Genomic DNA, 144,179 nt, shown 5'->3' with positions numbered 1-144,179 from the left:
AGCTTATTGCCCGGCACTACTGGTGGCCTACCCTGCACAAGGACGTAATAGACTTTGTTTCTGCCTGTGTGTCCTGCGCCCGCAACAAAGTCCCGAGACCTGCCAGCCGGTCGCCTCCTTCCGCTTCCTGTGCCTGCTGCCCCCTGGCAGCATATTGCTATGGACTTCATAACTGATCTCCCCGTCTCCGCCGGTTGTACGGTCATTTGGGTGGTCGCTGATCGCTTTTCCAAGATGGCTCACTTTATTCCCCTGCCAGCCCTCCCGTCTGCACCCGAGCTGGCAAAAGACTTTATCCGCCACATCTTCCGTCTTCATGGCCTGCCCCTCCACATCGTGTCGGATCGTGGGGTACAGTTCACCTCACGTTTCTGGAGAGCCACTTGTAAACTGCTAGACGTCACCCTGGACTTCTCTTCCGCTTACCACCCACAGTCCAATGGTCAAGTGGAGCGGATCAATCAGAACCTGACCAGTTACCTCCGGCACTTCGTTAATGCCCATCATTCAGACTGGGTGGATCTCCTACCATGGGCCGAGTTCTCTTATAACAATCACGAGAGCGAATCCTCCTCCAAATCCCCGTTTTTTGTAGTCTTCGGTCAGCATCCTCGGATTCCTTTTCCTGTCTCCACCTCTGTGGACAACCCGGCTGCGGAATCTCTCGTTAGCAAATTTTCCTCCATTTGGGAGAGTACCCGATCCGCACTCCTTCAGTCGTCCGAACGGATGAAAAGACACGCTGACAAAAAACGCCTGGATCCTCCACAATTTCGTCCTGGAGATAAAGTCTGGCTCTCATCTAAATATGTCCGACTCAAGATACCTTCTTACAAGTTAGGGCCTCGGTTCATCGGTCCTCTGGAGGTCATCAGTCAGATCAACCCGGTGGCCTATAAATTGAAACTCCCGGCCAACTTACGGATCCCTAACTCCTTCCATGTATCTCTCCTCAAACCTGTGGTACTTAACTCTTTTTCCAAGTCTACAGGTACGCCTCCTGCTCCGGTTTCTGCTGAGGACGAGTTTGAGGTAGAGAACATTCTTGCCACCAAAAGGGTAAGAGGAAAAACCTTTTTTCTAGTAGATTGGAAGGGGTTTGGTCCTGAGGAGAGAACGTGGGAGCCCCGGGAGAACATCCATGCCCCTCTTATCCTAGCTAAATTTCTGTCTGGCCTAAAAAAGGGGGGGCCTAAAGGGGGGGGTACTGTAGCGCCGGCGTCCCTGCCCTCTGCTAGGCAGGGACGCTGTTCCCCTCACCTCTCTGCTCCGTGCCCGGCGTCCTCCTCCCGCTCTGCTGGCAGCGCGCGCTCCTTCCCGGCCACTGTGCTTAGGGCGCGCGCGCTCTCCCTCCCTCTTAAAGGGGCCGCGCGCGCCGTCCTAAGGAGTCCCCGGCCAATGGCCAGAGGACTTCACCATATATAAGGCACCTCCTCCAAAATGGAGGTGCCCGAGCAATGTTGTTGCACTGTTCACTACTCTGCTTCAGCCCTCAGGTCCCGTTGCCAGTTACCTGCCAGATACCTGCCTGCTAGTCTGAGGTCCGACGGTCTGCCTTACTACTCCTGTCAGTCTGTCTAAGGACCAGCCTGTCCGCTCACCTGGGAGCGCACTTCAGCCACCTGCCTGCTTGCCTGAGGTCCGACGGTCTGCCTTCCAACTCCTGTCAGTCTGTCTATGGACCAGCTTGCCTGCTCACCTGGGAGCACACATCTGCTACCTGCCTGCTAGCCTACCTGGAGGCCCCGCCGTCACGTGCTGTGACCACCTGCCTGTCCAGTGACTCCTGCCCGCTCACCTGGGAGCGCTCATCTGCTGCCTGTCTGCTAGCCTACCTGGAGGCTCTGCTGTCACGTGTTGTGACCACCCGCCTGTCCAGAGACTTCTGCCCGCTCACCTGGGAGCGCTCATCTGCCGCCTGTCTGTTGGTCTTCCTGGAGGCTCCGCCGTCACATGCTGTGACCACCCGTTCATCCAGAGACTCTCGCCTGCTCACCTGGGAGCTCACGTCTATCATCAGCCGCCACAGGTCGTACCAACCCTTTACCCAGAGACTGCCCCGGTCACTTGCCGTGACCATCTGCCCGTTCATCCAGAGACTGCCCCGGTCACTTGCCGTGACCATCTGCCCGTTCATTCAGAGACTGCCCCGGTCACTTGCCGTGACCATCTGCCCGTTCATTCAGAGACTGCCCCGGTCACTTGCCGTGACCATCTGCCCGTTCATCCAGAGACTGCCCCGGTCACTTGCCGTGACCTCCAGCCCGTTCACTCAGAGACTGTCCCGGTCACCTGCTGTGACTTCCTGCCCGTCTTCCCTGGTCGCCACCCGCTCCCTTACAAGGACCGCCCCCTTGTATAGTAGCTCAGAGGTTCCGCCTCCCAGACCCGTTACAGCGCTTGATGGTTTTTGCAACTGCACTTGGGGACACTTTCAAAGTTTGCCCAATTTTTCGGACTGACTGACCTTCATTTCTTAAAGCAATGATGGCCACTCGTTTTTCTTTACTTAGAATTTGTATTATGGCAAGAAAAAAGCAGCTAACAGTCTATTCAGTAGGACTATCAGCTGTGTATCCACCTGACTTCTGCACAACACAACTGATGGTCCCAACCCCATTTATAAGGCAAGAAATCCCACTTATTAAACCTGACAGGGCACACCTGTGAAGTGAAAACCATTTCCGGTGACTACCTCTTGAAGCTCATCAAGAGAATGCCAAGAGTGTGCAAAGCAGTCATCAAAGCAAAAGGTGGCTACTTTGATGAACCTAGAATATAAGACATATTTTCAGTTGTTTCACACTTTTTTGTTAAGTATATAATTCCACATGTGTTAATCCATAGTTTTGATGCCTTCAGTGTGAATGTACAATTTTCAAAGTCATGAAAATACAGAAAAATCTTTAAATGAGAAGGTGTGTCCAAACTTTTGGTCTGTACTGTATGTGTATCTGGATATGTGCTTTGCCTTAATAATGGGCAATTTAAGTGATATGGACACTTCCCGTGTTATCTCTAGTTACCCGTAAGGGTACATAAAGAACTTTGTGGCTGAGGACTATGTGCAGCCCAAAAACTATTTGCTGTAAATAATTGCACTCCCTGGAGTGCCCCTTTAGGCGACCTCAGAACAAAAACCTGTCTGGCGTGGCAGAAGTGGAGGTCCAACTCAGGATCGCCATGCCCTGCAGCCACCCCAGGGCCTACGTTGAGGGTTTGCTTTGGACAGGTCCCTCAAGCTACCTTGTACTTTACCCGTGACATGGACACCCTGTCAGGGGACCTCACCGGAACAGACTTAAATTCTGAGGTTGCTTATTGTATGTATGTATATATTTATTATTTATAATGTTTTATTATGCAACGTTCAAGGCAAAGTGCCTCCCATAAAGGGAAGAGTTATTGTTGTTACCTGGTATAAAAATTACTTCAGTCCTGGAGTACTGAGCTTTGCTAGGGGGGAATGTGGCGCCCTGCTGCACATTGGTGCCACAGATCCCAGAGGGGTGTATGGACGGACTTCTCCACAAGAGGCCCACATAGCATTCACACACCTCCACCTTCCACCTCAGATCAGCAGAGGAAGCCCGTTAGGGATATATAAAGGGAAGGTGGAGCCAGGCAGCTCAGTGAAGTCTGTGAGAAGGCAGTCTGTTGAGAGGATCTCCTGCAAAAGCTAGCCTGCAGTGGAGCTCAGTCAGTTCAGTGCAGACTCAGAGAGCTCGAATTAGTGAGCCTAGGGCGTGCCAACGCCAAAAGAGCGGTGAAGAGTAGCGAGGCCTACTGCCCTTGTGAAGCCTAGTGAGGGCCCCGAGCGTGGCCGAAGGCGAGTGGAGTAAGCAAGCAACATAGGGGGCAGAGGAGCTTAACCAGCTCACCCCAAGACCATTTACCGGACACCGGGTCCGCGTATGCAGGGATTCCTTGCATCCAGCAGAAACAACCGGAACCCCTGGCGAACTATATGTCCCAGGAACACCAAAAGCTGATTGCGTACCAGGGTCAGGAGTCACGGAGGCCCAAGAGACCAGGGAGCGTGATCTCCAACAGAAGGCCCTACCACCAGGTCAGCAGGTGCAAGACAGAGACCAAGTTAGGCCTAGCTCCAGGCAGGTCAGAAACTTATCAAGGAAAGGCAAGGAACAGGAGGCCCCACACCCGCTCACTGGGGAGAGTCCTGATATGCACCCTTCACCCTGAAGTACCCTGGACCGTGCCAGAAACACCACCAGTAAAGGTACTGAAGTGAGCTGTTGTGTGTGTGCCTATTCTTCCTCTGACCCGGCTGGGTCCCCTCTGTCCTGCATCCCTACACTTACGTTGTCCTGAGGCCCCTCTCCACCTGTGGGGAGCCGCACCAACTAAGCTGCCTGAACACCGGCCTCAGAGGACTGTCGCAGCGCTGGTGATCCCCCTTTCTTTTAAGAGTGACCCCAGGGTACAGGCCCAGGAGCCGACCACCGCGACATCCCCCAAGATCAGGCAACAACAAGGCCTGGGCGCCGAGTCGTCCCCATCCCCTGGGCCCGTCACATGGAGCTGTGTATAACCATACAGTGTAGTGTTCTGTATATACTATATATTATATGGTGTGGAGGCCTGTGGACATGTGTAGAACTATATACTATAGTGCTGTGTATATAGCATAGTGTGCTGCTGTGTATATAACTATATGCTGAGGTGTCCAGTGGAGCTATATATAACTATGTACTATAGTGTGGAGTTGTGTTTGACTTTACAGTATAGTGCTTTGTATATAGTATATACTATATAGTTTGAACTCAAGTGGAGCTGTGAATAACTTGTAATAAAGCAGGAGGTATGGATGGCAGCTATGTGTCACCGAGGTGGTTGGCCTCGGTGATGTAAAATCTGTACCAGTAACACTAGGTTACTGAGAGAGTTTTAATGCAACTGGATTTTGGGTCCAGGACTCAAGAGCAATCAAAGAGTCTGGGTGGGAAAGGTCATTTCTATAATCCAACCCGAGGCTTTCAGGCCTAATAACAACAGCTGGACTAGATTAGCAGAGAGGAGTTTGGGCTGCAGCTTAACAGAGGTGTGTTTGTTTGGTGAACGCTGTCACACTGGTGGGTTGTGTACAAACTGTGCCACAGGCCGGGCTTACCCTGGAGGGACAGGTACCACTCCAGGGCTGTCCTGATACTCCAGCAGTTGACCCTAGGAGTCAGGGACGCAGTTATGGACTTGGAGTGTCTGGCAGGGCCACTGGTGGTATGGATAATGGTGCTGGTTTAGACAGAGCGGTTACAGCTTCGGACAGAATGACTAATACAGACAGGTTTTGGCAGGGCGGATTCAGGATAACAGTTCAGACTTTGGTGCAGGGTAGCAGAATGGGTTCATCATCAGGAACCTGACAACGTTCTAGTGGGTACAAGACTAACTAGGTACTGAAATTGCTCAAGCACCTCCCTACAGGGGTGGGAGTGCCTTAACTACCTAATGCCTCCCAGCTATAGGCTGGGAGCATTTCCGGAATGTGTGTGCTACCCCTTTAAGAAACGGGAAGCGTGCGTGTTGCTGGGGGACTTGTACGATGTGCGTGAGCCCTGGGAACAGGAAGCCGTGGCGGAGGCCAGAGCAGGAGACGTGGCGGTGAGTATGTCAGCGCCCCTGCTGGGTGGAGGGAGAGGAACCATGCAGGGACACTGGCATTATAAATGCATTTAAAACTGCTTGAGCTCATACTGGCTGGAATACTGAGATTTGTGAGGATGCTACATTTACATTGTTAAATTGTTCCGGAAGAAAGGACTGTTTATGTTATTCATTTATGGAGAAAAGCTGTTTTAGTTTTGGAGCTGTAAAGTTTATGATGGACAATAAACTTTATGTTGTTTTGATATACAAACCCTGTGCTGATGTGTGTCCAAGCGGCTACCAGAAAGTTGAAACCAAACAAAGTATACAAATCAGGAATGTCCCGCTGGATCTAAGATGGTTGGGAGCTATGATTATACACTGTATAGTGTGTGTATATATATATATATATATATATATATATATATGTATATACATACGAGGGGGTGTACTCACTTATGCTGAGCACTGTATGTATAATGTACTGAGAATACAGGGGGTGTACTCACTTACGCTGAGCGTTGTATGTATAACGTACTGAGAATACAGGGGGGTGTACTCACTTATGCTGAGCGCTGTATGTATAACGTACTGAGAATGCAGGGGGTGTACTCACTTACGCTGAACACTGTATGTATAACGTACTGAGAATACAGGGGGGTGTACTCACTTATGCTGAGCACTGTATGTATAATGTACTGAGAATACAGGGGGTGTACTCACTTATGCTGAGCACTGTATGTATAATGTACTGAGAATACAGGGGGTGTACTCACTTATGCTGAGCACTGTATGTATAATGTACTGAGAATACAGGGGGTGTACTCACTTATGCTGACTGCTGTGTATATAATGTACTGAGGATACAGGGGGGTGTACTCACTTATGCTGACTGCTGTGTATATAATGTACTGAGGATACAGGGGGGTGTACTCACTTATGCTGACTGCTGTGTATATAATGTACTGAGGATACATGGGGGTGTACTCACTTATGCTGAGCGCTGTATGTATAACGTACTGAGAATACAGGGGGGTGTACTCACTTTTGCTGAGCGTTGTATGTATAACGTACTGAGAATACAGGGGGGTGTACTCACTTATGCTGACTGCTGTGTATATAATGTTCTGAGGATACAGGGGGGTGTACTCACTTATGCTGACTGCTGTGTATATAATGTACTGAGAATACAGGGGGGTGTACTCACTTATGCTGACTGCTGTGTATATAATGTACTGAGGATACAGGGGGGTGTACTCACTTATGCTGAGCACTGTACAGTATATATAATGTACTGAGAATACAGGGGGGTGTACTCACTTATGCTGACTGCTGTGTATATAATGTACTGAGGATACAGGGGGGTGTACTCACTTATGCTGACTGCTGTGTATATAATGTACTGAGAATACAGGGGGTGTACTCACTTATGCTGACTGCTGTGTATATAATGTACTGAGAATACAGGGGGGTGTACTCACTTATGCTGACTGCTGTGTATATAATGTAGTGATAATATAGGAGTGTAGTCAGGAATGTGTCTCTCTGTTCCTCTCTCTCTTGTCCTGGACATATTGTCATCATGGCGCCACACTGAGCATGCTCAGTCTATCGAGGCTTCGTACAGAGACACACATCCCCGGTTATATTATACATATATATATATATATATATATACATATACATACACACATACAGTTGTGCTCAAAAGTTTACATACCCCAGCAGAATTTTTGCTTTCTTGGCTTTGTTTCAGAGAACATGAATGATAACAAAAAAACTTTTTCTCCACTCATGGTTATTGGTTGGGTGAAGCCATTTATTGCCAAACTACTGTGTTTTCTCTTTTTAAATCTTAATAACAACCAAAAACATCCAAATGACCCTAATCAAAAGTTCACATACCCCAGTTCTTAATATCGTGTATTGCCCCCTCTAACATCAATGACAGCTTGAAGTCTTTTGTGGTAGTTGTGGATGAGGTTCTTTATTTTCTCAGATTGTAAAGCCCATTCTTCTTGGCAAAAAGCTTCCAGTTCCTGTAAATTCCTGGGCTGTCTAGCATGAACTGCGTGCTTGAGATCTCCCCAGAGTGGCTCAATGATATTGAGGACAGGAGACTGAGATGGCCACTCCAGAACCTCCACTTTGTTCTGCTGTAGCCAATGACAGGTTGACTTGGCCTTGTGTTTTGGATTATTGTCATGTTGGAACGTCCAAGTACGTCCCATGCGCTGCTTCCGGGCTGATGAGTGCAAATGTGTCTCCAATATTTGCTGATAACGTGCTGCATTCATCTTTCCTTCAACTTTTACCAAGCTTCCAGTGCCTGTGTAGCTCACACATCCCAAAACATCAGCGATCCACCTCCGTGCTTTACAATAGGAATGGTGTTCCTTTCATCATAGGCCTTGTTGACCTCTCTTCAAATGTAACGTTTATGGTTGTGGCCAAAAAGTTACATTTTGGTCTCATCATTCCAAATTACCTTGCTCCAGAAGTTTTGAGGCTTGTCTCTGTGCTGTTTGGCGTATTGTAGGAGAGATACTTTGTGACATTTGCGTAGTAATGACTTTTTTCTGGCGACTTGACCATGCAGCCCATTTTTCTTCAAGTGCCTCCTTATTGTGCATCTTGAAACAGCCACACTGCTAGTTTTCAGAGAGTCCTGAATTTCAGCTGATGTTATTTGTGGGTTTTTCTTTGCATCCCGAACAATTTTCCTGGCAGTTGTGACTGAAATTTTTGTTGGTCTACCTGACTGTGGTTTAGTTTTTACAGGGCCCCTGATTTTCCATTTGTTAATCACAGTTTGAACGCTGCTGACTGGCATTATCAATTCCTTGGATATTTTTTTGAATCCCTTTCCTGTGTTATACAGTTCATCTACCTTTTCCCGTAGATCCGTTGACAATTCTTTTACTTTCCCCATGACTCACAATCCAGAAACGTCAGTGGCTGGATGAAAGACACAAGAGTCTGTCTGGATCCCCGAAACTACCTCAGCTTTTATGCACACACACTGATTACAAGCAAACAGATAAGGATGTTACCTTTAGTAGCCATTCAAACCCATTTGTGTCCAATTTTGAGCATGTTATCAGGCCAAAATCACCAGAGTATTTGAACTTTTGATCAGGGTCATTTGGATGCTTTTGGTTGTCATTAAGATTTAAAAAGAGAAAACGCAGTAGTTTGACAATAAATGGCTTCACCCAACCAATAACCATGAGTGGAGAAAAAGTTATTTTGTTATCATTCATATTCTCTGAAACAAGGCCAAGAAAGGAAAAATTCTGCCGGGGTATGTAAACTTTTTAGCACAACTGTAGTATTTAGTTATACACACCTCCACTGGTCTCCATGCTATGTAATATAAACACAGCATCAACATATATAGTTATACACAGATCTTTTTAGAACAGTTTTTCATCCCATAACATGAATGTTAGGTTAAAAATATAACTTTCAATACAAAATCTTCAGTTTACTCAAATTAGTTGAGACTAAAAAAATTTTTTCAGGACAGCACCAAATCTTCTAGGCACGGCATGAACCATATGGTGACATATTGCATCATTTATCTTTTTCCATTCTTCAAGAACGACCTCTTTTACAGCCTGGGTGCTGGATGGACAGTGATGCTCAACTTGTCTCTTCAGAATTCCCCATAGGTGTTCAGATCAGGAGACATACTTGGCCACTGAATCACTTTCACCCTGTTCTTCTTCAGTAATGCCACAGGTGTGTGTTTTGGATCATTGTCATGTTGTGAAAGTGCACATCTACCAAGGGCACGGAGTGATGGTAGCATCTTCTCTTTTAATATAGAGCAGTACATTTGTGAATTAATGACGTAGTCCAATTGGAAAGCTGAAGTCTCTGATAAAATTAATCCTCTTTATTAAAAATCCGTTTAAAATATTGTCATGGCAAGACAGCAAAAAAACTTGTTTGTGTTTCAACTCTCCGGTCTTAATCATAACTTATTCAACAAATGCCAGACAGTTTATAAAACCATTAGCCACTCTCCCTTCATGACATCACTTAAGTAATAATATACATAGTGAACATTTAAACATTTAAACCACATTGGAAAACATATAGAAACATGATTTTTTTTAGTAAATATTAGTGTTGAGCGAGTATGTTCTGTCCGAGTACGCTCGGGCCGAGTTCCGAGTATTTACAGCTGCTCGGTGATATGGTTGAATCGCTCCCGTGTGCATGATTTGCAACTGTTTGACAGCTTTATTACATGGGAGGAATGTGTAAGAAATAGACATTCCTCACATGTAATAAAACTGTCAAACAGTCGCAACTGGAGCGATTCAAACCTATCACCGAGCAGCTGTAAATACTCGGAGCTCGGCCCAAGCATACTCGGCGAAAGGGTTAATAGAACATACTCGCTCATCACTAGTAAATATACATTAAGACATACATGTCTTATACAGTTATATGAAAAAGTTTGGGCACCCCTATTAATCTTAAGCTTATTGTTTTATAAAAGTTGGTGTTTTTGCAACAGCTATTTCAGTTTGATATATGTAATAACTGTTGGACACAGTAATGTTTCTGCCTTGAAATGAGGTTTATTGTACTAACAGAAAATGTGCAATCTGCATTCAAACAAAATTTGACAGGTGCATAAGTATGGGCACCTCACCAGAAATGTGACATTAATATTTAGTAGATCCTCCTTTTGCAAAAATAAAAGCCTCTAGTCGCTTCCTGTAGCTTTTAATGAGTTCCTGGATCCTGGATGAAGGTATTTTTGACCATTCCTCTTTACAAAACAATTCCAGTTCAGTTAAGTTTGATGGTCGCCGAGCATGGACAGCCCTCTTCAAATGATCCCACAGATATTAAATGATATTCAGGTCTGGGGACTGGGATGGCCATTCCAGAACATTGTAATTGTTCCTCTGCATGAATGCCTGAGTAGATTTGGAGGGGTGTTTTGGATCATTGTCTTGCTGAATGATCCATCCCCTGCGTAACTTCAACTTTGTCACTGATTCTTGAACGTTATTGTCAAGAATCTGCTGATACTGAGTGGAATCCATGCGTCCCTCAACTTTAACAAGATTCCCGGTGCCGGCATTGGCCACACAGCCCCAAAGCATGATGGAACCTCCACCAAATTTTACTCTGGGTAGCAAGTGTTTTTCTTGGAACGCTGTGGTTTTTGCCACCATGCATAACGCCTTTTGGTATGACCAAACAACTCAATCTTGGTTTCATCAGTCCACAGGACCTTCTTCCAAATAGAAATTGGCTTCTCCAAATGTGCTTTTGCATACCTCAGCCGACTCTGTTTGTGGCGTGCTTGCAGAAACGGCTTCTTTCGCATCACTCTCCCATACAGCTTCTCCTTGTGCAAAGTGCGTTGTATAGTTGACCGATGCACAGTGACACCATCTGCAGCAAGTTGATGCTGCAGCTCTCTGGAGGTGGTCTGAGTATTGTCCTTGACTGATCTCACCATTCTTCTTCTCTGCCTTTCGGATGTTTTTCTTGGCCTGCCACTTCTGGCCTTAACAAGAACTCTCCCTGTGTTCTTCCATTTCCTTGCTATGTTCCTCACAGTGGAAACTGACAGGTTAAATCTCTGAGACAGCTTTTTGTATCCTTCCCTTGAAGAACTATGTTGAATAATCTTTGTTTTCAGATCATTTGACAGTTGTTTTGAGGAGCCCATGATGCCACTCTTCAGAGGAGATTCAAACAGGAGAACAACTTGCAAGTGACAACTTTAAGTAGCTTTTCTCATGATTGCATACACCTGGCTATGAAGTTCAATGCTCAATGAGGTTACAAAACCAAAAAAAGTGCTTTAGTAAGTCAGTAAAAAGTAGGTAGGAGTATTTAAAACAAGAAAATGATAAGGGTGCCCATACTTATGCACCTGTCAAATTTTGTTTGAATGCAGATTGCACATTTTCTGTTAGTACAATAAACCTCATTTCAAGGCAGAAACATTACTGTGTCCAACAGTTATTACATATATCAAACTGAAATAGCTGTTGCAAAAACACCAATTTTTATAAAACATTAAGCTTAAGATTAATAGGGGTGCCCAAACTTTTTCATATAACTGTACATTAAGACACTGCAAAAAGCCAAACCCTGTGGTGATCTAATATTAAAGGGAACCTGTCAGCAGATTTTTGCTATGTAATCTGAAGACAGCAGGAGATAGAGGCTGAAACACAGAATTCAGGGATATGTCATTTTATAAGCTACTGTATGTGCTGTTGTTTACTTACAATCAAGGTTTTATCACCAGGAGATAATCACTGCTCCGACTTGCTGCCTCGTGCCAAGTCGTCAATGAACAATGTGCATAAAAAGCTGTGATTCAGGGGTGTGGGTGGGGGCAGCTTTCTGAGCTCTGCTTCATGCTGCATCTAAGAACTCTGATTGAGTCACAACTGCTGCACCCAGTAATCTAAGTGACACATCGCTGGAATCAGAGTCTCTTTCTCTACATTATGCTGCTCTGAGATGAGGTAGCAAAAACCTGGTGACAGATTCCTTTAAGTTTCATGATCGATAGTGCTTCAAGCTTGACGTTACGATTAGACCAGAGAGTCTAAACAGGTTATTTGCTCTCTTGCCATGACAATGGATTTTGAATAAGGAGGATTAATTTTATCGTAGACTTCAGCTTCCTCTTTTCTAAATGACTATATGATGTAACATAGTAACATAGTTTTTAAGGTTAAAGGAAGACTAAATCCATCTAGTTCAACCCACATGTTGATCCAGAGGGAGGCAAAAAAAAAACATGTGGCAAACACTAAGCTCCACATTGGGGAAAAAAATTCCTTCCCGACTCCATACGACAATCAGACTAGTTCCCTGGATCAACGCCCTATCGAGGAATCTCATAATATAACCTGTAATATTATACTTTTCAAGAAAGGCATCCATGCCCTTCTTAAATTTTAGTAGTGAATCACTGATTACAACATCATGCGGCAGTGAGTTCCATAGTCTCACTGCTCTTACAGTAAAGAATCCACGTCTGTGATTATGATTAAACCTTGCCCTAGCCAACTGGGTTGCTAAATGTCCAAAGTTATATGCGGTGGTAGAAAAATTATCTTGGTGAGCTAAAACCTTTTCTCTCTGTGAATTCATGATATCATATATGAAATGTAGCTCCCCGACACCACTAGCCCCAATAAGGACGCTGCCGCCACCATGTTTCACTGTATACACCATGTATTTAGAAAAAATTCACATCTACCAGGTGCACAGAGTGTAGTAGCATCGTCTCTTTCAATATAGAGCCGTACATCTGTGAATTCATAATAACATCAATGAAATGTAGCTCCCCGGCCACTTTACTGTAGGCACCATGCATTTTTCTAAATACATTTTTCTAAATGCATGGTGGGTCTATATTAGAGTGTGGCATTGTGCTTCACTCTATACCATATAATATGGTGCTTTGTATATAGTAAATACTATATAATTTTAACGCCATTGAAGCTGTGTATAATTATAAACTATGCAGCGTAGATCTGCTCCACTGGAGTCCACCGCGGAGTTCAAAGTATATACTATATGGTAAATGCATAGCACCAAAATGCTCAACATATCACTAGATCAGGCCTGCACAACAGCCCGCGGAACTGCCCCGGAGATGCCACTCCTTTCTTCCTAAATTCAAATATATTTGCATCTTTCAGACGCAAATACACTGCTCAAAAAAATAAAGGGAGCACTCAAATAACACATCCTAGATCTGAATGAATGAAATATTCTCATTGAATACTTTGTTCTGTACAAGGTTGAATGTGCTGACCACAAAATCACACAAAAATCATCAATGGAAATCAAATTTATTAACCAATGGAGGCCTGGATTTGGAGTCACCCCCAAAATTAAAGTGGAAAAACACACTACAGGCTGATCCAACTTTGATGTAATGTCCTTAAAACAAGTCAAAATGAGGCTCAGTATTGTGTGTGGCCTCCACGTGCCTGTATGACCTCCCTAAAATGCCTGGGCATGCTCCTGATGAGGTTGCTGATGGTCTCCTGTGGGATCTCCTCCCAGACCTGGACACAAGCATCCGCCAACTCCTGGACAGTCTGTGGTGCAACGTGACGTTGGTGGATGGAGCGAGACATGATGTCCCAGATGGGCTCAATCGGATTCAGGTCTGGGGAACGTGCGGGCCAGTCCATAGCTTCAATGCCTTCATCTTCCAGGAACTGCTGACACACTCCAGCCATATGAGGTCTGGCATTGTCCTGCATTAGGAGGAACCCAGGGCAAACCGCCAAGCATATGGTCTCACAAGGGGTCTGAGGATCTCATCTCGGTACCTAATGGCAGTCAGGCTATCTCTGGCGAGTACATGGAGGGCTGTGCAGCCCTCCAAAGAAATGCCACCCCACACCATTACTGACCCACTGCCAAACCGGTCATGCTGAAGGATGCTGCAGGCAGCAGATTGCTCTCCACGGCGTCTCCAGACTCTGTCACGTCTGTCACATGTGCTCAGTGTGAACCTGCTTTCATCTGTGAAGAGCACAGGGCACCAGTAGCGACTTTGCCAATCCTGGTGTTCTGTAGCAAATGCCAAGCGTCCTGTACGGTGTTGGGCTGTGAGCACAACCCCATCTGTGGACGTCGGGCCCACATACCACCCTCATGGAGTCGGTTTCTAACCGTTTGTGCAGACACATGCACATTTGGAGGTCATTTTGCACGGCTCTGGCAGTGCTCCTCCTGTTCCTCCTTGCACAAAGGTGGAGGTAGCGGTCCTGATGCTGGGTTGATGCCCTCCTACGGCCCCCTCCACGTCTTCTGGTGTACTGGCCTCTCTCCTGGTATCGACTCCAGCCTCGGGAGACTGCGCTGACAGACACAGCAAACCTTCTTGCCACAGCTCGCATTGATGTGCCATCCTGGATGAGCTGCACTACCTGAGCAACTTCTGTGGGTTGTAGAGTCCGTCTCATACTACCACGAGTGTGAAAGCACAATCAACATTCAAAAGTGCCCAAAACATCAGCCAGAAAGCATTGGTACTGAGATGTAGTCTGTGGTCCCCACCTGCAGAACCACTCGTTTATTGAGTGTGTCTTGATAATTGCCAATAATTTCCATCTATTGTCTATTCCATTTGCACAACAGCATGTGAAATTGATTGTTAATCAGTGTTGCTTCCTAAGTGGAAAGTTTGATTTCACAGAAGTTTGATTTATTTGGAGTTATATTCTGTTGTTTAAGTGTTCCCTTTATTTTTTTGAGCAGTGTATATTTAGACACTGCGGCACTGGGACAGGAGCAGCGCCGGTTAGCTCTGGCCTCGACGTGCATCGGCGGAATGAGGTCAGCATGCTGCTGACGTCATCACACTGCTGCTGGCGCTGGGCCGCAAAGGTAGTGAAGATGCAGTGGGCACTGGTAAGCACTTCAGGAGAAGCCACGGCACGGTGGCGTAGTGGTTAGCACTGCAGCCTTGCAGCGCTGGGGTCCAGGGTTCAAATCCCACCAAGGACAACATCTGCAAGGAGTTTGTATGTTCTCCCCGTGTTTGCGTGGGTTTCCTCCAGGTTCTCCAGTTTCCTCCCACACTCCAAAGACATACTGATAGGAAATCTAGATTGTGAGTCCCGATGGGGACAGCAACAATAATGTATGTAAAGCGCTGCAGAATATGTTAGCGCTATATAAAAATAAAGATTATTATTATTATTATTATTAAGCCAAAGAAAAAGTAGGTTTGTTTTTTGCTTGATGTTCCTTTCCAAGGGAAACTATGGGGGCCATTATGGGGCTATGGGGAACATTGTGGGGCAATGGGGAACACTGTGGGGGCCATTATGGGGCAATGGAGAACATCATGGGGCAATAGGAAACATCATGGGGCAATTTGGGACATTAGGGTGGATTGTGAAAGGGGGCATAGTATAATGTATGGTGGGGGGGCCTTCATGCAGAGAGCCAGTGTGGGGGAGATATTATGGAAAGGTGCAGTTTGGGGGAGACATTATGGAGAGGGGCAGTATGTGCAGGGGACATTAAAGGGGGGCAGTGTGAGGGAATATTATGGAGAAGAGCTGTGTGTGGGGGATATTATGGAGAGAGGCTGTGTAGGGCAGATATTATGGAGAGGGTCAGTGTGGGGGGATATTATGAACAGGGGCAGTGTGGAGGGACATTATGGAAATGATTGGGTGGGGGCACATTATGGAGAGGGGCAGTATGGGGGAACATTATGGAAAGGGGCAGTGTGGGTGGGCATTATGGAGAGGGGTAGTATGGAGGGATACTATGGAGAGGGGCATTGCTAAGGGGATAATTTTTGCAGGAAGCACAGTGAGGGGCAACTTATTCAGGGGCATAGTATGGGAGATATTTTTATTCATGGGGCAGTATAATGATACTTATATTTCTAAGGGCACAGTGTGGGGAAGTTCTGCTGAAGATGGAGAAGATAGACGGCTGCAGAGAGGAGCTCTGAGCATGAAATCTCATCATGGTGTCTGTACTACATGGAGACAAAAGAGATGAGAATGACTTGAATCAGAGAAGATGTCACCTATAAGGTACCAGGATGTAAATGTTTATTTGTCATACTGCCTGCTTTTCATAGTTACATAGTTTACAAGGCCGATAAAAAGACAAGCGTCCATCCAGTTCAGCCTATTTCTTGTACACTGCAGCTATTCCGCAGCATTGATCCAGGGGAAGGCAAAAAAAACCCATGCGGTATAGGCCAATTTACATCATTGAGGAAAAATTCACTTCCCGACTCCCATCTGGCAGTCAGATTAAATCCCTGGATTAATTAACTATCACTAAGCATAAGATGTAATTTTATTGTTCTCAAGAAAGGCGTCCAGGCCTCTCTTGAACTCATTAAGTGAGTTGGACATCACCACTTCCTCTTCCAGAGAGTTCCAGAGTCTCACGGCTCTGACCGTAAAGAATCCCCTTCTATGCTGGTACAGGAACCTCCTTTCCTCCAGGCGCATAGTGTGCCCCCTAGTCTTTGTAACCATCCTTGGTATAAACAGGTCATGGGAGAGATCTCTTTACTGCCCCCTGATGTATTTATACATGTTTATGAGGTGTCCCCTAAGCCTTCTCTTTTCCAACGTAAATAGGCCTAATTTTGACAACCTCTCTGGGTATTCTAGTCCCTCCATTCCCTTTATTACCTTAGTCGCCCTCCTTTGTACCCTCTCTAGCTCCAATATGTCTTTCCTGAGCACCGGAGCCCAGAACTGTGCACAATATTCTAAGTGCGGCCTTACCAGCGCTTTATACAGAGGAAGAACAATGTTCTCATCATATGCCCCTATTCCTCTTCTGATGCATGCCATGACTCTATTTGCCTTCGCAGCTGCTGCCTGACACTGGGCACTCCAATTTAATTTGCTGTTAACCAAGAGGCCCAGGTCCTTCTCCATGTCAGATTTCCCCAACAGTTTCCCATTTAATATGTATGGGTGACTGCTGTTTTTCTTTCCCATGTGCATGACCTTACATTTATCGGCATTGAACCCCATTTGCCATTTTTTGGCCCAACTCCCCAATTTATCTAAATCCTCCTGTAGCTGTGCCCTATCCTCATCTGTATTAACTACTTTACAAAGTTTAGTTTCATCTGCAAATATTGCTATTTTACTATGCAACCCTTCCACTAGATCATTAATAAATATATTAAATAATATAGGGCCCAAGACAGACCCTTGAGGCACCCCGCTAGTAACCCTGACACACCCTGAGCTTACTCCATTGATAACCACCCTCTGCTTTCTATCACTCAGCCAGCTATTTACCCACTTGAACACATTATCCCCCAGACCAAGCATTCTCATTTTATATACCAACCTTTTGTGTGGCACGGTATCAAACGCTTTGGAGAACCACATCAGTTCTGTGGTTCCTATATGGTCCGCAGTGTGATGATGGAAGGTAACAACTAGTGTTGAGCAAGCACTAAAATGCTCGGGTGCTCGAAGCTCGGGCCGAGCTCACCGTGATGCTCGGGTGCTCGACCCGAGCAACGAGCCCAATGTTAGTCTATGGGAGACCCGAGCATTTTTGCGGCAGCACCCCCGGCAGTCTGTAGAAAGCCTAAAAAGTGCCCAAAACGATAGTGACAGTGCTCAAATGACATGGGGACAGCATGGGCATCGCCCCAGGAAGCATTTCTGACCCCCAGGTCACTGCTGTCAACAACGTGGTCAGAGGTATTAAGCCACTTTTACGGGGTCACAAGAAAACGTTCAAAAACGAAACTGAAAGTGCTTTCCTGTGAAATATGTTAAGGAATTTCCTTTCCAGGGTAAAGACTTGTGTATAAGGTAAAATAAATAACCAAAAACAAAAATACTCCTCCACACCTTGGGCTATGTTCACAAGTAGCATTTTTTATTCGTTTTTGCACTTTTGTATTGCTTTCAACCGTGACAAATGCATTCACCGGGAAATGTCATTTTAACATTTTACAACCTTATCTGGCCATGTGCTGTGTGACACATGCATACAGTGCTGAAAAGACATGGGAACAGCATGGGGAAGACACCTGGAAGCATCTCTGACACCCAGGTCACCGCCTAAAAGTGTGCCCATCAGAAGTGATCCTTGCCGCATCAGAAGACGCAGACTTGCAACTATCCCCGTGCAAGTCCTTCTCCCAGAGCAGTGTTCAATTGTACCTCCCCCATTCCTTGCAATGCAAGCGCAAGTATGCAGCCTGCCACCCACCCACCCCCAGGCTGCAATAGCATACTGCTAGCTTGCTTAGGCATGTGGAGGCAGATGCCAGCCACCATGTCATGGCTGCGTCGGCGGCCTGGTATCCATACTCAGTCCCCAGCCGCCTGGCGGCCGGGTGTCCACACACGGTCCCCAGTCGCCTGAGGGCGGCCGGGTGTCCATAAACGGTCCCCAGCCGTCCCTATTTCTCTGCTGAACTTCCCCCACACTTTTCTTAGCCTGGCCTGCTTTAAGGCAGCATTGGACGAGCCCACCAGAGAACCAGACTCCTCCGATAGGCCCTGGCTTCTCCATCAGGGGAGTTGAGAGTGCCAAGGTGAGGAGCATGATGATGATAGAAGTTAGCATCTGTTTGTGTTCTTGGAATGCAAGCGTAAGTGTGCAACCTGCCACCCACCCACCCCCAGGCTGCAATACCATACTGCTAGCTTGCTTGCACTTGAAATTGGGCCTTTTAGGCATGTGGAGGCGGAATCTGGCCACCACGTCATGGCTGCGTCCGCGGCTTGGTATCCATACTCAGTCCCCAGCCGCCCAGCGGCCGGATGTCCACGCTCGGTCCCCAGCTGCCAGGGGGCGGCCGGGTGTCCATACTCGGTCCCCAGCCGCCCTGCGGCCAGGTGTCCACACACAGTCCCCAGCCGCCTGGGGGCAGCCGGATGTCCATAAACGGTCCCCAGCTGCCCCTATTTGAAGGACAGCCTAACCACAAACACGTGGACAAGTGAATGTGGCCAGGGATGGTCCATCTCACGCCTTCACACTGGGTTAATATTGTGGAAGCCGGGACACAGTTGGACACTGGGATGCAACACGTCCTCCTGGGTCAATCAGGCTTCAACACAAAGTTCAAAAGGTAGACAGCAGCAGTGGTCAGCCTCCTACACAACGAGTAAATTATTAATGATCATGAGGCCATACATCTCCTTAGCTTTCTGTTCCTTGGAATGCAAGCGCATGTATCTAGTAGCGGCTAGGCCTGAGGTGGTCAGCGTTTTGGCGCATATCCTACCTCCTCCGAGGATTGCTGGATGTTTTCCTGCTACTATCCCAGTTCTATGACTCCCGTTAAAACAAAGCTTCAAGTGATGAATGATGGATGAGGTGGTGGCAAAGGAGAAAGAGCAGGAGGAACAGGGACCGTTCACATCAATATCAGGCCAGTCAACCACACATGTCTTGTAGGATATGTTTCTGTACCAAAAGGAGCGGTTCGGCTACACAGTTATAGGGCATACAGTGAGTGCAATGCCTACCAAAAATTTCAAGGCACTCCAATGCCCCTTGGAAGTGACATGGAGGTCAGAGGGCCTTAACTAAACCGTTTTTTTCCATTTATAGCAACTGGGTCTCCTGTACACTGTTGGCCTAAGCAGTGAATGGAAGGCTTTCCAAAAATTATGAGGAACTGCAATGGCCCTTGAAACAGACGTGGATTACAGCATACTAAAAACCTTCTACCCATTATTGGGGAGTGGGTCTCCCTTAGTGTTCGCCTATGCATTGAAAAGCAAAAGCTGACTAAAATTAGGAGGAAATGCAATGCCCGTTGGAAGAGTCATGGAGGTTAGAGTTAATTAAAAACAACATTTCAATGCCCCTTGGAAGAGCTGTGGAGTTCAGAGTGGTTTAACAAGACGGTTTTAATGCCCCTTGGAAGAGACGTGGAGGTCGCAGTAGCTTAACAAGACGGTTTTAATGCCCCTTGGAAGAGTGGTGGAGGTCCCAGAGGAATAAAAAGACAATATAAATGCCCCTTGGAAGATTGGTGGAGGTCCCAGTTGAATAAAAGACAATATCAACGCCCCATGGAAAAGTGGTGTAGGTCGCACTGGAATAAAAAGACGGTTTTAATGCCCCTTGGAAGAGACGTGGAGGTCACAGTAGCTTAACAAGACGGTTTTAATGCCCCTTGGAAGAGCTGTGGAGTTCAGAGTGGTTTAACAAGACGGTTTTAATGCCCCTTTGAAGACTAGTGGAGGTCGCAGTGGAATAAAAAGACAATATCAATGCCCTTTGGAAGAGTGGTGGAGGTCGCAGTGGAATAAAAAGACAATATCAATGCCCCTTGAAAGAGACGTGGAGGTCACAGTAGCTTAACAAGATGGTTTTAATGCCCCTTTCAAGAGCCATACAGTACAGCATCTTAAAAACATTATTCCCATTATTGGGGAGTGGGTCTCCCATAGTCTTTGCTTATGCCTTCCAAGCAAAAGCTGCCAAAAATTAGGACAGAGGAACTTGCAATGCCCTTTACAAGAGCCATGCAGTACAGCATATTACAAACATTATTCCCATTATTGGGGAGTGGGTCTCCCATAGTCTTTGCTTATGCCTTCCAAGCAAAAGCTGCCAAAAATTAGGACGGAGGAACTTGCAATGCCCCTTACAAGAGCCATGCAGTACAGCATATTACAAACATTATTCCCATTATTGGGGAGTGGGTCTCCCATAGTCTTTGCTTATGCCTTCCAAGCAAAAGCTGCCAAAGGTTAGGATGGAGGAACTTGCAATGCCCCTTACAAGAGCCATGCAGTACAGCATATTAAAAACATTATTCCCATTATTGGGGAGTGGGTCTCCCATAGTCTTTGCCTATGCCTTCCAAGCAAAAGCTGCCAAAAATTAGGAGGAAATGCAATGCCCGTTCAAAGAATCGTGGAGGTTAGAGTTAATTAAAAACAACATTTCAATGCCCCTTGGAAGAGCTGTGGCGTTCAGAGTGGTTTAACAAGATGCTTTTAATGCCCCTCGGAAGAGACGTGGAGGTCCCACTAGCTTAACAAGATGGTTTTAATGCCCCTCAGAAGAGACGTGGAGGTCGCAGTAGCTTAACAAGACAGTTTTAATGCCCCTTGGAAAAGTGGTGGAGGTCACAGTAGCTTAACAAGACGGTTTTAATGCCCCTTGGAAAAGTGGTGGAGGTCACAGTAACTTAACAAGACGGTTTTAATGCCCCTTGGAAAAGTGGTGGAGGTCACAGTAGCTTAACAAGACGGTTTTAATGCCCCTTGGGAAAGTGGTGGAGGTCGTAGTAGCTTAACAAGATGGTTTTAATGCCCCTTGGAAAAGTGGTGGAGGTCACAGTAGCTTAACAAGACGGTTTTAATGCCCCTTACAAGAGCCATACAGTACAGTATCTTAAAAACATTATTCCCATTATTGGGGAGTGGGTCTCCCACAGTCTTTGCTTATGCCTTCGAAGCAAAAGCTGACAAAAATAAGGATGGAGGAACTTTCAATAATGGCAACACGGACCACTGTCACACTGGTGGTATAGTGGTGGTGGAGGCTGAGGATAAGGAGAAGAACATAAAACAGCTGAAATGAGGAAGCGTATACCCATGTGTGGGTGTGAAGCAGTGCATGTGAATACACCTCCCGAAATAACACCGTGGATTTGACTTTATGTTACTCTGCTGTCACTTGGTGGTGATGAGAAGTCTGGCCCAATCCAGCCCATTTTGATAAGGGTCAGCTTGTCAGTTGACAGGCGAGTGCACTTATCAGTTATAATTTCCCCAGCGGCACTAAAAACACGCTCCGATAACACGCTAGCGACAGGGCAGGCCAGGACCTCCAAGGCGTACAGAGCGAGTTCATTCCAAGTGTCCAGCTTGGATACCCAATAATTAAAAGGCACAGAGGAATCATGGAGGACGCTGGTATGGTCGGCAAGGTACTCCCTCACCATCTTTGAAACTTTCCACTCCTTGTGAGAGTACCCCGCGCCTCAGGGTCTGTCCAAAGGGAGCGTCTGAGAAAACTGTCCCAGAACGTTGACCGTGTGCCCCTGCCTCTGCTGGATTGGAGTTGCGTCTCTCTCGCATGTACGCCTTGGTTGGGCAACGAACTGTGACCTCTGACGCTAGCGTGTTCAGATGGGAATTTTTTTAACAGTACTGCAGCAAGGGCCTTCTGGTACTGCCCCATTTTTGTAGACTTCTCCACCTCAGGAATAAGAGAGTGAAAGTTCTCCTTGTAGCGGGGGTCTAAAAGTGTCACCAACCAGTAATGACTGTCACCCAACATTTTGACAACGCGAGGGTCACGGTTAAGGCAGCGTAACATAAAGTCAGCCATACGTGCCAGACTGGTAACGGGCAAGACTTCCGTGTCCTCACCAAGATGACGACTGACCATGCTCTCCTCCTCCCCCCTGTCCTCAGGCCACCCACGCTGAACCGACGGTATGACAGTTGTACAGGTACTACCATCTACAGCGCATGATACCAGCTCCTGTTCTTCCTCCTCCTCCTCTCCCTCATTGTCCCCCAATGCACGTTGGGATGAGATGAGGCTGGGCTGTGTGTAATCGACCGCTACGGCTTCTTGATCCATCTCATTATACTCTGGCTGCAATGCCTCCTCTTTAATTCTCTGCAGAGAGCGTTGCAAAAGATAGACAAGTGGAATGCTGACGCTAATGATGGCGTCATCGCCATTCACCATCTTGGTGGACTCCTCAAAGTTTGTCAAGATGGTACATATGTCAGACATCCAGGTCCACTCCTGAGGTCTTATGTGTGGAGTCTGACCTGAATATCGACGGCCTTGTTGCAGCTGGTACTCCACAACTGCTCTCTTTTGCTCACAAATCCTTTGCAACATGAGGAGGGTAGAGTTCCAAAGTGTGGGGACATCACACACCAGTCGGTGTGACGGAAGCTGCAAATGCTGCTGCAACACAGAAAGGGCGGTGGAAGCTGTAGCCGACTTGCGAAAATGTGCTGACAGGCGGCGTACTTTGACGAGCAGATCTGGCAACTCGGGGTACGATTTAAGAAACCGCTGAACCACGAGGTTAAGCACATGAGCCTGGCATGGGACGTGTGTGATCTCGCCTCGCCTCAGAGCCGCCACCAGGTTATGGCCATTGTCACACACGACCATGCCTGGATGTAGGTTCAGCGGTCTCAGCCACAGATCTGCCTGCTCTTTCACAGCTGTCCACAACTCACAAGCAGTGTGAGGTTTCTCACCTAAGCTTATGAGTTTCAGCACAGCCTGTTGCCGCTTGGCGGAGGCAGTACTGCAGTGCTTCCAGCTTGTAACTGATGTGGTGATATCTGAGATGGAGGCTGAACATGAGGAGGAGGAGGAGGAGGATGATGCGCAGGAGCTGTACATTGTGGGGGCAACTCTGACTGACATAGGGCCCGCAATCCTCGGTGTGGGGAGGATGTGTTCCGTCCCAAGGTCTGACTGGGTCCCGGCTTCCACTATGTTTACCCAGTGTGCCGTCAGGGAGATGTACCGTCCCTGGCCACAAGCACTTGTCCACGTGTCCGTTGTCAGGTGGACTCTCCCAGTAACTGCGTTGTTGAGGGCACAGCAGATGTTTTGGGACACGTGTTTGTGTAGTGCGGGGATGGCACACCGGGCAAAATAGTGTCGGCTGGGGACCGAGTACTGAGGGACGGCCACCGCCATAAGGTTGCGGAAGGATTCCGTCTCCACCAGCCTAAAAGGCAGCATTTCCAACGCAAGCAGTCGTGAAATGTGCGAATTTAGGACTGTGGCCTGTGGGGCGTTAGCTGCGAATTTCCACTTTCGTTCAAAGGTCTGGGATATGGACAATTGAACGCAGCAGTGGGACGTGAACGTGGACGTTGATACTGTTTCTTGAGAAACTGCCATAACAAGTGAAGACTGAGAGGAGGGGGCATCTTTGCATGCAGTATGGACAGAGGATTGCCTTGCACACACAACAGGGGGTTCTATTGCACGCACAATAGCGGAAGAAGCAGTGGTGACACCCGCTGACACTGGTCGTGGACCCTGGGTTTCGCCCCACAAAGTCGGGTGCTTTTCTGCCATGTGCCTGATCATGCTGGTGGTGGTCAGGCTGGTAGTTTTGTCACCCCTGCTGATGCTGGCATGGCAGGTGGTAAAAATGGCCTTTTTGGGGTTATCAGCAGAGTCTTTAAAAAAATTCCAGACTCTGGAAGACCTACAAGTTGTACTGGCAACATCCCTTGTGTTGGTGTTACGGGGAACTGTTGCCTGCCTTCTGTGTGCAGCCACCACACTGCTTCTTCCTGCCTGTTGGGGTACTCTGCCTCCCTCACCCTGTGTGCTGCTGGCCTCGCTTTGCATGTCCTCCTGCCATGTTGGGTCAGTTACTAGATCATCCACCACCTCCTCCTCTTCCACTTGTGCACCACGATCCTCCTCCTCACTTCCTGGCAATTGTGTCTCGTCATCGTCCACCTCTTGTGACAAATTGCCAGCGTCGACTTCCTGTGGCCGTGGCTGTTCAAATATTTGGGCATCGCAACATGGGATCTCCTCTTCCACCACTTCAAGCGGAGCAGGCGAGGGGCACAAATCTGGAAATGGACCAGTGAACAGCTCTTCAGAGTGTCCAAGTGTGGGATCAGTTGCTGTCTGACGACACTCGGCATGGTGGGAGGAAGGAGCATCAGGGTGAGGAGGAGTATGCGGTCGAGACTCACGGCTACTAAGATTTGACCGTGTGGAAGACAGACCGGAGGTGGTGGTGTCCAGGTAACTGGAAGTATTATCTGCTATCCAATTAATAACCTGTTCACACTGATCAGTTCTCAATACTGGTGTTGTTCTGTGCTTCCCTAGTAATTCGGTCAAGAAGTGGGAGCGAGAAGATGTGGCTGTTGGTTGTGGCACATTTTCACCTTGGCCACGGCCCGTCCTCTGCACGCACCATCACCAGAAAGTACAGTTCCACGTCCCTTGCCACGCGCCTTGCCCATTGTAAAGGAAGTAAAATAGCTTACACTCGCACTATCAATGAAAAAAGTGTAATAGAAAGTAGATTAGAACCGTGGAAGAGGAACACCACAGTTCTATTTCTCTGGCCTACACCCGACTCTTTTAAACAATCTGAACAATCAGGGAGAAACTATTACTGTTTTTCTTTACGAAAAAATAGCAAAAGCTGGATAATAGAGATTTTTTACTGTGGAACGGCAAAACCACAGTTATAATTTACTGGTGTATACCAGACTCTTTTAAACAGATATATTGGTGTCTGAACAATCAGGAGACACTATTACTGTTTTTCTTTACGGCAAAAAATGCCAAAAGCAGAATAATACAGAGATTTGACCCATGGAACTGCAAAACCACACTTCTATTTCTCTGGCCTACACCAGACTATTTTCAACAGATATATTTGTGTCTGAACAATCAGGGAGACACTACTACCGTTTTTTTTTATGGCAAAAAATGCCAAAAGCAGGATAACAGAGATATTTTACCGTGGAACAGCAAAACCAAAGTTATAATTTACTGGTGTATGCCAGACTTTTTTAAATATATATATATTTGCGGCTGAACAGTGAGCGACACACAAACTGTTTTTTTTTTAGATACAAATTGCCCAAAAGTGGATAATACAGAGGTTTGAACCGTGGAGCTGCAAAACCACACTTCTGTTTCTCTTGCCTACACCAGACTATTTTCAACAGATATATTTGTGTCTGAACTGTCACAGACACCCTTTTTTTTTTTGGGGGGGGGGGGGATTAATAAGACGGGTAGTTGTACAGTGTGAAGGAAGGAGGAAAAAAAAAGAGGATTTAGATGAAAAAAAAATGATTTTTCCTGGCCCCTGAGACCTGGAGCTAAGTCCAGCAATTTCAGCAACAGGAGCACACAGGACTGTAATGCAGTGTTTGCTGGTATAACCACTGCGTCTCCTATACAGCCTGCCTGCCTGCCTACCTGATATCTGGGATGGAAATTAGTCCTGAGAAGGACTGTTTGTTTGATCTGGCAGCCTTTACAGACCCTACACTAACTATTTCACAGTATATATCTCTCCCTAAATCAGCAGCGCTGTCCCTACACTGTCTGATCCCAGCCGTCTGTGTCCAAGATGGCGGCGCCCGGTTTTAAATACTCGAGGTGATGCTGTGCGGCCAGCCAATCAATGTAATGCCCACAACCAACATGGCTGCGGCATTACAGTGACTGGCTGGCAATCCCTGCATGTTCATTGGCTCTGTAAAGAGCGCCAAACATGCAGGGCGGAGACCCGAGCTCCCGCCCGAGTAACCCGGAAATGCTCGGTGCTCGCCGCCATCAAGTGCAGGGAATGATGCACGCTCAGCTTCTGAGCCCGCATTAAAAAGAAAGGGAAACGGCCAATGATGTAAATATACGTCATTGGTTGTCAAGGGGTTATACTGATGGTGGTTCTTGTGATGTTTTTCACCTTTACATTTTTTGTGGCCCTTGGGATTGTTTCAATGTGACATTGCGGCCCTTGGACTAAAAAAATGTTGTGCACCCCTGCACTAGATAAATTCCTTCAGTGGTTTAGTTTTTAACACTGCGAGGGTTTCTGCTGTCTTTGCACCTCGGGTTTTCTGCAAATTTACGCTACAGAAATCAAACAGTGCTTCTTCCCTTTCGGTCACTGCTGTGTGCCCAAACAGTAGTTTCCGAACACATATGGGATATTGCCACGTTCAGGAGAAATTGTGTAACAATTATGGTGTCCATTTTCTCCTATTACCCATTGTGAAAATTTAAAAAAAAATACGGTTAAAGCAATATTTAAGTGAAAAAAAATTAATTTTTAAGTTTTTCAATCCACGTTGCCTTAACAATTGTGCCGCACCTAAAGGGTTACCGCATTTCCTGACAGCAGTTTTGAATAATGTGAGGGGGTGACATTTTTAACATGGTATTATTTCTGGGGGTATAGCCTTTAAGTCACTACAAGTCTGAATAGGTCCATAAAAAATTAAATTTGTAAAAGTTCCTTGAGAAAAATGAAAAATTGCTGCAAAATTTTTCTAACATTTTAACAAAATAAAAGGACATAAATTACTCCTTAAAGAGGTTGTCCACTGCTTTAGCACTGATGACCTAGGATAGGCACCTCTCTAAGAAAAAAGAATATACTAGACAATTAGAAAGCCAAGCAGTGATGGGCACTCCACTGTACATTGTGGTGCACGTGGAAATAGGTAATGCAGAGTCGAATGACTCCCGGCACTGACGGAAATTTTGCATGTTGATTCTTTTATTGAGAACTGGACGCGTTTCAGCTCATCCATAACTGCTGCTAAAAGCTCTGAACGGGCTGAAACGCGTCCAATTTTGAATAAAAGAATGAAGATCTAAAATGTATCTAAACGTGAGTGCCGGGAGTCGTTCGATTATACTAGACAATAAACATATGTAAATATATCAATTTTATTGGATACAAAAATCCAAAATAATACACTACTACTAAAGAAAAAAGATTAAAAACACCCATAAGAATCGGCAGTCTGAACACTCAAAATAGAAAATCTTTTAAACCTACGTTAAACGCCCCAAAAAAAAAAAAAAAAAAAAATCATAACACCTGAATTGCCAACTTTTACTCGCCACACTTAAAAAAAAAAAAGTGAGGGGGTCTCAGAAAATAGCTGCACAATGTTTTTTTTTATTATTTTACAAATTTAATTTGAATTTTTTTCAACACTAAATTAATAAAACTGGAGAAGATGGTTATTTTTATAATGAATGCGGTGAAAACAAAACCCCAAAAAACAATGGCAGAAATGCTGTTTTTTTCCGGGGGGAATGGTGGGGGCAATTTTTTCCCCATTTTTCAGTACACTATACGGTAAAATAAATGGCGCTGTTCAAAACTACAACTTGTCCTGCAAAAAATAATTGATGTGGATGGAAAAATTAAAAAAGTTGTGACTCTTGGAAGAAAGGGAGAGAAAAAAAAAATGAAAGAGTAAAAACTGAAAGAATAAAAGGTCAATCTTGTGTGCCGGTAAATGCGCTTTTCATCGCTCCCAGCTGCAGTATAGACTTCGTGCAGCAGAGGGCGCTGTTTCCCGTGGTGTCGCGCTACACATGCCGCGGTCCTCTCGCTGCTGCTGTGTATAGGAGAGCAGTACACTTCCTGCTTTTACTATAACGCGTTACTCCGTTACAGTGTGAACGTCTCTCTAGTTTCTTTCTGAACGCTGTAACCGGTAAAACAGTCCGTTCCCCACAGAGACCGTTATGGTAGCGGAGGGTGAGCGCTCGCCATGGCATGGGAGAGCACCAGGGCGCTCATGTCAGGGTTTGTTTTTGGCGCCCTCGCCTTCCAGCATGTGAACTCCGGCTCAGACGCGGTGAGTAGAGGCTGATGTGACACGGCGGTGTATGGGATGCTTCGTGAGCTGTCCTGTAGATGAAGCTGCTCAGTAAGGTGCCCTGACCCCTTCCTTCTGGTGCCCATTGAGCTGGGAAACAAGAAGCTCCATCTCTAATCCAGATTGGTCAGATAATGATGCAGGAGCCACCTCCCATGGTTATCCATCCACCAGCTGCCATCATACCTGTGGTAGGTGCAATTAGAACTGCCCCTGCACAGAAACTCCACCCAGCAGGGCACCTCCTTCACTTTAGAATAAAATATAGTGCAAGCTGCAGAAATTAAAGGGCTGATCTATCTTTAAAGGGTTAGTCCGAAACCCCAAAGTAAGTTTCAATTAATAAATCTCTAAAAACTAATAACTTTTGTTTAAGTCATGGTAAAATTCCCTACCATTCACTCTGCATGATGGGATCGTCATTTGCCAGCTGAAACTGCTGTCTCTCCCCTTTACGCCCTGAAACGAAGCGTCATCCATGGGGTTGGGGAGGGAGGGCTGTGACATCTTCTGTAATTTAAGTCACGGTAAAATTCCCTACCCTGCACTCTGCATGATGGGATACTTAAACGAATCATCATTTGCCGGCAGAAACTGCTGTCATTCCCCTTTACGCCCTGAAACAAAGCATCATCCGGGGGAGGGGCTATGACAACCAGACACCTTGCTGCCCTCAAACAAAGCGTCATCAGTGTCCCTGCATTGTCTCCCAGGGGAGACAGCACCACCCCTGATACGAGCGACACTGATGACGCTTCGTTCCTGGGCGGAAAGTGGAGTGACAGCAGTTTCAGCCGGCAGATGACAGTTCATTTAAGTATCCCATCATGCTCTGGGGTTCTCAAACAAATCGTCATAGGAAGTGGGTAATATAAATAGAACAGGGTACAGAGTGAATGGTGAGGAATTTTACCATGACTTAAATTACAAAAGTTATTAGTTTTTAAAGATTTATTAATTGAAATTTACTTTTGGGTTTTGGACTAACCCTTTAAGCGCTTGTCTACCGCCAAGCTTCCTGCTTTGCCTGGTGTGATGCGCTCCTGAAGCTTGACCTGCGTTATAGTTCTGCACTGCTGTTCCACACTTTGAGCTCCCAAAAAGAGATGAGTGAATCATTTGGCACATCCCCATTCTAGATCAGTGCTCTCTGGCTGTGGACAGCAGCTGTACAAATTACCTCACATTCTGGGATGCCAGACTCCTCTTATGCTTTGCTATTCTGGCCCGTCATCCCTTATGCAGTGTACAGAAGAGTTCACACCAGGCCTTGAAATCAAAGGTCGCACCGAGAAACCCCGAAGTTCAGAAAATTCATGCATCTCCTGTTCACGGTCAGAGAGCACTGGTCTGAATTGGGGTTGTGCATCATTTAAAAGGGTTGTCCGCTACTCAGACAACCTTTCCCAATCACTATAGTTCCCCCATGTTAAATAATAGCAGCTATACTCGCCTCTGGTTCGGGTGCCATTCCTACAATGTCAGTGCCTGCTCTCCTGGGGCTTGCGTGAAATTATTATGCTATGCACGCCCTGCAGCCTATCTGGCCACTTCACTCTCACCTCTGTGGATGTAACTGACATCCAGAGGAAGTCATATAGCAGCAGCTCTTCATCGAGTCTGTCTGGGATTGCGTGAAGTGACAGAAGGATATGCACAAGCCTTCATCTGCAGATCTGTGGTTAGTTCTCCAGGATGTTTGGAACAACCTCCCTGCCGAGTTCCTTCAAAAACCATGTGCCTAGAAGAATTAATGCTGTTTTGAAAGAAAAGGGCGGTCACACCAAATATGGATTTGATTTCGATTTCATTTTTGTTCTCTTTGCATTTTGTTAATTGATAGAAATTTTAATGGTTTATTTTTATTTTTTAAATCATTCTTACTTTGCAGCATTTTGTTCCACTCCTGCCTAAAACTTTAGCACATTACTTTGTATATAAACATTCCTGCTGCTGGCATCTCCGTTTGCAGTTGTCGACCAATGATGTTCCTGATGTTCTCTACGGGAGAGAAGTCCAGAAACTCTGTTGCGTTTCGGTCACGCAGGCTGCTCACAGTAGCACGTGCAACATTCGTCCTGGCGTTGGGTTGAAAAATGGCTCTTTAGACACTTTGGAGAAATGGCCAAGAAAAGAGCTTATGGACAATAAGGGTACATGCCCACGATCAAAAGCCGCTGCTGGTTTGAAGCTGCTTGTCTATGCAGCGTCAAACGTGCAGCAGCCAGATGTTACAGCATAGTGGATGGGATTTCTAGAAATCCCATGTCCACTATGGGTCTCTTTGCACCTGCGGATCACCCGCGGAAACTGACATGCGGCACATCTTTCAGGACTGCAGCATGTCAATTTCTCTTGCGGGTCCGCATGTGGACTTTCCCCATAGACTAAGATCTATGAGGAAAGTCCGCATGTGGAAAAAAAAAGTTGTGAGCTGAAGCATCGCAGCTGCTCTGTAGCGCTGGGGTCGCACAGGCTCCGGATCGTGGGAACATACCCGAAGTGTCCTTTAGGCTGCTTGCCCACTTTGTGTTTTTCAAGCGTTTTTGCCACGGAACTTCTGCAGCGAAAACGCTTAAAAAAAATTTGGTAATACGTGCCCCATGGACCCCAATGATAATCCGCATGTGCTGTGCACATGCTGCGGAAATTTCCGCTGCGGATTATCATTGCGGAAAAATATGCAGCATGTCCATTAATTTTGCAGACATTCAGCGTAATTGCCGCCATTGACTTGCATTGAATCGCATAATATCCGCATGAGCCCATGTGCACAAGCGGATATTATGCAATTCAATGTGCGGATGGTACCCGGGTCTGGAGAAGAGGAGACTCTCCTCCAGACCCGGGTACCATAGAACCTGTTAAAAAAAGAATTTAAAATAAAAAATAAAGATTATACTCGCCTTCCGATGGCCCCCGGTGTTTTTTTTCCTCTGTGTCCGGTCTGTTGTATGGGTCGCGGTGGTGTGAAAGGACCTGCCATGACGTCATTTAGTCATGTGACAGGTCACGCAACCGCTGACATCGGCAGTCGCGTGACCTGTCACATGACTAAATGACATCATGGAGGTCCTTTCACACCACCGCGAGCAGTGCAAGAGACCGGACGCAGGGGAGAAAAGACTGGGGGCCATCGGAAGGTGAGTATAATCTTTATTTTTTATTTTTTACCATTCTTTTACGGTCACACTATATAAATCCATGCCGGTTGCATTGATTTATATAGTGTGACCAAGTTGTCAAGCACTTTCCAAGTGATGCTAAAATCGCTTGGAAAAGCGCTTGATAACCGGCATGCAGAAATACATGTGAAGAACGCTTGACAAACACATCAACCTGGCGGGAAAAACGCATGTAAAATCCGCATGCGTTTTTCCTGACCCGTCACATGACTAAATGACATCATGGCAGGTCCTTTTTAGATCATCGCAAGCTGCTGGCGAGCCAGGACGGATCACTATGGAGACCGGGGGCCATCAGAAGGTAAGTATAATGTATATTTTTTATTTTATTCTTTTTTCGGGTATATCCATAGACCTCTACAGTCTCTCAAAGGGGTTGTCTATTATAGAACAGCTTCTTCTTGATCTAAGTGTTTGGACCCGATAAAATAAAAAAGCTTATATTTCCCTCCCATGTTGGCGCCGTTCCAGCGGTGACAGAACTCACGTTCCTGGGGCTCTCGTGCGGTTGTTATGACACTTGATGCCTGGCGTCCAATCAGCGCTGTTGTCACTGTTTCCGCATTCGTGCGCATTGAATATGAAGAGGAAGTGAGAGATCAGCTGCAGCCCAGACTTCCTCTTCATGTTCTAATACGTCCGAAGCCGGGGACAGTGACAACAGCGCTGATCGGGCGCCGGGCTCACGTGTCACAACAACCGCACAAGAGCCTCGGGAACGCGAGTGCCGACACCGCTGGAACGGGAGGTGAGTATAGGTGTTTTTATTTTATCGGGGCCAAACATTTATATCAAGAAGGGGTTGTTCTAGTAGTGGCCAACCCCTTTAATGTACTGTACGCAGTGGTGTAGTTTTCTTGCAGCTGTATTAGGCCATGTTACTACTGATCATTATCGTTTTGTACAGTGCTAGTGCAGTGTACTTTTGATGTAGAATTACTGTAGCTGGTAGCCCTCCCTCGCAGTCTTAGTACTGTCTATAATGCTTTTATGTTTTCTGTACACAGGAAGGATTTCTTCTGGGGGTTGTGAAGGGAGAAGCAGAGGATAATATCACTGATTCTCAGATGAGCGATGTACAAGTGGTTTACACTATCGGTATGTTCAGCAGATTGAGACTAGTATGTCACACAGCTCTGAGATGTATTATGTATATTGTTTTCTTCCTATAATGTGGTTAAAATGTACAAAATGCAGCACAGTCACATCCCACTCCATTATTTTGACGTGGTAGAACGTAATTGGAAATATTCTCGGTCCAATATATACACCTGAAGACAATAGTCACATATTGGTCATCAATATGCAAGAGTCGACGCTTTCTATACGGTCACATGATGGGGCTGCGTCCTAACACTAACAACTCATAGCAAGTGAGCATTTTTGCTACACACAACAGAGCTGCAGCCCGGGCGATTGGATGATCGCAGCTTCTAGTCTCCCATGGAGACGATCGCCCCATTCAAAATGAAAGAATAAAAAAAATCAAATATACACATATTTTGGATCACCACTTTCAGAATCGCCCGATCTATCAATATAAAAAAAATTAATCCGATCATTAAACGGTATAACGAAAAAAAAATCCAAACTGCAGAATTTCGTTTTTTCGTCGCCGCAACAATGCAATAAAATGCAATAATGGCCAATCAAAACATCGTATCTACCCGCCAGCTCAGCGAGCAAAAAATAAGCCCTCACCCACCCCCAGATCCTGAAAAATGGAGACTACTGGTCTTGGAAAATGGCGACTTTTTTTTAATAAACTTTTGGATTTTTTTTTCTCCACACAAATAAAAAAAGAATCTATACGTATTTGGTGTCTATGAACTTGGAATGGCAGGTCAGTTTTAGCATTTAGTGAACATGGTAAAAAAAAATCTCAAAAAAACAACCGTGGAATTGCACTTTTTTTGCAATTTAACCACACTGAAGTTGTTTTTCCGTTTTCCAGTACAGGATATGGTAAAACCAATGATGTTGTTCAAAAGTACAACTCGTCCCACAAAAAAACAATCCCTAGCATGGCTATATTGTACAAAAAATAAAAAAGTTATGGCTCTGGGAAGAAGAGGAGCAAAAAAACCAAAAATCGAAAAGGGCCACGGCGTGAAGGGGTTAATACAGCATGCCCTATCCTTCACTACCTAAACCTCAGTGTTGGACACAGTTTCTTCTTATGAGATTGCAATGTAAACTATTAGTATTCTAATGCAATTCATATTCTATCTCACAGATATCCAAAGAAGTATACCTTTATATCACCCGTGCAGGTTTGTAGATGTTTCTGCTTATTAGAGAAAAGAGCTATGATTTCTTGCATTTTATATTAATATTATTTTGTTTTGATTAGCATAAAAAATATATGTTTTAGTGTATGTGCTCAACTGATTTCCAAGGAGAAAAATCTGCCTTCATTTAAACAAACGTTCTTATTAATGGACCAGTCATGTCTACAAATTGTAGAGGAGACTCCATCCATGCACTTATCTAAATGTGCCACACGCCACAGTGGAAACCAGCATCATCTGGTGTGGATGTTGCAGTTGCATTTATTGCGCAGTGGCTTTGCCTCATGTAGATGACCCCATTAACACGGCCATCTATGTGTTCTACTCATGTTAATAGTGATACCAGTTTTCAACTATGACCTTTATAGTCATTAAAGGGGGTTGTCCCATGAACAAAATTTACCTGGGGATTGCTCTTATATCTGCAGGTTAATAGCATTTCAGGCATGACAGATTCCATTTAAAAGGGTTTTCCCTAGAACAAAGTTAATTTCTATCAACATTCTAATCGATGGATCTTGGGATAATTTACTTCCACAATTGGATGTTTAAAAAAAAAAAAAATGTTCCTGTGCTGAGATAATCTTATAAATGTGCCCCTGCTGTGTATTGTGTAATGGCTGTGTCTGACCGTACAGGAACACGGTCTGATCATACCACAGCTCCTGGGCAGGGGAGAAAGGAAAAGAGTATATAGACATTACAGCAGGGGATCACAAATAATTCTTTCTTTGAGGTAAAGCATTTCCATGTCTGTTTTTAAAAAAATGTTTTATCTCACAGAAAGAATCAGCTGTGATCCTGTGCTGTAATGTCTGTATACTCTTTTGCTTCCTCCCCTGCCCAGGAGATGTGGTATGATCAGACCATGTCCCTGTACGGTCAGTCCCATGTCCCTTCCCCCACCAGGAGATTTTCTTTTTTTTTTGCGCTTTGGTTTTTTCTTCTTGCTCTTCTTCAAAGAGACATAACTTTATTCATCCTTTGTTATAGCCATGTGAGGGCTTGTTTTTTTTGCGGGAGGAGTTATCATTTAGAATGACATAATCCACTTTATCATGTTATGTACCGGAAAGTGGGAAAAAATTCCAAGTTCAGCAAAAAAAAAAGCACAATTCCACTTTTTTTGGGGGGGGGCGGGGGGTTCTTTATCTACATTGTTCATTATACCATATGAATGACATGGAAATATGATTCTCAAGGTCATTACGATTAAAGATATGCCAAACATGCCCATTTTTTAGTGGTGAGAAAAATTCAGGGATTTGTAGACAAAAATCTCGCTTGTGTCACCATATTCCAAGAGCCATTTTAAATTTTGGGGTAATGGAGCTGTTTGAGGGATTATATTTTGCGCCCAGAGCCGATGTTTTTATTGGTACCATTTTGAGGCAGATATGATGTTTTGATTGCCTCTTATTGCATTTTTTTTTTGTTTGCGGTGACTGCCAAAAAAACACGATTCTGGCTTTTTGATTTTTACTTTTTCCTCATTACGCCATTTAACAATGGGGTTAATTAATTTCTTATTTTTATAGATGGGACTTTTATGAATTTATTGATACCACATACGTTTTCTTTTATTCTTGATTTTAAATGGAGTAAAAAGAGGGTGATTTGAACTTTTTTATATATTTTATTATATTTTAAAACTTTAATAAATACATTTTTGTTAGTATCTTCAGGGGACTTTGGCAAATACTATAGTATTGCTGTATATGGCAAAAATCATGGTCTCCAATGAATGGCAGCCACAGGATGGCTTTCACAGGAGTACCTTCATTACAGCCACATGGGTCTTCAGCAGATCTATCATGGCAACCCATGTGTGTCCAGCGATCGCGTCATAGGGGCACTTGTGGTCAGGTAGAAGAGCAGGCCCCCTGGGACACATTCTGCATTGACAGTGGCATTTTGAGCCACGGGCAGAGCTTTGCTCCATGCTTGACTATTGGTGGCAGATGATGGCTGAATATCACTGTCATCATCTACCGACAAAAATGTGGGTTTAGTTTCTGAGCCTGAAATCAAAGTTAGGGAGCTGGCATATGACTTACCAGTACGTCATGTCAGCAAGGGGTTAATTGATTCTATACTCTATTGGGTGCAGCACTACATAGTTACTACCACTTTCACAGCACCATATGTGCAGCGATCCTTGTGCCCAAGAGCACACATGCTAGTAGACAAAGCCCTTAAAGCTATGGTGCACATTACCCCTAAGACACAGCAACAATGGCTGCCATTCAGGTCCAACACCAAATGAGCCCTGTGGGCTTTGCTTGGCAGCATGGGTGCTGGTAGGCACCTGGGTTGCTATCCATGCTGGTACCGTGTTCCAGCTCTGGTCACTGTGCAGGGCTGCACACAATAGAATGGGGAATTTGTTGTGATGTCGCAGTGGGCTTATACACTTTGATCAAAATGTTAACTAAGAATCTCCTGTTCAGTTTTGAAAACTTAGCTTAGACTCAGTAGATCAATGTATAATATTTTGATGTGCAATCCAGGTGCCCATTTTCATTAAGTATTTAAAGGCTATCTGTCAGTAGGATTTCCCTCCTAAGCGTCTATATGGGCATGTAGGTCATAGGAAGCTGAATAAAATAATACCTTGATATCTGCAAGCTGATATCTTATTCCAGAGAATCCACGTTTTTCTTATATGTAAATAAGCTTTTAAGATCTATGGGCCGGACACTGATCTGCATGAGAATCTGCCTCCGCAGTTTATTGTAAATAAAAGGAGGCATTACCAGTGTGAGACATGTAATGACTGACAATCTGCTCTCTTCGTCTCCCTTCAGATTTATGTGATAACTGATACATCTGCCGTTTCCTCTCAGCTTCAGCTTCCATCTCACAAGCAGACAAACCTGCAGTAGTGTTGCTGTGAGCTGCAGCAAATGTGTTTGTAATGAGAAAAAGTTCAGTTCTACTGTCCTGTTAGTTACATGTCTCACGCTAGTAATCTCCCCTTTCATTTATAATAATCTCTGGACTCAGATTCTCATGCAGATTAGTGTCCATCCCATATCACAGACCAGCTCATTTACATATAAGAAAAACTTGGATTCTCTGGAATAAGGCATTGGATCGCAGATATCAAGGTATCATGTTATTCAGCTTCTTATGACCTGCATGCCCACAAAGACGGCTTAGGAGCGATGATCCTCTTGACAGAGTCCCTTTAACTAGTTATTCAGATAACTTGATATTTTGCTGCACTCCCAAGTAGTCACAGCATTACCTATAACCCCCTCTGCCCTCTAATCACAACCGTGTCCTTCATTTACTATCCTCAATAGTCAAACATTGCCTTCACTTTCCCTGACAGTCACAGCACCAGGCCCATTTACCACCAGCAGTGCTTGACTCCATGATAGCAGATGGTCCCCCTTTAAATAAGCAGCATCTTTTAACTATTTCAATTCTGTTTAAACTGAACTCCAGGAATACTGTTCTGAATGTCTAATGGTATGTAAATATGTATAGGTTTTACAGTGGAGTGGGTGAATTGAACAAGCGTGCATTACAGAAGCTACTTGCTGGCCAAGAAAAGGTAACCAACCTAAAGTCGGGCATGGATGTAATATATATATTTATAATATTTCCTCATTACAAGACATGTAACTATGATTGGGATTTCTGTCTGCTTTATAAAAGTTGTAAATACTTTTCCAATTATGCCAGCCCATTGATTTGGTGATATCACCAGAAGAAATTGTGACTTCCCATACATATTTTTTTTTCTGTGGTGGAGTACTACATGTTGGTAATTTAAATGAATGACCGCTCATGTAATAAGTAGTCAGCTTAAGTTCAGCAAAGCAAGAGTTGAAGAAAATATTGTTATATATGCAAAAGCATTTTTAATGTCTTTGCTGGGTCTCCCTTAAAAATTCCTATTTTTATTGTAGTTTAGCAATCCAAGTAGTCAGGTATAAGTTAAATTATGCTTCAGTTATTGCTTAAAAATAATCATGTTCTCATATTGCTAAGATATATGATAGCTAAGGCTTGACTGTTGGGCCCCCTGACGATTCTGGGAATCATAACATATCTTACATAGTGCTCTTCTGACTTTCTAAGGGGTGTGTTATTTTTTTCTCCTGCATGACTCAGCCAATAAGGAGGAGTCATGCAGGGGAAAAAGTACACAAATCTCTCGTAATAGTCTCTCTCTTATAAAATATGACCCAAACTTTAGAAGCTAATATTTCCACAATGGGGAGAAGAAATCTAAAATATAAAAACTAGCAAGGCTGTGGAGTCGGAGTCGCAGCCAGTATGAAATGGTCCGACTCCTAAGATACATAATAAATTGGGTACAGTAGTACCATGCAGTTTGTGGGGAATATTTTTTCATAAGAATTTGGGAAAGTTATGAAATGTCTGTTCTGTTACTGATGTAAGGATCTCTGCTTTTAGTTGAGATGAATCTGTGCTGCACTTCATGTACCCGCTCAGTAGTGAGGCAGTGCTGTGGAGTCGGGAGTCAGGGAAATTGAGGAGTTGGAGCTTTGGCTTAATGATTCCACAGCCCTGAAAACTACTGTATATGTTACTCAGCTCTGCAGCCACTATACTGTGATGTGGCCAGTATAACATGCTCAAACTACTGAAAGGTCCTCTTTAAAAAGAGCCTGAACCTATAATTTAATCTTCACTTTCCTAGGATTTTTAGGCAAGAATGTTGCAAATTGCAGAGCTGTTCTTGCAGTAAATAATGGCAGAACCCTAACTGACTGTCAGAAAACACTTTTTGTCATATCCTCGTAGCTTTCAGTGTGAACATAGCGTTTCAAACACTATCATATATAATCTGCCACCCTGTAGTTTATTATGTTGGGCTGATTAATAACTAGTCTAAATAAAGTTGCTTTGCTGTTGTGTTGCATATTTAAAAAGCTGCTTCTGTAATACTGACTGCATTTACTCTTTTTTTTTGTGGTGATAGGACGTGATTGGATGGTATAAATTTCGCCATAACACTGAACAAACGATAAGTTTCAGGGAGAAGGTTTTGCATCATAACCTTCAGACTTGCTTGTCTAATCCAGAACTTGTTTTCTTATTGGTCACGTCACACTCTACTACAGAGACCGAATCTACTCATCTCATGGAGTACGCTTTACATAAACCCCAAGATCAGTAAGTGCATCTGTATAAAATAAAAATCAGCTATTACTCCCCTTATGAATCCCTGCTGGTCCATCGCTGATGTTTTGGTGATCTCTGCCTGTCTTTCCCAATCCAACATTGATGACTTGCCAGCCATGCCTGTAAACGTCTCATTCTGCATATGCAGGTGGCACTGCTGAGGCCAGTGATTGGCTGCGGATGTCACATGTACATGAACCACATGTCATCAGTGCAGGGAAGTAAGCAAAGACTGATGGAATCTATTGTAGCAGGATGGCGCCAGCAGGGATTTAAAGAAGACTTGTCACTAGGTCAAAAGTGGCTCATATTAGCTCTTATGTTATTCCCACTGCTCCCCTTAGTATTATGTTTTTTGTTAAATTCGCTATACGATTCCAGGCTTTTTTATTTAATGCTAATTGTTGTGGTGTTTACCAAGGGGGCGTGGCTCGCAGGATTCCCTGGGGGCGTGGCTCGCAGGATTCCCTGGGGGCGTGGCTCGCAGGATTCCCTGGGGGCGTGTCTTTAGGCTGCTCTGCTTTATTACCCTGAGAGCCACGCCCCCACTTAAAGACCATAATCGTGATCACTAAGCAAAAAGGCGCATATCTCTGGAACCGTATGACTGATACATTAAAAACAAAAAAGAAATACTTGAGAGAAACTGGCATAAAATAAGAGAAAAAACTGGCTACTTTTGACCTAGTGACAGGTCTTCTTAAGGGGGTAAAGTATTAATAATATTATTATTTATGTATTGCATTTCCTGCTGTTTTGGTAAACTGAAGAAAAATTTTGGATAACCGGTATCTTCCATCCTGTGTCTAGTTGTTAATGATAAAATAAGTTTCTAGCTCAGATTAATTTTCGGTTTTCAAGGTAGTTAGATTCTGGCCATACAGAGTATACTGCTTATATTACAAAGTACTGTTACAATGTGGCAACAGAAACACTGGATCAGGGAAAACATGTTTTCCTGCAGCAGAATCTTTTCTTCATTTTATTAGCCCTCTTACCAATCGTGTATTTTTTTTTTTTTTTTATACAAATCAATACATTTTAATTTGAATTTATTAATATTTTCTATGTGAAAAAAGTGTAAAAAAATTTGTTCTGGCAGCAAAAGGGTTACTCATATGTAATTAAATAGTGCTATATTGGCACTTGTGTTCTATGAAATAGGTGTATATTGTAAAAAATCTATACAGTATGTGTATTGTATATTAGAACATTTTGCATAAGATAACACGTGGCTGTCTTTCTGCCACACATCTGCCATCAGGTGCAGAAAAATGAATAACAAATCTGATGCATGTGGATATGCGCTTGGTTCTCCTTCTTGACGTTTTTCTTATTCTCCCAGTCTTTTACAGAAAGTGCCTCTTATAATTGCCAACTTAGGGTTGTCAGAACAACAGGGATACAGCTCTTTATTTGGATCCTCTATGTCTTCTGGATTTAACCGTGCAGTTACAAATCACAGGTAGGTGCAGAAGTGTCAGCTACACATCATTGCTAAAGGGAGGGTGGCGACTGGTTTTCATGAAACCAGATATCCTCTTTAAGGCCGACGTGGCAATCACTTAAAATAATAACAATTTGCCAATTGTCAGGCAGTGCTGCTGCGGGGGGCGAACTTACTGAGGTCCTTAATTCTAAGTGAGGTGAAATTGCAAAAAAAGTGCAATTCCACAGTTGTGTTTTTTTTTTTTTTCTTTCCACGTTCACTGAATGCTAAAACTGACCTGCCATTATTATTCTCCAGGTCATTTATGAGTTCGTAGACACCAAACATGTATAGGTTCTTTTTCATTTAAGTGATGAAAAAAAAATCCAAAGTTTGTATTTAAAAAAAAAAAAAAAAAAAAAAAAGCGCCTTTTTCGGAGACCTGTAGCGTCTCTATTTTTCGTGATCTGGGGTTGGATGAGGGCTTATTTTTTGTGTGCCGAGCTGACGCTTTTATTGATACCATTTTGGGGTAGATACAATGTTTTCATTGCCTGTTATTGTATTCTTTTGCAAAGTTGTGGCGACCAAAAAAAACGTAATTCTGGCTTTTAGAATTTTTTTTCTTGTTACGCTGTTTACAGAACAGATTAATTCTTTTTTCATACTCCTAGATCGGGCAATTCTGAACCCGGCGATACCAAATATGTGTGCGGTTTCTTTTTTATTGTTTTATTTTGAATGGGGCGAAAGGGGGGTGATTTTATATATTTTTAAAAACTTTGTTTTTTTTTTACACTTTTTGCATGTTTCAATAGTCTCTAGAATAGACTAGAAGCTGCAATTGTCTGATCCCCTCTGCTACATACAGGCGATGATCAGATCGCCTGTGTAGCAGAATTGCTCACTTGTTATGAGCGCCGACCACTGGGCGGCGCTCATAGCAATCTGGCAATGACAACCACAGGGGTCACCTGCAGACCCCGGATTGTCATGCCAACCCATCGGTGACCCATGATCATGTGACGGGGTCACCGATGGGCGGGGCCAATGACGTGCTTCCTGGAAGTACGAGTGACAGCGACATTTAACTAGTTAACAGCCGCCGGGGGGGGTCACGATTCCACTTGCATCTGTTGCGGGCACATATCCGCTGTATAGATCAACTAACATATGCCCGGAAATGTGCGGGCTCAGTGCCGGAGCCTGCACCAAACGGGTATCTGATGTGGGGCGTACTATTATGCTACACATCAGAAAGGGGTTAATCTTATGAAGGTGCCTGGAGAAGATGAAATAATTATGTCACCCCTTGTATCTCCATCACTGCTAGTGTGCTCCATTAACTAACCCTCACCTCCACTTCTGCATCCAGGCTCTGTGCTAACCCCTGTATTGTTTTTATCTGCATGGGGTAAGGGTTAACTTCCTCACACATGCCTTCCATAAATTGAAATAAAAGAGAATTCTTGACCCCTTTTCTGGCGTTCAGCCCACCCCAGTTAGACCAGTTTACAAGTGCATAAAAATATGTGGTGGAAAAATGTCACTTAGTACTTGTGTTTTATAAAAAGTTTCCACAGCAAATCCTAAGAAAACTGCTGGAAAATGCTTGACATCTGTGCACACAAGGCAAGCAGATTTTGGTGCTAATCTTTTTCTTGTTTTTGCATACTTCCTTGCCTCCTCTGGCGGTTATATGCAATACGCTTCCATTTGCCCCCTGCCTGTCTCTGTATCCTGCTTTCAAAAACAAGTTGTAGAAAGACATCCCCATTGTTCAGGCACAGAATCCAGAAAATGTGATGTTCCACACTTGATTTAGGCTGTGTGCCCAGGATGCGTTTTTGGTGCATTTTTTTGTGCGTATTTGCAGCGCGTAAACGCTCCAGAAACACATTGCATACCTTATCCCATGACTTCCTATGACATTCTGCAAGTTCTGTGCACATGGTCCGTATTTTTTCTGCGCAGATTTTACTCGCAGAAAAAATCCGGACATGACCAATTCTTGTGCGTTTCTGCATGCGTATTTGCCTATACAATGCATTGGAAAAACGCATGGCAAATACGTGTCAAAGACGCATGGAAAAACCGCATGCGTTTTTCTGCCAAGGAGATGCAGAAATGCTCAGGAAAATTTCTGCTTCATTTCTGCATCGTGGGCACTAAGCCTAAGGCTTCTGTGTAAGCTGAGAGATTGCCGTTTTGTATCCCCTGCCTGAAAAAAGCGATTTATGCTGACGTCCTGCTACTTTTCATATTTAGACCACATTCCCATGATGAGTATTTGAATTCTTGCTGTTGCAGATTTTCTGCACCTATTAGGTTTCTTGCGTTGTTTTCATTGCGGTTTTGAATGCATTTTTTTATTTTAACATGCATTTTTGACGCTGTGGTTTGTCTCTTTTCGGTATGTCAAAGAGATGGTCTATTCTCATCAGATCTATATCCACAGGTGTGCACCACCAAAATGGTCATATTAGATTAGGGGAAAGGGGAAGTAGGAGAAGTGTGGATATATAGAAATATTTAATATATATAACCTTTATTCATTTATTAAAATCCTTTAAGTGCATTTTCGGTATGGCATGTTTTAAAATAAAACGGATTTGTTTTTGATACTTCCTGGTATTTTGGCTTTGACAAAACCGTTATCGATTCAGTCATGTGCGATTTTACGTGCATTTTTTTTTTTTTTTACCCGGTGAGAAAAAACAAACAGCGGGTATCAGATTTCTATAAATTTCATCCACTTTTCTGGAATTGTGATACTGTGAATTTTTGGCATAGCGAAAATACATAGTGTAAAAAACTCATTGTGAAAATGTAAACATGAGGGTATGTGCACGTTATTTTTTTATACGTACCAGGAACGTGTATGAGATTCCTGAATTCTCATGCACATGTAGCTTATTTTTTCCAATCTGCAGCATGTCAACTTTCATTGTTTTTGCAGCATTTTTTATCTATCCAAATGAATGGGGGTGGGAAAGCATATTTCATGCAGTGTTTTTCCGGCCAACATCAGTATTTGCAGCAGATTTTTCTGTTGCAAATTCTGAACATGCGCATATACCCTAGTTGTATGGCGTGGGTGGATTTATTTAATGGATTTTTTTCAATATTGTTCCCACTGCCTTTATTTTCTGACTTCTGTGCTGATTACAATTCTTTCTGATGGCAATGTGTTATATCCACACATGATGGCTGCAGCAATCTCATGTGACAACACATTGCTGAAGGCCAGGATACGAGACCTTCATCAGGAGCCATTGCCACAAAAGCACCAATAGAGGGGATATTAGTTCTTAGGTTTAAAAATAGTTCAAATATATAAGTTTAGCTAAAAGAAAGGAGAAAAATCAATATTATAGTTGAAAAAAGTCTATAATTAAAAAAAATGAAGATTTTATTCTTTGACTAAATCCCCTAACTCCGCTTTGTATATTTAATTAACATGGCATGCTTTATTTTGGCAGATCGGAGTTTTTTAATGATGATGGCACGTTAAAGGAAGTGGATAAAATCACTGCTATGTGTACAAGTTTTCAAGAAGAACTGAAGGTATATGAAATGATTTTTCAAAGTGTCATTATGCCCAGTTATCAGTTACAATATGTTTTAATTAATTCAAATATTAAAAAATACACATTTGGTATCGCTTTGTTCAGAATCTCCCGATCTATCAAAATATAAAAAAATAATTCCGATCGGTAAACAGCGTAATAAGAAAAAAAAATTCAAAACACCAGAATTACGTTTTTTTGGCCGCCGCAACATTGCAATGAAATGCAATAATGGGTGAACAAAACATTGTATCTACCTCAAAATAGTATCAATAGTAATAGTCAGCTCAGGGTGCAAAAAATAAGCCCTCATACATCCCTAGATCCCAAAAAAAGGTAGGCATTAGATCTGCCGGTAATAAGGTTTCCAGTAGTCCCTGATGACAGCACCCTCAGGAGGTCGTCCTTCAGATCCTTGTAGGGACAGGAAACACACAAGAGGTTAAAAAGGCCCCTCCCTCCACTCACTCCAGTGATTTTTCAAGTACCACACCAGGATGGATGCAACTCTATTTTATTTGCTTTCCTACAACCTATGTTACCTTCACATAACCGTTCAGAATATTTTAGGGAGGCAATATAATGGGTGCTGTCATGAGGGACTCCTGGAAAACCTATTACCGGTAGGTCTAATGCCTACTTTCCAGGACGTCCCTCCTGACAGCACCCTCAGAAGAATACCAGAGTATACATTTTAGGGAGGCCTTTCTTTCCGAAGGCCATCTTTTGACCCGATAGAATGTCCAATTTATAATGTCTGCAGAAGGGCTCAGATTTGTCCATGTTGCAGATTTGGTCTAACGAGGCCCCAGCTCTTTCTGCCCATGATGTAGATATAGCTCTGGTGGAATGGGCTCTGATGTTCTCTGGTGGGGAAATTCCTTCAGATGAATAGGCCAGACTTATTACAGATGTGACCCATCTTGCCAGTGTTGATGTGGTAACCTTCTTTCCCTTGTTCCCCCCCCCCCCAAATTGTAAACAGGTTGGAGTCTATACGCCAGTCTTTTGTGACTTCTAAGTACTGTAGAACCACCCTTCTAACATCTAGCGAGTGAAATGTTAATTCTTGGTCATTTTTGTAGTCGTGGCAGAAAGATGGCAATACCACCTCCTGATTCATATGGAAAGGGTTACTACTTTTAGCAAAAAAGCTGGATCTGTTCTGAGGATAACAGTCGTCCAGGCATCTCAGGTATGGGTCTTTTTAATTGAAAAGGCCTGAATTTCCCCTATCCGTCTTGCTGTAATTGCCACTAAGAACACAGTTTTAAGGGAGAGAAATTTTATGCTCGACTCCTGTAGGAGCTCGTAAGGTTGGTCACAGAAACTCCTCAGGACTATGTTTAAGTCCCATGGTGGGACATAGGATTTAATAGTTGGTTTTAGTCTTGTTGTGGCCTTAGTGAATCTTTTGACCCATGGAAGGCAGGCTAGTGGGTAATCCATGAAAGCACTTAATTCCGCAATCTGCACTTTTAAGGTGCTAAGCCTTAGGCCTTTCTCAAACCCGATCTGTAGGAATTCTAATATTTTAGGAAAGTCTGCATCTGAACTTTCTGATTTTGGTTGATATTGTGAACAGAATTTCTTCCAAATTTTTGTGTAGATCGCCGATGTCACTGGCTTAGATGACAGAATCTAACAGCCCTCTGGATCTTATAATTTGCCTTTCAGGATCCAGGCTGAAAGTTAAAGAAATTTCACATGGGGATGGTATATCAGACCCTGAAATAGCAAGTCTCGCCTCTCTGGAAGGATTATTGGATCTTCCAAGGACATCTTCCTCAGCAAGGGGAACCAGCTTCTCCTGGGCCAGAAGGATAGGCTTATCATCACTCTGGCCTGATCCACCTGAATCTTTCTTAGTATTAAGGGCAAAGGAGGGAAAGTGTAAGCTAGGTCCATGTTCCACTTCTGAGATAAGGCATCTATCCTCATAGGGCCGTCTCTTGTGTTGAGGGAGAAGAATTTTTCCGCCTTTTGCATTTTTCCATGTAGCGAATAGATCCCATTGGGGAATGCCCCATTGATGTGTTATGTGATGAAGTACCTCCCAGTTTAACTCCCATTCTGACTGTAGAACTGTTTTTCGACTGAGGAAATCTGCTATAGTATTCCGGGAACCCTTTAGATGTATTGCTGTTAAGGAAAGGATTGATTTTTCTGCCCACTGGAAATTTTTTCCTGCTAAGGCCACTGTCGTTATGTTGTCAGTTAACACCCTGACATGCTGACTCCTTAACTGCTTCTGACATCTTCTCAATGTCTTCCAGACTGCCTGAAGCTCTCGCAGATTTGACGATCTGGGAAGATCCTGCTCTTGTCAGGTGCCTTGTATGTACTGATTGTTTACGTGAGCTCCTCAGTCACTACTGCTTGCGTCGGTAGTGACCTTGACGAATGGAGCTGATCTCCATATGACTCCTTTCTGTATGTTGTTCTTGGAGGACCACCATGTCACTGATCTCCTCATTATTTTTGACAAGGATATTCTCTTGTCCAGATCCACAATCTTCCTGCTCCAAGTTAACAAAATTTGATGTTGCAGTTGTCTTGAATGGAATTGGCTCCATCTGACCCCGGTATGGTGGCTCTCATGAGACCCAAGATTTTCATTCATTCTCAGATGGTGACTAGATTTTCTCCTGAAATCTTTGATTCTGTCTCTGAGCTCCTTTTGTTTCTTTTCCGATAGGAAGGACATTTGTTGGATTCCCAAAAAAGATTTTCTTTCTTTCTGGAATGTATGACTTTTCCCAGTTTATAATCCACCCTCGATTTCTTAGGGTCAGGATGGTTGAGGTAAGACTGGTTCTTAGATGCTGCGGAGATTCTGCCAATACAAGGAACTCGTCCAGGTATTGAATTATTAGTATCCCTTGTTCTCTGAGGAATGCCATTACTTCGGCCATCAGTTTGGTAAAGATGCGTGGGGCTGAGGAAAGCCCTAATGGAAGACAAGTGAATTGGTAATGTAATATGGTGTCTCCTTCTTTCAGTGCAAATCGTAGATATTTTGGCTGTGATGGTGAATAGGTACATTGTAATATGTCTCCTTGAGGTCTATTGCTCACATCACCATGTTCCATCTGATTAGGGGAATGGTCAATCTGATAGATTCCATTTTGAATCTTTTGTAAACAACTTATTTGTTTAGGGATTTTAGATTTATAATCGTGCGGTAATCGCCCCTGGTTTTTTTTTTTTTTTTATTGAAATAAGACTTTAGTAGTAACCCAGAAACTGTTCTGCTTCTGGCACTGGTATTGCTGCTCCTGAGTCTACCAGTTTTCTCACGTCTGTCTGTAGTCTTGGAGACCTGAGGAGACTGAGTCATCGTTAAGCAGAATTTCTCTTGCATGATGTGTTCGAACTCTGTTTTGTAGCCTTCTGCAATGGATTGGAGAATCCATGGACTTAGATACTTCCCTCCATGCCCTGCTTAAATGTTGGAGTCTTCCTCTCAATTTCCTGGCTTCATTGTCTACGCGGGTTAACGCGTAGCTGGAAGGGGATTTCTTGTTTTACCTCCCTTCTGGTAGCTCCACCTACCCAACTTTCCTTTCCCGGAGTATTCCGTCCTCTGTTGGTAACGTGGTCTCAGAAAGGATAATACTTTCTTAGGTTTCTCCTCAGGGAAACCCTTTTTTTCATTTAGAAGCCTTCTCTAGTATTTTGTCCAATACTGGGCAAAATACATGGAGGCCCGAAAAAGGAATGGCACATAATTTGCTTTTAGAGTGACTATCCCCAGACCAGGTTTTTAGCCATATAGCCCTTATAGATGTAGAAAGTGCCTCGTTCCTGGCAGCAAATCTAATTGACTCTGCCGATGCATCGGCTATAAATCCCGTTTCCATCTTAAGTAGTGGAATGGAGTCAAGGATCTCCTTCCTTGAAGTTTTCATCTTTAGATGACCTTCCAGCTGCTCCAACCATATGACCATGGACCTTGCGACTGAAGTAAAGGCAATGTTAGCTTTAATTATTGCGGCGGAGGTTTCCCAGGTTTTTTTGAGGAGACTGTCTGCCTTCCAATCCATAGAATCTTTAAGACATGACGAGTCCACTAACGGAATGGATGTCTTTTTCACTACTCTGGCTATTGGGATATCAATTTGAGGGGTTTCTTCCCATAATTTTATGTCTTCTGGTTCGAATGGCAGGCGAGTTTTGAAGCTTTTGGGAATGACTAGCCTCTTTTCCATGTCCTCCCACTTTTCCAGAATCATAGCTTTTATGTGATTATTAACGGAAAAAACCCTGTTCATGCTTGTTCTCAATCCCCCAAAAATCTCATCTTGTACTGACGAGGGTTGGTGTCTTCTACTTGCATAGTGTTCCTCACTGCAGCTAAAAGTGTATTGGTATCTTTCCAGGAGAAGAGGTATTTTTTCTTCTCCTCTGGGGAAACTGAGATGGATTCTTCCCTGTCCTGATCAGGATTGGAGAAATCTGATAACGTCCAGTGCAGAGGAGGAGAAGTTAACTCCCGTCGGGGTCTTTTCTGACGGGGCGCACCCAGAGGAGCTTGCTGGGATACTAGGTCTGTTACTGTACTGTGGACTTCCTCTCTCACTATGGCTCTCAGGTTAGACATAAAGGAAGAATGTTCATCTTTTACTACTTTGGCGATACAGACGGAGCATAACTGTTTCCCATATGTGTCCGGCAGTTTATTACAGATGGCGCATCTTCTTTTCTTAGGAGCTGATGTCGTCATGTGTCTTTTAGGCGTCACCTTGTCCTAAAATGACAAGGCGCACCAGAATTTACTACTGTAGACAGATGGGAACAGGCGACAAGAGGGGAACTAACCAGCAGACTTACATGAACTGGAGGTTCAGCTGAAGTATCAGAGCAACCAGTGGTTTGACCTTCGATTACTGGTGATCTGGCAGTCTGATAACCTCAGTCCCCTCCCCCTCTTTAAATAGCATTTCTCACCTGTCTTCCATCTGAATCGTCACAAAACGGCGTTTGTCCTTTAATTCTGGATTGGCGTAATTTTTTTCAAACAAACCGAAGTGCGTTCCATGGTGGAATGCAGGTTGGTTACTTGAGGTTCGCACAGCGCTCCCTCTGTAACCGGAAGTGCTTCTTCTTCCTCACATGCGGCGCACTCCGGAGTTGTGCGCGGGCTGTAGCAGCTGGAACCAAGAGCCCCCTTTGCTGGGGAGACGGTTCTTCACTGGTAGTCTCCGCTCCAACCGGGAAAACCTGAGGGACCCCTTGTTCAGCGGGGTGGCGGCGTCCGGACCTCGGCTGAAGGGAGGGGAGGAATGCGAGGATTCCATCCTGATCCTCATGCGTCCGGCTTCAGAAACTCCAGCTCCTGACACACGTGAGTCCTCTTCTGTGTCTGTCCCTGATAGGGACAGGGAAATCACTGGAGTAGGGGTGGTGGAAGGAGGGGCCTTTTAACCTCTTGTGTGTTTCCTGTCCCTATCAAGGACGACCTCCTGAGGGTGCTGTCAGGAGGGACGTCCTGGAAAATTAAATTGTTACGGGGCTCAAAAAATTGTGACATAAATGTGATTTCCCCCCCCCCCCCCCACTACAAATTTCCACTTTTTCTTTCACCGCTAAAAAAAACAACAAACCTCTACCTGTTTGGTATCTGTGTACTCGTACTGACTCAGAGAATCATATTGCCAGGTCAGTTTTATCATATGGTGAGTATGGTAAATATATAAAAAAAAAAATTTGTGGAATTTCATTTTTTTTTTTTTTTTTACAATTTCAACACACTTAGAATATTTTCCCCGTTTTCCTGTTCACTATGTGGTAGAATGAATGGTGTCATTCTAAAGTACAATTCGTCCTGCAATAAAATAAGCCCTCATACGGCTGTGTGGATGGAAAAATTAAAAATGTAATGGCTCTTGGAATAGGGGAGGAAAAAAACAAAACCGAAAATAGCAAGGTTGGGAAGGGGTTAATCATTGGCCGACAGTCTGTGTAATTATTTGTGATCTCTTCCCTTTACAGGAAACTTGCAGTCGTGTGGCAGACAGTGAAAATTTTGTAGAAAAACTATTGCAGCAAGTTAACCAGCTGAAGATGCAAATTGCAAAAAAGAAGCTACAACTTCATAAACATGGTAACTGTAAGATTTTACAAGGATTTAGTTTTACAGTTTATCATTGTAGTATTTATGGCTTCTTTAGAATGTGTTAAAGTGTTGTAAAGAATGTTGGAAAATTATAAGTAGTAATATTCACCTTACTTCCAGTCACTTATGTTATGATTCCTCCCACCGGTCTCTTTAGTATCACAGTAGCCAATCATTGACACTAGTAGTGATATCTTGGCTACGGATGCGGTTATTGATTGGCTGCAGTGGTCATGTCCTTCAAGACAGAGCAGGAAGTACAGGGAATGGTTGTAGAGGCTGGGGTCAGGAAGGTAAGTGTTAATACTTTTATATGACAGCGTCCTGAGCTGTCTTGAAGCCAGACCCCTTATTAAGGCTGGTTACACAGGAGTCATTTACTGTCTGTGTGCAAGCCGCAATGTCTGGACCGTTCATGTGTCTCCAGACCAGGACACAACAGCCTTATATGTGCTTAGAAGTCTGAGTTCAGGTCAGGAGACTCATGGCGGGTCTAGAAATGGTGGTCCATACAGATATACGAGATTGGTTTAGCTCATTAAATCATCAACAAAAATTGCAAAGTTTCGGACTTTTAGGGTATGTCCACACCGTAAAACTTACAGCAGAAATTGATATGTTGCAGATATCAACATCCTCGAGAAAGTAAGTCCAGGTCACCCCAAGTATATTAAAGGGAATCTATCAGCAGGTTTTTGCTATGTAATCTTAGCTGCATGATATAGGGACAGAGAGCCTGATTCCTGGGATGCATTACTTACTGGGCTGCTTAGTGCAGTTTTGATAAAAACCCTTGTTGTAGCTGTAACAGTGCCCAGAATGCGGAGCGGTGTATAACCCCACCCACCGCCCTGATTGGCAGCTTCCTGTTTACACTGTACATTGTTAGTAAGCTGTCAATCAGCGGTGGGGGCGATTAGATGGGCTACCTCGCATGTCATAGCTAGTTTTGCCGTGATAATCTCCTGCTGATAAAACACAGATTGTATTGAGACTACAGTAAGCTGTTGAGCAAGTGACATTTCCCAGGAATCAGGCTCTCTGCTCCTACATTATGCGGTTCTCAAATTAAATTTGCAAAAACCTGCTGACAGATTGGTCTGTATAATTGTATTAAAAGGCAAACGAGACTAAATCCATCTAAGTTAAAGAGACATGGTTAGAACTGTCACTCTTTGCTGACAAAGTACCGCTGCTTTGTGCTTCACGGTGGGGCCAATCATTTATATACACCTTCCCACCTGCTTGTTTTCCTTTTCTCTGCTCCCCTGTTCTTTGATTGACAGCTCTGGCTTCATAGAGCCAGAGAATGGTAGAGATAGATGGAAAGTAGGTGGGAAGGTGCATATAAATGTGTGTCCATGCCAAGATGCACCGAGCACCTGTACATGGTTTGAACAGTCATTCTGGGCTGACAAGAGTCCCTTAAAAAGCAACTTAAAAAAAAAAAAAAAAGCCATGACTGCATAGGACAACAGTCAATCTGTCCCAGTACACCGTTCTAGGCAATGCCCCCACCAATATGTGTATATATAAGAAACACAGCAAAAGTTATGGAGAAAATGTTTCGCCTGTAAAGTGTTTAGTATGCCCTCTTTTCACAACACGGTGGCTCAGTTGTTAGCACTGCAGCCTTGCAGCGCTGGGGTCCGGGGTTCAAATCCCACCAAGGAGTTTGTACGTTCTCCCCGTGTTTGCGTGGGTTTCCTCCGGGTTCTCCGGTTTCCTCCCACACTCCAAAGACATACAGATAGGGAATCTAGATTGTGAGCCCCAATGGAGACAGTGCCCATAATGTCTGTAAATTGTCTGAATTGTAAAGCGCTGCAGAATATGTTGGCACTATATAAATAAAAATATTATTATTACATCTACGTTTTGCATTCACAACTATATAAAAGATATAATACCATTTCCTATGTAATCCTTACAATGGATTTGTTAATAACCAATGCCATAACAACAATGTCTGTAAGTTATCAGTTTTTTATTTTGGTCTACCCACCCATTGGCTATATTGGGGACAAGTGGAATAAAAAAAATGTTAACTAGCATATTGCTTTTTTTCTTTTATTAGTACATACTGATGCCTGGTCTGTATGATACATTAATCCTTGCGCCGTCCATTTTGAACACTACTTGATAAGAACAGCTGTCTGTTCTCCTTTAAAAAAGTGGATGCTGCAATAAATTAGTGCTGTGGGCTTTTGATTCTTGTAATCAATGGGAGTTCCAGAAGTTGAACCCTCACTTGTCACATAATTTAATAGCATATAGCTGGGCTATGCTATTCTTTTAAGAGAACCCCCTTAAAGAGGTGGTAAGTTGTAAATCAATAGGGGATCTGGCTACTGGCATAACCTCAGCTCATCTGAAAAGGCTGCTGTACTTGCACAAACTCTACAATCTCTAACCGCTGAGGGCACTAATAGTAAGATTTCCACCAATCAACTTTACAAGGCTGTATAATAATGTTCAGAAGGAAGGAAAAAAAAACTATTTTGTTTATCATTTGTTCTTACAATAGGTTTAATATTTACATCTTTTATATTGTAGGCAAGAAAGAATCAGCTAGCCCCGAAGAAAATGTGTTCCTGTGTCAAGCTTTGCGAAAGTTTTTCCCAAATTTTGCTGTTTTACAGTCCTCTTCCCTCACTGTGAATGGGGAGACCATACCACACATCTGTGACACCAACCATAACTGCTCTGACCTGAATAATCTTACCTTAGTAATTCAACCTGGTGACCTCTGTAAAGTTTCTATGCAAAAAGCTGGCAAGCGAAAAAGACCACATCTAAAAAGGAAAGCCTGTTTACCAAGAGCGACGAAAAGAAGTACCACACTAGAGAAGACCAGCACCGATGACAGAATACTGTTGAAGAGTGGCACCGAAACAGATGACTCTGAGCAGCTGAGAATGGACTGGACGGGCTCACAATCCCCCACATTTTAGTAGTTTCAAATAGCAATGGCAGGACCTGAGATGTGAGCTAATCTCTTCTTACAGCAAGTTCTGCTTTAAAAGAACATGTTTTTTAGTTGCAGGAGTAAAATTAGTTTTTATATGCCAAATATACTGAAGTGGTTGATATTTTCCATTTTTTACTGGTCTCCATCATGAGTTTGTTGCGAGGATGGATAACTTAAAACCAACAAATTTATCTTCTCACCTTGGTGTTTTGACTGATAATGAATTCCTTTGCTAATATTAATAGTTAAATAGGGTTAAGGTTCCCATGGTCAATAAATCCTCACAAATATTGCCAAAGCAATCTTTTATTAACAAAAACGTATTAAACATCACAAATCTTTGGGTCTTTGAGGTAGGCAGGGTCCTTGTATGTGACTGGCATAAACCCTAGAAGACAAATTTCATGCGTTATGTACAAAATCATGAAGGGAAGAAAAAGACGCAAACTATAACTTACCCATAATATTCGCTCTTTTAATGGCTTTTGCTACTGCCCTTTGTTTCAGACCACATAACCCTGTAAAAGAAGTAACAGTGCAATGGTTATATACAATTTCACCAACAGCCAGCAACGTGTCAACACAGCCTTGCTATATATTGAGATAGAAATACCACTAAGGCTTAAGGCTGTACAGTGACTGAAACTTATAGCTATAATGCCCATTAAATTACTCCCAAAGAGGAAAGATTTGCAAAAAACACTTGCAACTTTTTCTCCAATGGAAGATATTTGCAGTTAAACTGCGACCACAACATAAGGTTTCTCTTCACAGACAACCTTTCAAGGCCACGTTCACACGATCAGTATTTGTAAGCCAAAATCAAGAGTGGAGCAATCAGGAAAAGGATAATAGAAACACGTGCACCATTTCTGTATTTTCAGGATGTCCCCCTGACAGCACCATGGAGGACGTCCTTCTTATCCTTTCAGGGAAAGGAAACACAGAGGGGTTAAAAGCCCTCCCCTTCGTCCACCCCTCAGTGTTTTTCCTGTCCCTGTGAGAATGGGAACAGAGAGGTGATGTGCGCAGAAGAGCGTACCTGTGTGCGGGCTCAGGGGACCGGCCAGCGCAGAACCTCTCCTTCCTCCTGTGAAGCAGCCTGCGTACTTCCGTCCTTTTGTCAGAATCCTAAAAATCAAAAAGAAGCCTTCTTCCATTCCCTGGATGTTAGGCAAGCAGTCATCGCTTATTTAACCCCTTCGCAACCCTGGGATTTTCAGTTTTTGCATTTTTGTTTTTGCTCCCCTTGTTCCCAGAGCGATAGCGTTTTTATTTTTTGGTCAATAAGGCCTTGTGAGGGCTTATTTTTTACGGGACAAGTTGTACTTTTCAATGCCATTACTAGTTTTACCATATTGTGTACGGGAAAACGGGAAAAAAAAATCCAAGTGCGGTGAAATTGCAAAAAAAGTGCAATACCACAGATGTTTTTTTATTTTTTTTACCACTTTCACTGAATGCTAAAACTGACCTGCCATTATTATTGTCCAGGTCATTACGAGTTCATAGACACCAAACATATACAGTTATATGAAAAAGTTTGGGCACCCCTATTAATCTTAAGCTTAATGTTTTATAAAAATTGGTGTTTTTGCAACAGCTATTTCAGTTTGATATATGTAATAACTGTTGGACACAGTAATGTTTCTGCCTTGAAATGAGGTTTATTGTACTAACAGAAAATGTGCAATCTGCATTCAAACAAAATTTGACAGGTGCATAAGTATGGGCACCCTTATCATTTTCTTGTTTTAAATACTCCTACCTACTTTTTACTGACTTACTAGAGCACTTTTTTTGGTTTTGTAACCTCATTGAGCTTTGAACTTCATAGCCAGGTGTATGCAATCATGAGAAAAGCTACTTAAAGTGGCCACTTGCAAGTTGTTCTCCTGTTTGAATCTCCTCTGAAGAGTGGCATCATGGGCTCCTCAAAACAACTGTCAAATGATCTGAAAACAAAGATTATTCAACATAGTTGTTCAGGGGAAGGATACAAAAAGCTGTCTCAGAGATTTAACCTGTCAGTTTCCACTGTGAGGAACATAGTAAGGAAATGGAAGAACACAGGGACAGTTCTTGTTAAGGCCAGAAGTGTCAGGCCAAGAAAAACATCAGAAAGGCAGAGAAGAATGGTGAGATCAGTCAAGGACAATCCTCAGACCACCTCCAGAGAGCTGCAACATCAACTTGCTGCAGATGGTGTCACTGTGCATCGGTCAACTATACAACGCACTTTGCACAAGGAGAAGCTGTATGGGAGAGTGATGCGAAAGAAGCCGTTTCTGCAAGCATGCCACAAACAGAGTCGGCTGAGGTATGCAAAAGCACATTTGGAGAAGCCAATTTCTTTTTGGAAGAATGTCCTGAGGACTGATGAAAAAAAGATTGAGTTGTTTGGTCATACAAAAAGGCGTTATGCATGGCGGAAAAAAAACACAGCATTCCAAGAAAAACACTTGCTACCCACAGTAAAATTTGGTGGAGGTTCCATCATGCTTTGGGGCTGTGTGGCCAATGCCGGCACCGGGAATCTTGTTAAAGTTGAGGGACGCATGGATTCCACTCAGTATCAGCAGATTCTTGACAATAATGTTCAAGAATCAGTGACAAAGTTGAAGTTACGCAGGGGATGGATCTTTCAGCAAGACAATGATCCAAAACACCGCTCCAAATCTACTCTGGCATTCATGCAGAGGAACAATTACAATGTTCTGGAATGGCCATCCCAGTCCCCAGACCTGAATATCATTGAACATCTGTGGGATCATTTGAAGAGGGCTGTCCATGCTCGGCGACCATCAAACTTAACTGAACTGGAATTGTTTTGTAAAGAGGAATGGTCAAAAATACCTTCATCCAGGATCCAGGAACTCATTAAAAGCTACAGGAAGCGACTTGAGGCTGTTATTTTTGCAAAAGGAGGATCTACTAAATATTAATGTCACTTTTCTGGTGAGGTGCCCATACTTATGCACCTGTCAAATTTTGTTTGAATGCAGATTGCACATTTTCTGTTAGTACAATAAACATCAATTCAAGGCAGAAACATTACTGTGTCCAACAGTTATTACATATATCAAACTGAAATAGCTGTTGCAAAAACACCAATTTTTATAAAACATTAAGCTTAAGATTAATAGGGGTGCCCAAACTTTTTCATATAACTGTATAGGTTCTTTTTTATTTAAGTGGTGAAAAAAAATGGCGCCATTTTCCAAGACCCGTAGCGTCTCCATTTTTTGGGATCTGGGGCCGGATGAGGGCTTATTTTTTGCGCACCGAGCTGAAGTTCTTATTGATACCATTTTGGGGTAGATCAGATGTTTTGCATTTTATTGCAATGTTGAGGCAACCCAAAAAAAGTAATTCTGGCTTTTAGAATTTTTTTCTCGTTATGCCGTTTACCGATCGGATTAATTATTTTTTTATATTGATAGATCAGGCGATTCTGAACGCAGAGATACCAAATATGTGTATGTGTTTTTTTTTATTTTATTTTGAGTGGAGTGATTTAAACTTTTATATTTTTTTAAAAAACATTTTTTTTTTTCACTTTATGCTTGTTTCTATAGTCTCCATAGGAGACTAGAAGCATCACTTGTCTGATCGCCTCTGCTACATAGAGGTGATCAGAAGATCACCTCTATGTAGCAGAAATGGTCCTGTGCTATGAGCGCCGACCACTAGGTGGCGCTCATAGTGATCCGCTCATGACAACCACTGCAGTCTGCTGCAGACCCAGGGTTGTCATGCCCACACATTGGTGACCCGCGATCACGTGACGGGGTCACCGATGGGCGGGGTAAGTGACGCGCTTCCAGCGCGGCGATGTTAAATGCCGCTGTCAGAGATTGGCAGCGGCATTTAACTGGTTAACAGCCGCGGGTGGATCGCGATTCCACCCGCGGTTGCTGCGGGCACATGTCAGCTGTAATAACCAGCTGACATGTGCCCGGTTCAGTGCGGGCTCAGCGCCGGAGCCCTCACTGAACCGGGGGTTACAGCCTGTTGCGTACAAATATGGCACAGGCTGTAAAGTGGTTAAAGGCCACCCAGGGTTGGAGACAGGATCACAACCTGTTTGTCCAGTTTGTGGGTAGAAATAAAGGTAAAAAAAGCGTCAAAAAAGACAGTTGCCAGGTGGATTAAGTCTACAATAGTTCTAGCCTATTCAGCAGAAAGAACGATCCCTCCTGTTGAGTTGAGGGCTCATTCGACTCGATCAATGGTCACTTCTTGGGCGGAGAAAGGGGGGGGGGCCCTCGATGGAGCAGATATGTACGGCCACAACTTGGTCTAACCCAGTGTTTCCCAAATTCAAGTCCTCACGGACCCCACAGGTCATGTTTTCAGGATTTCCATAGTATTGCACAGGTGATGGAAAGTATCATCAAGGTATCAGGAATTCTCTCATCTGTGCAATACTATAGAAATCCTGAAAACATGACCTGTGGGGGGCCGTGAGGACTGGAGTTTGGGAAACACTGGTCTAACCTAAGTACATTTTCTAGACATTACAAGCTAGATGTTTTAGCCAGTCAGAGAATGGCTTTTGGTAGGAAAGTTCTCCATGCGGTGGTCCCACCCCAACTCAATACTTTGGTATTCTCCATGGTTCTGTCAGGGGGACGTCCTGGAAAACAGTAATTAGTCTTACCGGTAATTGTGTTTCCAGGAGTCCATCCTGACAGCACAGTTAGTTCCCTCTCTTTCATGTCATATACAGTGTTAAGTAACATTGGCATATAGAATTGTAATAAAAATGTTCTGTTTGTTGCAACCATCCTGGTGTGGTACTTAGAAATAACACTGAGGGGTGGAGGAAGGGGAGGGCTTTTAACCTCTCTGTGTTTCCTGTCTCTGAAAGGATAAGAAGGACGTCCTCCATGGTGCTGTCAGGATGGACTCCTGGAAATAAAATTACCGGTAAAACTAATTACCGTTTTTTCACCCTCTCCTGGATTTGGCTTACAAATACTGATGTAAAATGCTGACTCAATATTGAACGTGTGAACGTGGCCTAAATCTGAAATCCACCACAGAGATCAACTGATCTGGCCATATCATCACAGGGGAGCCTCAAGTGGGAAAACTTCTCTATATGACGTTCATTTTCCTTAAAGGAATTGTCCAGGTTTGGGATGAAAAACTGCAGTCAGTAGGTGATTTCAGACTTCTGTATCCTCACAGCGTGTGCATCGAACATACTCAGGATTCTCCGTTGCGGGCAATCGCGTGCCAATTAGATGTGCTTGTTCTTGCTCAATTCACTTGTATTAAACAAGACTGCGCACATCTAGTCAGAATGTGTCTGGAAATATGCAAATCGCATACTAGTGGTCACATGACCGCCCGCTCTTGCGCTGGTACCGGAGAATCCTGACCATGTGCAGTGCGTGCGCTGTGAGTATTCAGAAGTCTACAGTCACATTGCGTGACTGCAGACTTTCATCCCAAACCTGGACAACCACTTTTAAAAGTTTTTTTCATTGCTGTAATATTGATGACCTATCCCTGTCATCAATATGGGTTTGGCACCTCCAATCAGCTGTTACCAGCTCTGGGTGTAATAAGTGTGACGGAGCAGACCACCACAGCTCTGTCACACTGTGTAATGGCCATTGATCGGATATTCAAGACCTACATTAAGGACAGGGCAGCAGTATCCTAGTACTAGAAAACCCTGTTAAGATGACATCCAGATATATTGATGCCATGCAGCATTACTAGCAAGAATCTGTTCCCAACGAATTCACAATCCTGAAAACTGAGTATGATATTTTATACATTGACAAAAATGTTTAATAAAACCACAGTTCATAACATTTCAGAGAAAGTTGATCTAAAATATCCTCCTGAGAATTACCTGTTATATGCCTTCCATAAATGCGACCAGTGTGAGGTGAAACAAACTGAGACAGGAGCTATGGGCGATACAAGAAGAGTAACTCACACCGTTATTTTTTTTTTGCCTCATTTTTATTTTGGTGCACGTTTTATAGTTATTTTACTAATTCAGCCTTTTTTTGTCTAACATTCTAGCTAAGTAGTTACAATAAAATGATTCTTGATCTGCTAAAAAACTAATGGAACAGAAAAACAAACACATCCCCCTCGTCACTGACATAATGGAATACATATATTTCTGTGAAATCTCTGGTAACACCCACCATATAAATTGACATGCTGCAAATTAAGTCCACAACACAGGTCAGCTCTCAGCAGGAGATTTCTAAAAAGTCTTATACACAATGCTAGTACTGTAAAAAGCTGTGGATTTTCAATATGGATGCGTCCCATGGGAACATACTCTAATGATAAGGAGTAGGGGTATAATGGGACCCCAGTGGGGTAGATAGAACTACTGACCAGGAATTTAGTAATGGGAAAGAAAATTATCTATGTACAGAAGTGGACAATAGTATGTTGACGCACCAACACTGTAACACAAGTGCTAACCTCAATGTACTAGATATGGAATTATCAAGTATTTAATGTTGATACCAGTTTTAGAAATTGTACTTTATACTGGGACAAGATAGCGACATGTGGTCGCACCACTAAAAACATTGTGCAACTTACGGCCGCGTGACTTATTTTAATGATTTTACCATTACAAAATGGCCAAACTGCAGCCAAGTCTAATGCAAGTCACGTGCGATTGCATTAAAATTTGTGGCAAGTGACGGATGGCAGGAAAGCCAACACATCTGGAAATATGCGACTGCAATTTCAGTGTAGCCCTAGCCTTAACGTGGCAGATAAATATTGCCCTCTTGCCATCAAAATCTAATATTTCAACTAAATGCTGAATCCTAATATAGTAACCTGTTTCTCCCAGTCAAAATGCCTTCCAGCACTTAAAGAGGTTGTCTACCCTAACTTAGGTACTGGATTTGCCATAAATGCTTAAAGGCATTTTCCCACAAACACAGTACACTTTAATCAATAGATCTTGGAATAATAATAAGTTCCACAATTGGATGTGTTTAGATAAAATGTCCCTGTGCTGAGATAATCGTATGAATGTTCCCCTGCTGTGTCTAACTGTACAGTAACATGGTCTGATCATACCACATCTCCTGGGCAGGGGAGTAAGCAAAAGACTATATAGACCTTACATTACAGCAGGGGATCGCAGCTGATTATTTTTGTGAGGCAGAACATTTAACTGCCCGTTTTTAAGCAATGTTTTAACTGAAAGAATCAACTGTCGTCAAACGCTGTCCTGTCTGTATATTCCTTTGCTTCCCCCCTGCCCAGGAGATGTGGTATGATCAGACCATGTCCCTGTACGGTCAGACACAGCCATTACTCAGTACACAGCAGGGGCACATTTATAAGATTATCTCCACACAGGAACCTTTGTTTTAATCACATCCAATTGTGGAACTTATTTTTATTCAAAGATCTATTAATGAAAATTAACTGTGTTCATGGGAAAACCCCTTTAACCCCTTTACGACCTTGGGATTTTCAGTTTTTTTGTTTTTTGCTCCCCTTGTTCCCAGAGCCATAGCTTTTTTTTTTTAGGCAATATGGCCGTGTGAGGACTTATTTTTTGCGGGACAAAGCCATTACTAGTTTTACCATATCATGTACTGGAAAATGGGAAAAAAATTCCAAGTGCGGTGAAATTGCAAAAAAAAAAAGATGTAATTCCACAGTTTTATTTTTTCTTTCCACGTTCACTGGATGCTAAAACTGACCTGCCATCATTATTCTCTAGGTCATTACGAGTTCGTAGACACCAAACATGTATAGGTTCTTTTATATTTAAGTGGTAAAAAAAAAATCCAAAGTTCGCTAGAAAAAAAAAAAGCGCCATTTTCCGAGACCCGTAGCGTCTCCATTTTTCGGGATTAATCATTTTGGGGTAGATCGCCCGTTATTGCATTTTATTGCAATGTTGCGGCGACCAAAAAAACGTAATTCTGATGTTTGGAATTTTTTTCTCGTTACGCTGTTTACTGATCGGATTAATTCTTTTTCTATATTGATAGATCAAGCGATTCCGAACGCGGCGATACCAAATGTGTGTATGTGGGGTTTATTTTTTATTATTTTATTTTGAATGGGGCAAAAGGGGGGTGATTTAAACTTTTATTTTTTTTAAAAACATTTTTTTAACACTTTTTGCTTGCTTCTATAGTCTCCAAAGGAGACTAGAAGCAGCAACTGAGCGCCTCTGCTACATAGAGGTGATGAGCAGATCACCTCTATATAGCAGAAATGCTCCTGTACTATGAGCGCCGACCACTAGGTGAACCACAGCCCTGGTACTAAAGATTATTCCCTGACTCCCTCTCATTGACTGATAGATGGACGAAGAGACAGATATGAATGTAATCATGGTATAAGGAGAATACAGCAGGGTATATATACATTACACAGGGTATAGAGCAGTGTGTGAACACACACACACACACACACATATAATATAATATATAATATTACACACATACACACAGTACAGACAAAGTTTGGACACACCACATTTACAGATTTTTCTGTATTTTCATGACTTTGAAAATTGTACATTCACACTGAAGGCATCAAAACTATGAATTAACACATGTGGAATTATATACTTAACAAAAAAGTGTGAAACAACTGAAAATATGTCTTATATTCTAGGTTCTTCAAAGTAGCCACCTTTTGCTTTGATGACTGCTTTGCACACTCTTGGCATTCTCTTGATGAGCTTCAAGAGGTAGTCACCGGAAATGGTTTTCACTTCACAGGTGTGCCCTGTCAGGTTTAATAAGTGGGATTTCTTGCCTTATAAATGGGGTTGGTACCATCAATTGTGTTGTGCAGAAGTCTGGTGGATACACAGCTGATAGTCCTACTGAATAGACTGTTAGAATTTGTATTATGGCAAGAAAAAAGCAGCTAAGTAAAGAAAAACGAGTGGCCATCATTACTTTAAGAAATGAAGGTCAGTCAGTCCGAAAAATTGGGCAAACTTTGAATGTGTCCCCAAGTGCAGTTGCAAAAACCATCAAGCACTACAAAGTAACTGGCTCACATGAGGACCGCCTCAGGAAAGGAAGACCAAGAGTCACCTCTGCTTCTGAGGATAAGTTTATCCGAGTCACCAGCCTCAGAAATTGCAGGTTAACAGCAGCTCAGATTAGAGACCAGGTCAATGCCACACAGAGTTCTAGCAGCAGACACATCTCTACAACAACTGTTAAGAGGAGACTTTGTGCAGCAGGCCTTCATGGTAAAATAGCTGCTAGTAAACCACTGCCAAGGACAGGCAACAAGCAGAAGAGACTTGTTTGGGCTAAAGAACACAAGGAATGGACATTAGACCAGTGGAAATCTGTGCTTTGGTCTGATGAGTCCAAATTTGAGATCTTTGGTTCCAACCAGTGTCTTTGTGCGACGCAGCAAAGGTGAACGGATGGACTCTACATGCCTGGTTCCCACCATGAAGCATGGAGGAGGAGGTGTGATGGTGTGGGGGTGCTTTGCTGGTGACACTGTTGGGGATTTATTCAAAATTGAAGGCATACTGAACCAGCATGGCTACCACAGCATCTTGCAGCGGCATGCTATTCCATCCGGTTTGCCAGATGACCTGGCCTCCACAGTCACCAGACCTGAACCCAATCGAGATGGTTTGGGGTGAGCTGGACCGCAGAGTGAAGGCAAAAGGGCCAACAAGTACTAAGCATCTCTGGGAACTCCTTCAAGATTATTGGAAGATCATTTCCGGTGACTACCTCTTAAAGCTCATCAAGAGAATGCCAAGAGTGTGCAAAGCAGTCATCAAAGCAAAAGGTGGCTACTTTGAAGAACCTAGAGTATAAGACATATTTTCAGTTGTTTCACACTTTTTTGTTAAAGGGGTATTCCCATCTCCAAGATCCTATCCCAATATGTAGTAGGTGTAATAATAGTAATATTAGCAAATATCTCCAATTAGTAATGTAGTATAGTATTTTTGATTCGCTATGTCTCTTTCCTCATGTGCAGGCATCGCAGGACCTTAGGTATCCATGGTTACGTCCACTAGCAACTAGCTAACTAACTGTGACTTTATCAGTGGATGTAACCATGGATACCTAAGATCCTGCAATGTCTGCACATGAGGAAAGAGACATCGCGAATCAAAAGTACTATTACTACATTTCTAATTAAAGATATTTGCTAATAATATTATTATTATTATTATTACACCTATTACATATTGGGATAGAATCTTGGAGATGGGAATACCCCTTTAAGTATATAATTCCACATGTGTTAATTCATAGTTTTGATGCCTTCAGTGTGAATGTACAATTTGGAAGTGCATTGAGGTGAAGGGTACATTGCTGGAAAAGGAAAAAAAAAAAAAAAAGGTACAAAGGAGGGCAACAAAATTAATAAAGGGAATGGAGGGACTGCAATACCCAGAGAGGTTGGCAAAACTAGGACTATTCAGCCTGGAAAAGAGAAGGTTGAGGGGGGACATAATAGATGTGTACAAATATGTTAGGGGACAGTATAGAGATCTTGCCCGGGATTTGTTCAAAAGGAGGGATATTACGGTAACAAGAGGGCACTCACTAAGACTGGAAGAGAAAAGGTTTCAGCACCAGCATAGGAAGGGGTTCTTTACGGTAAGAGCAGTGAGAATATGGAATTCACTGAGTGAGGAGACGGTAATGTCGGATTCACTACACCAGTTCAAGCGGGGACTGGATGCTTTTCTAGATACCAGGCAGATTTCAGCATATACTTAAAAATAAAATAAAATAGTAGGTTGATACAGGGATTTATTCTGACTGCTGGTTTCAGAGTCGGGAGGGAATTTTTCCTCAGGTGAAGATTGGCTAAATCATTTGGGGTTTTTGCCCTCCTCTGGATCAACTTTAGCAATTACAGAACTAACAGGTCGAACTTTATGGACGCAAGTCTTTATTCGGCTTTACAAACTATGTTACTATGTAATTTTCAAAGTCATGAAAATACAGAAAAAATCTTTAAATGAGAAGGTGTGTGCAAACTTTTGGTCTGTACTGTGTGTACATACAGATACAAGAGACCCTTGTATGTACAGTGGGGAAAAAAGTATTTGGTCAGCCACCAATTGTGCAGTTCTCCCACTTAAAAAGTAGAGAGGCCTGTAATTGACATCATAGGTAGACCTCAACTATGAGAGACAAGATGAGAAAACAAATCCTGAAAATCATTGTCTGATTTGGAAAGAAATTTTTTTTCAAACTTTGGTGGAAAATAAGTATTTGGTCAATTACAAAAGTTCATCTCAATACTTTGTTATACAGTGGGTACGGAAAGTATTCAGACCCCTTTAAATTTTTCACTCTTTGTTTCATTTCCGCCATTTGGTAAATTCTAAAAAGGTCATTTTTTTTCTCATTAAAGTACACTCTGCACCCCATCTTGACTGAAAAAAAACAGAAATGTAGAAATTTGTGCAAATTTATTAAAAAAGAAAAACTGAAATATCACATGGTCATAAGTATTCAGACCCTTTCTTTGCTCAGACACTTATATTTAAGTCACATGCTGTCCATTTCCTTTTGATCCTCCTTGAGATGGTTGTACTCCTTCATTGGAGTCCAGCTGGGTTTAATTAAACTGATAGGACTTGATTTGGAAAGGCATATACCTGTCTACAACCCCTGGCAAAAAAATTATGGAATCACCGGGATCGGAGGATGTTCATTCAGTTGTTTAATGTTGTTGAAAAAAAAGCAGATCACAGACATGGCACAAAACTAAAGTCATTTCAAATGGCAACTTTATGGCTTTAAGAAACACTAAAAGAAATAAAAAAATGTGGTACTCGGTAAGGGTAATTTTTTACAGATCAAGCAGAGGGAAAAAATTATGGAATCACCCTCTAAATTTTCATTTCCAAAACTAACACCTGCATCAAATTAGATCTGCTCGTTAGTCTGCATCTAAAAAGGAGTGATCACACCTTGGAGAGCTGTTGCATCAAGTGGACTGACATGAATCATGGCTCCAACACGAGAGATGTCAATTGAAACAAAGGAGAGGATTATCAAACTCTTAAAAGAAGGTAAATCATCATGCAATGTTGCAGAAGATGTTGGTTGTTCACAGTCAGCTGTGTCTAAAATCTGGACCAAATAGAAACAACATGGGAAGGTTGTTAAAGGCAAACAACGTCAAGACCGGAAATTTAAAGCAATATGTCTCCAAAACAGGAAATGCACAACAAAACAAATGAGGAACGAATGGGAGGAAACTGGAGTCAATGTCTGTGACCGAACTGTAAGAAACCGCCTAAAGGAAATGGGATTTACATACAGAAAAGCTAAACATAAGCCATCATTAACACCTAAACAGAAAAAAACAAGGTTACAGTGGGCCAAGGAAAAGCAATCGTGGACTGTGGATGACTGGATGAAAGTCATATTCAGTGATGAATCGCGAATCTGCATTGGGCAAGGTGATGATGCTGGAACTTTTGTTTGGTGCCGTTCCAATGAGATTTATAAAGATGACTGCATGAAGAGAACATGCAAATTTCCACAGTCATTGATGATATGGGGCTGCACGTCAGGTAAAGGCACTGGGGAGATGGCTGTCATTACATCGTCAATAAATGCCCAAGTTTACATTGATATTTTGGACAGTTTTCTTATCTCATCAATTGAAAGGATGTTTGGGGATGATGACATCATTTTTCAAGATGATAATGCATCCTGCCATAGAGCAAAAACTGAAAACATTCCTTGAAAGAAGACACATAAGGTCAATGTCATGGCCAGCAAATAGTCCGGATCTCAATCCAATTGGAAATCTTTGGTGGAAGTTGAAGAAAATGGTCCATGACAAGGCTCCAACCTGCAAAGCTTTTCATGATTCCATATTTTTTTCCTCAGAATTGAGTGATTCCATAATTTTTTCCCTCTGCTTGGTCTGAAAAAAAGTTACCCTTAGGCTGTGTGCCCACGTAGCGTTTTTCAAGCGTATATGCTGCGGAATTTCCGCAGCGTAAACGCTTGAAAAACGCATGTAGATCCGCACCCCATGGTCCCCAATGGCATTCCGCAATGTCAATGCCCATGCTGCGGATTTTTCCGCAGCGTATATGCTGCAGTCAAAAATCCGCAGCATGTTCATTAATTTTGCGGAAGCGCTGCGGAATCAATGTGCGGATGGTACCCAAGTCTGGAGGAGAGGAGACTCTCCTCCAGACCTGGGTACCAAAGAACCTGTAAAAAAAAGAATAAAATAAAGTTTATACTTATCTTCTGATGTTTTCCCTCCGTCGCGCTGTTGTCTGAAGGACCTGCCACGTCATTGAGTCATGTGACCCACCACATGACTCAATGACGTCACCGCAGGTCCTGCACACAACAGCGTGAGCCGCTCAAGACTCCGGACGGGGCAGAGAATGCATCAGAAGGTGAGTATAAAGTTTATTTTTTTATTTTTTACCATTCTGAACAAGTTGTCAAGCACTTTTCCAAGTGATGCTTGGAGAAGTGCTTGATAACCCGCATGCGGAAATGCATGCAAAGACGCCTCACAAACGCTTCTACCTGGCGGGAAAACCGCATGTAATATCCGCATGCGATTTTCCCGCCAGGGAGAAGCGTAAAAAATATGCTTCAGGTCCGCAACGTGGGCACATAGCCTTAGGCTATGTGCCCACGATGCAGAAATGCTCCGGATTTTTCCTGAGCGTTTCTGCATCTCCCTTGCAGAAAAAACGCATGAGGATTTTACATGCGTTTTTCCTGCCAGGGACATGCGGATGTGAAGCTTTCTTCACATGCATTTCCGCATGCGGGTTGTCAAGCGCTTTCCAAACGATTTTAGCATCACTTGGAAAGTGCTTGTCAACTTGGTCACACTATATAAATCCATGCAAACGGCATGGATTTATATAGTGTGACCGAAAGAGTGGTAAAAAAATAAATATTATACTTACCTTCTGATGGCCCCCGGTGTCTTTATCCGATGCGTCCTGGCTTGCCGGCAGCTCGCGGTAGACTAAAAGGACCTGCCATGACGTCATTTAGTCATGTGATTGGACACGCGACCACCAACGTCGGCGGTCGCGTGACTCATCACATGACTAAATGACGTCATGGTAGGTCCTTTTTAGACCATCGCAAGCTGCCGGCAAGCCAGGACGCATCGCTATGGAGACTGGGGGCCATCAGAAGGTAAGTATAATGTATATTTTTTATTTTATTCTTTTTTTTACAGGTACTATGGTACCCGGGTCCGGAGGAGAGTCTCCTCTTCTCCAAACCCGGGTTCCATCCGCACACTGAGCCGCATGATATATCCGCATCTGCAGATGTAGTGATGCGGATGTCATGCGGTCCATTGCAAGTCAATGGCGTCGAAAACGCCGCAATTCCGCAAAATAATTGGTAGTGCTGCGGATTTTTCTGCAATGATAATCCGCAGCGGAAATTTCCCCAGCATGTGCACAGCACATGCTGATTATCATTGGGGAACATGGCTGACCTTCTACCAAGTGTTTTTTAAGCGTTTCTGCAGCGGAATTGCCGATGCGGAAACGCTTAAAAAACGCATAGTGGGCACACAGTCTTACTGAGTACCACATTTTTTATCTTGATTTCTTTTAGTGTTTCTTAAAGCCATAAAGTTGCCATTTGAAATTACTTTAGTTTTGTGACATGTCTATGATCTGCTTTTTTTTCAACAACATTAAACAACTGAATGAACATCCTCCGAGCCCAGTGATTCCATAATTTGCCAGGGGTTGTATATAAGATCTCACAGCTCACAGTGCATGTGAGACCAAATGAGAATCATGAGCTCAAAGGAACTGCCCAAAGAGCTCAGAGACAGAATTGTGGCAAGGCACAGATCTGGCCAAGGTTACAAAAGAATTTCTGCATTACTCAAGGTTTCTAAGAGCACAGTGACCTCATTAATCCTTAAATGGAAGAAGTCGGGAACCAACAGAAGTCTTCTAGACCTGGCCGTCCTGCCAAACTGAGCAATCGTGGGAGAAGAGCCTTGGAGAGAGAGGTAAAGAAAAACCCCAAGATCACTGTGGTTGAGCTCCAGAGATGCAGTAGGGAGATGGGAGAAAGTTCCACAAAGTCAACTATCACTGCAGCCCTCCAGTCGGGCCTTTATGGCTGAGTGGCCAGATGGAAGCCTCTCCTCAATGCAAGACATATGAAAGCCCGCATAGAGTTTGCTCAAAAACACATGAAGGACTCCCAGACTATGAGAAATAAGATTCTCTGGTCTGATGAGACGAAGATAGAACTTTTTGGTGATAATTCTAAGCGGTATGTGTGGAGAAAACCAGGAACTGCTCATCACCTGCCCAATACAATTCCAACAGTGAAACATGGTGGTGGCAGCATCATGCTATGGAGGTGTTTTTCAGCTTCAGGGACAGGACGACTGGTTGCAATTGAAGGAAACATGAATGCGGCCAAGAACAGAGATATCCTGGATGAAAACCTCTTCCAGAGTGCTCTGGACCTCAGACTTGGCCGAAGGTTCACCTTCCAACAAGACTGACCCTAATCACACAGCGAAAATAACAAAGGAGTGGCTTCAGAAAAACTGTGACCATTCTTGACTGGCCCAGCCAGAGCCCAGACCTAAACCCAATTGAACATCTCTGGAGAGACCTGAAAATGGCTGTCCACCAACGTTCACCATCCAACCTGATGGAACTGGAGAGGATCTGCAAGGAAGAATGGCAGAGGATCCCCAAATCCAGGTGTGAAACACTTGTTGTATCATTCCCAAGAAGACTCATGGCTGTACTAGCTCAAAAGGGCGCTTCTACTCAATACTGAGCAAAGGGTCTGAATACTTATGACCAAGTGATATCAGTTTTTCTTTAATAAATTTTCAAAAATTTCTACATTTCTGTTTTTTTTCAGTCAAGATGGGGTGCAGAGTGTACTTTAATGAGAAAAAAAATGAACTTTTTAGAATTTACCAAATGGCTGCAATGAAACAGAGTGAAAAATATAAAGGGGTCTGAATACTTTCTGTACCCACTGAATATCCTTTGTTGGCAATGACAGAGGTCAAACGTTTTCTATAAGTCTTCACAAGGTTGGCATACACTGTTGCTGGTATGTTGGCCTATTCCTCCATGCAGATCTCCTCTAGAGCAGTGATGTTTTGGGGCTGTCGCTGGGCAACACGGACTTTCAACTCACTCCAAAGGTTTTCTATAGGGTTTAGATCTGGAGACGGGCTAGGCCACTCCAGGACCTTGAAATGCTTCTTACGAAGCCACTCCTTCATTGCCCTGGCGGTGTGCTTGGAATCATTGTCATGCTGAAAGACCCAGCCACGTTTCATCTTCCATGTCATTGCTGATGGAAGGAGGTTTGCACTCAAAATCTCACGATACATGGCCCCATTCATTCTTTCATGTACACGGATCAGTCGTCCTAGTCCATTGGCTGAGAAACAGCCCCAAACCATGATGTTGCCACCCCCATGCTTCACAGTAGGTATGGTGTTCTTTGGATGCAACTCAGCATTCTTTCTCCTCCAAACACGACAAGTTGTGTTTCTACCAAACTGTTCTACTTTGGTTTCATCTGACCATATGACAGTCTCCCAATACTTTTCTGGATCATCCAAATGCTCTCTAGCAAACTTCAGAAGGGCCCAGACATGTAATGGCTTAAGCAGGGGGACACGTCTGGCGCTGCAGGATCCGAGTCCCTGGCGGCGTAGTATGTGTAACGTTGGTCCCAGCTCTCTGCAGGTCATTCACTAGGTCCCCTCGTGTGGTTCTGGGATTTTTGCTCACAGTTCTTGAGATCATTTTGAACCCACGTGGTGAGAACTTGTGTGGAGCCTCAGATCGAGGGAGATTATCAGTGGTCTTGTATGTCTTCCATTTCTAATTATTGCTGCCACAGTGGATTTCTTCACACCAAGCTGCTTGCCTATTGCAGATTCAGTCTTCCCAGGCTGGTGCAGGGCTACAATTTTGTTTCTGGTGTCCTTTGACAGCTCTTTGGTCCTCACCATAGTGGAGTTTGGAGTGTGACTGTTTGAGGTTGCAGACAGGTGTCTTTTATACTGATAACAAGTTCAAACAGGTGCCAGTACTACAGGTAATGAGTGGAGGACAGAGGAGCCTCTTAAAGAAGAAGTTACAGGTCTGTGAGAGCCAGATATCTAGCTTGTTTGTAGGTGACCAAATACTTATTTTCCACCAAAATTTGAAAAAAAAAAATTCTTTCCAAATCAGACAATGTGATTTTCAGGATTTGTTTTCTCATTTTGTCTCTCATAGTTGGGGTCTACCTATGATGTCAATTACAGGCCTCTCTCATCTTTTTAAGTGGGAGAACTTGCACAATTGGTGGCTGAATGGAGCACCGCCCACCAGCATGGCAAGCTCCACCCACCCATCAGATTCTAGAGCCAGGAACTCAGGGAGATTTTGAAGTGACATCACAAGAAGTCTGCCAGAGATCATGTGAACAGAAGAGCAGCTCAGGTTACAGCTAGATTTGACAAAGCAAGATATTTATTGAAATGCTTATTTATCTATGGCAGTTAGTTCACATGAGAGGGACATGTAACGTAGAGGCCAACCCCTTTAAGCTTGTAGAAACATACCTGTGTATTCTTGTAATCTACTGGGATGCCACACAAGATGCACCTCTTTGGAGGCTCTTTAAAAGGATTTTCTATTTTCTGTGGCTGTAATCAATAAAAAGTGACAAACACCTGATATTTTTTACACATTGGATTTAAAAAAAATAAATGACTGAAAATAGTGTAGTAAATAAAAGCTAAATACTGTATACAGATTCCTCTATAAAGGCAAAAAAACCACAGGAATCGATCAAACGAAATTAAAGTTCTCCCCTTTCAGCAGCTAGGCGCCTCCATCATCCAGCTCTATCATTTTCAACAGATATTTCAGTCACCCCTATTGCAAACAAGTCATGCAGATGTCCAGTGGAGTACCCCTTAATAAATTTGGCACATATTTGCCTTTTTAACAAATTTATGGCATAAATTATAGGAAATTGTCAGCATGTGGTTGGTTTTGCTCCTCTCAAAAAAAAAAAACCTTCCCCGCTTTCTTGCTGCTTCTCAAAAGTGTTGAGATCGGTAAAAAAAAAATGCAAAAATAGAGCGAACTGAAATGAACTTTTTAAACCATGAAGGTGGCGTAAAGGCCTGGCCAAATCCCTCCATTATTAGGAGTTGTACAAGTGTGGCACTGTCATAGGATGCCATCGTTACCACAAATCAGAATGTTGTGAAGTTTCTGATCTGCTACTACTAATACAGAGGGGGGACAGGAAGATTCCTTTATACTCATGCTGCCTTTGGCATTAGACAAGAACTTTGGAGGGAAAGGGCACATGAAACATAATGTCACTAAGGGGCGTGTGCGTTGTTATATTTTTGTGTCTGTCTCACAGCCACAAGTCCTGTCCTGAGCTTGTCCCCACTATCTGGATGAGTGTCCCAACAGCCGTTCCCCATAAAGAGTAATTGATGAAAACACTGCAAAGCAGGGCTGCGGAGTTGGAGTCGGAGCCCATTTTGGTGGAGTCGGTATAAAATGAACCGACTCCAACGCCTAAAATATATAGTAAATTGGGTACAGTAGTTCAATGCAGTTTGTGGGGAATATTTTTTCATAAGAATTTGGGAAAGTTATGAAATGTCCTATAAATGTCTGTCCTATTCCTGACCTAAGGGTCTAGACTTTTAGCTGAGATGAATCTGTGCTACAGTAAATTTATCACTTAAACATGAGCCATGTATGAGGGAGTCGGAGTCATGGAAATTGAGGAGTCGGAGGTTTGGCTTACCGACTCCACAGCCTTGCTGCAAAGTAACCTTTTTTCCTTTTTATGGCCGCTTTTAGAAGAAACCAGTCTGCTGCGATTTCCTATATACACTGCTCAAAAAAATAAAGGGAACACTCAAATAACACATCCTAGATCTGAATGAATGAAATATTCTCACTGAATACTTTGTTCTGTACAAAGTTGAATGTGCTGACAACAAAATCACACAAAAATCATCAATGGAAATCAAATTTATTAACCAATGGAGGCCTGGATTTGGAGTCGCCCCCAAAATTAAAGTGGAAAAGCACACTACAGGCTGATCCAACTTTGATGTAATGTCCTTAAAACAAGTCAAAATGAGGCTCAGTATTGTGTGTGGCCTCCACGTGCCTGTATGACCTCCCTACAATGCCTGGGCATGCTCCTGATGAGGTTGTGGATGGTCTCCTGTGGGATCTCCTCCCAGACCTGAACTAAAGCATCCGCCAACTCCTGGACAGTCTGTGGTGCAACGTGACGTTGGTGGATGGAGTGAGTCATGATGTCCCAGATGTGCTCAATCGGATTCAGGTCTGGGGAACGGGTGGGCCAGTCCATAGCTTCAATGCCTTCATCTTGCAGGAACTGCTGACACACTGCAGCCACATGACGTCTGGCATTGTCCTGCATTAGGAGAAACCCAGGGCCAACCGCACCAGCATATGGTCTCACAAGGGGTCTGAGGATTTCATCTGTGTACCTAATGGCAGTCAGGCTACCTCTGGCGAGCACATGGAGGGCTGTGCGGCCCTCCAATGAAATGCCACCCCACACCATTACTGACCCACTGCCAAACCGGTCATGCTGAAGGATGTTGCAGGCAGCAGATCGCTCTCCACGGCGTCTCCAGACTCTGTCACGTCTGTCACATGTGCTCAGTGTGAACCTGCTTTCATCTGTGAAGAGCACAGGGCGCCAGTGGCGACTTTGCCAATCCTGGTGTTCTGTGGCAAATGCCAAGAGTCCTGCACGGTGTTGGGCTGTGAGCACAACCCCCATCTGTGGACGTCGGGCCCTCATACCACCCCTATAGAGTCGGTTTCTAACAGTTTGTGCAGACACATGCACATTTGTGGCCTGCTGGAGGTCATTTTGCAGGGCTCTGGCAGTGCTCCTACTGTTCCTCCTAGCACAAAGGCGGAGGTAGCGGTCCTGCTGCTGGGTTGTTGCCCTCCTACAGCCCCCTCCACATCTCCTGGTGTACTGGCCTGTCTCCTGGTAGCGCCTCCAGCCTCTGGACACTACGCTGACAGACACAGAAAACCTTCTTGCCACAGCTCGCATTGATGTGCCATCCTGGATGAGCTGCACTACCTGAGCAACTTCTGTGGGTTGTAGAGTCCGTCTCATTCTACCACGAGTATGAAAGCACAACCAACATTCAAAAGTGAACAAAACATCAGCCAGAAAGCATTGGTACTGAGATGTGGTCTGTGGTCCCCACCTGCAGAACCACTCCTTTATTGAGGGTGTCTTGATAATTGCCAATAATTTCCATCTATTGTCTATTCCATTTGCACAACAGCATGTGAAATTGATTGTCAATCAGTGTTGCTTCATAAGTGGACAGTTTGATTTACTTGGAGTTATATTCTGTTAAGTGTTCCCTTTATTTTTTTGAGCAGTGTAGTAAAACAAATGGTATGCAGACGCATACCTGCCAGGCGAAGGACAAAAGAACACACTTTTGGCCTCGATCTAGTGAATGGCGGCCTATCGGAATGGCCCTGATGTATTCTTTAGGCTCAGTGCACAGTCGCATGAAATAACAGCATCATAAGTACTACAAGCAAAATGACATGGTGTCATAAAAATTGCTGCAATATATGTGAATTTACTGCCTGCAGAGCACATCATTTCTGTCTCACAAGATTAAGAAAGTAACGAACAATCATGCAGACGGGGGATGACAGCATCAATTACGTCTTAGGTGCCGCTATAAGAAAAAAATAATACATGCATTAAACTATTATTACACCGTACTAAAGTTTTATCTTTACCATATCTTCAAGTGTTGCTTGGTTACTGTCTGGGGTTACTAGGAAAAGAAGAACATCAGTCAATAAGTGTCTTATTCTAACAGTGTTCTTTTACCTAACTGACCAAATGCATCTAACTCTGGATATTATTTTGTTTGTTGAACCTAAAATGTTGTACTAATTAATTTTATGATCCATCATGATATCTTTTCATAGATTGGCGTTCCTGGCTTTGATACAGAGCTCCAGAACCTCTCCATCCCTTCACACAACCATTAAAAGTTAAATGATAAAATTGTGGTTTATTGTGTCCGCCACTTGAGAAGGCCAATAGATTCCAGTTCAAATAATAAATTTTATGGCCATGTTGGTACTTTCACCAATCCATTTTCCCCTTTGAACTCATTGAGGAACATACGTAAGAATTTCCAATCAGAACTGACATGCTGCCACAAATCAATTTCTGAGAGGAAAATATCTGTGGCATGTGGATGAGATGTGCCGTCACCTCATCCACTTTGCTGCTGCCCCAGACACCACAGCATATTAACAGTCACACATCAGTAAATCACACACGTGCAATAGAGATTTTCTTGGGGTCATAAAGGCACAGCATTCGGCTACCCCATACTATTATGGCATAGGCAATACTGGTGCCATTTGTTTACCAGGACCCGGTCCAGTGGCCACATCAGTAACCCGGTAGCCCTGAGAGTCGCCTTCTCCCTCCCGGTAACCACAGCCCTTTTGATGAGCCGAACTGGCGAGATGTCACGTGTACGTTACGCCACAACAATGACGTGGCATCGGCTAATCATAAGAGGAGCTGTGAACTCCGGGATGTGATTCGCTGATGGACCAGATCCTGACAGTCAATAATCCAAGGAGCCAATGATTGAAAATACCCATCATGGCTCTATGTAACATGTAACTTCCATGTCCCCAGTCCTTACCTGTGCTGTGTACAGAGGAGGAATTGCACAGGACCCCACAGTACCCTGACCAGCACCCCCCTACCCCACACTGTATCCTGTAACCTATCCTGCCAGTGCACCAGTCCTTACCTGTGCTGTGTACAGAGGAAGAGGTGCACAGGACCCCGCAGTACCATGACCAGCACCCCCCTACCCCACACTGTATCCTGTGACCTATCCTGCCAGTACACCAGTCCTTACCTGTGCTGTGTACAGAGGAGGAATTGCACAGGACCCCGCAGTACCCTGACCAGCACCCCCCTACCCCACACACTGTATCCTGTGACCTATCCTGCCAGTGCACCAGTCCTTACCTGTGCTGTGTACAGAGGAGGAGGTGCACAGGACCCCGCAGTACCATGACCAGCACCCCCTACCCCACACTGTATCCTGTGACCTATCCTGCCAGTGCACCAGTCCTTATGTAATAGTGGGGAAGGATGTAGCCTTCCTTTGGCACTGAAGTAGTTAAGGAAAGTGTTCCCTTAATCAGTCCTCTCTGAACTGTGGTAGGCCAAGCTAAGGGGTTAGCTCTGGCATAGTTCCTTGCGGGAAGCAGTACCTGTAATCAGCCACAAGATACCACTGTCCTGGGTGCAGATGTCAGGTTGAGTCTGCTAGCAGTGTTACAGACAGTGATGGGTTAATGTTGGTGATGACAGCTCACAGAGGGTGGGCACATTAGCAAAAAGCCTCTGTTTTAGTGTCCAGAGGGCAGTAAGAGATAGGACAGTGAATTGTACGGGCAGCTAATATATGTGGCTGCTAGGGTAGAATGGAGCTCCATACCCTCAGACAGTGGGATCACCAGTGTGAAAGTCTCCCTACGCAAGAGCAAGAGTCCTGTTAGCCGGCCGGAGAAACTCATCAAAGGTAGTTAGGACCCGGGGCACTTCTAGTCTGCAGGAAGCAGAGGAAGATAAATAGGACTCCAGGCTAAGACGTGGGGGAGAGATATCGGATCCCGATCACTGTTGATATTGCAGAAGAGTCTCTTGGGCCAGAGATTAGAGTCACAGAGATGCTTCATTTCAAGAGGGAACCAGGGCTGAAGGAGTTACCAGCGCCTGTGAGAGAGATGGTAACCTGTCGGGCCTTATCCATTATATCTGCCTGTAAATATTGTACATATTCCTCTTCCCCAAGTAAAGTCCAAGTTCTGGTTAAGACCCTTGTGTCCTCTGAATTTATTGCTGCCCTGGTCCCAGAAGAGAAATGCCTGGAGACAGCCGCGATCGGATGGCTTGAAGTAAGTGAAGAGCACCACATACACAGCCACACTTCAGAGGGAGGACACGTATTGTCTGTAGGGTGCCATAGCGAGAGGGGGCTACAGCTCGCCCACGACTACCTCGCTGGGGCACCTTACACTTTCCTGTGTACAGAGGAGGAGGTGCACAGGACCCCGCAGCACCCTGACCAGCACCCCCCTACCCCACACTGTATCCTGTGACCTGTCCTGCCAGTGCACCAGTCCTTACCAGTGCTGTGTACAGAGGAGGAGGTGCACATGACCCCGCAGTACCATGACCAGCACCCCCTACCCCATACTGTATCCTGTGACCTATCCTGCCAGTGCATCAGTCCTTACCTTTGCTGTGTACAGAGGAGGAGGTGCACAGGACCCGGCAGCACACTCCTACCCCATACTGTATCCTGTGACCTGTCCTGCCAGTGCACCAGTCCTTACCTGTGCTGTGTACAGAGGAGGAGGTGCACAGGACCGGCAGCCGCCTCAGCACAGCTCCCCGCAGTACCCTGACCAGCACCCCCTACCCCACACTGTATCCTGTGACCTATCCTGCCAGTGCATCAGTCCTTACCTTTGCTGTGTACAGAGGAGGAGGTGCACAGGACCCGGCAGCACCCTCCTACCCCACACTGTATCCTGTGACCTATGCTGCCAGGGCATCAGTCCTTACCTGTGCTGTGTACAGAGGAGGAGGTGCACAGGACCCGGCAGCACCCTCCTACCCCACACTGTATCCTGTGACCTATGCTGCCAGTGCATCAGTCCTTACCTTTGCTGTGTACAGAGGAGGAGGTGCACAGGACCCGGCAGCACCCTCCTACCCCACACTGTATCCTGTGACCTATCCTGCCAGTGCATCAGTCCTTACCTGTGCTGTGTACAGAGGAGGAGGTGCACAGGACCCGGCAGCACCCTCCTACCCCACACTGTATCCTGTGACCTATGCTGCCAGTGCATCAGTCCTTACCTGTGCTGTGTACAGAGGAGGAGGTGCACAGGACTCGGCAGCACCCTCCTACCCCACACTGTATCCTGTGACCTATGCTGCCAGTGCATCAGTCCTTACCTTTGCTGTGTACAGAGGAGGAGGTGCACAGGACCCGGTAGTACCCTGACCAGCACCCCCTACCCCACACTGTATCCTGTGACCTATCCTGCCAGTCCTTACCTGTGCTGTGTACAGAGGAGGAGGAGTACAGGACCGGCAGCCGCCTCAGCACAGCTCCCCGCAGTACCGTGACCAGCAGCATCCTTCCCCACACTGTATCCTGTGACCTGCAGAAGGAGAGGAAGCAGCTACACTCTGTGTCCCGTCACCTCACCGGCCCGGCTCACAACACTGCCTCATCCATTACAGTTCCGGATTCTAAAAGTCACAGCAACAAGGGCCAAACACACTACAGACTGCTACTACGAATACCCAGAGACCGTGATTAAGGGGAGGACAAGGGAGCCGCTTTATTACACCCGTATTGGGATTTATAGTACAGTATGGGGTTTTCCCCAATGAAACATGGCTGCCTGGAGTGCGTTCCGTCATCAGTACGCGCCGCTTACATGGTTGCTATGAGCATGCGCCGTACCGTAAAGATTCAAATAATGTCTGTTGACAGAGTTGGGTGTATACAGCTCGGGGAGACACGTTAGGAGCATCTCCTACACATTCACTGATAAACCGCAGGGACTTAAGGTAAGGTCAGAGGTCATGTAGGGGAAAGCTGCTCAGATAATTACTGCTTGCCACCTTTACCTATGTACTGCAGATAAATGCATTCTTCTGTTCTCTGTTATCAGCCATGTCCGGCAAGGGAGAGCATGACTACAGTGTTCTTTTCAATAGGTGAGCTGTCATAGTTGGAATTGTTGGTCAAGCTGTGCCATTATTTTTTTTACAATTAAATTAGAAATAAAAGTTATATTTGATAAACCTATTTATTTGTATGTAATCTGTTGTGTGGCTGTAACCGATGTGGAGAGATTGGAAATAAAACATCAACATGTTGATGGAACTGAAGAGTAACCTGTAGTGATGATCGAGCGTGCACATTTAACCCTTTAAACGAGCACGCGTTTCTTTTACTGTCACTGCGGCTGCAAGTGTCACAGCTGTTAGACAGCTGTGACACATTCATGGGTTGCCTGACAAATAGGCAATCCCTGCATGTGTTCCAGGTGTATGACAGATATGACACATGCTGGCGTGGCGACACTTTCATCGATGCCGAGCACGCCGCAAATACTCGGCGAGCACCCGAGCGTGCTCGCCGAAGGAGTTAACAGTTCATAATCGCTCAACACTAGTAACCTTTCCAATAATCAGATCGTTAAAGGAGCACCGCGGCAATTTTTTCTTCTATAACCCCCATTGTTAACAATCGGTGTGTGTAGTTAGTGTATGAAAATCTTCACTGTTCTGCCATTCCCAGCGCTGCTTCGGTCCCTCTTCTTCATCAACTGGCCACAATTGTGACTTGCCGGCACCTATGGCATCTTCTATGTGGACCAAAGGACACTTTATCATAGTAAGTAAGTCTACGAGGCTCAAAGTGACTTCCGGCAAGTCACAGCAGCAATTACATGATGTAGGGAAGTACCAAAGTGATGCTGGAAAAAGCAAAAGGCAGCGACTAGTAAGAATTTTAATACACTCAGTATATGCACATTACTAATTGGTAATGGGGGGTAAAAAACCGCCAGAGTGTACTTTTAACCCGCTAAAATTATTTTTTTACCTGTTCTTAGTATAGACGATACATGTATGATCAGTGGAGTCCCCCATAGGGTGCTTGAGGACCCTTGTTCTTGTTATTAATGGCAGTCTCAGCCAGGGCTTCGGAGTCGGTGTTTGTATAAAATAGACCGACTCCTAAAATATATAATAAATTGGGTACAGTATTTCAATGCAGGATGTGCTGGAAATGTTTTCATAAGAATTTGCGAAAGTTATGAAATGTCCTATTCCTAATCTAAGGATCTCTGCTTTTAGGTGAGATGAATCTGTGCTGCACTGTATGTACATGCTCAGTAGTGAGGCAGTGCTGTGGAGTCTGGGTTTGGCTTTCCGACTCCACAGCCCTGGTCTCAGCTGTCAGCCCTCCAGCAATTCTACACTTATCATCTATGTTGTGGAGCGGTGATAAATGGGTTTCATGGATTTTTAATGCATGATGTGTGTTAAACTACGTTCACACCTTCAGTATTTCATATCAGTACGTGTAAGCCAAAACCAGGAGTGGGTGATAAATACAGAAGCGGTGACGTGTTTCTATTATACTTTTTATGACTGTTCCACTCCTGGTTTTGGCTTACAAATACTGAGGTAAAATACTGAACATGTGAACGTGGCCTTGCTTTGTTTTCTGCAGAGTTAGCTACGAATGACGCGTTACTAAGGTGGTCGGCTTATGGCTGTCATGATTACGTGACCTTACAATGAATAAGGTGGCAATTACTGCTGGATCCGGCATGTTAGGCCTAAGTTAATAGGGTCGCAATTATGGTATAGTGCTATACCTTCTTGTACATTTTCGTTTCACACCCAGCAGCACAAGATACTTCATCCAAATCCATCTGTGGTTGAAGTTTCTTGCAGTATGGGTGACATTAGAGCTGGTATACAGGGAAAAACTGTTAAGGGGTATACCAGAGCTACAGTTCCTTAATTCTCTACATCATTGGGGTCCCAGAGAGCAAACCCTCAATGATCATAAAGTGATAGCATGTCCTTGTGCTAGGACATGACTTTATAAAATTGAGATATCCTTTATTGTTCCTGTACGTTGATAATTTAAACTATAATTAAGAATTAGATCTTGAATAACCTTTACTGTAGACTTCAGAAGCCAAGTAGACCATGCTGGAAGGCAATGAAAAATGTCATAGATGCCACAGAAGAAAGCCCAGGAGCAACCCTGGTTCCCTGAGTTTGTCTAACACTAATAGGTTTTTGTTCAGCTAATCACGGTCTTATTTTTCATTCTTTAGACTTCTGCATTAAAAACTGGAATAAATCAGCAAGTCTGCAGGATACGTCAAGACACAGTAAAGTGTTCTATTCTCCTAGATTTATCTTCAACCAAAAACCAAGAAACTGTGACCATAAATGTTTGCGTTCTGTCAAATATCACTCCATGTTTCTTTGGATTCCAGCCTTGGAGAGTTTAAGAAAACAGATTAAACACATGACATTTAAATAACTGCAGGAGATTTCAAGATTGGATCTCATGTCTTTACCTGGGGACTTTAGTGAATATTTGTTCAGACATAATATCCCGCTCGTAGGATGGACTTCTTCACATTATGATGATGGAAGCTGGTCGACTCAATGTTCTGAGACGGCCACCGGTAAGGAAAAGAAATCTTTCTACGGAACACAGTCTTTACACACCGGTTAAGAAGAAGGCAAATGGAAGTGAGGAAATGAACATAACATCCGAATCCCATAACATGACCGATGGTTCTGGAGAGGTGAATACAATGTGTGCTGGCCAACAGGTAAGATATAGATACCGGACATAACAATAATTCCATTTATTCTATATCTATATGGACATATCCACTGAGATATAGTGAATTATAGATTAGCTGCAAGTAGGTAGTAAAGAAACACTAGTTTTCTTCCATAAGCATCAGTTCTGAAACATTACACACACGTTAACGTTTCTGCTCACACTACTAAAGCATTAATGTACTTTACTTGTCATGTTACACTTCATAATTCTCAAGTCCCATTTATTTAAATGGAACTTTTGTGCAGATTGTTGTCAGATTTCCACCAGCAGTGTCAAAGGATTCATAGTGCTGTAGGGTCCTGGAAATCAGTGGCGCCCAGGAGATCACTTGCTTCATAAAATGATCTTCCCTTATGTATCCGTAACCTATCAGAAGATCATCGGGACTGTACTATCTGCTGGAAATATGAAGGCATGTGCACAGAATGTCTTTGAACGTCTTGAAGCGCTAAAGAAACGTTAAAAATAATGAATGTACTCCCTGCAAAGGTGAAGAAGACTTTCTGTGCATATGGTCAAGCTTTTGAGCTTCTTTTAACTGCTTCATGTTTCCAAACATGAGAAGTAGTTAGAAGAAGTGGCATGCCCATTCTTCAGGCAAATTCTGCTTGGAAGCCACTGACTATTTTATACATAGAAGTGAAATAAAAAAATCTCAGGCCGGCAAAGATATTACTACAAAGACACTTGAGACAAAACATGGCCGACGTTTTGCTGAAGCGCTGCTAAAAGACGTCATGTGCACATACCCTTATAAAGAATCAGACCAACCATTACTGACCTGTCAATTTCAGGGCTAATGCCCTGGTGATCTCTGCAGATCTACAGTGGTGGCCAAAAGTATTGGGACCCCTGCAATTCTGTCAGATAATACTCAATTTCTTCCTGAAAATGATTTCAATCACAAATTCTTTGGTATTATTATCTTCATTTAATTTGTCTTCAATGAAAAAACACAAAAAGAATTGTCCTAAAGCCAAATTGGATATAATTCCACACCAAACCTAAAAGAGGGGGTGGACAAAAGTATTGGCACTGTTTGAAAAATCATGTGATGCTTCTCTAATTCGTGTAATTAACAGCACCTGTAACTTACCTGTGGCACCTAACAGGTGTTGGCAATAACTAAATCACACTTGCAGCCAGTTAACCTGGATTAAAGTTGACTCAACCTCTGTCCTGTGTCCTTGTGTGTACCACATTGAGCATGGAGAAAAGAAAGAAGACCGAAGAACTGTCTGAGGACTTGAGAAACCAAATTGTGAGGAAGCATGAGCAATCTCAAGGCTACAAGTCCATCTCCAAAGACCTGAATGTTCCTGTGTCATCAAGAAGTTTAAAGCCCATGGCACTGTGGCTAACCTCCCTAGATGTGGACGGAAAAGAAAAATTGACGAGAGATTTCAACGCAAGATTGTGCGGATGGTGGATAAAGAACCTCGACTAACATCCAAACAAGTTCAAGCTGCCCTGCAGTCCGAGGGTACAACAGTGTCAATCTGTACTATCCGTCGGCGTCTGAATGAAAAGGGACTGTATGGTGGGATACCCAGAAAGACCCCACTTCTTACCCCGAGACATAAAAAAGCCAGGCTGTAGTTTGCCAAAACTTACTTGAGAAAGCCTAAAACGTTTTGGAAGAATGTTCTCTGGTCAGATGAGACAAAAGTAGAGCTTTTTGGCAAAAAGCATCAACATAGAGTGTACAGGAATAAAAAAGAGGCATTCAAAGAAAAGAACACGGTCCCTACAGTCAAACATGGCGCAGGTTCCCTGATGTTTTGGGGTTGCTTTGCTGCCTCTGGCACTGGACTGCTTGACCGTGTGCATGGCATTATGAAGTCTGAAGACTACCAACAAATTTTGCAGCATAATGTAGGGCCCAGTGTGAGAAAGCTGGGTCTCCCTCAGAGGTCATGGATCTTCCAATAAGACAATGACCCAAAACACACTTCCAAAAGCACTATAAAATGGTTTGAGAGAAAGCACTGGAGACTTCTCAGGTGGCCAGCAATGAGTCCAGACCTAAATCCCATAGAACACCTGTGGAGAGATCTCAAAATGGCAGTTTGGAGAAGGCACCCTTCAAATATCAGGGACCTGGAGCAGTTTGCCAAAGAAGAATGGTCTACAATTCCAGCAGAGCATTGTAAGAAACTCATTGATGGTTACTGGAAGCGGTTGTTCGCAGTTATTTTGGCTAAAGGTTGTGCAACCAAGTATTAGGCTGAGGGTGCCAATACTTTTGTCTGGCCCATTTTTGGAGTTTTGTGTGAAATGATCAATGATTTGATTTTTGCTTCATTCTCTTTTGTGTTTTTTCCTTGCAAGCAAATTAAATGAAGATAATAATACCAAAGAATTTGTGATTGCAATCATTTTCAGGAAGAAGCTGAGTATTATCTGACAGAATTGCAGGGGTGCCAATACTTTTGGCCACCACTGTATTTACTAGTGATTGACTGCAGTGGTCAAGTGCATGATGTCATCCCCTTATGATAATGGAGACTAGATGCTGAACACAATGGTTTTTTTTTTTTTTTTTTAATTCAGATTTTTTTCCTGTAGTACTTTATCATATTCTCAGACAACCATTGTAATCCAGTGAAAATAGTGGTCCACGGGCTGCACCATGTAGCCACCCTCCCCCTCCACCCTGCCAGCTGCTGCCGCTGTACGCATCCCAATGTCATCGCTGTCCTCATCCTCAGCATGCACACAGCAGTGATGAATACATTGGTGGAGGACAGAGCCGCCTTCTTCCGCCAATTAGCGTGTGCGACTGAGACAGCATATATGGGGTCTCACACTGTATATAGAAGGATATGCGAGTCCTCACACTGTATATAGGAGGCTATGTGGTTGTTCATACTATATATAATGGGCTATATGGGGCTCACACTGTATATAGGGGGGTATGTGCGGGCTTACACTGTATATAGAGGGTTATGTAAAGTCTGTATATTGAGAGGCTATGTGTGTGTGGTCACACTTTATATAGAGCGTTTATACTTTGTATAGAGGCGCTATGTGGGGGCTCATACTATATATAGGGGGCTGTGTGCGGTCTCATATGGTGCATAAGGGGATGTCAGCATACTTAATTCTGCTCAATATTCAGTGATACAATTAACAATAATATTAAGGAATAATTATACTGTTAACATTGAGCAGAAGTAATTTCAACCTATTGGTTCAACCCTCCACAACAGTCACGGTTTCTCATGTGCCCCCTTGTGAAAATTGACTGCTCACCCCTGCTCTTGCCCGTTGCATTTGTCTGGTGTTACAGCTCAGTTGGCCAATAGAACAGGGAAGCTTCTATACCAGCCAGACCTCGCTCATGTGGGAAAAAGCAGAACCTTTTTTTCTAATTTTAATTGTCTGTCATAATAAATCATATATACATATAATAAAGCAGATGAACTTACTAAATGCAGCCGCCTATGAGTTTCACTAGAAGATAAAATCAACTTGGGCTTATTGTGAATATAATGAAGAAGACATCACATGATGGTCGGGGGATAATCGTAAATGGCCACAACTATTCTGTACACTCCACAACTTTGTGCTTTTAGAGATTCTGCATCTGTGATCTTTAAACTCTCTCTCTTCTTTTTTTTCTTTTTTTTTTTTTTTTAACTAACTTTATGTATGAGACTCATAGCAGTCTTTCTTTTCTTTAGGACTGTGGCAGCGATGATGACCTGTTTGGAGAATATGACAGCTTTGCCGAGGACCCATCTTTGCTAGCACAAATGGATTGCTTAGAGGAAAAGTGTAACCAGGAGGCAGCAAGCACTTCACCTCTTACTCAGAAACTTGACCCCTCTAACCAGTTTGTGACACCCCTCAACCCTTCCAAATCCACTATTCGAGATAAAGAGTTAATAAATCAACTGAAGCGAAATGTATTATTTACGGAGGGAAATTCGGACTCCTGGAACTTATCTGATGATCTTCCTTGTTCGCAGCTTCTCTGTTACGAAGATGCAAATCAAAAATCTGTCACTGAACAAAAACATAATGAGCCCAACACTGACAAAGCCAGTGGTGCATACACGTCCATTGCCTCTTATATAAATGCAAAAGATGGAAAAAACAAAAGTCTTCGGGACAGTCTGAAGAACACATTGGCTGGAAATGCTAAAGCACATACCCCTCATATCTCTAGGACCATGCAAATAAAAGAAACCATCATTATGGAGGAACTTGACGTTGCCCAAAAGACTGTGGAGATGTCATCTGAAATTGACTTGGGACCCTTTTACGGTTTACCCAGCAAAGTTGCTGAACTTATTGAGCACTATAGAGGCATTAAAAAACTTTATGGTAATTGGATACTACTTTGTTTCGATGTTGCCACAAAACCAGAGCTGGAGCTAGATTTTCCTTCACCTAGGGCAAAAGTACAATTGCCCTGTATCTCAATACCCAGATTAAGGCAAAGTGGCTTGTTTGCACCCCCTCCTATGGCACATGCCCCTGTAAAAACAATTGTATTCTATGACAAGTAATACTTATATTAGGAATCCCCAGCTTTGTTACTTTGATGGAAACCCTGATAAATGTTTCCTCTGCTGTAAACCTATCACTCCATGTCCTGCATCAATTAAAGGGATGAGTAAATCATTCTACGATTGTTGCCTAGCCTAAGCACTTTATTGTGGCTAATATGTTGACCCTTTTGCTTTCATCTTATGCAGAATGTATGGGCCGGGCCCCCGCTTATTGTACTATCTCACGGAGTAACTTTATTTATTTTAATTTTTTTTTCAGACTGGCAGCATACATGCCTAACTTTGGAATCCCTACGACAGCGGAAGAACTTGATTTACTCCTTGCCAACAAGTGGCGGTAAAACTCTTGTTGCAGAAATTGTAATACTTCAAGAACTCCTGTGCAGGAAAAGGGACGTGCTGATGATCTTGCCTTATGTGGCTATTGTACAGGAGAAGGTCAGTTTTGTATAGTGGCCAAATTTGGACTTTTTACCTGCTCCATAAATCCAACAAGTCACATTTCTATTAATCTGTGTAAGATTTCTGTATTACCTTATCCGTACAGGAATGCTAGACGGCCCCTTTTAGTTCTCCATTGACATTAGTGTATTCTTCATCTGCTGCTACAGAGTAGTAATATAATGGCATTTAATTAGCTCTATTAGCTTTAGCTGCTTGTCCTATATCTTTATGAGTGAAACTCTAAAGCCATGTTCACACATAAGTATTTGTAAGCCAAAGCCAAGAGTGGAACAGTCAGAGGAAAAGTATAATAGAAACAAGGCACCATTGATGCTTCTGTCCGTGGAGAGTCAATAGGAATTCCCATACAAAGAATTGGAATTCCCACAGGTTCACTGACTATGACGCCGTTCTCGAAAAATAATTCAGGTTCTGTTAATGGGATCAAGATCAACATGTACTATATATTTCTGGCGTATCCTGTAGATATGCCATACATATGAGATGGGAATACCCATTTAGTCGTAAGTAGGCTGGTGTTTTACCAACATACACTGCATAGTATTGCATTTGCTTTCCCAGGTTCGTGGCTTGTCCAGTTTTGGAGTGGACCTGGAGTTTTTAATAGAGGAGTATGCTGGCAGCAAAGGAAGATTTCCTCCAATAAAAAGAAAAACCAAAAATTCCCTGTACATTGCAACTATTGAAAAAGGTCACAGTCTCGTTAACTCCTTGATTGAAACTGAACGAATCAGTGACTTGGGTCTGGTCGTTGTTGATGAGGTAAGTCCCCCTTTTACGTATGTAGTGGGCTACCCTAAGCATTGTGCAGAGGATGCACTCTGCAGCTGACATTCTGTGTATTGAATACAGCATACGGACTCTGCCACTGTTTAATGGGATAATCATTAACATTTAAGGAGTATTAAGAAAATAACAAATCTCAATTGCTAAATAAAAACCATGTATTTTGTGTTGCCCAAAGATGGATCATGTATCCAAGTGTGTTCAAGATGTGAGAGAGTGCTTCTTGTTCATTCATTCATTCATAATTTACATAGAATTGTGTTTCAGCATGTATTAAAGGAAATCTGTCAGTAGGATCAACCCTTCTAAGCTGTCTATATGGGCATGCAGGTCATAGGAAGCTAAATAAAATAATACCTTGAAATCTGCAGTCTTGTTCCAGAGAAATCCATGTTTTTCTTATAATATGTAAATAAGCTGTTCAGAACTATAGGCCGGATATAGATCTCTCTGAGAACCTGCCTTCAAAGCTAATTTTAAATGAAAGGGGGCGTTACCAGTGTGAGACATTGTCACGGACAGTCGCCCTGCAGTTGGTTGCAGGAGATCTCTACGTTTGGCATTACAGACATCTTCTTAGAGGCTGTCTCTAGGACCTAGCGGCTACCTTCCTCTGGCTAATTAACACCCTGGCCTGGATGTATAAATACCTGCTGTGTTTCAGAGGGAGGTGCCGGCGATATTCTTTCCTACTTGTGAAGGCTCTAGCAAGAGCAGTACTTCGTCCTCTCTGGAGCTTGAGGACGTGTGCGCATTGGTCTGGAGTTCATGTAAAGCTAAGCAATTTCCCCGTTTGTCCACCCCTGTTGTCTATAATGTTTAGTGGAGATCGACTAGTGCTCACCTCCTCCCTTCCCTAGCCTTAGCCTTACGCCAGGGAAAGACGGGGCAAGGCACGTGTGCAGCGATTCGTGAAGAGCCAATACAGGGACGTTAAGGGAGACATGGTGACGTCTTTCCCTAGAGTCTGGGCTCCCTTTCACTCTTCCCTTTGTGTTGCACTAAGTCTTTCCCACACCTTGTGTGACAGACATGTAATGATTGACAGTCTGCTCTCCTGATCTACATGTCTTTTTTGCCGACTACATAACAATCAATAAGTGCTATGCGGCAAACAATATCAATGACCCTGCTGATTCTTCTGTAGGACCTGGTGATAACATGCCGGCATTGTAAAGCTGGCCTGGCAGACCTAGATTAACTCTACCACTTGGGCCTGGCACAGCTAGGGACTATTTCTCCTGTAACTAGGACTCCTAACGAGTCCCCAGTTACAGTGAAGTAAAAACAAAATAAAATAAAAAAATAATATTCTACAGAGATCTTTTATGTTCTCTAGGGGGCCAAATTATGTTAAAAATAAAAACACTTATGAAGCATCTGCAAAAAAAATGAAATAAAAAAAATCTCCATGACAAAAAATCCCCCCAAAAATCTGTTTTATTATGATATAAAAGCATACCCCTGTTTAAAAAAAAAAAAAAAAAAAAAAAAAATTACAAGGAAAATTATTTCTGAACTTTTTCCACCTTTTGTAGGCCTCATTCAAATATGTGTTTTTCATGGTTTTCGCGTATATCGCATAGATCTTTTGACGTATGAATGAGGTCTTAATATCACCCATAATCTGTACTACAGTTCAATTGAAAAATAAAATAAACAATTTAAAATGAATGAGCTTGCATAAATATGCACACTTTTAAAGTAATATTTTGTTGAAGTACTCTTTGAATTGATTACAGCATACAGTCTTTTTGAGGTAGGAGTATATCAGTATGGCACATCTAGAATTGGCAATCTTTGCCCACTGTTACTTGCAGCAGCTGTCCAAATCTGTCAGGCTCAGATCTGTACAATCGCACTCGACATGTGCCATACATATAAGGTGGATGGCAGGAAGGGGTCAGAAGACTCTTATCATAAGTCTTCCTAACTCTGTTAGTAGTTGATATTTTTATTTTCTATATTAAATGTCTTTCTCTCTTTTTTTTTTTCTCATAGCTGCATATGCTCAGTGAAGGGAGTCGTGGCGCAATATTAGAAATGACTCTTGCAAAGATTCTGTACACAAGCGGTAAGTTGTTGTGACCTAGTTGTCAGAACTTCTCCAGAATGAGAAGTCTTGTGGGAGCTAAATTGCTCATAAATTATAGCTGATATTGATATAACTGTGTCAGATTAGTCCCATACACAGAAAACAGTGGTGAACGAACTTGAGCAGTGCTGGCCATTTTGAGAACAAGGGTCTTGGAGCAGGAGCGGGCACACCATTGATGCAACCTGTGCAACCACACAGGGGCCCAGATGGTAATAGGGGCCTCTTCTAACTACAAAGCACCTATTGTCACAGACACATCCCTCTTTGATGTAATCCTGGTCGCTGTATATCTACAGATAAGCCTACCCCTTTAAGCAATGCTTTTATGGTAGGAAACAGTACCTCCAGACATAAACCCTAAAAAGTCAAGAATAATACTCCCTAATTGATGTAACGCAATGCGCTGTGAATATAATAACTCCGATTTAGCTTTGCTGAAGAACGTTACCATATGTATGCTGCTGTTAGGTTAGCCACGTGAAACTTTTGGTTAAATCCATTGATATGTTCTAAATTAATGTGAGAAGATTGTATTGATAGATTTTGTAAAACTTTTACATCCGTGTGGGAGTCATTCGTATGAGTTATCAGAAAGATATTTTTACTCTGATTTTATTTCATATTTTCTTCATTATAGAAGGAACCATTATGTACACAGGAGAGATTTTCCTAAATAAGATTATAGGCTAAAATGCTAATAATATACTTATGCTTATTTACAGAAACCACACAGATCATTGGAATGAGTGCAACATTAAACAATGTGGGCGAGCTACAACAGTTCCTTAAGGCCGAATTTTATACGGATAACTTCAGACCTGTAAGCAGTTGCATTGATATAATAAATATTTATTATATAATAAATATACGTGTGTGCATCTATTGAGTGGCATGTAAAAGTTTGGGCACCCCTGGTCAAAATTACTGTTATTGTGAACAGTTAAGCAAGTTGAAGATGAAATGATTTCTAAAAGGCCTAAAGTCAAAGGTGACACATTTCTTTTATATATTAGGCAAAAAAAAATATATTTTCACCCTTGGAGATGTGTGTTCAAGTAACTTTGACCAAGGCTTCAGACCTTAACTAGCCTTTTAGGGTTATGGCTTGTTCACTATCATTGTTAGGAAAGGCCAGGTGATGCAAATTTCCCAGCTTTATAAAAACCCAGCCTCTTCTAATGGTATGTGCACATGATCAGGAGCCGCTGCGGGTTTGAAGCTGCGTGTTTATGCAGCGTCAAACCCGCAGTGTCCAGATGTTACAGCATAGTAGATGGGATTTCTAGAAATCCCGTGTCCACTGTGCGTCTCTGGGCACATGCGGATCATCCGCGGAAAGTGACATGCGGCACGTCTTTCAGACCCGCAGCATGTCAATTTCTCTTGCGGGTCCGCATGTGGACTTTCCCCATAGACCAACCTCTATGAGGAAAGTTCGCATGTGGAAAAAAAAAAAATGCGGCCGCTCATGTGCATAAATGAGGGCAGAAGCAGCGCAGCTGCTCTGTAGCGTTGGGGTCGCAGGTGGCTCCGGATCGTGGGAACGTACCCTAACTGTGTGCTAAAAAACTGCTGCTATGGATTCTACTAAGCAGCTGCCTAGCACTCTGAAAATTAAAATGCTGGAGGCTCACAAAGCAGCAGAAGGCTATAAGAAGATAGCAAAGCATTTTCAAGTTGCCCTTTCCTCTGTTCGAAATGTAATTAAGAAATAAAAGTTAACAGGAACAGTGGAGGTCAAGATAAGGTCTGGAAGACCAAGCAAATTTTCAGTGAGAGCTGCTCGTAGGATTGCTAGAGAGGCAAATCAGAATCCCCGCTTAACCACAAAAGACCTTCAGAAAGATTTAGCCGACTCTGGAGTTGTAATTCATTGTTCTATTGTTCAGAGACACCTGCACCAATATGGCCTTCATGGAAAAGTCATCAGAAGAAAACCTCTCCTGCGTTCTCACCATAAAATTCAGCTTCAAAAGTATGCAAAAGAACATCTAAACAAGCCAGTTGCATTTTGGCTTCAGCTTGCTTTAAATGTATATCTTTTGATTATTTTATATAGTAATAGTTTCCCTTTAAAGGGGTTTCCACTTTTTGAAAAGGGGGCCCAAAATGATTCCTGTAACGTAAAATAACGACAGACATTATTTAAAGCTCCTCCCAGACCGATCACCACCTGTCTATTTTACATTATAGGAATTATATGGGACTAAGTTTCTAAAAGTGGGAAATTCCATACAATTTTTTCCACCCCTTTTTGAAGGGTAGGAGGCTCTATATAAAGTAAAGAAATAAGTGTTCCTTACCTTCTGAACCTCCACCACTCCTGCAGTGCCCAAATGTGAATTGCTGCTATGTAATACTGCATTATCCATGCAGCAGCTGTCAAGCCTTATTTTCTTGCCTTCTGTATAGAGTATAGCCAGTTCTTCTGGATGCAAAAGAGAGAAAAGGTTACATCCACTCCTGGCTTTGTTAAAAAATAGACTGCATCAAAATCTGTATGTATGAAACCAGTCTTATGACATTAAACAGATCTTTTTCCCTATGTCTTTTGATTATAAACTATAACTATAAACGTGTCTATTAGGCCTCCTTCACACATCCTGATATTTCCAGTACTGGAAAAATCAGTACCGGTGCTATCCGTGTCTGTGTGTAAAATCCGTGTGCACCATCCGTGTGACACTTACTGAAATAGAATGCAGAAGAGAAATGACAGATGTTTAGGTGTTAGATGTGCAGAGATAAAGATAGATAGATTTCCTTGAGATATATAATTAGTGTTTTGTGAGTGTAGCTTACTGTACTTGTATTTAGCTAATAAATGAAAAAAATGTTGTGGGGTCCCCCCTATTTTTGATAACCAGCCAAGGTAAAGCAAACAGCTGTGATCTTATATTATCAGGCTGGGAAGGTCCATGGTTACTGGGCCTTTTCTAGCCTTAAAATACCAGCTTGCAGCCACCCCGAGATTGGTGCATCACATTTGATGCGCGTGTGTCAGGTGTGACAGACAGTTGTTCTGGATCCAACTGTAGAAGGTCATTGACGCTGAAGGCACCTTCTTGATCTTTACATCTCTGTAGTGTAGTGATATCCTTCTCCCTCTAGGACCTAGCAGTGACCTCCACCTTCCCCTGCTAATTGACACACCCTTGCTGGATGTTTAAATACCTTCAGTCTCTCCAGAGAGTCACCGGTGATAGCTCTATTTTCCTCTATCCAGGCTTGAAGTACTAGTAGTCGGCTAGTGACTTCTTGGAGTTCCCTTGGAGGATAGCTGGCGTGATCTCTTTGGTGTCTTCTCAAGCTAAGTGTTTCCCTTGTCTGTTTACCTGTTTGTCTTTAGTTGCAGTGGGGGCTGACTAGTGCTCACCCCGTCCCCTCCCTATCTAGGGCCTATCGCTAGGGGCAGTTAAGGATTAGGTTTCCCGCTCGGCGATAGGTGTGGAACCTATTTAGGGACGTTAGGGGAGCCAGGGTGTTGTCAGATCTGCCTAGGGGTCTCCACTCCCCCTTTCCCTAGTGTTTGGGCTTCCTCCCCCTCTTCCCGTTGTTGTGCACTTAGTCTTTCCCTCACCTTGCGTGACAGCACCATTCTGGGGCTTTGCCTAGCTTTTCCCTATCACCCTGGTGTGTTGGCAATTGGGATAATTTTTTTGGGGTTGATGTCAGCTGTGTAATGTCAGCTGGCATCAAGCCCAGGGGTTAGTAATGGAGAGGCGTCTATCAGACACCCCAATTACTAGCCCAGTAAGTTAAAAGGAAAAAAAGACACATAAAAACATACTTTATTTAAAAAAAATAAAAATTAAAAATTCCTCGACTCCCTGGTTCACCAATTTATTAATAAAAAAATAAAAAAACATGCTGGTCCGAAGTAGTCCAAGGATTCTGACGTAGTGCATAAATGGCAATCTGAAAGACCTAAAAAGAGAGAAATAAGTAAAGACAAGAGACAGTCTATTGTTCAACAATTTATTAGCTTTATAATAAATTGGGGATGCGTCAATTCTGGGGCAGCTGCAGGCTGGTATTGTTAGGCTTGGAAGGGTCCAATAACCATGACCCTTCCCAGCCTGATAATATAAGCGCGCAGCTGTCTGCTTTACCTGTGCTGGCAATCAAAAATAGGGGGACCCCATGTCGTTATTTTCAATTATTTATTTATTTGCGTAATACACGTACAGTGAAATACACACGCAAGGCTCTAATTATATCTATCTTGCTATCTATCTACATCTATCTATTTATCTATCTGTCTCAATCTTTGCACATCTAACACCTAAACATCTGTCATTTCTCTTCTGCATTCTATTTTGATACGTGTCACACTTTGGCATCCGTGTGTACGTGGCGGGACATGTTGACAGCCGTTCTGCCGGAAAAAAACGTACAAGTCCACATGTGGGTCACACGGACATGTGCGCAGCCCTGTAGATTTTAATGGGTCTACGTGTGTAAGTGTCTCCGGTACGTGCGAAAACTGTCACCACACTTTCCGTACACACTGACTTGTGAAAGGGGCCTTAAGCACCGCAATCTTATAGGCCTTGTATTACACCACTTCATATGAGATCACATTCCATCTATCAGTCAGCCGATCAGTGTCTTCAACATCCAGGCGATTGACTGGATGGGACGCCATCATATCCAGTCCTGGTGGAGACCCCAGAGGAGCAGTGTTGTTGGAGCAGCAAGGGGGTTGCTTTATTTTATCCTTTCCCTGTGACAGGTTTTGTCAAAGCCCTAAAAACCCCTTCAGTCAGAATGGGGTATGAAAATGGTGGTAAGAAATCTACTCAAAGACCAACAGATGTTGTCCATGGTGAGAATCTACCCCATTACTACAAGACAGCAGTGATCACCACTGTGCACCCGTGGATATAAAATGTCAGTAACACACCCTTTACTTTTCTTCCAGGTTGAATTAAAGGAGTTTGTAAAATTAAGAGATAGTATATATGAAGTTGACAATAAAGCAGAGAACAACTTTACATTATCACGGTTACTAAACTACAAGGTAAATCACCTTTTTTTTAGATAATTTATTTATCACCACCATTCATTAGAATAAATTGGCCATGATGCCAAGTGCAACCTATTAGTGTTCGTAACAGAAGCTACAAAATGCCATGCTGGATCCATCTAATGACGGGTTACAGAAGCACTTGACACCAATTTGTTAGTACTGCAAGACACTTCATTGGGGGGACATAGAAAACCATGGGAAATTTTCTGCCATGGTTTACATCTTAAATAAAAAAAGTTGTCTCCTCGCCCACCAGCATCCAGATATTGAGGCCGCAGTTCTGAAGGCTTCGGGACTTCCTGATTAGGTTGGTCTGACTAGGATCAAGGCCCGAAGGTCTTAGTTGTCAAATTTTGACATTTTCATTTGTAAGGCCTTTTTTTCTGTAGGTTGTATTCTAACGATCGCAGTACTTTTGTTCTCTTTTTAATTTTAGCGAAAGCCTTGAGCCAGGGTTGGCCCCTAGGGGCCAGGTTTCAGCCTTGGCTGTCATTTTCCATCGGAACCTGACTTCTAGGTCTCAGGGCAGGGCGAATTTGGGACCACTGTATTGGCCCCCTTGGATCGTTGAACCACAATCTGTTCTTGAATAGTCTTCTCCTTTTTGTACCGATTTTGTACCATCTCTCCGCTCCGGCTTTCTAGAAAGGTGTTGTTTTCCTATCACGCATGACAGTACCACAATGAGAGAGGGGATCCGCCCTTCCAGGACAGGAAACCTACAGAATAAAAGGGCGGCGCCTCTACACCACCTCAGTTGGTTTGCTGTCCTTGAGGGGGAACCTTGTTAAAACGGCGGCAGAAGAAAGAAGAGAAGATTATTCCCAGACCTGGGCCGGTCGGTTTTCAACAAGGCACAGTCTCTGCTGCGGCCGGCGCCAGGGACCTGGAAGCTCCATGGTGGGTCCAAGGGGGCCTGTTCCGTCGGACGGGCACGAGCAGCAGCTGCACCATTACCTTATGGTGGCCTGGCAGCCGCCATTCCGGTTGCGAAGGCGCAGGACGCTATCCAGGAAATCGCGCCCTAAGACGCACGCCGGTGAAAAAAGAAGTAGCGGAGACCCATGTCTTCTAACATGTTTCCGGCTACTGTTTTGTACCAGCCTGCGGCCCTGATGACTAGCGTACCGGAGGGTCCTTGATGGGAGAACCTTAGACAGGCTTACCTGTTGAAGATCCGGATACGACGGAGCGGCGCCCCTGCCTGGGGTCGGCAGCTCCTACTCCGTTCATCAGTGGAAAAGCTGCTGTGGAACTGTGCCCCTGTCTGGGGTCGGCAGCTCCAGCTCTGCACGTTAGTGAGAGAGCAGCTGTGGAACTGCGCCCCTGTCTGGGGTCGGCAGCTCCAGCTCCGTGCATCAGTGGAGAAGCTGCTGTGGAACTGAGCCCCTGTCTGGGATCAGCAGCTCCAGCTCTGCACATCAATGGGAGCACCTGTTAAGCTGTCCTCCTGCCTGGGGGCAGCAGCTCCAGCTTTGATCGGCGCACTATTGGAGGTTCCCCTGCCTGGGATGACCACCCCAGTATTGCTCAGGCATGGCCGGATGGAGAGGAATAGGCCTGTGACTTGGTCCAGCCTCTGAATCCGTACAGCTGGTGGTGAGTGATATTCGTGAATGTTTACTTTATTTATGGGGCCCTTTCCTTGTTATGGTTACTAGGAAAGGCTGAAGGATGTTAGCGCAAAACTCAAAAATGGGTGTGTGTGCGCTCTGTAAGACCCCATCTGGGACAATGGCCTCGTGCTTTAAATTTGGCTTCAGGACAGAAGCAAGACCTTAGACCTCTAGGCTAAAGTTAGCCACATGTCTGGGCTGCACAGAGCCTCATGATTGGGCTTCAGAATTTACCACAAAAAAATGAGCCTCAATCTGCTCAGTAAATGTTAAAGTAAGGTTTTTACTGTTGTCCTCCAGTATGTTTATTCCATCCATAGGACTGCACATGGTGTTAATACAGCGCATGGTCTCTGTGAAGGTCTGCTGTCCAGCTGCGTCTCATCAGTTGGCTCCTTCAGGTGGGGCTAGTCTGACAATTGAGATTTACCACCCAAAGGAAAGGTTTGACTTCATTTAGATGGATTACTCTTTTAAATAAAAAACTGAGCGCAGTGCCTCACAAAGCCTCTTTGCGCTTCACAAAGAGCACATCATGGCACTTTATCATAGTGCCTCACAGCGCCTCTTGGCACATCATAGTGCCACATAGCACATCATAGTGCCTTATAGCACATCATAGTGCCTCACAGCGCCACATGGCACATCATAGTGCCTCATGGCACATCATAGTGTCTCATGGCACATCATAGTGTCTCATGGCACATCATAGTGCCTCATAGCGCCTCATGGCACATCTTAGTGCCTCATAGCATAGCGCTTCATAGCACATCATAGTGCCTCATAGCGCCTCATGGCACATCATAGCATAGTGCCTCATAGCATAGCGCTTCATAGCACATCATAGGACCTCATGGCACATCATAGCATAGTGCTTCATAGCATAGCGCTTTATAGCACATCATCGTGCCTCACAGTGCCTCATGGCACATCATAGTGACTGGCACATCATAGTGACTGATGGCACATCATAGTGCCTCATGTAAACCATAGTGCCTCATGTCACATCATAGTGCCTCATGTCACATCATAGTGAATCATAGCATAGCGCTTCATAGCACATCTTAGTACCTCATAGCATAGTGCCTCATGGAACATCATAGCATAGTGCCTCATAGCACATCACAGTGCCTCATAGCATAGCGCTTCATGGCACTTAATAGTGCCTCATAGCATAATGCCTCATAGCACATCACGGTGCCTCATAGCACAGTTCTTCATAGCACATCATAGTGCCTCATAGCACTTCAGTGCCTCATAACGCATCATAGTGCCTCATAGCACTTCACAGTGCCGTGTAGCGTCTCATAGTGCTTTTTAGTGCCTCATAGCAATTCATAGCGTCTTATGGCGCTTCATAGCATAACATATCATAGTGACTCATAGCATATCATAGTGCCTTATGGTGCATTCATAGTGCCTTATAGCGCCTGTTAGTACCTCATAGCGCTTCACAGTGCCTTTTAGTACCTCATGGGGCCTCAATGTCTCTCGGTTCTTCAGGGTGCCCCTGTGCCTTGTAGCGCCCCTGTGCCTCATAGTCCCTCTTTGTAAAGGTACTCGTTGCACAACTAAGTTTATGTCTGACAAAACCAAGTTCAGCCACTCTAAACTGTGCATGGCAAGCTTACCGAATTCAGGGAGAAAAATATCCTAGCCTCTATTTTGAGACTGAGGATGGCAGTATTCCTGGCTGGTGCTCAGCTGGCTCGGTGGAATGCCGCTTGGAGGCAGGTGACAATAAGAGCGCTTCCTTAGTTTTGCAGATTAATAATAAAGCTTGTAGGGTTTCACTCTTAAAGGTAGGAGGCATCATGTAGTGCTCATACAGCCATTGTGGGTTTGGTCCAATTGAGCACAGTTTTATTGCTTTTTACAGGTTGCACAGAAGTCGTAAACATTAATATTTCTGGTCTTGTCCAAGCTCTGACTAAATAGGAAAGACCCAGACTACTCATATATTGCTCAGCTAACCCAGCTTGATCAAACAAAACAATATTTATCCAGGGCAACCACTGATACTTGTGGAGTCTGGCCTGTGTCTCTGATTAGCTCCAAGACACACACCGTCTGCTCTGCTTTCCAGCAGTCTGACTAAGGTGAATGCCTAGCCTGCTCTGGTGCTTAGCTCTCCAGGTGCCCTAATCAAGACCTGTAAAACTATTATTTAACCCAGGCCTACCTGGGTTTGCTACAACCCAAATGGGCTGTACAGATTCCTGAGAGTTAGATCATTGGAAATGGACTCTATAAGACCTACTAGTAAATCTGCAATTCCAGATTGCTATATAGTAGTATAGGCGTTTAAGGAGGTATACAATCAGGTTCCAATTCACATGAAACATCAAATATCCTGAGAATAGTTCTTGGCATAAAATGAGGATTTAGGCTTTCAGTTTGTGTCCTTCCATTCAGATGTTAATGAGCCTTAAGGCTTTATGGAGAATTATAGTAGTTAGGACAACTCTCATATCCAAGGAAGAGGCATTGACAATAGTTTACCTCAACTATTTCGGGATTATGGGCAGATCCATCGAGCGCTGCAGAACTCACTGGGCAGTGAGTAAGAGTTGTGGTCTCCCAAGGTAGAATAAGGAGTCCTGCTATATGTCAAAATTAATAAGCAGTCTGGCCACAACTCTGAACAAGGCAATATTGCTGTTAATAACTAATCTCCTACATTCCAGTAGTAGCATGGTCACAGGTACACACCCGTGGGCTGCCTCTAAAGATCCGGTTCCTCTAACCTAAAGAAACTTTAGGCAGTATACAAGAAAGCTCCATTCATCTATACATGGTCACCATGTAAAGGTCTTGTCATCCAACAGAGTAGATTTATCTTGCGTAAACAATTATGGAGGAACTCTGTCAAGATCCCTAATGACATTTATGTCTAATCAGTTCAGATGGCGAAGTCTCACCTTTTATCTTTAACAGCACCTCATATAAAGAGGAAGAGAATTGCAAGTGGACCTTTTTAGCCGTAGACTACTGGAACAGTGTCCAACCTGCATTGAATAAGCAGGGAATGTGAAAGTGAGTTTTGGATCTAGGCCCATTTTCAGTCCAAAGATGGCACTCTGGGATCTGAATCCAGTGCTTACGGCTCTAACAAGCCTTCGCTTGAGCCCATGGATTCAGGGTCTTCACATTAAAGACTATTATCCAGGTGGCCCTGACTTCAGCATGGTAAATTAGTAACATTCAAGCTTTGTTGGTTAATCCTTTGTTTATACAGATCCTAGAAGATGGGCCGGTTCTGGAGCTACCCTATCTTCCGAAGATTGCTTACAATTTCCATAGAAGTCAGGAAATTGTGCACCCTACTTTCTGTGCTAATCCGGGGAATCCATGGCAGAACAGTAAGAAAGCGGATGTCCCCATCAAGCATTATGTAAGGTTGCGATTCAGTCTTCACCTTGCACCTTCTATAGACACTATAGGCTTGACCTGGGATCTTCTGCTGTCCTTTCCTTTAGGAAACCTATTCTACAGGCTGTGGTCCCACCCTAACTTTAGAGTTTTTTCTCTGTAAATCTCTCGTTGTGGTGCTGTTATGGGTGATAGGAAAACACTAAATTACTTACTGGTAATGTGATTTTCCTGAGCCCATGACAGCACCCTTATATACCCTCCCATCACTGGTAGAAGTTGATCACTTCATTTCCTTTGTGGTGTTTGATTCACGCGGTGTGTAGAAGGAAAAATCATGGGATATATAACTATTAAGTAGTGTCCTCTCATGCTCTGTAAACAACTGAGGTGGTGGAGAGGAGCCGCCCTTTTATTCTGTAGGTTTGCTGTCCTGGAAGGGCGGATCCCCTCTCTCGTTGTGGTGCTTTCATGGGCTCAGGAAAATCACATTACCGGTAAGTAATTTAGTGTTTTTCTCTTAATAATCTTGTCCATCAGGCCACTCTACGAACGGTGGCTCTCGCCTGTCATTCTTTCCAGGGACGGGGTGGTTTCGTGTCTTGCACGTCCATTTTCCATAATGTGTTCTCCGCCTGCCATCTTATTGAGGAGATTGCTTTCCTTCCTTATACCCTTTGCCTTTTATCTCCCTGAGACGTTATTTCACAGTCTGACATGAACAGGTCTGTGCAGTTCTTCATGTCTTTCCCAGCTCCATTCAGACTGTTGAATGCCCTTTTTGTCATCTGGGTAGGCCCTTGCAGAGGTCTGACAGCCTCTAGGGCTACTATTTCTCACTGGTTTCTATATGCCTTTTGGTAATCTATGGCTAAGCCAAGGCACTGCTAACTGGGCACGCCTCACTCCACCTGGATGATAGAAGCCTCCTGGGTCGTATGCCTCCTAGCATCTGTTCTATTCTGTAGGGCCGCTACTTAGTCTTGAGTCCACATCTTTGCAAAGCTGTTACTTATGCATTGACGGACGCAAGTCTTTTCAAAGGGTACTGCAAGAGTCATTCACTTGGTTGCTAACCTGAGGGATTGCTATTCCTATTCTATTTCTGCAAATTATTTGTTTTCCCACCCAAGGGACTGTTTTGGGATGTGCCGTGGTTTTCCTGTGTCCCCCCCCCCCCCCCCCCAATGAAGAAAAGAGGATAGGTCATCAATGACTGATCAGCCGGGTCCGACACCAAGTACCCCTGCTGATCTGGTGTTATCTGTGCTGGTGGCGGCCGCCGGCTTGAAGTACTCCCTTGAGGAGTTGGCTTTTTTCTGATCGTGGCCGCCGCAGGGTACCGCACTTCCGTCTTCTATTGATTTGAATAGGAGGCAGATGTGCTGTACCAAGCCTCGCCCACTACTGCAAGATGGAGCAGCTCCGCAAGTGAGTACATCCGGCTGGTGTCTGCCAATACCGTTAACAGATGATTGAGGATAGGTCATCAGTGTAAAAGTAGTGGACAACCTCTTTAAGATTACGAGAGAGAGATTTTACAGTGAGTACCAAAAATCCTCTTTTTTTCCGTATAGCACTTTCTGGGATTGGTTTACTTCATACCTAGGATTTATTCAGATGTTGATGTCAGATTGCAATTTTACTACAGTTACCTTTAAAATTGTATGAAAATGCCTCAAATTTGCAGCATGTAACACAGTTTGAGGGGGGGGTTAGGAATTTTTTTGGTAATTTTCACAATTGCAAAGGAGTAATTTTTTTGGTAAGCTAATAAAAGAGATCATTCTTATTACTTACTATTCTATATTATTTATTTTTATTGTTAGTATTCAAGTAACATGCTTAGAATAGATCCTGATCACATCATTGCCCTGGTGACTGAGGTCATTCCCAATCAGTCCTGCCTGGTCTTCTGTCCTACTAAAAGGAATTGTGAAAATGTTGCAGAAATGATTTGCAAATACCTCAACAAGTAAGATTTCCCATCCTAAACATCTTTGATAACATAAATATGCTGCTATAGAAGATTTGAATAGTTTAGTCTTGTATGACTTCAACAACTACTTCTTGAAAGATCTGTTCATTGTAAACCTTTTTTTTTTTTCTGCATAATTCCTTACTAAATTTGCCTACGTAATGAAGAGCATACTTGAGTCACAGAGAAGCAGAAAAGAAAGCACTGATTGACGACTTGCGGAATACCGGAAATGGCATCATATGCTCAGTTTTGAAGCGTACCATTCCCTTCGGCATTGCTTACCATCACAGTGGGCTGACCAGCGATGAGAGGAAATTGGTAGAAGAAGCCTATTCTTCTGGAGTTCTGTGCCTCCTTACCTGCACCTCTACCTTGGCAGCCGGGGTGAATTTACCTGCCAGAAGGTCAGTGCTAGCCAATTTCACTATTTATTTCATTGAGACATTTTTAGGAAACTTGTCAGCATGTTTTTACTTATTTGTCCCCATTAAAAACGATACATTTTTGAAGAGATTCAGTGCGTCAATCATGAGAAATCTAGCGAAGAAGCTGTATGTAAATTGGACTGGAAGTTCACTGAGGGTGTGACAATGCACATAGAAGACACGCACCCAGCGCCGTCCAGTCTGATTTGCATATGGCTTCTATGCTAGATTTCCCATGATTTGCACATCCGATTTATACAGCAAAGGTATCATTTTTATTGGAGATATGTGCCTGTATAGTCCTATTACACTTCTATATGTAAGAAACTTCCTGACGGGTTCCCTTTAAAAGGGTAAAACAAAAATGCACTTTTATATTAGCATATTCCTTCTCATTTCCGCACTATTAGAGTCTTCTATAGGAGTCATAAATTTTAGGCAACTATTTAATAGCGCAGGCTCATCTATATTTTTTTTATTAAATGTGTGTATATGTGCATGTAATGTAGTGAGTGTATTAATTTACTCACCTACCACTGCTCTCTCCGGGATCCAGAGCTGTTCTGCTCCTTTTCTCAGTGACGTCACCGCTCTGCAGACTCTTCAAGTCACGCTGTGCTCTGCATGACCCAGAAGTGGCTTTTACTAGAGAACGTCAGAACAAGGATCCTTAGGCTTATATTGTAAAAGAGACTTCTGGCTCATGCATAGTTACCCGGCTAGTCGAAATTGTGGTGACGTCACTGAGAAGAGGAGCAGAAATAAGCTGGAAACTGGAGAGAACAGTGATAGGTGAGTATATTCATACACTCACACTACATTTCATGCACCTATACACAGATCTAATTAAAAAAATATAGATGTGAGTGCTTCTTAAAATTATATAACGCGTCACTTTTAATTAGAGCAGATACCAAAAGACCCCCGTTTGTATATAGAGCCAAAGATATACAAACACACCTGTTCTTACCTGGATGCAAATGCCATACAAAAGATAAACAAACTTACACCGTGTCCACAATTATTAGGCAATTTGTATGTTTGATGATTCATTTTATTATTGAACAACTACAGTGCTGTCAGTCAATCCAAAAGGTTAATAAACCTGAGTAGTTAAAAAGGTAAAATGAAGTTTTGTCTTTCTTAGGATAATTTCTATGTGTGCAGAATTATTATGTGTCTAAATGAAAAAAAAATTATTTCCCATCTCAATTGTTTATTTTCATCTGTTAAAGTGAGAATAGTAACCAAAACACTTTTCAAAAAAATATCAGTGACCAATAAGGTCACCCTTCTTTTTAATAACAGTCACAAGCCTTCCATCCACGGAGTCTGTCCGTTTTTTAATCTGTTGACAATCAGCTTTTTGGGTAGCACCAACTTCAGCCTTCCAGACTCTTTTCAGAGAGGTGTACTGTTTTCCTTCACTGTAAAATTCCCTTTTAAGAAGGGCCCACAAGATCTTAATAGGGTGTAGGTCAAGTGAGGAAGGGGCCATGTCATTATTCTTGCATCTTTAAGACCTTTACTGACAGCCAAGCAGTGGAGTTCTACAGTGCATTCCATTGAGCATTGTCATGCATAATAATCCTTGTTTTCTTGAAGGATGCAGACTTATTCCTGTACCACTGCTTGAAGAAAGTGTTGTCTAAAAAACTGGCAGTAGGTTTGGAAGTTGATTTTAAGTCCATCTTCTACCCAAAAAGATCAAACTAACTTTTAAAAACACCAGCCCATAGCAGTACCCCACCTCCACCTTACTGGCATCTGAGTTGAAGTTGAGGTCTGTGACCGTTACTCATTTGATACGGGCCCATCCACCTGGTCCGTCAAGAGTCACTCTCATCTCATCAGTCCATAAAATCTTTGAAAAACATGTCTTCAGATATTTCTTGGCCCAGTCTTAACATTTAAACCTGCGTGTCTTGCTCAGTGGTGGTTGGATTTCATCCTTCCTTACCTCGGCCATGTCTCTGAGCATTGAACACCTTGTCCAGGGATGTTCCAGCTTTAGAATATGACCGCACTGTAGGATAATGGGTTCCTGGTCCCTTCATGTTTGATTCTTCTCAAATCTTTGGAGTTAATGTGCCTTTTTTTTTTTTTTTTTTTTTCAATGTCTTCTGTGACCCGGTGTAATGCACACGCCCGGACTGACTGGCGTGTGCGTGTTTATGTAGTGATTCCACTGTGCCATGAACCGGAGAGTGCCTGGAGGGGCGTAACGAAGTATCTGCCCGATCCGACCAAGGTCGCACGACGGCATACGACGCCAGTGCACCAGGGAGGAACCGAGCAGAGGAACCAGGGTCTACTCCAGGTCAGACTCCGGACACGGCTGTTGACCCACACCGGGGAATACAGGAACAGGCAGACTAGAGCACAAGCTGGGTAGGGTCCAGTACAGACTGGGAGACAAATTCGAAACCGCAGACGCGGTAGACAGAGCTGAGCAAAGCGAAAACCGCAGACGCGGTGGACAGAGCTGAGCAAAGCGAAAACCGCAGACGCGGTGGACAGAGCTGAGCAAAGCGAAAACCGCAGACGCGGTGGACAGAGCTGAGCAAAGCGAAAACCGCAGACGCGGTGGACAGAGCTGAGCAAAGCGAAAACCGCAGACGCGGTGGACAGAGCTGAGCAAAGCGAAAACCGCAGACGCGGTGGACAGAGCTGAGCAAAGCGAAAACCGCAGACGCGGTGGACAGAGCTGAGCAAAGCGAAAACCGCAGACGCGGTGGACAGAGCTGAGCAAAGCGAAAACCGCAGACGCGGCGGACAGAGCTGAGCAAAGCGAAAACCGCAGACGCGGCGGACAGAGCTGAGCAAAGCGAAAACCGCAGACGCGGCGGACAGAGCTGAGCAAAGCGAAAACCGCAGACGCGGCGGACAGAGCTGAGCAAAGCGAAAACCGCAGACGCGGCGGACAGAGCTGAGCAAAGCGAAAACCGCAGACGCGGCGGACAGAGCTGAGCAAAGCGAAAACCGCAGACGCGGCGGACAGAGCTGAGCAAAGCGAAAACCGCAGACGCGGCGGACAGAGCTGAGCAAGGCGAAAACCGCAGACGCGGCGGACAGAGCTGAGCAAGGCGAAAACCGCAGACGCGGCGGACAGAGCTGAGCAAGGCGAAAACCGCAGACGCGGCGGACAGAGCTGAGCAAAGCGAAAACCGCAGACGCGGCGGACAGAGCTGAGCAAAGCGAAAACCGCAGACGCGGTGGACAGAGCAGAGCAAAGCAAAAACCGCAGACGCGGAAGGAACAGAGCTCTGTTCACACGGAACAGACTAGAAGGGAAAGGCAGAACCAGATACCCACAGGGTACTTGCAGAGAAGTAGCGAGTGGACCACAAACTCACAAACGGAAGTACAGTGACAACGAGCAGGAGTAGGTACGAGTTCAGACTCTGCAGAAAAAGGAAAGGAACGGACATAGAGAAAAAAACAGGTAAAAGATAGGAGAGAGTTCAGACTGGAACTGAGTGTACGGAGGAGACCGACACTGCAGCGGGATACAGGAGCGGGTCTGGGAATACGGCCCCCAGAGAGGCGGGACGAACAGGCAAGGAGCGTGTTCAGACTGGCCTGGAAATACAGCCTCCAGGAAGGCGGAACGAACAGGCAAGGAACGAGTACAGACTGCAGGTTAAGGTACACAGATAGGACACAGTACAGACATGGGAACAGATACTGCAAGACAGGTAACATAGACAGGACCTGGCATGTCAGAGACAAAAGCCAACTGACAGGGCAAGATGCTCAGGCATGGGTTAATGGGGCAGCTGGTTTAAATACCAGGTGACAGACAGCAATAGGCTGAGGACGCACAAAGGGTGTGCCTGCAGCAGGTACAAAAAGCAGGAAGTGATCGGGCGCCGCCCATAAGCAGCAGACACAGAAGCAAACAGACAGCATGGAGGGAAGCCAGAGAGACACCCTGGACTGGAGATCAAGTGCGCGCTCTTGCACAGTGGGAGATGGACCACTATGCAAGGACGCCGCCAGGTATGTTACACCCGGTTTACTATTTGCAGCAAAACATTTGATGGTTCTGTGATCATGCCCCAATATCTTAGCAATTTCAAGAGTACTGCATCCCTCTGTAAGACTTGTAACAATTTTTGACTTGTCTGTCTCGGGTGTGTCAGGTGTAATAGACAGTCACTCTGGATCTAGCTGTAGAAGGTCACTGCGTTTGGCATTGCAGACACCTTCTTAATCCTTCTACCTTTAAGACACAGCGCCGACTTCCCTCCTGCTGCTGATTGACACACCCTTGCATGGGAATTAGAAAAACCCAGTTTCCTCCAGGCAATCGCCAGTGATACTTCTATGTACAGGCTTAGAGCACTAGCACTCGGCTACCCTCTTCTCTGGTACCCTTCGACGACACTTGGCCTTTCTCCTCTGGTGTCTGCTCAAGCTAAGTTAATCCCCTTTGTTTGTCTACCTTGTTGTCTTTAGTTTGTAGTGGGGCCTCACCAGTGCTCACCCCTCCCCCTCCCTATCTAGGGCCAAGCTCTGTGGTCATCCAGGGTTTAGAGTCCTGCTCGGCGATAGGTGTGGAATCTATATAGGGATGGTAGGGTAGGCAGGGTGATATTAGATCTGCCTAGGGGTCTCCACTCCCCCTTTCCCTAGTGTTTGGACTTTTTCCCCTTCTTCCCTTTGTGTTGCACTTACTCTTTCCCACACTGCGTGACATTGTCAGAGGCAGATAAATCTCTTTATGGCCCATATTGCCTGAGGAAAACAAACTGCCTAATAATTCTGCACACCTCATAAAGGGTGTTGCATACTTAGGTCACATTATCGCTCATTACACAAATACACATCACCTGATCTGCTTCAGCCAATAAGCATTCAAGGTTATACGACTTGCAGTTGGAAAACATGCAAAAAAACACGATTGTCAAAATACTCACTTGCCTTATAATTCTGCACACAGTGTAGTTCCCTACCTCGGGCAGGCTTGTATTATAAGACACAACATCAATATAGGCATCATATATACCAGCAAATACAAGATAGCTTTTACATTGTCAAACACTGTCCCATTGGGTTCTATAGTATATTTCTGCCATGTCTTGTGGTCATTTCCTATTAATGGCTGTGTCTACACTTCTTTATCCCCACATGTACTTTCTCTCATTTCATTATCATTCCCATACTTCATCCATATACAACATTCATCTGCTGCAAATCACATTGTCATGTATCTAAATAATTCTTTTTCTTGTTCTCCAATATTTTTCTTTTTACTACACCCATGAAATATCCACATGTATTCCCCTGTCTGTGCTTAGCGATGCCCTTGTCTGTAGCCTTCAGCTGTCCTTCCATCTACAAGTTATTTAACTCGCGTGGTTTCTCCTTTTATGTCATAACACAGTCTTATTGCTGTGATGCAGCGTTGGTTACTCCGGACCACTTCCGCTAATATGACTTCAGTGGTTAGCACTGTTGCTTTGCAGCGCCGGGGTCCGGGGTTCAAATCCCACCAAGGACAACATCTGCAAGGAGTTTGTATGTTCTCCCCGTGTTTGCATATGTTTCCTCCGGGTTCTCCGGTTTCCTTCCACACTCCAACAACATACTGATAGGGAATTTAGGTTGTGAACCCCGATGGGGACAGTGCTAATATCTGTAAAGCCCTACAGAATGTGATGGGGCTATATAAGCAAGTAAAACAAATGTATGACTGGTCATGTCAGACCTCCTTCCGATGCGATAGCCATGTTGTTCTGCACCCCTTTGTTTGCCTAATCGATGCTGCCAATATAGGTGTTACTTCTGTACTTGCAGTCCATTGCTTGTCGTCACTGCTGACAATCTGCATCCACCCCCAGATGAAGCACGTCGGGTGTGATTGCCACAATGCTTCCATGTGCTTGATGTTATGGTCATTCTCTACCCTTGGGCTGCTATCCATGTTTGACAATTTAGAGGCTTTCTGGTATTTGCTGGTATTCTATGATGTGCAATATTGTCCTTGTATAGCGCCATTGTGTCTTCTAATACAAACCAGCCTGAGGTAGGGTACTAGCTTTTGTGTATCTTTGTATGCAACATTCTTCTGTATGGCATTTGCATAGAAGTGTATATGAACAGGATCTTCTGGTGTCTTCTTTCTTTGCAGTATGGATTTACTTTTTTATTCATCTATTTTATGTTTTCCAATTTAGGAATTTCTAGTTAAACCTTTTATTTTTATTTTTAACATATGCCTTTATCTGGTCACTAGTGTGTATTATAATTAGTAGGTCGGCATCTCTTTTGGCATAAGACCATTTGCTCAATGGACATTTTGAAGTTATTTGTTGTACTCTTAAAGGCCGATTATTACAAATGTTAGCCATAGAGGGGGTCCTGAGTGGTCCTTTATGTGCGAGAACATAGAGTACTGACCTGTAATTGCCCTGATAGACCTTCCCCTCTGGCCACCTTGTAACATTACTTCTCCCTTCATTGGGCTACTACAAGGGAAACGTACCCCCTAGACAAGGGTTCTCCCAGTATATAAAAGGAGTTACACATGGCAAAAACTAGATGGTAATAGACAGAACGTGAACATTACACAATTCCTGTTCCAATCTGTTCAGCCTGTTAATATCTTACTCTCTCCTACAGGGTCATTTTACGAGCTCCTTATGTAGCTAAAGCTTTCCTCAAGAGGGCCCAGTATAAACAGATGATTGGCAGGGCTGGCCGAGCTGGCATTGACAATGCAGGGGAAAGTATTCTTATCTTACAGGAAAAAGAAAAGGAAATGGTAATATATTGTATATTCGGATTGTATTTCTTGTTTCAATAAACACGTCTACTCTACATTACAAGACCTATAGTAAATGTGGCCTAACATTCTGAGAAACATACAAGGAGATGATACACAACAGTGTCAGAGACTGTCTCCCTCCATGTCAACGCCACAGCTTCAAAAGCACCAGCTACACCTAAAAATGGGGGCACAAAGAAGACCCTCTGGTTAGGATAGTAAGCTGTGCAAACAGCAAAGTAGTTTCCTTTAAGGCTACGTTCCCACCATGAGTATTTGCTGAGTTTTTGATGTTGCGGATTTTCTGCAGCATTTCTGCACCTATTAGGTTTTTTTTTTTTTTTCATTTTAACTTTTGTGTGTTTTTGACGTTGCTGTGTTCGTCTCATTTTGGTATGTCATATTTTAAATAAAGCTACTTTGTTTTTGATACTGTTATTTGTCTTTACCAAAATTTTATTGAAACAGTCATATGCAGATTACACGCATTCTTAGTGCGTTTCCACAGTTGTGGTTTTGTTTACCTGTGGATTTTCTGGATTTATTGCAGTTCTGTGGTGAAAATCTGCACATAAAACTCAGTGTACCCGCAAGAGAAATTGACATGTTGCGTATTTTAAAAATGCACTGCAGGTCAGTTTATGCTGCAAAAAAAAGTGAAAAAACCCAGCATCAAAAACTCACCAAAAACACATAGTGGGAAGTTAAAGGGGTTTTCCCCGAAACAGTTAATTTTAATCAATAGATTTTGTAATATAATAAGTTCCACAATTGGATGTGTTTAAAAAAAACGTCCCTGTGCTGAGATAATCTTATAAATGTGCCCCTGCTGTGTACTGTGTAATGGCTGTGTCTGACCGTACAGGGACATGGTCTGATCATACCACAGCTCCTGGGCAGGGGAGAAAACAAGAAGAGTATACAGACAAGACAGCAGGGGATCACAACTGATTCTTTCTGTGCGTTAAAACATTGTTTAAAATAAGGCAGGGAAATGTTCTACCTCCCAGAAAGAATCAGCTGTGATCCCATACTGTAATATCTGTATGCTCTTTTGCTTCCCTCCCCTGCCCAGGAGCTGTGGTAGGATCAGACACATATTCACTCCTCTCCACGCTGGGACTATGTGCGTGGAGAAGAGTGAATATGCATTCTGTTTAGTAGCGTGCACTGTCAGCACTAGCTGCGACTCAGCGCTCCTCCGTGCCCACTACTAAAGAGAATTAATATTCATTCTTCTCCATACCCATGGGAGTAGAGAAGAGGGAATATTCATTTCCCTTAAGCATTGGGCACACGTGGTAGCTGCAGCAGCGGCTGCTGCGTGTGCCCCGCTCCTCGGTCGCCGCAACCCTCCTGCCCCCACTATCCACCAACCAAATTTCTGTATACTCGAGTATATACCTGAGTATAAGCTTTTAACTTGGAACAAACCCTTTAAACTGAAAACACTCTTTAGAAAACATGAGGTTGTACTAAAGAAGCACTCCCATCAAAATTTTTATCTTAGTAATGTATTGCAGTCATCATATTATACAATTGTTCATATTGCCCTTCTACTAAGTTAATTCTTCTCTTTTCCATTAGGCCTATGACATCACGTGATTAAAAACAGACTAGCTGAATCCTTCTAAGCTCTATAAAGAAACAGCAAGTCTCTTTTCTCTGGATAAGTCATCATTAGAACTACAATTCTACATCACTGCAAAGTCCCTGGCACCCCAGCTTCAACACCTCTTCATCTCTAGACCCAGCTGTTTTGCACTTTTCCCCTGCCAGGAACTTTGTATTGATGTAGAATTGTAGTTCTAATGAGGACTCATGCAGGAAAAAGAGACCTCCTATTTCTACATACAGATTAGAAGGATTCAGCTAGTCTGTTCTTAATCACATGATGTCATAGACCTCATGGAAACGAGAAGAAATAGCTGGGTAGAAAGGCAAAATGAGCAATTGTAAGTACACAGTGGTATAGAATATGATGACTTCCATAAAAACTTTGATGGCAGTGCTTCTTTAGTTCTTTAACAGCATATGGGTAATGATCTGCTACTGTGTTGAGCTGGTAATGTTTAGGCTGTGTTATGTTGCATTCTTAAAACATATTGTGTTTTAAACCTGATAGATCAAACTAAGCAATTCAAATAGCTGAGCCTTACATGGTCCTTAGTTGTATTTATATCTTACTTTTGCTTTATATTTCCTTTTAAGGCTCGAGAACTGGTTAGTAAACCACCAGAGAACTGCTACAGCAATCTCATGCATGACTGTGGAAAAGGTTTCCAAAGCTTGCTGCTTTCACTAATTGGGCTGAAGGTACACATTGAAAATGCTTATACTTTACACATACCAATAGACCCTGGCACACTGCTCTAAGTATTTAGTATAATGAAATAGTTCTCGGGAATAAGAGACATGGGTACTTTCTTCCAGAAGCTGCACCACACCTATCCATAGGATGTATGTGGTTTTTCAGCCCAATTTTATTCACTTCAATGAAACCAAGCTACAGCACCAAATAAAACCTATGGACAAGTATATTTTTGGAGGAAAGCAGACATGTTTTTCCAAATCCTCTACTAACTTGAGTCATCTTAAAACAGCCAACTGTAACTTTGGTGCCTTATATCTACACAACCTAATGGAGAAAAAAATAAATAAAAGTGTTATGAACTACATTCCTGCCACTATGCACAACAATATTTAGTTCAACCAAAAATGATGTGAAAATGTATCTTTAATAATGAAGCGATTTTTAATTTTATAATTTATTACCTGTCGACAAGGCTGCTTGCCACTGCTGCCAATCTTTCAGAGGTGGCCAGTCACCTAAGCAAGGAGCACAGTACTTGAAAGTGGTTGCGTGTAAAGTCTGCTCAACAATATTTAGACAAGCCTGTGAAGTACTGGGAGAATATAGTCTGGTCAAATGAGACCAAACTTGAACTCTTTGCATGCCTTAATACACACCATGATTGGAGGCCATAAGGCAAGGCACATCACTCCAAAATCACCATACCAACAGTGAAGTTTGGCGGTGGGAACTTCATGGCTTGGGGCTGTTTTTCAGCATACGGCACTGGCAAACTTCATATTGAAACAAGGCTAGATGGACAAATGTATTGAGACATTCTTGATAACAGTCTACTGCCATCTACCAGGATGATGAAGATGAAATGAAGGTGGACATTTCTGCAAGACAATGATCCTAAACACACAGCCAAGGAAACTCTCAATTGGTTTCAGAGAAAGAAAATAAAGCTGCTAGAATGGCCCAGCCAATCACCTGACCTGAATCCAATAGAAAATGGATGGAAGGAACTAAAGCTCAGAGTTCATAGAAGGAGCCCACGGAGCCTTCAGGATTTGAAGAGTGTTTGTGTGGAAGAATGGGCCAAAATCACATCTGAGCAATGCATGTGACTAGAGTTTCTCCATACAGGAGGCATCTTGAAGCTGTCATCACCAACAAAGGCTTTTGTACGAAGTATTAGGCTATGTGCCCACGATGCAGAAATGGTCAGGATTTTTCCTGAGTGTTTCTGCATCTCCCTGGCAGAAAAAAAACGCATGCGGATTGTACATGAGGATTGTACATGAGGATTGTACATGCGTTTTTCCTGCTAGGGACAAGGGGATGTGAAGCGTTCTTCACTTGCATTTCCGCATGCGGGTTGTCAAGCGCTTTCCAAGCGATTTTAGCATCACTTGGAAAGTGCTTGTCAACTTGGTCACACTATATAAATCCATGCAAACGGCATGGATTTATATAGTGTGACCGAAATAATGGTTAAAAATAAAAAATAAATATATACTTACCCTCTGATGGCCCCCGGTGTCTTGCTTCCCTCAGTTCTCCCTTGCCGGCAGCGGTACACTGAAGGACCTGCCGACGTCAGCGTTGCGTGACCCTTCACATGACTATGACGTCCTTCAGTCCATCGCGATCTGCCGGCATGCGAGGAGGAGCGCACCGTGGGCCGCCAGAAGGTAAGTATATATTTTATTTTTTATTTTATTCTTTTTTTCTATGGTACCCAGGTCTGGAGGAGAGTCTCCTTTTCTCTAGACCTGGGTACCATCCGCACATTAGAACGCATGGAATGTGCATCTACATATACAGTGATGTGTAATCCATGCGTTCCAATGCAAGTCAATGGCGGCGAAAACGCAGCGCTTCCGCAAAATAATTGGTAGTGCTGCATTTTTTTCCGCAATGATAATCCGCAGCGGAAATTTCCGCAGCATGTGCACAGCACATGCGGATTATCATTGGGGAACATGGCAGACCTTCTACCATGAGTTTTTTAAGCGTTTCTGCAGCGTTTTTGCCGCTGCGGAAACGCTTAAAAAACGCATCGTGGGCACACAGCCTAAATTAAATTTCAGTAAGCATCTTAAATACTTTTTCCCTGTGTCATTTCTCATTATTAGACATAATTTATGGACATCTATGGTTTGATTTTTTTGCCTGTGTGGATTGGATGGGTTGTTATTGACATCTGGTGAGAATTTCATGTCAATAGCACCTTTAGAAATATATTTACTTAGAAAATTGGTGACGTGTTCAATACTTATTTCATCCGCTCTAGCTATATAATCGCAATTTGTGACTGAGGTTCTGACACAAATTTAATCAGCGCTTTCCTGTTAATAAGTCTGATATCGATAGTTACCAGAGGAGTATAGCATGCCACCCCTTCAGTAATCTATTTACTTTTTTTATTTTTTTAAAGATTGCAAAAACAGCAGATGAGATCTATCAGTTTGCATGTTATACATTATTCAGTGTCCAACAAAAACATCTGAGTAAAGAAAAATCCTTATGGGATATAACAAAAGAGTCTTTAGAGTATCTGGCAAGCAAAGGTCTTGTGTGCTCCAAGCAGCACCCTGAAAAAGAACAACCTATATTTGAGGTATCAAGGCTTGGTCATGCAACTTATAAAGGTGGGTAGTTGCGTTGTGTGCCCACTGTTATCATTGTACTTGGTATATGTTTGCAACTAACTTGTGCCATTTCCTACAGGATCAATTGATTTATCCTACTGTGATGTGCTCTATAGTGACCTGAGGAAGGGACTGGAGGGACTGGTACTTCAGAGCCATCTTCATCTTCTTTATCTTGTGACCCCTTATGACATGGTAACTCAGTGCAGCCCGGACTGGATGGTTTACTTCCGACAGGTAAAGTGATCAATCCTCTTCAAGTCTAAGGACTACAAAACACTGTAGAGGTGTATATAAGTTCTAAAAATTGTATTGGCCAAAGTAAGTGTCTAAGATAAAGAATGTAGTCTGTGACAAACTCAGTACAGAGATGCGGAATATGTTGGCGCTACACAAGCAACAGGAAATAAAAAATAGATAATACTTTATATATGATCACACAACATCCTTAAAATGGTGTAAAGAATTCTTTTCTAGGTTTAATTCTGAGAAGTGTGGCTGAAATGAAGGTAAAAATACATTAGATTGCTAGATGCTATGTTGCCTTCATGACTGTTTCTTAAAATGTTTTCACCTCCAGAACTTTTTAAATATATTTTTCAGTTTAATCTCCTTGACCCTGTTGATCAGAAAGTGGCAGGATATGTAGGCGTGCCGGAAAGTTTTCTTGCCAGAAAAGTATCAGGTCATAGTGTGAAGAAGGTAAAGTACACAGTAGTAATATTGTATGTATTCAGTATCTCGAAAGTCAGGAACCTTATTAGTGATACATGAGGGGTATGGAGGCGACAGGATTGTCAAGATATTCTAACATATGTCCTTGTACCACCAAACAATACAGCGCTGCATTACAGTAGTGGAGTTGGCACAAGGCAGTTTTTACCCTTCCATCTTTGTTTAGCAAAACGTGAACTAAACTTCAGGTTCACTTCATTTGTTCAAGAGGTTGTCCAGGTTTAAGAAAATTCTTTCTTTTTTTTCTAAAAACAGCGCCAAGCTTGCCTATAGGCTTTATCTGATATTACAACTCATCGGTGAATGTCGCCGCGCTGCAATCTTCAACACAAAACATAGTGCTGTTTCTAGAAGTGAAAAAGCAGATCCTTGGCAACCCAAAGCCCCACTCCAGCGTTCTTTTTTTAATTCAGACCTGGAGTGGTGCTATTAAGTTTCCGAACCCTAGTCTTATACTTAACAGCTGCTGTCTTAAGATCGTCCCAAATCACCATCTCTCATTGTAAGTCTATTATGAGAGCCTCATTCTGGCTCTCAGACTTATATTGAGTTGTGACTTCTGGATCCTGGAGCAATCTGGCTGGTCACAAACTGCTGGAGAATGACTGGAGCAGCGCTGATAAAAGAGGAAGATGGCGGCTGGGAAGTATAAGTCCTGGGGCAGGGAATTTACACTACTAGCACCACTCCAGCACTGCAATAAAAAAAAACAAGTTTAGTGTGGTACTTTTAATATTCTGTATTTATGTATGGAGATAGTGGAAAGCATGTGGTGTTGTCCATGAAACTGTGACATCCACTATTCAGTTTCCTTGTTATACTGCTGGGACTTGTTGATTTGGCCAATCCAGAAGCCCTGGGGTTAAAGCCTAACTAGCTCCTAACTAGCTCCGCTCCTGTGCCTTAGTGGATATTCCTGATCCTGACTTCAGCTTGTGTACTGACAATTCTGCCTGACAATTTTGCACATTACCTGTACCTCCTGGCTCTGACTCGGCTATCGGACTATCCTCTTGTCAGCTTGTATCACTAAATAGCAGCCGACCATGTAGCTCCAGCCTAGGGGACCCAGTGTATTCCTCTATAGGAGTTAAAGGGTTTTTTTATTCCTAAAAAAAATCATACTTTTCATTGATAGATTTAATAAAAATATTACATTTTTTCTTGAAAAAAATGTCATACTTTCAAATAAAATCAAGGAGATACCGGACATAAAAACGGACATCCATAGGTTGGAACATGGGAATATAATTTTTAAAAAGACCAAATTTCAATAAATTATGCAAAAGTAAATGGGCATATATAAGTGCATGAACCTTTATCTGAAATTACCATGAAATCTCTATCTGAGATACATATGTACAAATATACCTTTTTGGATTAAAACTATAGTAACAAGGACATGATCATAAATATGATAAAGTATAGTATACAGGGGCGGACATATCATTGGTGCAACCTGTGCAGCCACACTAGGGCCCAAGAGGTAGGGGGCCCATTTCTACCTCCAAAACAGGTGGAATTGTGGTGAATTATTGGACTGCAAAGGGCCCATATACTGTTTTTTTGTCTGTGTCCGCCTGTAATTGTATAGTTACCCAAAGAGGCGTAGAGATGCCCGCACTCCTATGGCATCCCTATGGTCTTTGGGTAACAATACAAAACTTTATCATTATCCTATTTCTGATAAGGTCCTGGCTATTTTAGTTTTATACCTAAAAGTATATTTGTACATATGTATCTCAGATAGAGGTTCATGCACTTATATGAATTTATGTCTACCCATTGACTTTTGCTTAATTTATTGACATTTGATCTTTTTTGGATTATACTCCCATGCTCCAACTACAGATGTCCGTTTTTTGTCTTAGATCTCCCTGATTTTATTTCATATTATTTATGACATTTTTTAATAAAGATTTAATAAAATATCATATTTTTATCAATGAAAAGTGTGACACTATTTTTGTAGTGATATTATATTTTGATTGTGCATACTTTATATGGTGTTTGTAAATAGGTTATCTCTGGAGATAAAGGGTGAAGGCCAGGATCTGGTAAATGGAGTGGCTAGCACCCAGCCTGTTTGTGGTAGCCATTTTTAGAGCTCCCAGGTGACCACAAAACTAATCTAATGCTGAATTGTCACCAACAAATCCGAAATCCAGCTACACTTTTCTGGTTTGTGTTGAAGATTGTTATAATTTGTACAGTTAAGAATCAGAAATACATAAAGATTTGAATACATTATTGGATTTATTATTGTTAGATTTTTTATCTATTTACACTTCTTGATATTTTAAATCAGATTGCTGAGTGGTAACTAGGGCTGATTCATTAAAGGGGTTGTCCACTACTAGAACAACTCCTTCTCACTCTGAATGTTTGCCCTGTGCCGGTGCTGTACCAGCGGTGTCTGCACTCGCATTCCCGGGGCTCACATGAGGTTGTTACGTCACATGCGCTTTGCACCCAATCAGCGCTGGTGTCACTGTCCCCTCCTTTGGACATATAAGCAATCAAGAGAAAGTGAGCTGCCAGTTGCGCTCTGACTTCCTGTTAAGTCCGGAGGCGGGGACAGTAACGCCAGTGCTGATTGGGTGCAGATCGCACGTGACGTAACAACCTCACGTGAGCCCCGGGAATAATAATAATCTTTATTTTTATATAGCGCTAACATATTCCGCAGCGCTTTACATACACTATCGTCGCTGTCCCCATCGGGGCTCACAATCTAGATTCCCTACCAGTATGTCTTTGGAGTGTGGGAGGAAACCGGAGAACCCGAAGGAAACCCACGCAAACACGGGGAGAACATACAAACTCCTTGCAGGTGTCCTTGGTGGGATTTGAACCCAGGACCCCAGCGCTGGAAGGCTGCAGTGCTTACCACTGCACCACCGTGCCGCGAGTGCTGACACTGCTGGAACGGCATCGGCACAGGAGGTCAGTATAGGTGTATTTATTTTAACAGGGGCAAACATTCAGATTGAGAAGGGGTTGTCCTAGTAGTAGACCACATTAAGACTGGCACAGTACACACTCATGATATGCCTGTCGCACCCAAATTCAATTAGTTGCATGCCACTTAATGAACTTGGCGTATCTTAGTGGCGTGTGCCTCTCCACTGACGTAGCATTTCTGGCGCACAAAATGGCAGTACTTTTAATGAATTGAACGGTGTAGGCATGTTCACGCCGTACCCCGCCACGGCTCCACCCCAGCTCTGCACATTTTGACACATCTGATTCAAACTGGCGTGAAAAAGTCAACTTCACGTTGCGCAAAAAAGTAATGACTTTTCAAAGTTTTCTGGTGTAAAAGCTTTGATGAATTGGCCCCACGGTGTATTCACAGAAATGTCAAAGTTTTGGGATAAAGTCTTTAACGGTTTACCAGATCTTACACTGTAGGGTTTTTCTTGGATTCTGTGTTTGCATAATAACCATATTTCAAGGTCTCTGCTATTACTGTTCTGTTTTAGTGTGCAGAAGAAAGAGAGGTGAACCGGCTTTATCTTTCCTTCATTCTTCATGCCCTCATGAAGGAACTAGATATATGGACCGTGTCTACAAAATTCAACATGCCACGAGGGTTTATTCAGAATCTTCTGAACTCGTCTGCTTCTTTCTCTTCCTGCGTGCTGCATTTTTGTGAGGTAACTCCACTAGATGAAGGTGTAAATGTAAATTATTTGGCCACTCTGGACACTACTTTTTCTCGTGTTACAACTTACAAGGATCCTAATTTGTCATATCTGGTTTTGGACTATACTTTTGGTTGTTATAATTAACTAGTGACTTTTAAGTGTCAATCTAGTGATATACACTGCTCAAAAAAATAAAGGGAACACTCAAATAACTCATCCTAGATCTGAATGAATGAAATATTCTCATTGAATACTTTGTTCTATACAAAGTTGAATGTGCTGACAACAAAATCACACAAAAATCATCAATGGAAATCAAATTTATTAACCAATGGAGGCCTGGATTTGGAGTCACCCCCAAAATTAAAGTGGAAAAACACACTACAGGCTGATCCAACTTTGATGTAATGTCCTTAAAACAAGTCAAAATGAGGCTCAGTATTGTGTGTGGCCTCCACGTGCCTGTATGACCTCCCTACAACGCCTGGGCATGCTCCTGATGAGGTTCCGGATGGTCTCCTGTGGGATCTCCTCCCAGACCTGGACTAAAGCATCTGCCAACTCCTGGACAGTCTGTGGTGCAACGTGACGTTCGTGGATGGAGCGAGACATGATGTCCCAGATGTGCTCAATCGGATTCAGATCTGGGGGAATGGGCGGGCCAGTCCATAACTTCAATGCCTTCATCTTGCAGGAACTGCTGACACACTCCAGCCACATGAGGTCTGGCATTGTCCTGCATTAGGAGGAGCCCAGGGCCAACCGCACCAGCATATGGTCTCACAAGGGGTCTGAGGATCTCATCTCGGTACCTAATGGCAGTCAGGCTACCTCTGGCGAGCACATGAAGGGCTGTGCGGCCCTCCAAAGAAATGCCACCCCACACCATTACTGACCCACTGTCAAACCGGTCATGCTGAAGGATGTTGCAGGGAGCAGATCGCTCTCCACGGCGTCTCCAGACTCTGTCACGTCTGTCACATGTGCTCAGTGTGAACCTGCTTTCATCTGTGAAGAGCACAGGGCGCCAGTGGCGACTTTGCCAATCCTGGTGTTCTGTGACAAATGTCAAGCGTCCTGCACGGTGTTGGGCTGTGAGCACAACCCCCATCTGTGGACGTCGTGCCCTCGTACCACCCTCATGGAGTCGGTTTCTAACCGTTTGTGCAGACACATGCACATTTGTGGCCTGCTGGAGGTCATTTTGCACGGCTCTGGCAGTGCTCCTCCTGTTCCACCTGGCACAAAGGAGGAGGTAGCGGTCCTGCTGCTGGGTTGTTGCCCTCCTGCGGCCCCCTCCACGTCTCCTGGTATCTGCTCCAGCCTCTGGACACTGTGCTGACAGACACAGCTACCCTTCTTGCCACAGCTCGCACTTATGTGCCATCCTGGATGAACTGCACTACCTGAGCAACTTCTGTGGGTTGTACTGTAGACACCGCCTCATGCTACTGTACCTTTAGGGGTGAGAGCAATGGCAAAATAATAAAGTGACCAAAACAGCCAAAAACGATGAGAACAGAGAAATGGTCTGTGGTCACCACCTGCAGAACCACTCCTTTATAGGGGGTATCTTGCTGATTGCTTATCAATTCTACCAGGTGTCTGTTCCATTTGCACAACAGCAGGAGAAATTGATTCATAATCAGTGTTGCTTCATAACTGGACAGGTAGATTTCACAGAAGTGTTATTGACTTGGAGCTACATTGTGTTGTTTAAGTGTTCCCTTTATTTTTTTGAGCAGTGTATTTCTGCTTCCAAACAATTGATAGAAAAAAATAAATATCTAGTTATTGGATTGGTGTATTATAAAGTTTGCTATAATGCTGAATAAATTGAAGAAATATCAATATGGGATGTCTAAAAATGTAACTTGGACTTCATATTTAATGATTAAGTACAGAACAATTCTGATGGTACTTCCAGGTGCTTCTCACAAAATTAGAATATCATGAAAAAGTTAATTTCAGTTCTTCAATACAAAACAAAAAGATAATGACTTTTGTGTTTTCATTGGCTGTAAGCCATAATCATCAACATTAACAGAAATAAACACTTGAAATACATCACTCTGTTTGTAATGACTCTATATAATATATGAGTTTCACTTTTTGAACTGAAATAAATAAACTTTTTGGTGGTATTCTAATTTTGTGAGAAGCAGCTGTATATGCCCTGCCAGCACTGTTGGTGCAGAGCCAAAGAGAGCGCAGCATGGACACTACCATCACTCCCGCTCCTGTTGCATGCAATACTCTGCTAAAACATTTTTATTTTTTTCGCCATACACTTTCGGATAAGTAAGGTGGCGCTCTATCAAGAAGTTGCTGTTTTTTCTATTTGTTCTCATCTAGTAAAACTTGTTTGGCTTCTGTTTCAATAAAGGAGCTGGATGAATTCTGGGCTTACAAAGCTCTTCTTCTGGATGTAACCAAGAAGCTTAGTTATTGTGTGAAATCAGAGCTAATACCACTGATGGAAGTGGCTGGTGTTTTGGAGGTTAGTAAAAGTGGAATATTCATTGGTCAGCCATAACAATAGAACCACCTGCCTAATCAATATTGTTGATAACTTTCTGTTAAAGTAAGAAAAACCCACAAAGGTCACTGAAATCACTTGGAAATAAAAGTAAATTTCTATTTAAATTTACTGAACATCCAACTAATGGAAATCTGACATTGAGTGTTCAGTGTGGTACACACCATGATACCAAACAGCACAGTGACTATTTTTCACTCTATAAATGGGCAGACTGACTGTTCACAAGTTTTTGATGCTAATTACAGGATGCACCTTAGTTTATCATGTCCCTATGGTCAAAATATTTTCAATCTTCTCTAGGGGTATCATCATTTTTTTTCCAGGACTTTATTATTTTTTTTTTTTAATTTTCCATTGAATCACAATGCAAAAGCAATGTGTGATTTTCATTAGTTGATATTCAGTAAATTTAAATTGATAATTACTTTTGTCATTTTCAAGTTTTTTTCAGTGACCATTGTAGGTTTATCTTGCTTTACCAAAAGGGCACAAACAACTTTGTCCATTTATGTAGGGCCTGTTTTTACATTGAATAATTTTTGAACTGTAAGGCTAAGTGCCCACGTTGCGGAAATGAAGCATATTTTGTACGCTTCTCCCTGGCAGGAAAAACGCATGCGGATTGTACATGCAGATTGTACATGCGGATTTTACATGCGTTTTTCCTGCCAGGTAGAAGCGTTTGTGAAGCGTCTTTGCATGCATTTCTGCATGCGGGTTATCAAGCACTTTCCCAAACGATTTTAGCATCACTTGGAAAAGTGCTTGACAACTTGGTCACATTATATAAATCCATGCAACCGGCATGGATTTATAGTAGTGTGACAAAGTTAGTTAAAGAAAAGCAATAAGAATGGTGAAAAATAAAAAAAATAAAGTTTATACTCACCTTCCGATGTCTTCCTGGTGTTTTGTCTGCTCCGTCTGGTGTCTTGCACTGCTTGCGGCGGTGTGAAGGACCTGCGGTGACGTCATTGAGCCATGTGATGGGTCACATGACTCAGTGACGTCATGGCAGGTCCTTCACATCTACGCGAACATTGCAAGACACCGGAGGGAGCAGACAAAACACCGGGAAGACATCGGAAGGTGAGTATAAACTTTATTTTTTATTTTAAATTCTTTTTTTTACAGTTTCTATGGTACCCAGGTCTGGATGAGAGTCTTCTATCCTCCAGACTTGGGTACCATCCGCACATTGAAACGCATATAATCCGTGAATACAAATGTACTGACACGGATTATATGCAAGTCAATGGCGGCGATTACGCCGCGCTTCCGCAAAATTAATGGACATGCTGTGGATTTTTGAGCGCAGCATAAACGCTGCGGAAAAAAACGCAGCATGGGCATTGACATTGCGGAATGCCAATGGGGACCATGGGGTGCGGATTACCAAGCGTTTCCCAAGCGTTTATGATGCGGAAATTCCGCAGCATATCCGCTTGAAAAACTCTACGTGGGCACTTAGCCTGAAAGAGCACATTCTGCTGAAGGAGGAAATAACGTTGCCATGAAGGGGTGTACTTGGTCTTAATGCATGGACTTGTGGTATGTGCCCACAATGCAGAAAATTTCTGCAGCGTTTCTGCATGTTCTTGGCAGTAAAAACGCTTGCGGATTTTACACGTGTTTTTTTAAGCGTTTTTGCAGCGTTTTTACATGCTTATTTGACTTGCGTTTTTCAAATGCATTGTGACCTCAAATCCGCATGCAGAAATGCACAAATAATGGACATGCTGCTGATTTTTCCGCAAGGAAAATTCCGCAGCATGGGCACAGAACATGCAGATTTTCATTGGCGATCATGGGGCACAGATTACCAAGCATTTTGCAAGCGTTTACGCTGCGGAAAATCTGCATCAAAAACGCATAGTGGGCACACAGCCTAAAGGTTTCTTAACATAACATTGGCAGACAGTGCCACCATGTTCTATTTCATCTTGGTCCAGCATGGGCACTCTGACCAGTCTGCAGTCAGACTTTTCTATCATAGTCATTTTTTTCCATTAATTTGTGCTACAGTAGCTCTTCATAGGGGTCAAACCAGATGGGGTATCTTGATGCAACCAAGGCATTCACATCAGCTTTCTTTGAACCCACAAGACCTGCCATTTTGTAAATGCTCTGACACCATCATCTAGACATCACAGTTTGGCTTTTGCCACAATTTTTCAGTTTTCCGTTTTTCCTATTTCTAACGCATCTACTTCAAGAACTGACTGTTCACTTACTGCCAAATGTATCTCCCTTTTTGACAGGAGCAATGCAATAAGATAATCAATGTTACTCACTTTACCTGTCAGAGGTTATATTTTGGTAGACCATGGTGATCACTCAACTGTTGATTCACAAATGTCATTCTCCCAAAAAACAACACGACAACATTCCAATAATGCATTGTGCGGTGACTGACTTAACCTTTCATATTCCTGAGCCTTAATTATCAATGCAAACCTGTACATTCCGCAGTTCCCATATACTGAGCTTACAAGCTACCTCTGATTTCATGTGCTGTAATCTGAGTGATTCTTTTCAAAGTCTTTCGTAAACCTAGAAATGAAAAAATGGAGCACTCCGTCTTCACAGCGTAAAATCCTTGTAGCTTTATTAGAAGAACATCAGTCTAAAGGCACTCTTGGCTAGAACCCTAGAAGTTCCTGCTTTTACACCGATGTTGTTTTAATAAAGCTGCAAGGAGTTTTCACTGTGAGGACTAAGAGCTGGACTTTAATGTTTCTCTCTGAACATCTCATGTGACTACTCACCTGTCTCAGGCAAGGAATGTGCTGCAAGTACAGTGAACCCGCAACATGTAGGTCTTCTTATTTCTAAATTTGATTTATTTTGTCCTCAGTGTGATACAAGTAGATTGTACTTGCTTTTCCCACCAATAGTGGGAAACAACCTGTACATGTACTATAGATGATTTTATTTTCTATCTTGCATTGACGATATTAAAGCAAAAAAAAAGCTTCTTTGGAAATGTTAGCATCTATAGAACACATTGAACTACTTTTATGAGAATAGTGTTTAGCATTCAACATCTTGATTACCTTGATTACTGAATGCAGGGGTTAAGGGGTGCAGATTCACTGAGGGATGCAATACACATTAGACTAATGGCACCAGCCAACTGATTGTCGCGGGAGATGCTGGTTGGGCATGTCTGATTTCAGACTGCTGATCACTTTGTTCTCCTGGACATACGCTAGTTATCTAATGTGTATTGGGGGCTTTAGTGTGGCTCCTCTTCTAAAGCAGTCAGAACCAGGGCTGTGGAGTCGGTAAGCCAAACTTCCGACTCCTCAATTTCCATGACTCCGACTCCCTCATACATGGCTCATATGTAAGTGATTAAATTTACTGCAGTACAGATACATCTCAGCTAAAAGTCTAGACCCTTAGATCAGGAATAGGACAGACATTTATAGGACATTTCATAACTTTCCCAAATTCTTATGAAAAAAATATTCCCCACAAACTGCATTGAACTACTGTACCCAATTTATTATATATTTTAGGAGTTGGAGTCTGTCCATTTTCTACCGACTTCGATTCCGACTCCACCAAAATGGACACCGACTCTGACTCCACGACTCCGACTCCACAACCCTGGTCAGAGCAGTATGGAAGGAGTACTACCAATTACATTCCTGGTAGGGAAGATCTAGGGTTTGTAAAGAAGGAGGTAAACTAAATGATCATTTGGGAGAGATATAGAAGCATTTTTAGGTATTTCTCAATGCATTGTTTGCTGCAAGAGACATAACATGGGTAATAAAGAGAAGGATTGTAAAGAAGGAAGCTTTTGTTCAAATATGTGTTTTCTACATTTCTATTTCCTTTACTTCTTTCCTTATTCTGTACTACAGGCTTCGTTATTGGTTAGAACTGACACCATGCACAAACATGTACACTGCTCAAAAAAATAAAGGGAGCACTCAAATAACACATCCTAGATCTGAATGAATGAAATATTCTCATTGAACACTTTGTCCTGTACAAAGTTGAATGTGCTGACAACAAAATCACACAAAAATCATCAATGGAAATCAAACTTATTAACCAATGGAGGCCTGGATTTGGAGTCACCCCCAAAATTAAAGTGGAAAAACACACTACAGGCTGATCCAACTTTGATGTAATGTCCTTAAAACAAGTCAAAATGAGGCTCAGGATTCTGTGTGGCCTCCACGTGCCTGTATGACCTCCCTACAACACCTGGGCATGCTCCTGATGAGGTTGCTTATGGTCTCCTGTGGGATCTCCTCCCAGACCTGGACTAAAGCATCCGCCAACTCCTGGACAGTCTGTGGTGCAACGTGACGTTGGTGGATGGAGCGAGACATGATGTCCCAGATGTGCTCAATCGGATTCAGGTGTGGGGGATCCACGGACCAGTCCATAACTTCAATGCCTTCATCTTGCTAATCCTGTTGTTCTGTGGCAAATGCCAAGTGTCCTGCGTGGTGTTGGGCTGTGAGCACAACCCCCATCTGTGGACGTCGGGCCCTCATACCACCCTCGTGGAGTCGGTTTCTAACTGTTTGTGCAGACATATGCACATTTGTGGCCTGCTGGAGGTCATTTTGCACAGCTCCGGCAGAGCTCCTCCTGTTCCTCCTTGCACAAAGGCGGAGGTAGCAGTCCTGCTTCTGGGTTGTTGCCCTCCTACAGCCCCCTCCACGTCTCCTGGTGTACTGGCCTGTCTCCTGGTAGCGCCTCCAGCCTCTGGACACTACCTTCTTGCCACAGCTCGCATTGATGGGCCATCCTGGATGAGCTGCACTACCTGAGCAACTTCTGTGGGTTGCAAAGTCCGTCTCATGCTACCATGAGTGTGAATGCACAACCAACATTCAAAAGGGACCAAAACCTCAGCCAGAAAGCATTGGTACTGAGATGTGGTCTGTGGTCCCCACCTGCAGAACCACTCCTTTATTGAGGGTGTCTTGATAATTGCCAATAATTTCCATCTATTGTCTATTCCATTTGCACAACAGCATGTGAAATTGATTGTCAATCAGTGTTGCTTCATAAGTGGACAGTTTGATTTACTTGGAGTTATATTCTGTTGTTTAAGTGTTCCCTTTATTTTTTTGGAGCAGTGTATTTAGTACATTGTTAATTAATCCTAATTGAGAACCCAAAATGTGAAAAGAAGCCTAGTAATAATATCACTACTTGTGTGTTCTGTAGGCCCGAGCCAAACAACTTTACAATGCTGGTTACACTACTCTTGCTCATTTGGCTAATGCTGATCCACAAATGATGGTGAAAACCATAGAACATTTGTCAAAACGCCAAGCCAACCAGATAATTAGCTCAGCTAAGGTGAGGAATCTGCTGTCATTTGTCTTTTATGTATTGTATTTTCAGTTCCTCAGTGTCATCATGGTTAACACACATGCCATGCTTTTTAGTTTTACTTTTATAATGCTATGGACCCCATTCAGCTGAGCTCTGCCGACTAGTAATAGTACAGATATAAATAAAATTAACAATGCCATCTTGAAGGGAGTCTGATAGCAAAAACTGACAGTATAAACTAAGCACATTATCCCTTACAAGACTAAGTATATAAAAAAATGCACTTTTAGTGTTTTAATTGCTAGCTCTGTTCAGCAGAAACTGAAGCCTATTGGTATATGCAAATTAGTGTGCTTGGTGAACCCTTGGTGTGGCCAAGGGGCTTAGTGCACCATTCTGCCCACTAGCTTTGCATGTCCCCGCCTGCTGAGTGACAGCACTGGTTTGCCTGAGCTTTCCCTGCAGACATATTTCTCTCCATTCAAGTTAAGGCTCAGTCCCCAGTGAATGAGGCACAGGCATGCAACATCAGAGGGTGGAACAGTGCACTGAGCCTCTTGGCCAGAATCCCTTTAACTGTAAAGCATGGTCACTGTGATTTTATCCAATATATAGAATACATTTTTTTTTTTTTTTCTAGATGTTACTAAATGAAAAGGCTGAAGCTCTACAAGAAGAGGTAGAAGAACTGCTTCGTCTTCCAACTGATCTCCCAGCTCTAATCATGGAATCCGAAAACTCTAAAATAAATGAATGAAAACCCTTGATAGATCTGCCAGGTGTCATACTTTACTTTATCTGAGAGTAGCGTATAGGTAGAGGGATGAATGCTGAACTTGGTGATAAGTTATAGCTTTTTACATGCAATTATCAAATCATAAAACAATATCCATGCCTGGACTCATTAAGGAAGTCTAGGTCCTGTTTACCCTGCTCCACAACGACACAGGGTGATTGACGTTTTCTTTCTCTTTTCTTGTATGGGTGTTTATATAGGAGAACTGTCATTGACTCTATGATCAGGGGAAACAGAACGCTTTTTAGCAGCATGGTAAACCGCTTTTTACATGACAATACTGAATTTCATAAAATAAAAATCTTTATTCTTGAGCTCAAGATTTCTTCCTGTATCCTATGCTGCCCTCATGCAGGATAGCATAGGAGAACTGACATATCTACTTCAATTATTTCTAGAATCTCAAGAAATTTGATATATGAATTGTAAATTAAATTTACTTTTTTATTTATTATGTCTTTCATTGTTTGTCCTGTATTTAATTGTGTGTGTTTTATATTCCCATCAGATATACAGTCATGGCAGAAAGTGTTGGCACCCTTGAAATTTGTTCCAGAATATGAAATATTTCTCCCAGAAAATTCTGGCAATTACACAGGTTTTGTTATACACATATTTATTTCCTTTGTGTGTATTGGAATAATACAAAAAAAATTGAGAAAAAAAAAGCCAAATTGGACATAATTTCACAAAAAAACAAAACAAAAATAGACCTGACAAAATCGTTGGCACCTTTCCAAAATTGTATTTAAACAACTTTGTTTCAAGCATGTGATGCTCTTTCAAACTCACTTGTGGCAAGTAACAGGTGTGAGCAATATGAAAATCACACCTCAAACCAGGTAAAAATGGGAGAAATTGACTCAATTTTTGCATTGTCTGGAGAACAGAAAGAAAAGAGAACTGTCTGAGGGCTTGAGAACCAAAATTGTTTAACAATATCAATAATTTCAAAGTTACAAGTCCATCGCCAGAGATCTTGATGTTTCTTTGTCCACAGTGCACAAAATAATAAAGACATAAAAAAGCTAAACTACAGTTTTCCAAAATGTACATGAGTAAGCCAAAATCCTTCTGGGAAAGTGTCTTGTAGACAAATGAGACCAAGATAGAGCTTTTTGGTAAAGCACAACATTCTGCTGTTTACTGAAAACGGAATGAAGCCTACAAAGAAAAGAGCACAGTACCTACAGTCAAATATGGTGGCGGTTCAAAGATGTTTTGGGGTTGTTTTGCTGCATCTGACACTGGGTGCCTTGACTGTGAGCAAGGCATAATGAAATCTGAAGATTACCAACGGATTTTGGGTCACAATGAAGTACCCAGTGTCAGAAAGCTGGGTTTACATCCTAGGTCATGGGTCTTCCAGCAGGACAATGATCCCAAACATACTTCAAGAAGCACCCAGAAGTGGATAGAAACGAAGCGCTGGAGAATTCTGAAGTGGCCAGCAATGAGTCCGGATCTAAATCCCATTGAACACCTGTGAGGAAATCTTAAAATTGCTGTTGGGAGAAGGCACCCTTCAAATATGAGAGACCTGGAGCAGTTTGCAAAAAAAGAGTGATCCAAAATTCTAGTAGAGAGGTGTAAGAAGTTTGTTGATTGGAATAAATAACTGCAATCATTTGCTTATGATAACAAAGGGTGTGCAACCAAATATTAAGTTGAGAGTGCCAACAATCTTGTCTGGCTCATTTTGGGGGTTTTATGTGAATTTATGTCCAATTTGCCTTTTCTCTCTTTTTTTTTGGGCCTTTTTTCCAATACACACAAAGGAAATAAACATCTGTATAACAAAACATGTGTAATTGCAATAATTTTCTGGAAGAAATACTTAATTTTCCGAAACAATTTCAAGGGCGCCAACACTTTCTGCCATGACTGTGTGTGTGTGTGTGTGTGTGTGTGTGTGTGTGTGTGTGTGTGTGTGTGTGTGTGTGTGTGTGTGTGTGTGTGTGTGTGTATAATATAATATATATGAGAAATTGACTGGACAAGTGGTTTGGGAGTGCTCTATTGCCCAAAGATTCATCTGCTATGCATACTGATCTCCCATTACATCTCCTGCAGACAAATCTGGTTATTCCGCTAGAAAAGTGTAGTTTACTAAGGGCATTGGTAATTCCCTTAGGGTTTGGTTTTCTTTGCATCCCTAAAGGTATTAGGCCAATAAGTTAATGGGTTTAGAAAGGTTTGCAGTGTGTACGTTTTTTTTTTTTTAAGCAGAGGAAAACAGCGGAGGGAGAAACTATCCGAAGAGACTGTTAGTGAGGAATGCTAGACCACAATGGAAAAATATCTTTACACCTTGGTAGCCATTAGATAGAAGAATATTAAAACTTGAGAATCTTCAGTGGTTGATGGCATCTCTTCAGTTAGCCATTAAAAGGTAACAAATAGCATTTTTTTACAGACTACTCAGGTCTCTTCATCAGGTATAGAATAACACGAAATTTGAAGTCACACATTTGTACGTAACAGGACATAGAATAGTGCAGTAAATAAGACCGGTAACATGAAGCAGGACTATCAGTATGGGAGAGGGAGAAACAGTTGTGGCAGTAAATATTGGAGGAGTTCATAGATTAGGAGTTTTATTGTCCTCTGAGGTCTGGTCCATGGTTGTGATGCCCCCATATAGTCTGAGGAGCACATTCCCTAATTGATGTAAAAAGATATAAATTCATGCAATACATTCATTCCTGCTCCAAGTGTTCTAAAGGTTGTCATACGTTTGGACTACCAGACTATTCTGTCTCTGAGATTTGTAGTTACCTTTCAATACCAGCAATTTCATTTCCATGATGCTGTGATCAGGGCTACAAAAAATGTTTGGCCACAGGTAGATCCATTCTTTTCTCTTTAATTGTGTGGAATTCTAAGCTTTTGTCTCCAGTCTCACCTCCATACCAAATGTCCAACTAGGGGTCTGTATGTAGGGGAGACTGGACAAAAGCTTAGAACAAGGGTGTGACCTCATCTTCACCTGGAAAAGTAGGCAAAATTTTTACTCTAAGGCCTCTGGAGAATAAAGAGAATCTGTCACCACATTTGACCTGTCTAAACCATTAACCCCTTCCCAACATTGGACGTATCCCATACATCATGGAAGGGAAGGACTTCCCGACCTAGGACATATGAGGTATGTCCTGGTGATTTTGCGCTCACAGAGGCTGTGTGCGCGTTTGATCCCCGCTGAATGTTCAGCTTACATGATAGCTGACACCTGGCTCTCACCACTCCAGAGAGTTGAACCCCCTGAATGCTGCGATCGATATCGACCGCAGCATTTAGAAAGCAAAGAGAGGGAGGGGGCTCCTTCTCCCCTCCGATTGGCGCCCTCGACACGTCATCGCGAGGGCCCGATCGTTGCCATGGTGACCCGATGTTGTCATGACAACATCCATGTCACCAGGATAGCAAACTTGTTAAACCATGTTCAGAATATTGTATAAGGGGCTTGTGTCAATGCAGCACTGACAATTTTATAAAGCATTGCAATGCTTTATAACCGTGATCAAAGTGAAAGTCCCATAGAGGGACAAAAAAAAAAAAAAAAAATTGTAAAAATGTTTAAAACAATTACAAAATAATAATACTAATTTATGGGTATAATATCTATTTTTGTATTATGTAAAAAAAAAAAAAAAAAAAAAAAATTACACTTTAGGTATCGCCGTGTCCGGAACGACCCACCCTATAAAACTGCCACACTAGTTAACCCCTTCAGTGAACACCGTAAAAAAAAAAAAAAAAAAAAAAGCGGGGGGGCGCATCATACTGCAGAACAAAGAGTGTAATTAAACGCTATAAAAAAGACAAATGTAAATAAAAATGGTATTGTTAAAACAGTCATGTTGTCCCACAAAAAACAAGCTGCCATACAGCTCCATCAGTGGTCAAATAAAAGTTATAGCGCTCAGAATAAAGCGATGAAAAAAATTTTTTTTAAAAAAGCGCCAAAACATAAAAAAAATGCTATAAATGTGGTATCATGGTAATTGTACTGACCCCAAGAATAAAGCTGCCTTATCACTTTTATCACACGCTGAACGGCTTAAAAAAAAAAAAAAAACAATTCCTGAATTTCTGTTTTTTGTTAATTTTGCCTCCCAAAAATCGGAATAAAAAGCAATGAAGAAACATTGTGACCAAAAATAATACCAATGAAAACGTCAACTTGTCCAGAAAAAAACAAGCCCTCACATGACTGCCGGCAGAAATATAGGAAAATTATAGCTCTCAAAACATGGTAATGCTTTTTGCAGTAAAAAACGTCTTTTAGTGTGTCAGCAGCCAAACATAAAAACAACTATAAATCTGGTATCTCTGTTATCGCAGCGACCCGAAGAATAAAGTCGTCTAATCACTTACACTGCACGAGAAATATCGTAAAAAAAAATAAAACAAATTCTTCACCTGTTGCTGTTGATTTGTTCATTCTGCCTCCCAAAGATCGTAGTAAGGCTTGTCTAACATTTATCCTGTACTCTGTGCTTACACTGGGGTTTCCGTGTAAATCTCTAAAATATGTAATTCAGACAGCACACCCTGCGGAAGATTCTCTATAATGAGGCATATGGAGACACTGTGGATGATGTCTGGTCTATTATCCGGCGGAGTCAGTCTTTTTAGGCATGCATAAAATGCAGTCGACCCCAAAGCAAGTGCTCAGCGTAGAGGTTAGAATAAATGTGATCCAAAATGTTATGTAAAATGTTCCCAATAAAAGCTTCAACTCCATCCACAAAAAATGCAAGTCCCCACTCAGGTCCATCATCTGTTAACCGAAATATAGGAGCTTCCATGTTAATGGTAGTACAAAGGCTCAGGAAAAGCAAAATGGCTCCTTGCCCTCCAAAAGAAATTCAGCAAATTGTAAGCTCCCAAATCCAAATACGCCTATCCCTTCTGAGCCCCACAGTGTGTCTAAACCACATTTAGCGTCCACATGTTTGGTATTTCTGTAGCGTAATTTATTTGTGCATGTCCCCAGAAGCACAAGCTGGGTATAAAGTACTGGGCACTACAATGTACAGGCACCACAATGTACGGGCACTACAATAGCAGATTTGCAATTTTCACTCAGCAACATCCGCGGCTGCGTGTTTCTGGAAAACACTCATGGGGTCAAAATAATCACTACATCTGTGGATAAATTCCCAAAGGGGTATAATTTCCAAAATGGGGTCACTTGAGGGGGGGATTCTGCTCTACTAATACTTAAGGGTTCTGTATATGGAGTCCACAAACTATTCCAGGAAAATCTGTGCTCCAAGAGGCAAATAGCGGTCCGTACCTTCCAAGTCTTGCCGTGTGGCTAAGCAGTACTGTACAGCCACATATGGGGTATTTCCACGTTACGCAGAAATTGTGTGACAAATTTTGGTGCCATTTTTACCCATATGCCCGGGGTTAAAACAACATTTTAGTGATAAAAATGTAATTATTCTTTCTACACCACCCAATGGTATAAAATTCTGTGAGGAACATGTGGTGTCAACATGCTCACTGCTCCCTTAGATGAATTCATTGCGGGTGTAGTTTGTAAAAGGAGGTCACTTATGAGGGGTTTCTGCTAATTTGGCACCTTAGTGGCTCTGCCAATGTGACATGGCACCCTCAAACTATTCCAGCAAACTCTGAACTCCAATATGGCACATCTTCCCTTCTGACCTTTGCAGTGTGCCTCAAAGGTAGTTTTCGACCACATATGGGGTGTGGGTGTACTCAGGAGAAATTGCACAACACGTTTTGGGGTCCACTCTCACATGCTAGCCTTGTGAAAATGAAAATATTTGGGGCTAAAAACATTTTTGTGGAAAAAAATAATGTTTTTTCATTTTCACAGTTCAACATTGTAAAATTCTGTGAAGCATCAGGGGGTTCAAAGTGCTCTCCACACATCTAGATAAATTCCTCAAGGATTTATCTGTGTGTGGTGAGCACCTTGAAGCCCCATGTGCTTCACAGAATTTTACAATGTTGTACTGTGAAAATAAAAAATCTATTTTTTTTTCACAAAAATGTCCTTTTAGCCCCAATTTTTTTTATTTTCACAAGGGTAACAGGAGAAAATGGAACCCAAAATTTGTTGTGCAATTTCTCCTGAGTACATAGTGTGAGGCAGTGACCGGGATCGTATACGAGGGACGGTATATATCCCCTAGAATGTGTACAGAGACCTATTAAATCCATTGGAGTGCATTGCTGTCACAAACTCACCTGCGGCTGCAATGCAGGAATGAAGGTGAGCATTGACCTGGTCAGGCTATCTGGCTAAGGCAGATTAGTAAAACCTGGCAGGGCCTTAATTTCTTGGAGGACGCTACAGGAAGGCAGTGGGACGGCCTCCTCCCTCCGTCCCGGGTTTTCCAGTGGCTCTTGCCACAGGTCCTTTAAAAACCCTGCATTAAGGAGTAGTGTTGTTCAGTGTTGGGACCTGCTAGAAGTATAGCAGGAAAGCTCGGCGTGCCTGTGAGCAGCTGAACCTACGCCTGGGAAGGCTCTGCACCCGTCAGGCTCTGAGTGGCCCGGCGCAGCCGTTGCCCACGGCAACCATTGTTTATGGACTCATGTTAACCCCGGCTGCGAACCGGAGGACTTTGTTAATTCGTGAGTTGCTGAATAAAAGCTGTTTATGTTGGACTTGCTTGGATTATTGCCTCAGTTACTGCACAGTGTGAACACCGCCGCCTTACAGCTTGGTGGAGAATGCGAGCATTGTGACTGAGGCATACCCCACCGGCAGCTGCATGACCACAATCTGGCCTGCCACCTTTCAGCCCAACCCCGTGGACAAAATGGAGGAGCTGTTAAATCAGCTGGTACTCACCCAGCGGCAACAGCAGGAGCAGTACCTGAGTCTCCAGCGGTAACAGCAGGAGCGGAAACAACAGCATACTCAGCAGCAGCAGCTACTGTACCATCAGCAGCAAAAAACAAATGAACAGATTGCTGCCCTGCGGGAATCGGCCACATCACCGATTCCAGAACGTTGAAAGGCCCGGAACAAGGTTCACTCAGCGTTGAGGAAGATGGGACCGGAGGACGAGGTGGAAGCCTTCCTGACTGTCTACGAACGCACAGCAGAGCGGAAAAACCTACCAGCCGGCCAGTGGGCGGAAGTGGTGGCTCCGTTTTTGGTCGGCGATGCCCTGAAGGCCTACTTCGACCTCAGTCGGGAGATCGCCCAGGACTACCAGAGGCTCAAAGGTGAGATCATTGCTCGGCTGGGGGTCAATATGCACATGAGGGCTCAGCGCGTGTTTTCATGGGCCTTTGTGGAGACCCGACCTGCCCGGTCTCAGGCTTATTACCCTTTGTAGCTGGTCAAGAGGTGGCTCCAGCCTGAGTCTTTGACTCCAGCGCAGATGGTGGAGAGGGTGGTGGTCGACCGGCCGCTATCCAACGTTGGGTGGGGCAAGGGGACCCCGGCACCCTCGACCAGGTGGCCTGATCGAGCGCTACTTGGCCACTCAGGACTTTATCCGCGACTCTGCCTCCTGGCGGCGCCGATCCCTGCCAACCCAGGAACCGGGAAGGGGGTCGCGTCCCTCTGCTGAGGACAGTCAGCACGTACCCGTGCTGAAGGGGAACCCCGGAGTGAGCGTAGCAGGAGACCTGTTCCCTCCCAATCGGTCATAAGAACTAACAGTACCCCCGCCATTAGGTGTTGGCGGTGTCAGGGGCCGAGACGTGGTTGCTAACTTCTCCCTGACTACGGAGCCCATGGACTGCGGGTATAGCCTCCGGGTCTCAATGTACGCCCAGACCGTCTGCACTGCGAGTGCCGACCCCCCCGGACAGTGAGCTCCAACTGTGCCAGGTACTGGTTAATGGGTACCCCACGGAGGCCCTCCTAGACTCGGGGAGCCTAGTGACTTTGGTACATGGGTCACTGGTGGCAGGAGACAACCCCAGTGGACGGACAGTTGGGGCTGTGTGTATCCATGGGGATCTCCGAGAGTACCCAACCGTGGAGGTAGTTTTGTCCACGCCATGTGGAGACCTAAAACATGTGGTGGGGGTGGTAAAAACTCCTATGGGACTGTGTTGGGAAGAGTGCACGGCTGAGGTAAAACAAATGCTCCAGTTAGGCATCATCGAGGAATCACAGAGTGAGTGGGCTAGCCCCATCGTACTGATTCCGAAACCAGATACATCGTTACGCTTCTGTAACGATTTCCGGAAATTAAATGAAGTGTCGAAGTTTGACCTTTATCCAATGCCCATGGTGGATGAGCTGATTGAGAGACTGGGGCAGGCCCAGTACTTTACCACGCTCGATCTCACCAAGGGTTACTGGCAGGTACCTCTCACGAAATCGGCGAAGGAAAAGACCGCCTTCATAACTCCGGAAGGTCTATATCACTATGTGGTCTTACCTTTAGGGTTACATGGGGCCCCGGCTACATTCCAGAGGTTGATGGACATAGTGCTCAAGCCTCATCAGGAGTATGCATCCGTGTATCTAGATGATATTATCATCTTTAGCACCGACTGGCATACGCACCTATCCCTGGTACAAGCGGTGCTGGATTCCCTCAGAGCTGCAGGGTTAATGGCAAACCCCCAAAAAATGTGCGATAGGGCTAGAGGAAGCCCGATATTTGGGGTATGTGATTGGCCGAGGAGTTATCAAGCCCCAAATCAATAATTTTGAGGCCATAAAAAACGGGCCTAAACCGTCAAGTACAAAGCAGGTGAGGGCGTTCCTTGGCATCCTAGGGTATTACCGCCGGTTGATACCTAATTTTGCTGGGACAATGGCGGCCCTGACCGATCTCTTGAAAGGGAAAAAAAAAATTGGTAATGGTTCGGTGGAACACTTAGGCAGAAGTAGCCTTTCAGTCCATGAAAATGGCCCTGTGTGGACAGCCGGTCCTCATCAGCCCCAACTTCAAGGAAACCTTCATTGTACAGACAGATGCCTCGGAGGTAGGCCTAGGGGCGGTATTGTCACAAAAAGTGAATGGTGAAGAGCACCCGGTCACCTACTTGAGTAGAAAACTTGTCCCGGCAGAGAAAAACTATAGCGTGGTAGAGAGTGTGTTTGGTTATTAAGTGGGCCTTGGAATCGCTATGTTATTATTTACTCGGGCATCAGTTCCGCTTGGTGATGGACCACTCACCCTTGGTATGGATGAGGAATGCCAAGGAGAGGAATGTGTGAGTCACCAGGTGGTTCCTGTCACTGCAAAATTTCAGTTTCTCTGTAGAACATTGCCCTGGGATGTCGCAGGCAAACGCGGATGCCCTGTTCCGGGCACCCTATATGGTGTCAAATGTTCAACCCCACAAGTTTGAACATAGGGGGGGGGGGGATATGTGAGGCAGTGACCGGGATCGTATACGAGGGACGGTATATATCTCCCAGAATGTGTACAGAGACCTATTAAATCCATTGGAGTGCATTGCAGTCACAAACTCAACTGCGGCTGCAATTCAAGAGTGAAGGTGAGCATTGACCTGGTCAGGCTATCTGGTTAAGGCAGATTAGTAAAACCCAGCAGGGCCTTCATTTCTTGGAGGAGGCTACAGGAAGACAGTGGGGCGGCCTCCTCCCTCCAACCTGGGTTTACCAGTGGCTCTTGCCACAGGTCCTTTAAAAACCCTGCATTAAGGAGTAGTGTTGTTCAGTGTTGAGACCTGCTAGGAGTATAGCAGGAAAGCTCGGCGGGCCTGTGAGCAGCTGAACCCACGCCTGGGAAGGCTCTGCACCCGTCAGGCTCTGAGCAGCCCAGTGCGGCCATTGCCCACGGCAACCATTGTTTATGGACTCATGTTAACCTGGCTGCGAACCGGAGGACTTTGTTTATCCGTGAGTTGCTGAATAAAAGCGGTTTATGTTGGACTTGCTTGGGTCACTGCCTCAGTTACTGAACAGTGTGGATACCGCCGCCTTACAATAGATACTCCAGATGTGGGGGAAAACTACTATTTGGGCGCACAGCAGGGCTCAGAAAGGAAGGAGTGATGTTTTGGAACGCAGACTTTGATGGAATGGTCTGTGAGTGTCATGTCGCGTTTGGCGATCCCCTGATGTGTCTAAACAGTGTAAACCCCCCTCAACTTTCCATTCTGGAAACTAGACCCCTCAAGGGGTCTAGTTTCCAAAATGAGGTGACTTGTGGGGGTTTCCATTGTTTAGGCAGATCAGAGGCTATCCAAACCCAACATGGTGTCCCCTATCTATTCCAGACAATTTTGCTCTCCAAAATTCAAATGGCGCTTCTTCTGAGCCTTGCCATGTGCCTAAACAGTAGTTTTCCACCATGAATGAGGTATTTGCATACTCAGGAGAAATTGCACTGTTACTATGGGCCCACAGGTTATAGACTGCTGAGGAGAGTGATACCTGTATGCCTCATATCAGATGCCTTGTTGTTGATAAATCATCTTTTATCACTTTATATAAATGACCTCTTCCAGGCTCTGGAGAGGACGTTCCCTGGAAGATAACTCTGCCTCGAGAGCTTATTTTACATTAAGGGGGAGTTACCGGTGTGATGTGTAATGGCCGCTCTCTGCTCTCCTGATCTCACAGCAGAGCTGTGTGTGATTATACCTGACACAACTGCAGGTTCTTTGCAGCTTCCATCTCACAGGCAGACAGGGTTACTATATCGTTGCAATACAGCAGAGCTCAGAGAGCTGCAAAAAATGTGTTGGTAACTCCCCCTTCATGTAAAATAAGCTCTGGAGGCAGAGTTATCTTCCAGACAACACCCTCCCCAGAGCCTGGAAGAGGTCATTTACATATAAGAAAATGTGGATTTCATTGGAATAAGACATTGGATCGTAAATCTAAAGGTATCCTGTTATTCAGATTCCTATGACCTGAATGCCCATTGTAAGGCAGCGCTAGACATCATAATGGGGGATACTCGCTGCACCGGGTAAATTAAGCACACGTGCAATGTCCTTCCGGTATTTAAACAATGCTCAGCAGTTTATTGCACTTCATAAACCGCATATCACACAGTCCTTCTTAGTTTATCACCGGCATGTTTACACACTTAACATCCGGGAGTCTCTCAAGTAGCAGACAGGCCCAATTGGCCCAAGTTACAGCCTTCAGCAAGGTAATACTATAGCAATGTCTATATAACACAGGGTATTACCTTTGCCGGGTTTAGCTGCTGCAGTCCATTAGGCTTGCCACCACTGTGGCTTTGCGGCTTCCCAGGTAGGGGTCTCCAGCCGTCGTTCCCTCAATGGCCACTGACATCCACACATGATCCAGGCTTTGCCTTTCAGGACTCTTCACCAAGCCTCTGCCTTCCAAGGCCACTAGCATCCACTCACAAGATTCAGTCTCGACCTCTCAGGCTGCCAGGCTTCACTCAGCCTCACTAGGCCTCACACGAACGGTGTCCCACACACATGGGGAACAGGCCTCATGCCTCTCACAGAACACACCTGTCTCCCATCAAGCAGGGTTTATATATGCATCCCGTGCACACACACACACATACTGACAGGACCTTGCTGATGTCACAGTCATGTGATCAGACAGACATTCTGTGCGTGCAGGACCTGTGCTATGTCACAGTCATGTGACCAGTCACCTGAGGGGGAAGGTACATGGTCAGGTAAAACACATCCTGGACCATTACCGTAATGCCAGCAAGTCGCTGCATTGCATATCCCCCCTCTGTTCAAACTTGTGGGGTTGAACACATAATATACACAATCACTATAACCCCCAGCTCACATAGAGACCATGTACTTTACAATTGTGCTACTCAGCCCCTGGAACATTAGTCAACGACATTAGCCCCTTCCTTAGGGACCTACTATTTGTCACTGTCACTGACTTCGTCAGGTCACCTTTCCGGGTCGTAACCTTGTCAGAGCTCCCCCGCTCCCAGCGGTCAGTTGTAAGCTTGTCAGGTCTCCCCCGCTCCCAGTGGTCAGTCGTAACCTTGTCAGGTCTCCCCCGCTCCCAGCGGTCAGTCGTAACCTTGTCAGGTCTCCCCCGCTCCCAGCGGTCAGTCATACAGCAGTGTGACTCACATGCCCTGGTATCTAAGGTTCGGTTCGACTCCGTACTGTCCCGTCCTCTATTGGGTCGTTTGTATGGGCTGCTCAAACCTGAGTTACTGGAGGTCTCACTACCTCTAAACCCACGCCCACTACTCTCAGGACATCTTGAAAGGTCCCTAACTCCAGCTATAGCTGTTCTGTTATTTAGGGGGCCCTTTCCCTGTCTGGTCTCATAATTTCTAGACGGCTGCCATCTTCTGCTACTCAGATGATGCTGTCTATCCACTCGCAGTCTAGCGAGATTCAACTGTTCTACCTCTCGCAGGTAGGTCACTCGGTACTCCAACAGCATGCGCATATATCCCAGGCTTTCTTCTGTTCCTACAGCGGAGAATGATACCATGCCGTCTTCGTCTGGTATCCAGTCCTGACGATCACATGGACTGCTTACTTTCACCACACCAGACTTCTTGACCATCACCTGCATGGCTCGACCATTTCTCCCAACGAGCTTCCTCACCAGAACATGAGGCACCCGGATGACCTCTTCACGCATACTGTGAGCTTTCCTCATCAACTCCAGTTGTCTAACGGCTTGTTCCGTCTTCAACCGGAGAAACCGCTTCGTGCGAATACATCGCCAGTGCATGTCACTTAGGATAGCCACCCTCTTCACTGTGACTTCGGTCGCGGACAGGACCACCAGCTCTTTAGCTTCTGAGGTCAAGTACACCTTACAGGCTCCCACGGCCTTCTTAAACTCCTCATGCACGGACTCACTGGTGCATTCTTCCCTCAAATCCTCGGGCACATCTACGAGGCACTTGTACCAAGACGTTTCGGTCTCACCAGTGGTTTCCATACGATCAACCAGCTCAGGGTTCAGGGACAACTGACTTTCAGCTTCTTCCCTGAGCTGACTCACAGCTACAAATTCACCAATTTTCGTCTTGACCACTTCCATCTCATATTTATCTGTGGTTAACACTCTCTTAGCTCTCCTCAGGTCCACCTTCTCATGGTATAAGGGAGTAAGTGCAACGTGTTCGCCCTTTTCCTTCTCCAAGAAGGCCTCGTTCACTGAGTGATACTTTGTCAGGCGACTTTTGAGCCCGGAAACTTCTTCCTCTAGCTCCGCCACTCGCCTCTCAGCGGCCTGTCTCTGAAGCTCTTCCTGCTTCAACTGCTCTTCCAGCAGCAGAGCTCTCTCAGACCTCTCCGTCTCCAATGCGCCCACTCGGCTCTCAATAGCCAGTCTCTCGCGCTTCTCTTGCATCCACTGGGTTTGTAGCAACTCCTTGAGCTGCTTGATCTCGGCTTCGACATCCACTGAACCCTCCGAGCCCACATCACTCGAGGAGGTATCTGCTTCATACCTCCCATCACCAGCGGTCAACTCCTGGCCCTGGTCTGTGGCTTTTCCGATGGACTCCTCCATCCTCTCTCGCTCAGCTTCCATCTTGCTGACTGTTTCCTTAAGGTACGTCTCCGCCTTCTGGAGAGTATCACAGGACATCTGTAGCTCCTTCACCTGAGCTTCCAGATCTAGGGTCTTTCCCCGGAGATCATCATTCTCCTCACGGGTGTCTTGCAGAGTGGTCTCAACCACTTGGCGCACTTGCTCTGCACCCGCCTTATCCTCCTCTAGTTTTTTCTTCACCTTGTGGAGATCCTCATAATCTCTCTTACTCTGTTGCAGTTCCCTACTGCGTTCACCACACTCCTTCTTGGAGTCACACAGCTCCTGGTTCAGCTGTTTGCGCAGTCGTTCTAGGATTTGTTCGCGTCCAGAAACACCATCCTGCCGCGCCTCCTTCTCAAGCTTCAACTGCAAAACCTCTTCCTTGATTTTGCGGCGGTCCTCCTTAATTGCGTAGAACATTTCCTTCCACTGGTTAATTTCCTCGTTGCTTCCCTTTAGATCTCGCTGTAAGTTCTTCACAAGCTGGTGTATTTTCTGCTGTTCAGACTCCAGGATCAACTGGTCTGAGGACACGTTCCCCAGGTTTTCACATAATTGCTGCACGTCACTCTGACCCTGCTGGCCGATAGGCTCCAGCTCTTGGTCACGACTGGCCGCCTCCTCTTTCAGGGCTGTCAGATCCTTCTGACTCGGTACCGTACCGGAGGTTGCTACTGGCAACGTCACCTCCTCTTCTACCTCTAATGGAGGATCCACACTTGAAGCAAAGGCACACAGTACTACATTCTCTTTATTTTCATTTTCAGCCAAGTCTACAGGAGCAACCTTTTTGTGGCCCTTGCGCCATCGACGGGATGGGGACTCTCTCACCTCGTCTAACCCCTCCTGACTGAACTCACTTTTTACTTTCATAGTGTCACAGTCAGCTACGGGGTCTGTGTCACTCCCCATGGTGTTGTGGACTAACAGGTCACCTCCCACTTTGACGTCACCCCTTTCTACTGGAGTTCCCGTTATCAACGGTCACATTGTCATTTTTAGGAGGTACCAACCCACAACCAGTAACAATTTCCAGTTTTCTGCACTCTACGCTGTTTTGAAAATCCGCCCCTTTTTAGACTCCGCCCCCTTTTAAACAACCACACCGGCAGGGTAATTTTTAGAAAAAAAAAATCAGCAATAGTCTTAGGACTTAGTTCACAACAGCTCTTACCACCTCCCCGGGCACTCTGGGACAACACTGGCGCCCCCGGAGAGTTCATAGAATGGTCCACTGCCGCCATTCCATATGGTGCCCACAGCTCCTGTGGTTTCTGCACCATGTCCAGTTTCATGTCTAGTAGACGTTTCTCAAACACCTGCTCCGGTTTTAACAGGCACTTTAATCGCTCTAATCGCTCAATAGCTTCAGACTCAGTTGCTGCTCCTTTCACAGCCATTTTTATCTGCTCCTGCATTTCCTCAGGACACTATTCACACACCGCTCTCCCCGGAAGAATTTTTGTGGCCCCGCCGAGCCACAGCAAAACCGGATTTGAGTGCGACGACAACCTTCGCAACCCCGCCGAGTTGCAGCCAGATGCTTTAAACTTCGTGAGCCCCGCCGAGCCACAGCAAACTAGGTTTAAGTGCGACGCCAATCTTCGCAACCCCACCGAGTTGCAGCCAGATGCTTTAATCCACACTCATCCTGTGCCGTTGCCCCTAGCAACCGGGTTGTCGTTGCCGCTAGCAACCGGGCTGCAGTTGCCCCTAGCAACCAGACTGCAGCTGCCCGCACTCTCGAACCATATGTAAGGCAGCGCTAGACATCATAATGGGGGATACTCGCTGCACCGGGTAAATTAAGCACACGTGCAATGTCCTTCCGGTATTTAAACAATGCTCAGCAGTTTATTGCACTTCATAAACCGCATATCACACAGTCCTTCTTAGTTTATCACCGGCATGTTTACACACTTAACATCCGGGAGTCTCTCAAGTAGCAGACAGGCCCAATTGGCCCAAGTTACAGCCTTCAGCAAGGTAATACTATAGCAATGTCTATATAACACAGGGTATTACCTTTGCCGGGTTTAGCTGCTGCAGTCCATTAGGCTTGCCACCACTGTGGCTTTGCGGCTTCCCAGGTAGGGGTCTCCAGCCGTCGTTCCCTCAAAGGCCACTGACATCCACACAGGATCCAGGCTTTGCCTTTCAGGACTCTTCACCAAGCCTCTGCCTTCCAAGGCCACTAGCATCCACTCACAGGATCCAGTCTCGACCTCTCAGGCTGCCAGGCTTCACTCAGCCTCACTAGTCCTCACACGAACAGTGTCCCACACACATGGGGAACAGGCCTCATGCCTCTCACAGAACACACCTGTCTCCCATCAAGCAGGGTTTATATATGCATCCCGTGCACACACACACACATACTGACAGGACCTTGCTGATGTCACAGTCATGTGATCAGACAGACATTCTGTGCGTGCAGGACCTGTGCTATGTCACAGTCATGTGACCAGTCACCTGAGGGGGAAGGTACATGGTCAGGTAAAACACATCCTGGACCATTACCGTAATGCCAGCAAGTCGCTGCATTACACCATGTATATGGCTTAGGAGGGACAATCCTATTGACAGATTCACTTTAAACCTATATCCAAATGCTTTTCCAATGAGACATTATTTCTCCACATCCGGAGTCTTTTTTTTTTTCAACAAATATTTGAACTGATTTCTTAATTCCTGAGTTTGTCCACTATCAACTGTCTTGTCCCACATCACACCCCCTTTAAAAACATTGTCATTCTGGGATAGCCAGGTTTGATCCCTAGTTCTAACATTCATTTTGGAGTGGAATTCTGTGTGAAACACAGCAAATACATAGTCAACCATATTGGCCCTATTCCTAAAGAAAATCTATAATATACTGTAAAGGACATATTGATATTCATGCTATGGCAACTCCATTTTGTCTGCTTGCTTCAAAATCATGTTATTATACTCTTTGCATAACATACATTCTTTCCCTCTTTCCTCTTGATTCACATGCAACTTTCCCACACTAACCATTTCTCTGAAGAACATTCTATGAGACACCTTGCTCCTGTTATCTAGCTAGTCTGAGCCGGGATGTATAACCTTGTAACTTTCCATCATGCACCGAACTAATGATAATATGACCATATGTGTATTTCCGTAATAATTGTACTAACATTGGTTCAAGCTTGTAGTATGGGTGTAGGTGATTGGCTATTGATAAACTCAAAACAATATAAAATTCTAAGTAGAAATAAACGGGGTTAGAGATTCTCGAATCCCCCCATACAGAGCTTTGCCTCCGTCTGGTTTTCTGTTGGATTGCGCAATCAACCTTGTAAAATAATTTGACACTCACTTGGTCAACCGTGAAGGGTCATTACTGCCCTCCCTCAACAATACTCCAAATACATGCAATATAGAAAAAAGACTGTAATCTCATTCTCATACAAAATAATGATTCTTTCTTAAGGTCACACTATAAAGCAATTAGATAAAATCATATAAAAACAGAGAAACATATATGATGCAGGAAACAAGATCAGGTGACAAACTGCAAAATAAGTAACATTGTCAATAATATATAGTATTTAACTGGGTCTATAAATTCCCAAAGGAACAGATATTGTGTCCATACCTAAAGTGTACATATCTAGATATCTACATGGATATGCCCCTACAAAGTGCAATACAGTCCAAAGTATCAATACAAGTACCGGTCATTTTAACAAGGAAAAAAGGGCTTAGTGCAATAAGAGACACACCAAGGTGGGGGAGAAAAAGGTTAATATGCACCAAAAGCTGATAGAAACCATTATAGCCAAGGACGAGAAGAATATGAACCACTTCAAAGATACCATGCAGTATATGCTACTAGGAGCATTCCTGACACGTGTTTCACATTGGCTTTTTCAGAAGAGGCTTAGAGAAATATGTTAGGAGAGCGTGTTTTAAATAAAGTGCTCGTGTCAGGGTACCACTAAGCTAAATCGAGTAGCTTGGTGCGGGTAGGCCAGGAGTAGCTGGCTGGGAAGCAGCCATCTCACTTTTCTCAGGCGTTGTGTTTAGTGTCAGCAGACTTCCCATGGTTTCCTGTCTTCCCAATGAAGCGCCCAAGCAAGTTATGGCTCTTGGAGGAAAAAATTAAAATGCAAAAAAAACATCAAATTGCAATGTTGGGGGTTAAACTACAAAATAAGTATTGATTGAACCGAAACTCTGTCATTATCTATGACTCTATCAAGCACATTTTGTAGACTGTTATAGACTAGTGATGAGCAAGTGTGCTCGTTTAACCGTGCACGCTCTGGTGCTTTCCGAATATCTTTGGCGTGCTCGTATATTATGCTCGAATCAGTGCGTCTTCATGATTTATGGCTGTTAGACATCTTTAACACATGCATAGATTACCTGTTTGTTAGGGAATCCTCATAGTCCTACATAGTCCTCCATACAGAATATTTGACCCCACATAGTCCTCCATACAGAATAATGGGCCCCACATAGTCCTCCATGCAGAATGATGGGCCCCACATAGTCTTACGTGCAGAATGATGGGCCCCACATAGTCCTCCATGCAGAATGATGGGCCCCACATAGTCCTCCATACAGTATAATGGGCCCCACATTAAAAAAAAACCTCACCTCTCCCCGATCCCTTTGCTGCTCTGGTCTCGGCAGCAAGCTCTCTGAAGCTCTACACGGCTTGACACAGTACGCGTGATATAGTGACGTCATAACGCCTGCTGCGGTGAGACATCAGACGCAGAAGAGAATGATAGCGGAGGGAGCGTTAGTTGACACTCCCTCCTCTATCATTACTTTCATACAGTTGAGAGTGCCATGGTGGGGAGGAGCGTCAGTATCGGCTTTGCGGACCAAATATAATCACCCTGATTTGGC

General features: G+C 43.7%; 3 protein-coding genes across 3 annotated transcripts; 2 read left to right on the top strand and 1 right to left on the bottom strand.

The window, feature by feature from the left end:
• The first annotated feature begins 28,200 nt into the window (after window positions 1-28,200).
• On the top strand, window positions 28,201-53,970 carry ABRAXAS1 (abraxas 1, BRCA1 A complex subunit). Its single transcript, XM_073637109.1, has 9 exons — window positions 28,201-28,481; window positions 32,695-32,785; window positions 33,924-33,960; window positions 37,474-37,540; window positions 38,939-39,132; window positions 40,487-40,606; window positions 44,053-44,137; window positions 50,134-50,245; window positions 52,814-53,970. Exons 1-9 carry the CDS (start codon window positions 28,395-28,397, stop codon window positions 53,209-53,211), a joined length of 1,191 nt encoding a protein of 396 aa, XP_073493210.1. The 5' UTR covers window positions 28,201-28,394; the 3' UTR covers window positions 53,212-53,970.
• MRPS18C (mitochondrial ribosomal protein S18C) lies at window positions 53,517-77,739 on the bottom strand. The gene is made up of 6 exons (XM_073637110.1): window positions 77,441-77,739; window positions 74,068-74,105; window positions 70,833-70,916; window positions 59,101-59,158; window positions 53,687-53,746; window positions 53,517-53,616 (listed from the first exon to the last, which is right to left on the bottom strand). The coding sequence occupies exons 1-6, from the start codon at window positions 77,520-77,522 to the stop codon at window positions 53,552-53,554; spliced, it is 387 nt and encodes a 128-aa protein (XP_073493211.1). The 5' UTR covers window positions 77,523-77,739; the 3' UTR covers window positions 53,517-53,551.
• HELQ (helicase, POLQ like) lies at window positions 77,288-126,299 on the top strand. The gene is made up of 19 exons (XM_073637107.1): window positions 77,288-77,962; window positions 80,257-80,766; window positions 84,470-85,115; window positions 85,563-85,741; window positions 86,330-86,530; window positions 88,556-88,628; window positions 89,375-89,472; window positions 93,577-93,675; window positions 100,502-100,647; window positions 100,818-101,057; window positions 107,706-107,847; window positions 110,062-110,166; window positions 112,587-112,800; window positions 112,880-113,037; window positions 113,404-113,502; window positions 117,021-117,194; window positions 119,572-119,685; window positions 124,930-125,064; window positions 125,681-126,299. Exons 2-19 carry the CDS (start codon window positions 80,572-80,574, stop codon window positions 125,795-125,797), a joined length of 3,135 nt encoding a protein of 1,044 aa, XP_073493208.1. The 5' UTR covers window positions 77,288-77,962; window positions 80,257-80,571; the 3' UTR covers window positions 125,798-126,299.
• Window positions 126,300-144,179: the final 17,880 nt, after the last annotated feature.

This window comes from Phyllobates terribilis, unplaced genomic scaffold (assembly GCF_046119375.1).
Source record: "Phyllobates terribilis strain yellow unplaced genomic scaffold, ASM4611937v1 Scaffold_1__5_contigs__length_1240528914, whole genome shotgun sequence".
NCBI lineage: Eukaryota > Metazoa > Chordata > Amphibia > Anura > Dendrobatidae > Phyllobates > Phyllobates terribilis.
Note: the sequence above shows the minus strand (reverse complement) of the source record. Positions and strands in the feature narration are given on the sequence as shown.

Coding starts and splice junctions, on each gene's coding strand:
- HELQ (XM_073637107.1), top strand. CDS start 80,572: ATGATGATGGAAGCTGGTCGACTCAATGTTCTGAGACGGCCACCGGTA. Junction 101,058..107,705: donor GTGAATTTACCTGCCAGAAG/GTCAGTGCTAGC, acceptor TCTCTCCTACAG/GGTCATTTTACGAGCTCCTT. Junction 113,503..117,020: donor CAGGTCATAGTGTGAAGAAG/GTAAAGTACACA, acceptor GTTCTGTTTTAG/TGTGCAGAAGAAAGAGAGGT.
- MRPS18C (XM_073637110.1), bottom strand. CDS start 77,522: ATGCTGCTGGTCACGGTACTGCGGGGAGCTGTGCTGAGGCGGCTGCCG. Junction 59,159..70,832: donor TAGATTACAAGAATACACAG/GTATGTTTCTAC, acceptor TATCGCCCATAG/CTCCTGTCTCAGTTTGTTTC. Junction 53,617..53,686: donor TAAAAGAGCGAATATTATGG/GTAAGTTATAGT, acceptor TTTGTCTTCTAG/GGTTTATGCCAGTCACATAC.
- ABRAXAS1 (XM_073637109.1), top strand. CDS start 28,395: ATGGCATGGGAGAGCACCAGGGCGCTCATGTCAGGGTTTGTTTTTGGC. Junction 33,961..37,473: donor CCTTTATATCACCCGTGCAG/GTTTGTAGATGT, acceptor AAATATGTATAG/GTTTTACAGTGGAGTGGGTG. Junction 39,133..40,486: donor TTACATAAACCCCAAGATCA/GTAAGTGCATCT, acceptor TTATTCTCCCAG/TCTTTTACAGAAAGTGCCTC.